This window comes from Pongo abelii, chromosome 11 (assembly GCF_028885655.2).
Source record: "Pongo abelii isolate AG06213 chromosome 11, NHGRI_mPonAbe1-v2.0_pri, whole genome shotgun sequence".
Taxonomy (NCBI): Eukaryota; Metazoa; Chordata; class Mammalia; order Primates; family Hominidae; genus Pongo; species Pongo abelii.
The window spans coordinates 126,693,188-126,837,366 of NC_071996.2; the positions used below are offsets into that span (position 1 = coordinate 126,693,188).

The window sequence follows — 144,179 nt, forward strand, 5'->3', positions numbered from 1 at the left end:
ATCCTAGCCCTGCTTAGTCCCACTTACTGCAATGAAAGGATCGCTCTCTAGGGATCAAGAAATAGATAAATTTCTAGGACCCAGCTTCTCTCCAGTCAGTTGAGTTAGGTGCTACCCTTCACCTTAATACTTTTAATAGCTATGTCCAGAGGACAGCAATAAGGGTAGTGAGGGGAATTTCAACAAAGCCAAGTGAAGAGCTATTGAAGCAACTGAAGATGTTGAGCTTGGAGGGAAGATGCAGAAGTTATCATCACAGCAACCTTCAGACATTGGAAGAGCAGTTACGTGGAAGACGGTTATGGCTTGTTCTGCTCACCTTTGCAGAGGGTAGAAATAGGGCCAAATGAAAGCAGATTTCAACTCAACCAAGGCAAGATATATCTATCAAGATTTCTGAAAATTAAACTATAAAAAAATCCTGGGCCTCTGTGAGTCATGGTGAGGGACCTGGCCCTGGATATACTCTGAGAAGATGCTGCAGAGGGGATTCCAGGATTTCATAGTTGTTTTGACACCAAATTGGATCCTTATGTCACTTCTGGATTTGGAGATATGTGTCTGCATTCACATCTTTTTAAAAATTTATTTAATGAGGAGGAGTCTTGCTCTTGTCACCCAGGCTGGAGTGGAGTGGCGCTACTTTGACTCACTGTGACCTCTGCCTCCTGGGTTCAGGGGATTCTCAGCCTCTCGAGTAGCTGGGACCACAAGTGTGTGCCAGCATGCCCAGCTAATTTTTGTGTTTTCAGTAGAGACAGGGTTTCACCATATTGGCCAGGCTGCTCTTGAACTCCCAACCTCAGGTGATCCACCCACCTCAGCCGCCCAAAGTGCTGGGATTACAGGAGTGAGCCACCGCGTCCGGCCGTGCAGTCACATCTTTTTTAACTTCACCTTCACCCAAATAAAGCCTCATTTGGCCACTAAAAGAGCAAAAGCCTTGCTCACATTATTCCAGTCGTATCCTTCAGGCTACATCATACTTCATTCTAAATAATTCCTGATATCACTAAAGATGATTACTATCCCAGATGTTTCTATCTTTCATGAAGAGAGCCAACAATCATCCTTTGTCGATGATGATGAACATCTGAATGATTGCACAGAGTGGAATAGGCAGTACCCTGCAGCAACAGACTGTGGTTTCTGCTGAATACCGACTCTGCCACTTTGCTGTCTATGGGTCTTTGGGCCACTTGCCAAAGCCCTCTGTATCTTTGGGGGGGATACCTTCACAGGGCTATTGGAAGATTAAATCTCCTGCTGTTTATAAAGTGCATAAGGCAGTGCCTGGTACATAGTAGATGCTCAGTAAATATCAAGCAATATATGTATTATTTTATATAAGATGCCATGCTGAGCTGTCTGATTACTCAATGAATACATTGCATGATCTGCTTTCAAGAAGCCCTTAGCCTGGTGGAAGATAACCTGGGTAAAGAAATCATTACCATGAGGCATGTTTATGCTCTGGCAGGGAATGTACAAATGCAGGGGATGCTCACAGCCAAAGCGCCTTGCTCTACCTTTGGTGATTAAGGAAGGCTTGTGAGAGAGAATAGCTAAGCTGAAGCTGAAGCATGAACTACACTTAGTGAGTGAAGTTGAGAGTAGCAGTGTTTTGGGAGTAATGAACAGTATGTGCAAAACTTTGGAAGTGAGAGAGAAGATGCCATATTAGAGGAGACCAAAAGTAAGAGAGCAGATGGTATTTGAGGAGACTCTAAATACCTGCAGATAATATAAAATGGCAGAAGTGGGTAGATGTGAGACGGGCCTATATTTTTATTAACAGTACTCTTTGCAATTTTCTATTATACTCATCTTGCAATCTGATTCAATTTCTATGCTTTATTTTCAGATAGTCTCATAATTGATCTTGTAGTACAGCGGTCCCCAACCTTTTTGGCATCAGGGATCAGTTTCATGGAAGACAGTTTTTCCTTGGACAGGGGTTCTGGGGGATGATTGAAGTGCATTACATTTATTGTGTACTTTATTTCTATTATTATTACGTTGTAATATATAACGAAATAATTATATAACTCACCATAATGCAGAATCAGTGGGAGCCCTGAGCTTATTCTCCTACAACTAGATGATCCTACTGGCGGTGATAGGAGACAGTGACAGATCATAAGGCATTAGATTCTCATAAGGAGCATGCAACCTAGATCCCTCGCATGGGCAGTTCACAATAGAGTTCACACTTCTGTGTGAATATAATGCCGCTGCTGATTTGACAGGACGTGGAGCTCAGGGAGTAAGGTGAGCAATGGGGAGCAGCTGTAAATACAGATGAAGCTTCTTTTGCTCACCTGCTGCTCACTGGTCCATGGCATGGGATTGGGGACCCCTGTTCTAGTGTATCTACAAAGCTTTCATAGTTCTTTCCATCATTGAAAGACACCTCTAACCCTAATTTGACTTTTGTCCTGTTTGGTAGGCCACTGACCCCGAAACTCATGTGTGTAACCCCAAAGCACCTTATTATTCTGGCCCCAGTAACAAGGCACCCCTGAGTTTGGAGGAAGTTTTATATGTCAGAATTCTATAATGTATCTGCTTATGTTTTGACAATGAACTGAGATAACCCTAAGCTAATAGTACTTGGCTCTACCTAGTTTATCCAGAGGTTGTTCATTCAACTGTTTATAGATGATTAATTATAAGAGAGCTGAGACATCTCCTTCCCAAATACTCATATAAAATAGAATATTTTTCAAATTTGGCATTTTCTTTTTACCAGATGGTTTCTCTGTTTTCTCTTTCCTTCTCTTTTTTTCTCTGTAAGTACAATATTAGCATCAAAATGGTCAGCTCAATTTCAAACTTAACCTTGATTCTTCATAAGGAATCTGTGCTCAATGATTAGAATTGGGCATAATGCTATAAATAATCTTTGCAGTTATTCAACTTGGCCCATTCATTTAATTTTAATTTTAATTGATTTATTTTTCATTTCCAACTTTTATTTTAACTTCAGGGGTACATGTACAGGGTGTGCAGGTTTGTTACATAGGTAACCATGTGCCAAGATGGTTTGTTGCACAGATCATCTCATCACCTAGGTATTAAGTTCAGCATCATTAGCTATTCTTCCTGATACTCTCCCTCTTCCCATCCCCAACCATCCAACAGGCCTGAATATGTATTTTTACCCACGATGTGTCCATGTGTTCTCATCATTCAGCTTCTATTTATAAGTGAGAACATGCAGTATTTGGTTTTCTGTTCCTGCATTAGTTTGCTAAGGATAATGGCTTCAAGCTCCATCTATGCCCCTGCAAAGAACACAATTTCATTCATTTTTAGGGCTGCATAGTATTCTATGGTGTATATAAACCACATTTTCTTTATCCAGTCTATCATTGATGGGCATTTTGGTTGATTCTATGTCTTTGCTATTGTAAATAGTGCTGCAATGCATGTACATGTGCATGTATCTTTATAATAGAATGATTTATATTCTTTTGGGTATGTATCTAGTAATGGGATCGATGGGTCAAATGGTATTTCTGCCTGTAGGTCTTTGAGGAATTGCCACACTGTCTTCCACAATGGTTGAATAAATTTACACTCTCACCAACAGTTTAAAAGTGTTCCTTTTTCTCCACAACCTCACCAGCATCTGTTGTTTTTTGACTTTTTAACAATTGCCACTCTGACTGGTGTGAGATGGTATCTCATTGCAGTTATGATTTCAATTTCTCTAATGATCAGTGATGTTGGGCATTTTTTCATACGCTTTTTGGCCACACATATGTCTTTTTTTTGAAAAGTGTTCATATCACTTGCCCACTTTTTAATGGGGTTGTTTTTTCTTGTAAATTTGTTTAAGTTCTTTGTAGATACTGGATATTAGACCTTTGTCAGATGAATAGATTGCAAAAATATTCTCCCATTCTGTAGGATGTCTGTTCACGCTGATGATAATTTCTTTTGCTGTGCAGAATCTCTTTAGTTTAATTAGATCCTGTTTGTCAATTTTTGCTTATTGCAATTGCTTTTGGTGTCTTCATCATTAAATCTATGTCCTGAATAGTATTGTTTAGATTTTCTTCTAGGGTTTTCATAGTTTCGGGTTTTATATTTAACTCTCTAATCCATCTTGAGTTGATTTTTATATACAGTATTATGAAGGGGTCCAGTTTCAATTTTCTGCATATGGCTAGCCAGTTCTCCCAGAGCGATTTATTAAAGAGGTAATCCTTTCTCCATTGCTTGTTTTTGTCAGGTTAGTCAAAGATCAGATGGTTGTAGGTGTGTGGTTTTATTTCTGGGTTTTCTATTCTGTTCCATTGGTCTATGTGTTTGTTCTTATGCCAGTACCATGCTGTGTTGGTTACTGTAGCTTTGTAGTATCATTTAAAATCGGGTAGCATGATTTCTCCAGCTTTGTTCTTTTTGCTTAGGATTATCTTGGCTATTTGGGCTCTTTTTTTGGTTCCACATGAATTTTAAAATATTCTTTTCTAATTCTATGAAGAATATCAATGGTAGTTCAATAGGAATAGAATTGAATCTGTAAATTGTTTTGGGCAGTATGGCCATTTTTATGATATGGATCCTTCCTATCCATGAGCATGGAATGTTTTTCCATTTGTTTGTGTCATCTCTGATTTATTTGAGCAGTGGTTTGTAGTTATCTTTGAAGAGGTTCTTCACTTCCCTTGTGAGCTGTATTCCTAGGTATTTTACTCTTTTGGTGGCAATTGTGAATGGGAGTTCTTTCATGATTGTGGCCCTCAGCTTACCTGTTTTGGTGTATAGGAATGCTAGCAATTTTTGCATGTTGATTTTGTATTCTGAGACTTTGCTGAAGTTGCTTATCAGCTTAAGAAGCTTTTGGGGTGAGATGATGGGGTTTTCTAGATATAGAATTATGTCATCTGCAAACAGAGACAATATGACTTTCTCTTTTTCTGTTTGAATACTCTTTATTTCTTTTTCTTGCCTGATTGCCCTGGCCAGAACTTCCAATACTATGTTGAATAGGAGTGGTGAGAGAGGACATCCTTATCTTGTCCCAGTTTTCATGGGGAATACTTCTAGCTTTTGCCCTTTCAGTATGATGTTGGCCATGGGTTTGTCCTATATGCCTTTTAATATTTTGAGGTATGTTCCTTCAATGCATAGTTTATTGAGAGTTTTTAAAATGGAGGGATGTTGAAATTTTTCAAAGAATTTTCTGCATCTATTGAGATAATCATGTGTTTTTTGTCTTTGGTTCTCTTTATGTGATAAGTTACATTTATTAATTTGAAGATGTTGAATCAATCTTGCATCCTGGGAATAAAGCTTACTTGATCATGGTGAATAAGCTTTTTGATATGCTGCTGGATTTGGTTTACCAGTATTTTGTTGAGGATTTTTGCATCAATATTCATCAAGGATATTGGCCTAAACCTTTCCTTTTTTTGTTGTATCTCTGCCAGGTTTTGGTATCAGGATGATGCTGGCCTCATAGAATGAGTTAGAGAAGAGTCCTTCCTTTTTGATTTTTTTGGAATAGTTTCAGTAGAAATGGTACCAGCTCTTCTTTGTACCCCTGGTTGAATTTAGCTGTGAATCCATCTCGTCCTGGGCTTTTTTTGTTTGGTAGGCTATTTTTCACTGCCTCAGCTTCAGAACCCATTATTGGTCTATTCAGGGATTCAGTTTCTTCCAGTTCAGTCTTGGGAGGGTGTATGTGTCCAGAAATTTATCCTTTATTCTAGATTTTCTAGTTTATTTGCATAGAGGTGTTTATAGTATTTGCTGATGGTTGTTTGTATTTCTGTGGGGTCAGTGGTGATATCCCTATTATCATTTCTGATTGTGTTTATTTGAATCTTCTCTCTTTTCTTCTTTATTAGTCTAGCTAGAAGTCTATCTATTTTATTAATTTTTTCAAAATCCAGCTTCTGGATTCACTGATTTTTTGAAGTGTTTTTTTTGTGTCTCCATTTCCTTCAGTTCGGCTCTGATCTTGGTTATTTCTTGTCTTCTTCTAGCTTTGTGGTTTGTTTGCTCTTGGTTCTCTAGTTCTTTTTGTTGTGATGTTAGGTTGTTAACTTGAGATTTTTGTAGGTTTTGATGTGAACATTTAGTGCTATAAATTTCCCTCTTAACACGGCTTTAGTTGGGTCCCAGAGATTCTGGTATACTGTATCTTTGTTCTCATTAGTTTCAAAGAACTTCTTGATTTCTGCCTTAATTTCATTATTTACCCAAGAGTCATTCAGGAGCACATTATTCAGTTTCCACATAGTTGTGTGGTTTTGGGTGAATTTCTTAGTCTGGATTTTGAATTTGATTGTGCTGTGGTCTGAGAGACGGTTTGTTATGATTTCAGTTCTTTTGCATTTGCTGGGGAATGTTTTACTTTCGATTATGTGATCAGTTTTAGAGTAAGTGCCATATGGCAATGAGAATAATGTATATTCTGTTGAATTTGGGTAGATAATTCTGTAGATATCTATCAGGTCCCCTTGATCCAGAGTTCAGTTCAGGTACTTAATATCTTTGATAATTTTCTCTCTCTATGATCTGTCTAATATTGTCAGTGAGGTGTTAAAGCCTCCCACTATTATTGTGTGCAAGTCTAAGTCTATTTGAAGGTCTCTAAGAGCTTGCTTTCTGAATCTGGGTGCTCCTGTATTGGGTGCATATATATTTAGGATAGTTCACTTTTTTGTTGTTGAATTGAACTCTTTACCTTTATGTCCTTTATTTAATTCAGTTTTTTTGTCTTTTTTGATGTTTGTTGGTTTAAAGTCTGTTTGTCAGAAACTAGGATTGCAACCCTTGCTTTTTTCTGTTTTCCATTTGCTTGGTAAGTTTTCCTCCATCCCTTTATTTTGAGCCTATGTGTGTCTTTGCCTGTGAGATGGATCTCTTGAAGACAGTATACTGATGGGTCTTGGTTCTTTATCCAGCTTGCCATTCTGTGTCTTTTAATGGTGGCAGTTAGCCCATTTACATTTAAGGTTAGTATTGTTATGTGTGGATTTGATTCTGTCATCATGATGGTAGCTGGTTATTTTGCAGACTTGTTTACATGGTTGCTTCATAGTGTCACTGGTTTGTGTGCTTCAGTGCGTTTTTGTAGTGGCTGGTAAGATTTTTTCCTTTCCATATTTAGTGCTTCCTTCAGGACCTCTTGTAAGGCAGGTCAGGTGGTAACAAATTTCCTCAGCATTTGCTTACCTGCAAAGGATCTTATTTCAAATTAAACTTCATAAGTGAAAGAGAAATAAGATCCTTTCAGACAAGGAAATAATGAGGAAATGAAATATGAAATTTGGTGTTAGAAATTTTTTTCTTTAAAAATGTTGAATATTGGCCCCCAGTTTCTTCTAGCTTGTAGGGTTTCCACTGAGAAGTCTGCTGAGGGTGGCTGGAGGCCCTGGCTGGGAGGCTCCAACTGGGAGGACCTGTCCCATGAGTAGGAGTGGATTGGGGTCACACTTAAAGAAGCAGTCTGGCCATGCCTTGACAAAAGAGCTATGTCTCGGTGGGGAAGTGCTTCTGCCCCTCTTGACTTGGACTCTCCAAAGCCCACAGGTTGGAACGGCTGAGTCGTCCAACTAACCCAGGTGGCAGCCCTCCCCTCCCCAAGGCATCCCATCCCAAGGAGAGATCAGAGCTCAGTCCACAATCTGTGTGGGTAGGTGTGGCTGGAGGGCCTGGCTGGGAGGTCCCACTCAGTGAAGGAGATTGGATCAGGGCCCCACTTAAAGAAGCAGTCTGGCCACGATCTGGCAAAGCTGCTTTGCTGTGCTGCTGGGGGGACCTTTCCTTGTCTGAACTACCCAGACTCTCCAAAGCCCACAGGCTGGAATGGCTGAGTAAACCAAACAGCAGAGATGGCACCCAACCCTCCCCTTAGGGTCTCTATCCAGTCTCAAGCAGCCTCTATCCTGTTGCCTGTGTCTGGCTGGAATTCCAAGCCAGTGGGTCTTATCTTGTGAGGTGCTGTAGAAGTGGGGCCTGGAGAATGACACTGCTCATCCCCCTGGATTCCACCCCCTTGCAAAAGGTATATGTGGACCACCCACCTTGCCTGAGTTCCAGACATGGATCCCCAGGGATCCTGGGGCTGGAATATACGAAGCTCCTGGATCTCTGTGTTTGCCTGAGCAGCTACTCTGCCAAGACTCCACACAGTTCTGTATGTTGGAACCAAGCCCCTGGTGGCATGGATTCACAAGGGGATCTCCTAATCTATGGGTTACAAAGACCTGTGGGAAAAGTGTGGTTTCCTGGGGTTGCACAATAACTCACCACTTCCCTTGGCTGGGGGTAGGGGTTCCCTTGGCTCTGTGTTATTCCTAGGTGGTCTGTCATCCCACCCTTCTTTCTTCATTCTCTGTGGGTGGAGTTGTTTCCCTAATCAGTCCTGGCATGAGAACCTGGATATTTCAGTTGAAGGTGCTGTAGTCACTCTCCCATTTCGTTCCTCTCCATGAGTGTCGTGGACCACAGCTGCTTCTAATTGGCCATCTTAGTCACTCTCCCTATTTTTAAAAATAATGTTTTATTTGCATGTAGCAAAATTTAAATTGATAAACTTGGTTTCACTAACATGAAATAGACTGCATTTACTTATTTTAATGGACTTTGTTTCTTAAAATCTTTTTGTCAAATAATGGTACTTTACAATGTGGGAAGTCTTTGGTGTTCTAGTTTATGATGAAGAAGACAGATATTTCATAAATTTATCGCTAAATGTGGTTTAAAATGTTTCTTCTTTTCTGGAGTGTATGTATGCCACCACCAGATGGGGGCAGAGTGGTGCAGTGAGACTGGGGAAGAGCACTGTTTGGAAACAACATGGTGGAAATCTAGCTGACTGAAGAGCTTCATGTGTATAAACTCAAGATGTTTTGTTTTATAAATTTCCTTTTATGTAAACGTAACAAAATATAATAAAATGTAACTACTTAGAGCGAAGAAAAAAGTATTCTCCTTAGAAGCCAGATCTGCTGTGACCCATCTGTTTTGTTGCATTTTAGGAGTAATTAAGGTCTGAGTTCTTCAGAAGGGCTACAAGAATTGGAATCTAAGCTCTCCTATTACAGTAGTGTTATCTCCTGGTTACTCAACTATTTAGGCCTCAGTTTTTTCATCTTCAGTGAAATGGGATTAATAATGGTTCCTATCTCTCTATATTGTGGTGAGGGCAAAATGAAATAATGTTTGTGGTGAGTAGAGCACAGAGTAAAGTTTGATGTATGTTAGTCCTTATGGTTCTTATGGAATCTCTGGTCAGCTACCTCCTCTTGTCCCTTCAAACTCCTAAATCTTGCTTAGAATGCTAGCTTTTATAATTCAATCAAATTAGGTACATTGTAGCTTTGTGGCAAGTAATGGTCTTCATTTCTGTATAAAAATTATATTTTAATCTGTTGGTCTCTTATGTATCAGAGTATTCTAAATATGAGCCCCCAATAAAAAACCAGAAGCTCTTAAGGTATTGATTTACTGTTAAAATGCTTCTCACTTCGGAAACTCTGTGTAGTGATGTGTAACAGGAATTTATTCATTAATGATGGTTAGGGATTCTCTATAGCAGCTCAGAATAAATGTGGGTTGTGAATGAATAAAAAATTCTATGTACATAGTCTGTTAGGGGAAAATAAGGGTATAGAGAAAGCTTAGGAATAAGATAGGCTTATATTAGCATCTCCCCTGCTGGTTAGATATTCTTGGGGTAAACCAATTAGCAACTTTAGCTTCAATTTCTTCAGTCATAAAATTACAGCAAAAATACAATACTTAATGCAGATGCTCTCAAAATGTCACTTTATTTACCTTTCACCCACAACCAATTTGCTTTTCCTTTTATTTTTTTTGGTCATGACTGGAGTGACTACATAATTTGTAGTTCAAATTGGGACACTTTCGAGAAGGAAAGAGTGTGCTAAAAATAATTGAAATTATTATTACTATTTTTTATAAGACTTGGGGGTCTTGCTATGTTGCCCAGGCTAGAGTTTAGTGGCTAATCACAGGAGTGATCCCACTACTGATCAACACAGGAGTTTTGACCTGCTCCATTTCCAACCTCGGCTGATTCATCCCTTCTTGGGCAATTTGGTCCGCTCCTGGGAGGAGACCATATTAATGCCAAACTTAGGGCAAACACCTGATTGGCATACTGCACTACAGCCCAGATCTCTTGGACTCAGGAGATCCTCCTGCCTCAGCCTCCCAAGTAACTGGGACCACAGGTGTGCACCACCACACTCAGCTGAAATTACATAATTTTTGACATTTATGAACACAATTATTTTTATTATATTGGCCAATGAATAACATGGTCTATTTGAAAATTATTTTCCAACATAAAAATTCTTTTGCAAAGTAAGATAACAGATCTCTGTGTAGATTGAAAAAACAATTTTTTCACTCTACACACTAATTAGCTAAACATTAAAAATAGCATAAGCAGAATAATTTTTCCTGATACATGTTAATGTACTTTAATCAGCTTTTAGCTTTGTCTACTTATAAATCGATACCTTTAGCTATGCCTATTTATTCTACCACTTGTATTTTCTAAAGAATATATTTTTTCAGTATAGTTTGTTTCTATTGATAAAAATTGAAACTTTCAAGTTTCATCTTATAGATAATAATTGTGATTCGTTAATACATTTAGTTGACTCTTTTAATAAATGCTATCTACTGATACCTTTAATTGACTCAATTTTCAATTGAAAAAAATACTTCATCCACAGTTGCTGAAGTACTTGGTAAGTACAGAGCAAATTCTGCTAAATAAAGGTTATCCTGAGTTGTAATTTTTCATAATAAAATGTGTAAATATTTCTACCCAAACATTTTTATATGTGTGCTGGTTTTGATTCTAGACAGGTGACCTTTCTTCAGCAAATATTTTTACAAGACAAAACTCATTAAATAATTTCTCTAGTTGTGATTTTAAAACAAATTTTGTCAAAGTTAGATGTCATAGGACAGAGGCCTTCTGAATTTCACTCAATTGTGTGGTTCAGGAAATAAATCTGTTAAGTTAAAAGTATCTCCATCAAATGATTCTGCCTACTGCTTGAGATATTCCAGAGCATAGTTATTTAATCTTCTTCGATATTTAATTTTGAACACTCTTTGAGTTCTTGTTTAATTTATTCGGTTTCAAATTTTATTGGGATAAATCCCAATGACTACCTGTTTATAAGCTTCGTTTTAATAAACTGCAATTCTCTCTAAAAGTTCTGCAAGCTGACATTTTTCCTTGTACCACTCATTGAATAGTTTGATTGAAGGTTCATGACTAATTTTGAACAAAATGTAGCCAAAATGTAGAAACTTATTAGAAAATGATCAATATCATTGTAAGATACTTGGGTTGACTTATATAGAAATTCTTCCAGGGTTCAAACATTTTAAAAATCCAAATTATTATTGATTTACAAAGTAAGTATTAAAAAATTCAGCATATTATATCCATAAAATATTTGGCCAATTGCTTTTTTGTATATATAGGAAAATATCTGTATATTTTGACAACTGTAACTCCTATTCCTATTAGTAGAATACTGTAGATCATTTGAATACAGTTAAGATTTGTTTGCATAATGCAATTAATTACAAATACATTTCTGCTCCAAAGATTTCATCATTTAATTGGAATATCATTTTTACCATGGCATTATGCTCCATCAAAATCATATTCATATTATCACTGTAAAAAAGTAAATCACACACAAAACTTTGTTTCCAATGTTGAATTTTTAAACCAAATTTTCAGTAACATTGACAATAGCACTGGATGTTTTGTCTTTGACTGAATCAGTTTCTAACACTTTCACTTTGATTCCACAACTTTGACGAAAATAATTTAATATTATTGGAATTAACTTTATCGATTTTCCATTAGAAGTGATATACAACAGGCTTCATTTTGCTGTTGCAAAGTCCTTCTGTTAATGGAGTCAACACATGAGCATCTATAACTTCACTATTTTTTACATGCAAAGAAAACGTGGTATTGAAAATCAATTAGTGAAATTAACTTAAAAAGTGCTATCATTTGATTTGAATGAAAAGTCATGCTTCACAGAAATATATTCCAGCTTTTTCAAATGCATGTATTAAGTCATCATTTTGAGGCAGGGTCTTCTTAAATAAATACAAACTCTTAAAGTAGATGTTGACATATTTTTAGAGATTTGAGTCTCGTAGTTGTTATGAGGTCCATGTTATTCCTATAGACCCAAAAGAGGGTGTTCAGTATTGAAAAACATTTTGAGCAAGTTAAATGTTCATCATGAACTTTCTTAAGAAATCGCAATTCAGGTTGATTCATTAAACATGCACCTTTCTGAGCTCATTACTGTTTAAAGGATTCAATATAAAATAAAAAAGAAAACCAAACAATAAAATAGTTGTTGGATTATACCATAATGCACACTACCCTAGAAGAGCAATCAGACTATTCTAGACATTCTACGGCAGGACTGCTCAGCCTCTATTTCCCACACTTTCGTGTTCAGTTAAGCTATAATTTCCCATGTCGTCCCCTGATCCCACCAACTGACAGCCTAGGAGTTACTGGCATTCCACAGGCTGGCTCACCCAATAGCTGGCAGAGACAGCAACATGCAACACTTCTCCCACCACCACCCTTCTCCAGTTTATATTGTCTGAGCCAGCCTTATTGCACCAGCAATCACCACTGAGTGAGAAGTGTTAGTTTCTGGGTAGGGTAGGGAGAGGAGAGATGGGTTTATCTTTGGTTGTCTTTTAGGTTTCACCACATGTTCAAGTGAGCATCTTTTTTTACTGCACACATCTCTCATGTATGCTGCTAGACAAGACCCTGGTAGAAGTTAAAAGTTCTTTTTCTTTCTTTTTTTTTTTTGAGAAAGAGTCTCTCTCTGTCGCCCAGGCTGGAGTGCAATGGTGCAATCTCGGTTCACTGCAACTTCCGCCTCCCGGGTTCAAGCGATTCTCCCACCTCAGCCTCTCGAGTAGCTGGAATTACAGGCGTGTGCCAGCATGCCCAGCTAATTTTTGTAATTTTAGTTAGGGGGTTTCACCATATTGGCCAGGCTGGTCTCAAACTCCTGACCTCAAGTGATCAGCCCGCCTCAGTCTCCCAAGTGCTAGGATGCCAGGCGTGAGCCACCGCACCCAGCTGGAAGTTACAAGTTCAAAGCAGAGTTCTACCAGACTCATCTAGCTTATTGCAATACAGCCAAAAACATCAGGGACAAATGCTTAAAGTGAGAAGACTTTGGGAATTCAGGAGGTAACCAGGGCTGTGGCGCGCAGCCAGGGTATGTGGGTGCGCTACGCATAAGGAGCTTTATCCACGCAACACTCTTGCTCCTGTCTCACTCTTGTTATCCCACGTTTCCACTTCTCCTAAATGCTCGTTCATTTTAAGAGAAGTGACTCGGTGACCTGGCTCCTTCTCTCCTTTCCTTAGCTTTTTATGGGCAATAAAACCCAGCTTCTTCCTAGCTTAATGATTTAGCTTTGCTTTAAAGGTTTAATGATAGTTATAACTCAGCCTTTATAGATTTTTTTTTTTTTTTTACTCTGAAAGAGAAGGCATTTTCAATCATGTGATTGAGAAATCATTCTTAAAAATAAAAATGCACTGGGATTTTAACATGTTGATTACAGGTACCTTTCTGTTTCTCAAAAAGGGTAAAATTACTAGTAGAAATGAAATTGGGAGAAGTATGGGACATGTAAGCTCTCCTATGAGTGAACATCCCAGTTAGAGTTGGGTGAACCTCAGAGAAATCCAGTTTCATGGCACTGTATTCAGTTACTCTTACATTGTTTTGTAAATTTTTTATATATTTCACTGTGTTGTGTTTCTCCAACTAGATTGTAAACTCATTGAGGGCTTTTTATCATTTTAGTATTACTCTATAAATTTTAGTATAGTTTCCATGTTTATTTAGTCACTATATTTATTGACTGGTAGTTAACAAAATTGCTCTGACTTTTTACCTGTAAAAAGAACCAATTTCTCTTTTTCCCTCATCATCTTTGAGTCCTAGTCAGCAAAAAAGAAAGAAAGAAAGAAAGAAAAAAAAAAGGAACCAGAAGCTTATCTCTTGAGCCTGAGGAATGTGCCAGGCAGGAAGCCATGCCTTTAGTAAGATACATGGATTGGCTAGGTTTATTCCCCACAGTAACTCAACTTCTTGTATTGAATTGCAAGTTGAAACAGTAAAGTGCACAATCTTAACTTTACAATGCAATGACTTTTTACAAATGTATACACTCATGTAACTACCAAGGTCAACTTAAATTATTTCTAGCACCCAGAAGCCCCTTTCTTCCATCTTCCAGTAAATGCTTTCCATAAAATCAATACCATTCTGACTTCTTTCATTATAGATTCATTTTGTTTGTTTGTGGATTTTGAAGAAAGAGAATCACAGTGTACCTAGCCCTTGGCACCTAGCTCTTTACTTTTTAGAGTCAAAATTTGAATTGAGTTGTAATATATAGCAAAGTGCACAAATAAGTATTTATTATAGCTCTTTGAACTTTTACTAAATAAATCTATTCAGCCAACCAGCACCCATATCAATTAAGTAAAATATTTCCAATACTCCTGTATTCCTTATTCATGTCCCTTCCAATCAGTTCTTCAATGTTAAAGATAACCATTTTTCTGACTTCTAAGACTATAGAATAATTCATCTTTATATAAGTGAGATCATAGAATGTGTCCACTTCTGCGTTTGACTTCTTTCACTCAAAATTATACCTGGTAGAGTTATCCATGTTAATGTGTATCGTCGTAGTTTGTTTTTCTTTCATTTCTGTTTAGTATTTCATTGAATAATTATACCATCATTTATGAAGTCAATTATATATTGTTTGAACATGTAGACTTTCAGCAGTGTGGGGCCATTGTGAATAGTGTTGCTAAGCATATTATTGTTTGTGTCTTTTTGTGTGAACATCTATACGTATTTCTGTTGGATATGTACCTAGTAGTAGAACTGCACATGTTCATGGTTGGCAGATATTGCCAGTTTTCTAACATGGTTATTAATTGAACGGATATTATCAAACAGTAATATCCATTAATTGAATGGATATTACCAAAGTTTTCTAACATGGTTATTAATTGAAGTTTACACCAGCATTTTACGAAAATTTGAGTTGTTCTACATCCTTATCAACACAGTGGTGTGTGATGCTATTCTGAATAATACTTGACTTTAGGTTTTCATTTCTTTCTAAGATACAGAAATGTAATTGTTCTTGTGTATTGACCCCATATCTGATGATATTGCTAAATGCCTTATGACATTTAGCATACTAGTTTGTGGTAGAACCTTTTGGATGTTTTTATAATCACAACCAGATATTCTGTTAATAGTGATAATCTTATTTCTTACTTTTACGTTATCATATATATAATACTAAATATGTGATAATGCTAAATATCTTTTATTTTAAAATATTTTCATTATTTTTTTCCAGTTTTACTGAGTTGTAATTAACAAATAAAATTTATATGTATTGACATGTGTATATGCTGTGAAGTGATTAACACAATAAAGATTAATATATACATTGCCTTAACTTGTTATCATTTTTCTTTTGTGGTGAGAACATTTAAGATCTTCTCTCTTAGCAATTTTTAAGTACACAACATATTATTGTTTACTATATTTGCCTTATTTCTGAATTCAGAGAAAAAAATCTCTCAATATTTAGCATTAAGTATGATGCTTAGTGTAGCTGATTTGTAAATAATTCTTATAAGGTTAAGGAAGTTAATTTGTTACATGTAACTGTAATTTGAAATTATTCTCCTTCTTTGGTTAGAAGTTTGGTCTGTATAGCATATCTTTTTCCATTTTTTTCCCATTGCTCTTCTGTGCTTCTTGTAGTTCTGTGTTTCAGGCTGGGGTCCATTTCTTTCTTCTTAAAAAAACTCCTTTTAATCTATCGTTCAGTGCAAGTCTGCTGATGGAAAATCCTTTCTGTTTCTGTTTATCTGAAAACTTACTTTTTAATCCTTTTTTAGTTTGGTAAAATATCCATAACATAAAAGTCACCATTCTAACCATTTTTAAGTACACAGTTCGGTTGTTGTGTAACTATCACCACTATCCTTCTCCAGAAATTTTTTATCATCCCAAACCAAAACTCTGTGCCAATTAGACAGTAACTCTCCATTCTCCCTCCCACAGTCCCTGATAACTGTTATTCTACTTTCTGCCGCTATAAATTTGACTATTCTTGGTGCCTCATATAAACAGAATCATACAATGTTTGTCTTTTGTCTGGCTTATTTTTCTTAGCATAATGTCTTCAAGGTTCATCCATGCTGTAGCATATATAAAAATTTCCCTTCTTTTTTAGGCTGATTAACATTCCATTGTAGGTATGTATGATATTTAATTTATTCATCCATTGATAGATATTTGGGTTGTTTCTACCTTTTGGCTATTATAAAAAATGCGGATATGAACCCTGATGTACAAATATGTGTTCAAGTTCTTGCTTTCAATACCTTTGGGGTAATTTTATGTTTAATTTTTTGAGGAGCTGCTATGCTGTTTTCCACAGCTGCTGAACCATTTTACATCTCCACCAGCAATGTACAGGGTTTATTTTCCCATCCTCACAGACACTTATTATTTTCTGTCCCTCTTTCTTTTTTTTTTTTGTTTTTAAACTGCCATTCTAGTGGTTGAAAAGTGGCGTCTCATTGTGGTTTTGATTTGAGTTTCCCTAATGATAAAAGACATTGAGTATCTTTTCATGGTGCTTATTGGCCATTTGTATCTCCTCTTTGGAGAAATGTCTATTCAGATTTTTTGCCCACCTTTTAATATGACTTGTTTTGTTATTGTTGTTCTTTCATAGAAACTCTTTATATAATCTCTATATTAATCTCTTTTCAGATGTATGCTTTGCAAATATTTTATCCCATTTTGTGGATTGCCTTTTCATTATTTTGATAGTGTTCTTTGGTGCACAAAATTTTAAAATTTTGAAGTCCAATTTATTTATTTTTCTTTTCCTGTCTGTGGTTTTGATATATTCATTTCTATATGGATAGCTTCATTGGGTATAAAACTCCATATTGGTAGTTATTTCCCTTAATCAGTTTATAGACAACAATTTATGGTTTTCTGCCTCCATATTTTCTGGAGGAAAATTCAAAGGGATCTGTTGAATTAATTGTTGCTCCTTTGAATGTGATTTTCTTTCCTTGGGTAATCCAAAAATTGTTTTTTCTCTTATATATTCAGTTTGTCATAATTTGACTAGGTGTTATTCGTTTTATTTACCCTGCCTGGGCTTTTCAGAACTTCCTGAATTGTTGCTTGATGTTTTTGATCAGATTCGGTAATTCTTAGTCATTACATCTTTAAATATGTCCCATCTTTCTCTCCTTTCTTTCTGGTTACATGTACATTATGCCTTTTGGCTATGCCTACATGTATCCTAACACTCACTATTTTCTGTATCTTCATGACTACTTCTCTTTATTCTTCAGTCATATATTTTCTGTTGACATATTTCCTAGCTATTGACAATATATTCTGCTATTTGCAATCTGTGTTAAACTTTTACATTGAGGTTTAAATTTCAGATAATAAATACTTTTATTTCTAGAATGTTTATATTAATAGATTCTAATTGCTAGTGAAATTTTTCATTATTTATGTCTATGTTCTTGTTCTCCATCTCTTCAACAATTTTCATGAACAAATTATTCATATTTATTTGAAGGTGTTTGTCTGCAAGTACAATATAATGGTTATTATGGAGAGGGGGTAGTTATTTCTATTTTCTATTTTTGTTTTTTCCCCTGGAATTTTACTTGCAAGATTTTGTCTTTTAGTACACCTTGTAATTTTTTTATTGAAATCCAATTTGTTTTTATAATATGTTGTGGAGGCTATTAATTATGGTATATTTCTCCAGAAAAGGTTTACCCTTTCTTTGCTAGGATATAGTATGAGGCTGATCACTTTAAACCATTATAAATCTGAGTTGAGGCAAGACTAGTTCCCATTTTGATAAGGCTAATCTACCTCTGGTTTGTTCTTGTTCTTCTAGGGCTTTTTATTGTTGTGATTTCTGTTCTTTTACATTTGCTGAGGAGTGCTTTGCTTCCAATTATGTAGTCAATTTTAGAATAAGTGCGAATATGTTGCTGAGAAGAATGTATATTCTGTTGATTTGGGGTGGAGAGTTTTGTAGATGTCTATTAGGTCTGCTTGTTGCAGAGCTGAGTTCATGTCCTGGATATCCTTGTTAACTTTATGTCTCATTGGTCTGTCTAATATTGACAGTGGGATTTTAAAGTCTCCCATTATTATTGTGTGGGAGTCTAAGTCTCTTTGCAGGTCTCTAAGGACTTGCTTTATGAATCTGGGTGCTCCTGTATTGGGTGCATATATATTTAGGATAGCTAGCTCTTCTTGTTGAATGGATCCCTTAACCATTATGTAATGGCCTTGTTTGTCTCTTTTGATCTTTGTTGGTTTAAAGTCTGTTTTATCAGAGACTAGGATTGCAACCTCTGCTTTTTTTTTTTTTTTTTTTGCTTTCCATTTGCTTGGTAAATATTCCTCCACCCCTTTATTTTGAGCCTATGTGCATCTTTGCACATGAGATAGGTCTCTTGAATACAGCACACTAATGCGTCGTGACTCTTTATCCAATTTGCCAGTCTGTGTCTTTTAATTGGGGGCATTTAGCCAGCCCATTTACATTTAAGGTTAATATTGTTATGTGTGACTTTGATCCTGTCATTATGATGTTCGCTGGTTATTTTGCCCATTAATTGATGCAGTTTCTTCATAGCATCAATGGTCTTTACAATTTGGCATGTTTTTGCAGTGGCTGGTACTGGTTGTTTCTTTCCATGTTTAGTGCTTCCTTGAGGAGCTCTTGTAAGGCAGGCCTGGTGGTGACAAAATCTCTCAGCATTTGCTTGTCGGTAAAGGATTTTATTTCTCCTCCACTTATGAAGATTGGTTTGGCTGGATATGAAATTCTGGGTTGAAAATTATTTTTTTAAGAATGTTGACTATTGGTCCCCACTGTTTTCTGTCTTGTAGGGTTTCTGCTGAGAGATCCACTGTTAGTCTGATGGGCTTCTTTGTGGGTAACTTGACCTTTCTCTCTTGCTGCCCTTAACACTTTTTCCTTCATTTCAACCTTGGTGAATCTGACAATTATGTGTCTCGGGGTTGCTCTTCTTGAGGAGGGTCTTTGTAGCATTCTCTGTATTTCATGAATTTGAAGGTTGGCCTGCCTTGCTAGGTTGGGGAAGTTCTCCTGGATAATATCCTGAACAGTGTTTTCCAACTTGGTTCCATTCTCCCCATCACTTTCAGGTACACCAATCAAACGTAGATTTGATCTTTTCACATAGTCCCATATATCCTGGAGGTTTTGTTCATTTCTTTTTACTATTTTTCCTCTAATTTTCTCTTCTCATTTTATTTCATTAATTTGACCTTCAATCACTGATACCCTTTCTTCCACTTGATCAAATTGGCTATTGAAGCTTGTGCATGTGTCACAAAGTTCTTGTGCCATGGTTTTCAGCTCCATCAGGTCATTTAAGGTCTTCTCTACACTGTTTATTCTAGTTAGCTATTCATCTAATCTTTTTTCAAGGTTTTTAGCTTCTTTCTGATGGGTTTGAACATCCTCCTTTAGCTCGGAGAAGTTTGTTATTACCGACCTTCTGTCAACTCGTCAAAGTCATTCTCCATCCAGCTTTGTTCTGTTGCTGGAGAGGAGCTGTGATCCTTTGGAGAAGAGGTGCTCTGATTTTTACAATTTTCAGCTTTTCTGCTCTGGTTTCTAGCCATCTTTGTGGTTTTATGTACCTTTGGTCTTTGATGTTGGTGACCTACAGATTGGGTTTTGGTGTAGATGACCTTTTTGTTGATGTTGATGCTATTCCTTTCTGTTTGTTAGTTTTCCTTCTAACAGTCAGGTTCCTCAGCTGCATGTCTGTTGGAGTTTGCTGGAGTTTCACTCCAGACCCTATTTTCCTGGGTATCACCAGCGGAGGCTGCAGAACAGCAAATATTGCAGAACAGCAAATATTGCTGCCTGATCCTTCCTCTGGAAGCTTCGTCCTATATGGGCAGCCACCTATATGAGGTGTCTGTTGGCCCCTACTGGGAGGTGTCTCCCAGTTAGGCTACACGAAGGTCAGGGATCCACTTGAGGAGGCAGTCTGTCTGTTCTCAGAGCTCAAACTCTGTGCTGGGAGAACCACTGTTCTCTTCAGAGCTGTCAGACAGGGATGTTTAAGTCTGCAGAAGTTGTCTGCTGCCTTTTGTTCAGCTATGCCCTGCCCACCGAGGTGGAGTCTAGAGGCAGTAGGACTTGTTGAGATGTGGTGGGCTCCACCCAGTTCGAGCTTCTCAGCCACTTTGTTTACCTATTCAAGCCTCAGCAATGGCAGACTCCCCTCCCCCAGCCAGGCTGCCACCTCGCAGATCAATCTCAGACTGCTGCGCTAGCAGTGAGCAAGGCTCCATGGGCATGGGACCCGCCGAGCCAGGCATGGGAAAGAATCACCTTGTCTGCCAATTGCTAAGACTTTGGGAAAAGTGCAGTATTTGGGTAGGAGTGACCCATTTTTCCAGGTAGTCTGTCACGGCTTCCCTTGGCTAGGAAAAGGGAAATCCCTGGACCCCTTGCACTTCCCCGGTGAGGCGACTTTCCCACTGCTTCAGCTTGCACTCCATGGGCTGCACCCGCTGTCCAACCAGTCCCAATGAGATGAACCAGGTACCTCAGTGGGAAATGCAGAAATCTCCCATCTTCTGCATCAATCATGCTGGGAGCTGTGGACCGAAGCTGTTCCTATTCGGCCATCTTGGAGCACCAATAATGACAAGTTATTACATTCACTTTTTTAGTTACATAAAAATTATGAATAATTAGAATGAAATTGTCTTATAAATCTTTGATATCTTCTGTAATGGGGATTGGAATCTCAAGTTACCATATTGCTCCAGGTACAGTTGACAGACTTTCTGCCTCCTGAATCAAACATATATCTCAAAGCATGAAAGCCTCTGAGAAAGGGAAAAAATTACCTTTGGAAAGCCCATGCAGTTTGCTTTAGAGAAAATAATTATGCTATCACCTCAACTTTATACACAATGTCATGACCCAATCTTTTAGCGCTTGATCCTTGCTAGTTTGAGCTATCTGGAATATAGTTTTACATACAGAAACAAATAAAGGTTGTTCTGAACAGAGAGCTATAATATAGTACAAATTTTATTTTTTTCTAGAGAGCAACAGAATCTTCTTCAGATCCATGGTATTGATCTAGGATCATGTGTGATGTTAGCTTCCAACTCCATAAACTGAGCTGTCTAGTTTTTCCTTAGGGAATGTCTGATCTTGTTAAGTTACAATGAATTAAAAATTAGGGAGAAGTCAATGAAAAGTATGAGGGTTTGTAGAATCAACATATAGAGTGGACAGATAATCTCACAGAAAGACACAGAATAAGACCTGAAAATTGGGGACACAAGAAATAGAGCCAAAAAGCCATTCACATGACAGCTGTTCATCCTCTTCATCTTCCCCACTGTCTTATATGAGAGAAAAATAAATATTTTTTTCTAATAATGTCCTCATAGCCTGAAGAAAAGTTGAATTATGTTTCTGTGTTCTATTTATTAGGTAATATTTTATTTTTGTATCTTTTTTATGGTTTTATGTCAGTTCATATATGCTGAATTCCTCATTTCAGTGGGATATAAATTAAATGAGATGTTTTTTATTGACTTCTTTAGCATGAGAAAAAAGGAAGAAAAAGGCAAAAGTACTTGGGTTAAATGACTAGGATTGTTCAATTCGGGTAGGGCCCTCATGCTAGTATTTAGTTAATTTTTTCTCTGCCACTGTAGAAAATGTCATAAAGGATTTTTTTTCCTGCTTTCAAGGATTTTTGAATCAATATGTTACATTTAAAGTTCTTTTTCTGCTTTGTTAGCATCAAGGTGATGTTTCCATAAATTAGAATGTTGGAGATGATAGCTGTTTAGTTCCTTTTTTTTTGAAGGTATTGTTTATTACTGTTAAGGAGATAATACATGCTCTGCACATTCCTCAGATGAGCTCATCTGATGTAAAATACAATGTTCCCCATATCTTTTGTTCCCTGAATAACTCTGTGATTTAAATGAGTGACTCAGAGGCAGAGAGGAAAGGAAGGAAGGGAAAGTACAATTTAAAAAATAACTACTTAACTCCTACTTCAACTTCAGTTCCTTGTTCGATTGTTTCTTTCTCAGAAAAAAAACTTCTCTCCTAATTTATTCAGTTCACATGCCCCTATGAGAAAATATAGCACCATGGACTTTTCTTCTTGGGTTTTGTTACATTTGCAGTTTCACTTTTTTCAATGCCTTGTCAGTAGTGTCAGTCTCTGCATCAGTCTAGGCTGTATGGCAGATAGACTTTAAGATGGACCCAAAGACCCCTGCTTCCTGGTATTCATGCTCTTGTGTAGTTCTGTTTCCTTGAGGGGATGCTTCTATGAGATGCTTCTAAGCAATACAATATGGCAAAGATGATGATCTGTCATTGCTATGATTATGTTATGTATGATTGTAACTTCTGTCTTGTTAGCAAACTCTCTGCCATGCTGGCTTTGATGTACAAGGTGTTATATTGTGAACTACTCTATGGATAGGCTTATCCGAAAAGGAACTGAAGAGAACCTCCTGCTGACTGCCTGCAAAGAACAAAGCCACAGTCCAAAAACCTATAAGGAACTGAATCTTTCCAACAACTACTTCGATGAACTTGGAAGCAGGTCCTTCCCCAGGCAAGTTTTCAGATGAGACCTCATGCTGACTGACACCTTCATTGCAGCCTTGTAAGAGAAGGGGAACTATGTATGAGACAAAAAGTGAAATATTTAAAAAGCACCAAGCATTTGATATAAATATATCTTCAAGTCAGACTGGAATGTTAGTTGGGAATAAAAGATGGAATAATAAGGATATTCTCCTCTTTCCAGACCTCATGATGCCTACATAGAGCTCAGTTATGCCTGTTCTTTCATTTGCTATTCTAACCTTATGACAAGGGATCTTAAAGAGAGGTGAGGAGGTAAAAATGAAAAGAATGGAATAATCCTAATGCTATGGTTTGGGAGCCCTCTTCTGGGTGGACTATGGGGATTTCAGGAGCCTACATTGCTGCTGAAAGAAGTGCCCAGGAAAAGCCATTCATCTACCTGCTGAGATCTCCCTTCCTGCCTGTCCAGCATTCTTAGTAGCAGATGGGACAGCCTCAGCACTATTATTAATAGTGAGAACTATTATTTTCACTATGAGACCTGCCTGCTCTGGATACAGCTTAGCAATTTTCAAATTCTCTCTCCCACAATCTAGTGTTACAGCCTCCTACCTCTTTTCACCAGGAACCACGTCCTGCAGGGGTCAGTGAGGACAAATTAGCTTTGCATTCAAGTGGCCTAGAGCCTTCTCCATGGTTCCATTCTCTTAAACACAGGGGTATGCTGTGCCCTTTCTTGAACTCTCCCTTTAGTGATTCAATTCAATTCAATTCAATTCAATTCAATTCAATTCAATTCAATTTGATTTGATTTGATTCAATTCAAAATGTTTACCGAGCACCTGCTCTATGCTGGCTTTGTTTTAGGCATCTTGAATATATTTGAGAATAAAGCAAAAAACAAAGACAAAGCCCAAAAAATCTTGCCTAAGCAAAAGCAGCATATTTTCATTTATTTATTTACTTTTTTTTTCTTTGAGACAATGTCTTGCTCTGTTGTCAAGGCTGGAGTGCAGTAGCATGATCTTACCTCACTGTAACCTCCGCCTCCCGGGTTCCAGCAATTCTCCTGCCTAAGCCTCCCAGGTAGCTGGGATTGTAGGCACGTGCCACCACGCCTGGCTAATTTTTGTATTTTTAGTAGAGACAGGGTTTCACCATGTTGGCTGGGCTGGTCTCGAACTCCTCACCTAAGGTGATTTACCTGCCTTGGCCTCACAAAATGCTGGGATTACAGGCATGAGCCACCGCGCTCAGCCAAGCAGCTTACTTTCTAGTGAAATGTCTAGATAATAGATATACTCAACAAATTCAGCAAATAGAAAGGGTAAGAGTGATAGAGAATTAGTAACATTGGACAGTTTGAAATATTAAATAGGGTGCTTCAGATAAGTCTCTCTGAGAAGAAAGAATAGAGCAAATAGTTTATAGCAGCTGGACAGACAGGCGTGTGGTTTCCTGGAGCAAGAGTGGTTCTGATGCTGTGGAGGCCCTAAGATGTCCTGTGTCTGGTATTTTTGAGAACAAAAAGGAGACGTGCCTGCCAGGAACAGAGGAAGTGAAAGAGAAGGTGGTAAGTGATGAAGTCAAAGAAGGGAGCAAAGCGGCAGACACGACATGTTCTCGCAGGTGATTTATTCCTGGTATTTACTCTAATGAAACGCAGAGCCAGTGCAGGTTCAGAAAGGGGAGCGTGACGTGCACTAACTCACATTCTAAAAGGATGACTCAGGAAGGCATCCCTCTGTGCTGTCTGCCCTGGTCTCTGAAGAAGCCTCTTTTACTACCTTGTCCACTGGGGCTGCAGGTAGATGTCCATGGGCCCCGCCCGCAGTCTTGACTACCTGGGTCTCTTGTCCTCAAATGATGGACATGTCCACCTCCACCAGGCCTCACAGCCACCACCTTTGCATTCTTCAAGGTGTCTGTTTCTCACTAAGTCTCAACCCAACCATGTCCATTGCCAGGCTCCTTATTTGTCTTGGGCATGGCGTCTTTATTGCTGCTCACCCCACAGCTCCCAAAGGTCCCCATCTCCCTTTCATCCACCTGCATTTTCCCCACACCTTCCAGGTGAGGCTCATGCGTCATCTCCAAACACCTAAGGCCACAATTTTTTCCAGATTGCTTACAATCTGGAAAATTCCATTGAATTTTTTCCAGATTGCTTACACATTTTAATGAGACCTCCTTAGCTCAATTGTAAGTTTCCCTGATCCTGGCATATAATATGACTCACACTGCCATCTTTGTCCATCAGTATTTATGTGTCTCAAGTTCTGTGCTACACACTACAGATAAAAGGTGAGAAAAAAACCACACAGACACTCAGCTCAAAGGGTTACTGCCTATATTAATTATTTGTTGCTGTGGAACAGGTCACCACAGACAGTGGGTTTTTAAAAAATGTATTATTTCATGGTTTTTGTGCATCAGGAATTTCAGCATGGCTTAGCTATGTCCTCAGCTTATTAAACTTCTGTCCATTTCAATTTTTCCATATAAGACCTTATGAAACAATTACATATAACTTTTTAACAAAATGTCTGTGAAACATATTATCTCTAATTTTCTTGAATGACAAATTGATTTTCTTGACAAGAAAGTGGGACTAATTCTTGTCTCATGCCATTGGTAAGGAGAAAAAAGTTTCACATCACATTGTCTTTGATAGAAATATTAACTGATACTCTCACGAATGATCCTTGGACATACAGATATGAATTAGATACATGCCCTAATAAACATATGTGTAGAAAATAAAAATGTTAAGATAAAGGCCCATGCTATATAAAAGATCTTATATATGAAACACTAACTTGATTACATTTCAGATAGTGTAAAAGGCCAATTCACAGTCCATATAAACTTACAGGTTGAGTTTTATTTGATTATTGAAGTTGTAGGACCAACAGAAAGAGAGTTCTAAATTCTGTGTTTATTGACTTTAGCAAGTCCCTGGGTCTGTTACACCTACTGTTTAATTCCCAGTCAAGTATAAGTTCCAGTATTTTAAAATTCAATATTTGGAATATTGAAAATATTTGTTTGTGTACACACACACACAGACACACATGCATACCCATACACAGAAAACATAGCATACCTTGGACCCATTTGATCACATTCTTTTATGGGAATTGAGTTTATCAATCTTAGCACAACCCAACACAACTGGCTGGGTCCAGGCCTCCTAAGTAGTTCCTCTGAGCAGTTTCCTTGAGCTGAAGGGTGTATGAGTTGCTTAGGGTTGCCAAGACAGCATTCTACCAACTGGGTGGCATAAACACCAGAAATGTATTGCCTCTCAGTTCTGGATGCCGCAAGTCTGAAATCAAGGTATCAGTAGGGTTGGTTCCTTCTGAGGGCTGTGAAGGAGAATGTTTCATGCCTCCTCCTGACTTCTGGTGGTTTTCTGGCAGTTTTTGGCATTTCTCTGCTTGTACAAGCGTCAGCCTGATCTCTGCCTTCATGTCCACATGTCATATCCAGTCAGATTGGATCATCGTCCTACTCCAGTATGATAACCTCATTTCAGTTTAACTGATTACATCAGCAATGACTGTATTTCATGTAAGGTCAGATTCTGAGGTTCTGGGGATTAGGGCTTCAACATAATAATTTTGGTGAGGGTGACACAATTCAATCCATAACAGATGGGATCATGGGGAAATGAGATGCTTGAGGAAAATGGTTTCTTGGATGTATTGAAATGGATTTGAATAAAACAAACTCATTCCATTTTTTTAATCCTAAACATTAAGTCACGAACTATGAATGCTGGAGTTAAACAAATGGGGGTGAGAAAAACTTTATGCATATTTTCTTTTATCCACACTGAAATATTAATAATTTCTTTTGTTTTCATTATTATACTTTAAGTTCTAGGGTACATGTGCACAATGTGCAAGTTTGTTACATATGTATACATGTGCCATGTTGGTGTGCTGCACCCGTTTTATATATATAATTTTTAAAACTTAAGGATTCAACACTATTTGATATAAAAGAAAGCCTCCGGCCTCACTCTATCAGGTATGTCTGTGGAAGGCAGAATAATGGCCCCGTAATAATTTCTATATCCTAATTATGGGAACTTGTAAATATGTTACCTTTTATGGCAAAAAGGAGTTTGCAGATAGGATTCAGGTTAAGGATCTTGAAACAGGAAGATTATCTTGGTTTATTCAGGTGCATTCAACCTAATCTGGCTGGGCACAGTGGCTCACACCTGTAATCCCAGCACTTTGGGAGGCCAAGGCAGGTGGATCACCTGAGGTCAGGAGTTCGGGACCAGCCTGGCCAATGTGGTAAAACCCCATCTCTACTAAAAATTCAAAAATAAGCCAGGCATGGTGGCAGGCGCCTGTAATCCTAGCTACTCAGGAGGCTGAGGCAGGAAAATCGCTTGAACCCGGGAGGCAGAGGTTGCAGTAAGCCGAGATCATGCCATTGCATTCCACCCTGGGGAACAACAGTGAGACTTCATCTCAAAAAAAAAAAAAAAAAAAAGCAGAAAACCTTTTCTGAGTGAAGTCAGAGGGAGTTGAGACTAAGGAAGACAATTCAGAGGGAGACACAATATTGCTGGCTTTGAAGATGGATAAAGAGAATCAAGAGCCAAGGCGTAAGGGCAGCCTCTAGAAGTTGAAAAAGTCAGGGAAACAGATTATCTTCTTGAGCTCCCAGAAAGGAGCACAATCCTGCTGGCATCCTGTTTTTAGCTTAGTGAGACTTGTGCCAGTCTTCTGATTTCCATAACGATAAGATAATAATTTTGGGTTGTTTTAAGCCACTAATTTTGTGGTAATTTGTTATAGTAGCCACAGAAAACCAATACACTCTCAACTCAGACTGCATGCGTCTATCTACATAATGCTTAGCACAGCCCTCTGTACACAGTAGGTTCTGTATAAATAATTTGATAAATATTCTCAAATATGAATCACAAAGTTGTTTCAGTAAAACAGAAATTGTACCAGTCTGGGTTTTGTGCATTGGTAGTTTTCAGGATAAACTAAGCATGTTTAGAAATCTGAATTTAAGTTCTTCCTGGTTTTTTTTTTTTTTTTTTTTTTTAGACGTAGTCTTCCTCTGTTGCCCAGGCTGGAGTGCAGTGGTGCGATCTCAACTCACTGCAACCTTGGCCTCCTGGGTTCAAGCGATTCTCTCGCCTCAGCCTCCTGAGTAGCTGAGATTACAGGCACGTGCCACCACGCCTGGCTAATTGTTTGTATTTTTAGTAGAGATGGGGTTTCACCATGTTGGCTAGGCTGGTTTCAAACTCCTGACCTCAAGTGATCTGCCTGCCTCAGCCTCCCAAAGTGCTAGGATTACAGATATGAACCACCTTGCCCGGCCTCCCTGGCCTCTTAAGTGGAGGAGCTGTGTCTCCATTTTACTTGGATCAATGCTACCATGTGTCTCTATTTTGCTTGGATCAATGCTACCAATAAAAATATACATATTTGGCCTCACAGAAAATTTGTTTCTGTTAAGTTTGTCAAATTTAATAGTTATCCCTATGTCCTGGGTGAGTCTTTCACTGAGGGATGAGACAGGAGAGTGGACTTTGTTTTGAAGATGGGAGCAAGGCCTTTGGGGTCAGCAAGGGATGTTGGGCAGTTTGACTGAGTTGCTTCAATATTTTATCAGGTTCCCTAGTGAGTCAGCCTCAGTCCGAATATCAGAGGCAGGTGGGAAAAATTATAATAGGAGAACTTTCTATAATGAGAGTACAGGGCTCACAAGCAGACCCGAAAAGTAGCCAACATCTCTGCAGGAGAAGAGGCCACTGCAGAGAAAAGCAAGCAATGATGAGAAAATTATAATGTTGAGACCCTAGCCAAGGTTCACCAGGGTATTTCTCAGCAGCCAAGGAATATTGACAGAAAGGGATAATTTGTTATTACCTCAATGAGAGCCTAGTTGATTTTCCTCCCTCAGTGATTTTTCCTCGAAGATGGCAGGTAATAAATATGTGGCAGCCTTATGAAATAAGAACAAGGTGATCAGGTGCTTTTAGTAGCTTTTTGAGGGGTCCTTTCTCCTGCTATTTTTTTGTCTCCTATTTTAATATTATCTTGCCACATTTAGTTCTTGGTGAAGAAATGCAAATCCCACAAAACAAAAAAATGAGGGGGCTGAAATAGTTGACTCTAAAGCAGCAATGTTAATTTTCAGAAGTGCTTTTTCTAGTGACTGCTAAAGTCCTCTTTGTTTTATCCTTGCCATATTTAAAGATGTATTTTATTCATTGATGAATTAGTCAGTGATGAGCTAAGTATCATAAAAAATAACAGAAAGCATAACTCAACAGAACAACACATACATTTTTTTCTCTGTTCTCCATTTCAAAGAAAAAAATGACCACAAAACAAGTTGACATCAGTATACCATTTTATTTAAAAAAATTTTTAAAGCCAGTTTTGATGTCTGCTCTATTGCCAGCACAGAAAGTACAGTTCAACTTTTACACTGTTGGTGGGACTGTAAACTAGTTCAACCATCGTGGAAGTCAGTGTGGCGATTCCTCAGGGATCTAGAACTAGAAATACCATTTGACCCAGCCATCCCATTACTGAGTATATACCCAAAGGACTATAAATCATGCTGCTGTAAAGACACATGCACACGTATGTTTATTGTGGCACTATTCACAATAGCAAAGACTTGGAACCAACCCAAATGTCCAACAATGATAGACAGGATTAAGAAAATGTGGCACATATACACCATGGAATACTATGCAGTCATAAAAAAGGATGAGCTCATGTCCTTTGAAGGGACATGGATGAAATTGGAAATCATCATTCTCAGTAACCTATTGCAAGGACGAACAACCAAACACCGCATGTTCTTACTCATAGGTGGGAATTGAACAATGAGAACACATGGACACAGGAAGGGGAACATCACACTCTGGGGACAGTTGTAGGGTGGGGGGAGGGGGGAGGGATAGCATTAGGAGATATACCTAATGCTAAATGACAAGTTAATGGGTGCAGCACACCAGCATGGCACATGTATACATACGTAACTAACCTGCACATTGTGCACATGTACCCTAAAACTTAAAGTATAATAATAATTAAAAAAAAGAAAGTACAGTTCATAACAAGGCATCACATTCTATATACATTGGAGATATATATTTAAAATAATGACCCAAAGTCACATATAGGATCTTCAAATAAACAGCTAAGATTGACATTTTTTCTTTACTCATGCATAATAGAGAAGTAATGGAGAGTAGTGCATCTTAGAGAGGCATTTTTCATTAAAGGTGAAGTTAAAGAGGGTATCTATCTCAGTCAATTGTCCCACCACCTACTCTGTTCTCAGGCTAAAAACTTTGGAGGCATCCTTGCCTCCTCCCTTTTTCATGCATTTCTCATCCAATCCATTAGCCAACATCATTGGTTCTACCTTTAAATGCATCTTATCACCTATAATAGAAAATCCTTAGATGCAGCCACATCCTTGTCTCACCTGCATCACTGCAATACCCTCCCAATATGTCCCCCACTTCCACCCTTGCCTCACTATATAGTTCACACAGCAGCCAGTGTGATCCTTTAAAATGTAATCCATATCACGTCATGCTTCTGCTCAAGACCTGCAGTGGCTCCCTATTTCACTCAAAGTAAAATTCCAAGTTCTTGCCCTATCCCACAAAGCCTGTGTGATGTCGCTCCCTGCTACCCCTCTGACCCCATGCCTCTCCTCATCATGCACTCTGACAACTCTGGTTTCCTTGCAGGCTCCCGCCTTTGGACCTTTGCACCTGCTATCTCATCTACCCAAAATATCCCAATCCCCTAACATATACACAGAGATCATTATCTCACTTCCTTTATGACTTCTGCAAAACCTCCACCTTGTCAAGAGAGACCTTCCTTGATCATCCTTTCTAAAAATGCGCTGCTAGTCTCTCTCTATCCCCTCATTTTTTTTATATCTTTCTTCATAGTACTTATTGCAACTTGATGTATCATAGGTCATACATCTAATTTAATTAAATTGCCTCCTCCCTTTTTCATGCACTTCTCATCCAATCCATTAGCCAACATCATTGGTTCTACCTTTAAATGCATCTTATTACCTGTAATAGAAATTCCTTAGACACAGCCACATCCATGTCCCATCTGCATCACTGCAATACCCTCCCAACAATACCAGTTCAGTTTATGAACTGAAATAAACTCAGTTAACTTTCATTTAACAATTTAATTTAATAACAATTTAATTAAATTAGATGTATGACCTAAGATACATCAAGTTGCAATAAGTTATGACATTATTAAGTTAAACGTATGACCTAGTAATTAAATGTATATATTGGTGTGTTGTATATATATCATATAATAATATATATTAATTGTATATTAACAGACTATAATTTATTTGTTATATGTTATAATTATATGATATATAATGTATGTATTATGCACACATATATATTTAATTACTGATTTATTATTTGACTTCTCAACTAGAAGGTAAACTTCTTGAAGATGGGGAATTTATCGGTTTTGTTTGCTGCTGCATTTCCAGCACTCATAACAGTGCCTAGCATGCAGAATATGCTCAATAAACTTTTGTTGAATAAATATATGAATGACTGAATGAAAGAGGCTTGGTAAGCTAATGATGCATAGTCCAAACAACAATGAACTGAAATAAACTCAGTTAACTTTCACTTAGCAAGAAATGTTAACCTAATAGAAAACAGCATTTCCCAAATTCCTTGAGGTTTTATGTTACCAGAAAATTTCTTGATTTATTTTGTGTTTTCCTTAGAATATCAACCCTGATATGACAGATAAACTTTAGCTCCTTGGCAGAAAAATGTCATGCTAGTAAAGTCTTGGGGTAGGTTTTTCCAAAGATGACCACCAACAATGCCTTCTGTCCCTCAAATTTGGCTGGTCTTTTGATTTCTTTCCCCGACAGAATAAGATGGAAGTGATGTTTTACCAGCTCCAGACCTAAGCCTTAGGAAACTTTTCAAGCTTGTATTTTTGTCCTTTTAGAAGCAACTCACTATATATAGAAGTTTAGACTAGATTACTGAATGATGAAAGTCCATAAATAGGAGAAAGAGGATATATTGGCGAGTACTGAGTTACCCTACAACACAGTCAACACCAAGACACCAAGCTATTAGTGAGGCCATTTTGGATCCTCTAGCACTAATTGAGCCACCCCAGCCAATACCCCAAGAAACTGACTCTTAGCCCCTTAAGCCATCCCATTGGAGGCCCCAGATATTGTGGAGCATATGCAAGCTATTCTTGCAGAATCATTCCTAAATACCAGACAGATACAATTATTTTAAAATCAAATGGCTATAATTTTGAACTGCTAAATTTTGGGATTCCCTGCTATGTAGCAATAGATAAGTGAAACCAGTCTGACATACTAAAGAAGGATAATATTGAGAAATTTGGACATCTGAAGTTTACTGTTTGAAAATTTGATCGAGCTTAGTAAAATCATATTTATGTGTGGATTTATACACACATACAGTGTGTGTGTGTATATATATATACACACACACACATTTGTATATGTACACTGTAAATATACCTACACATGTTTTTTCTGTCTTCATTTTATTAAAAAGGTTAATATAAAATTAAGTACTCCACTTATAATACCTTGGAAATTAGTTTATTCTTTTCATATAATATCATGAAAGCATTAACAGTTTTCAAATGCCACGCATTTAACTGTTTTATTTGCTTGTTAGTTTATTTTATTGATTTAATCATCATTGTCAAATCAATGATAAATGTCCATGGATTGGAAAGTTTCTGAGAGAGTCCCCATTGTGATATAATAACATGTACTTTGCCTCTCTTCTCATGTGTTACTAAAATCTGACTTGGCTTAGATGTATTTCAGAGCGGCTCTTCCAGTCAGCTCTTCTCAGCTTTGTAGAAAAGAGCCATGCGCTTCTGCATGTGATTGCAGTGTGCTTCCCTGAGTTGATTTTGAGATACTTTCAGAGGGTATTAGCTAATCCTTCTTTATTACAAGAGGAACCTGAAAATCAAATGTATTCAAGAAATTGCATTCCTATATCATTTTGTAGAAATGAGTGAGAGCAGGAATGCGGGTCAGAGAATGGTGCCAAGAAATCAAATGGCTCAGTGATGAAGCCCTACAAAGATTAGGAACCACTGGTGTAGATAATTTCCACTTCTTTTTAACCATACATTTCTTTTGGAGAATCTGCAAAATACGCCTTGGATGGTCATTGGGATTAAATTGGATCGAGACATGTAAAAAGCTGCTCAGAGTCTTATAGAGATTACTGTGCTGTAAGGAGGTTTACTTTATTGATCCTATTTTATTACTTTGAAAATGGAAAAACCATGCTTTTGTCAATCATGTGAAATAAGAAAGTAAAATCAAATAGTTGGTTTAGTTTTCTCAGAGTGAGGAAAAATAATTCACAGCAAAAATGAAAAATGAAAGTTCTTTTCAAGTAACTCTTATTACCAGTTAGAAATATGTTTTTGTTATTTTCCCTTGAAAGGAGAAAGTCTGTCGTATAAAAGAATACTAATTTCATCCTTAATAAATATGCATTTGTTGAATATGATGACTTGTATATAGTTAATTATAATGTATTATCCAATGTAAAGCACTGTTATATAAGCTTAAGCTCAAAAACTTGTTTTTAATTTATGAAACAATATTTATGTTACTCTTCAAGTATTATTGAACATTTATTCTTTAGTCTGTATGTATTTTTTGAATTTTAGTAGTATTGTAAAACCTAAAAATATTTTTTTCTACTCCACATCCCCAACTTTTTAAGTATTATCATAATACAATTTTTAGCCTGAGAATGCTTTTGGATATATTTTTGCTTTTTCTATTTGTTGAGAAAATGCTCCTCTATCAAAAAATAAATTTTGCTAAAAGATTTATTAGAGAATGCTGTTAATTTATTAGACGATGCTGTTAATGTGTTATTGTGATCACTGGTGGTAAGTTTCTTCAAGAAGTTTTGGCAATAACATTTAGCTTAGCATTTTTTTCTATATAAACTAGAACAGATTTATGGAAGAAAAATTGGAAAATTCAGAAAAACATAAAAAAGGAAGCCAGAGACACACATACTTTCTCTTTTTCTCAGAGGATGTCAATCCTGTCAGTTGTTAGATATACTATCCATAGATTTGGGTGCCTGTGTATTTTAAAATTGAACCACCTAAGACATAGTGTATTAGTCCATTCTCACACTGCTATAAAGATACTGCCTGAGACTGGGTAATTTATAAACAAAAGAGGTGTAATTAACTCACAGTTCCTCATGGCTGGGAAGGCCTCAGGAAACTTACAATCATGGTGGAAGGAGAAGGGGAAACAAGGCATGTAAGAAAAATCTTATATGGCAGCAGGAGACAAAAGAATGTGTGAAGGAGGAACTATCAAACACTTATAAAACCATCAGATCTCACGAGAACTCACCTGCTATCATAAGAACAGCATGGAAAAACTGCCACCATGATCCAATCACCTCCCACCAGGTCCCTTTCTCGACACCTGGGAATTACAATTTGGATTACAATTCAAAGTGAGATTTGGGTTGATACACAGCCAAACCACATAACATAGAGTGTTTGAAATTGCTGTGTTCACTCAAAACAATGTAAGCAGTTTTCCAAGACATTATTATTTCAATTTCACATTTAGTGACTATACATGTACGTCCATTTTGTGAGTGGGATGTCATTTATTGAACCAGTCCTCTTTTGTTGAACCTTTAGGTTATTTTGCATCATGGTTGTTGTAATTAACACTGTGATAAGTGGTCCTCATATATACATTTTCTTGCTCATCTTGAATTGTTTCCATGGGATAGACTCCTCAAAGGATCCTTGGGTCCATTAGTATGAATCAGAAAAATTTCTCAGCCTTATCATACAAACTTTAAAAAACAATCTCAAAGTAAACAGAGTATAGCAAAAGACATCTACTATCCCCAATTTAAAACCATGCGAAGTTCTATGGCATTTGGAGGGAGGGGGGCTTTTAGGCAGAGGGAAACCTGTAGTCTATGTTCAAAGGCACAAAGTGACAGAAAAGGTTCAGGAATTCAGTCTGATTGGCATTTTGGTGAAAAGAGACTGGTGGCAAGGGAGGCAGGGCCAGATGAAGGAGGGACTCAGATGTCAAGCAAAGACATTAGTCTTATTCTGCAGAAGATAAGGAGCCGTCAAAGGAGCATAAGTATTGGCGCAATAGGAACCGCTTTTCACTGGAAAAAAGGTAACTAGGCAAGCTGGAGGAGCAGCACTAGAAGCAGGAGGATAGGCAGAAGCTGATTAGAATAGTTCTAGGCCTGAATTAGAGCAGCTGGAAATAGAGAGGAGAACACAGTTCACGAGTTTGAACTGAAAGGCCTAGGGCTCAATGTTAGGAGAGGGAGGGCAGAGGAGAGAGAGAGGGAGCTTGGAAGAGGGGGAACAGGGTGTTGTTTTGGTTCAGGTCCTCTGAGGAGTAGCCTCCATGATGGGATTTGACACAAAAAGATTTCATGGAAAAATGTCTGTATGGAATAATGGGTGAAGGAGCAGGAATAGGCAGGCAGACCACGGTAAAGTCCTAGGAAAGGGGAGAAGGAAGAAAGGATGGGATAGAAAGAGGTCCAGACTTTAGCACAGGTCAAAGGAAATTTTGGCCATGTTGGTGTACAGTATTTGAGCAAATATTGCCCCTTGGAAGAACCCCACATCAGTCAGGAACAAGCTGGCTAATGCTAATATCCCCTTATGCTCAGTCACTGGCTGAGAGCAACTTGCAGGGAGCCTGGCCTCGATGCAAAGCTGGCAGTGGACCCCACAGGGCAGCAGCTGGGGCTCAGTCAGCAATGCCCCCTCCCACTGCAGGGTCTCTTAAAGAACATCTGAGTTTCACACATCCATGGCACCACCGCTGTTAACTGCTTTCTGGCCTGGGTGGTGCATGAAAAATGCTAAGTGTAAAATCAATCCTGGTGTAAGCCTAGGTTTCCAAGAGTGTAATTAAGCAAGGTGGGGAAAAATCATTTCTTGTTACGGAGAGAGAAAGGACAGTTAAACCAGGCAGCCCTATTTTGCTTTCTGACACTGTCAATTTATAACTTTGGGACTTTGACAGAGTGATCAAATTCTGTTATTCTCAATTCATAGTTTTTTATTCATAAAGTGGGAATTAAGAATACATACCTCACATAGATTTTCTGAAGATTATTTGAGATATCGGATATATGCCATTGCTCTTGGCACATGGTAGACATTCAGTGGTTATTAGTTTCATAATAACTGGCAGATTATCTTATTGTTTCAGACTTCTGACATAGCCAGAGTGCATAGGTATAAATTGTCCTTCCTAGTTTGCTCAGTGCAAAAACTATTTCTCTCCTAGAGCTTATGGAGAAGCTATTCATTTGTCTTCCTAACATGCCCATTTATATTCTGAGTTTCACACCATTAATAGATAAAACCTCAGGAGCTAAGAAGATGTTTGTCAGAAAAGCCAGTGGGAAGTGCTTCCATTGACAAAATGGCCAGAAGTGCTGGAACACTCTGCAGACTTTACAATTCCAGATTTAAAAATTCTTTTTTTTTTTAATTTTATTTTTACTTTATTTTTTTTTTATTATACTTTAAGTTTTAGCGTACATGTGCACAACGTCCAGGTTTGTTACATATGTATACATGTGCCATGTTGGTGTGCTGCGCCCATTAACTCTTCATTTAACAGATTTAAAAATTCTGGGTGTGGCTAATGCTACCTTATTTAAGTAAAAGCCAAGGGTCTTATAAACTATGATTTTTAACTGGCAAGATTGGTAGTAAAGTTATTGTAAGCTCAGGTTTTAATTTTTCTTATACTATTCAGATAGGTGGGGATAGGTCTCAGGCACTAATAGCTTTATAAAGCTCCCGGCTGATTCTATTGCACATTTTTATTTAATTTTTTAAGCCTTTTATTATGGGTTTGAGAACCATTGATCTTGACCTGTAATATTGCCTTCTCAAACAGCCTCAGTGTCACTGTTAAACATTTACGTATATTTGTTTAGATTTATTTATTTATTTATTTATTTGTTTGTTTTTTTTTTTTTTGAGACAGAGTCTTGCTCTGTCACCCAGGCTGGAGTGCAGTGGTGCTATCTCGGCTCACTGCAGCCTCTGCCTCCCAGGTTCCAGCAATTCTCCTGCCTCAGCCTCCCAGGTAGCTGGGATTACAGGCACACGCCACTACACCCAGCTAATTTTGGTATTTTTAGTAGAGACGGAGTTTTGCCATGTTGGCCAGGCTGGTCTCAAACTCCTGACCTCAGGTGATCCTCCTGCCTCAGCCTCCCAAGATTAATTTTTTAAGTATAACTGAGATTTAAAAAAAACAAAAACAAACAAAAAACATGTTCCTCTCAATACTGTGGAGCCCCTCTACTGGAAGCCCAAGAGGATTTGGCAAAAGAGACCCTTGGGAAGGAAGGCACAGCTGCTTAATGGCACTTAACTTACCTAAGGCAACAGAGAATCAATAGTCTCTCCAGAGTTGGCTTTGCAAGTCTAATTCCAGCAGCTCACCTCATGCACTGTGTATGAGGTATGAGAGGAAATAATGACTTCACCCTCCTCTCCTGTTAACTGTTAGAAACTCAGGGTTTCTACTATGGAAACGTCTAAATCCACTGAATTTGGAAAATACCTTTGGAAAAAAATAATTTCTACTCACAGGAATATACAAACTTTAGAGAACAACTTTGAAAGAAGATAATTTCTAAGACTGAATTTAGAATTGTTGTGTAGAAAAAAAATTTGGCTTGATTATCTTTTTACTCTTTCAGGTATCTATGTGTCTCTCTGCCTGTAGAGAGGGTTCTGGTCTGGAATAACTTGCTGAGGGGAGCACTGAACTCAAACACCTTCTTGGACAATTCTACCTCTCCAGCTTGCAACCTACAAGACCCACTATTCCTAGGAAAAGTAGTCCACCCTCAAAGCAGCAAGATGCAAGAAGAGATAGTCTTGCTTAGAGGGCTCTGAAGTTAAACAATACTGGCTTTGAAAGCTGGTGCTGGTATGTACCAATAACAAATTCTTGGATAAGTCACATAACCTGTCTAATTTATCAATTTTCTCATCTATAAAGTTGGTGCACTATAATAATAATGCACATTTATATTCATTCCCTAGGACACAAATGGCAAACCTGATAAACAGGCACTGGGGAGGATCCAGTGTCCCTGACACACTTGGGCATAATCTAAAGGTAGTGGGACATGAATGAAGATGGAGGAAGGGATTTGACACAAAAAGCTGTTTGCTACTTTGGCCAGGTCTGGGTCTCCCGTAGTGTCCATGTGTGCTTTTCATTTTCAGGCAAAAGTCAGCCGTATTTGTAAGAGCCTGAGATCACATTTTCTCTTGGGAGTTATAAGCAACCTGGCTTCACTCAGGCACCAGTTTGGGTGGCTGACTTGAAACTTGGCCTTGAAATGAAGTAAAACGAATTGAGAGTAATGAGCTAACCTGTGATTCCAAATGTAGGTTAAATCTTGTTTGGAATGGAATTACCCACCCTCTTTGAACCGTCACTCCACCAGGTTTTTTAGGAATCATTTGCTGATTCCGATTCTCTACTACGTGTTGAGTTCTGCTGCAAACATGGAAACCAAATGCAGAAAGAGGCTTTGAAGGAGTTTACAGTATAATTGGGGAAACAAGATATGAAGGCTTACTTTGTTTTTCTCTTTCGTGTGTGTTCCTAATGTCAACAGGAGTAGTTCAGATACTAGAATCAAGTAGATTTTAGAAGAAGGGAATAAAGTGATTCTAAGGCTTGTGGAAGCCTGGGTATGTTTATGAATGAGGTTTGAGAAAGGTTAGATGGGAAAAAGCAGAAACTGCATTACTTTTTAGAATGAAAGTAGAATAGACTTGGCTAACACAATTTTTGCTAAGAAAAGTGGCAAAAATCATTAAAGCAGTGGACGGAGGAAAGATAAGTTTGGACTGGACCTTGAAGGCAATGAGCAACTACTGATTGTTTCTTCAGAGGTGAGGAAATGGAATGTGATAAGTGTGATACTTATTCTTAGCAAAATTGCAATACTTTAATATATGTACATTATAATAAATACAACAAATAACATTTGCTATGTGCATATTATATCCTGGATATTGCTCTAAGTGTTTCCCATACATGGAAATTATTTAATTAAGTAATAACCTTAGTGATAGGTACCCATAATGTCCCATTTCACAGATGGGAAGTAGGAACTTATAGGGAGATTGTTCTGGTGGTGATACATTGCAAAGATCAGGTGGGGCAAAGACACTGAGGCAGGGAACCTGGGGTAGAAGCCGGCAAGACAGCCAGACAAAGGCATCAAGCCCTGAGTCTAGATTAAGGCTGTGCTATCTGACACGTTTTCTTGAATGTGAAGAGAAATGTCCAGGTTAAATATTAAATGTAGATTAAATAATTAATGTAGATAAAGCCCTATTTGGTCCATTGATGAAAAGGGGCAAAGACTGTCCTTTGTAAAGTCAAAGGGCACCGAATTTCTTGACATTGACAGAGAAGCCCAAATATCACATTTCTTAGGGCTCCTCTGAAGGTGTTCTTCAGTGTTCATTCGAGAAACTTTACTCTTGTCTGCCATTACCCACCAGGCAGAAATTCAACATTTGGTAAACAAGTGGTTCTTTTAGATTAAAAAAATGAAGACACTTGTATCATTTTATATTTACTTCTGCTTTAGACAAAATAGTATTATTTCTATTTATTTATAAAGTATGTTTTTCTTTTACTGATACATAAGATTTTGAGTATTGGGTATATGAATATTTATGGATATATGAGTGAGTTTTGTTACATGCATAGAATGTATAATGATCAAGTCAGAGTATTTGGGGCATCCATCACCTGGAGTATTCATCATTTATGTGTTGGCATCATTTCAAGTCCCCTCTTCTAGTTACTTTGAAATATGCAAAATATTATTGCTAAGTATAGTCACCCTATTCTGCTATCAAACATTAGAACTTATTTCTTCTATTAAACTGTATGTTTGTATCCATTAACCAACTTGCCTTCATCATCCTCCTCACCCACCCACCCTTCCCTGTCTCTGGTATGTATCATTCTATTCTCTGTTTTCATGAGATCAAGTTATTTAGCTCCCACATATTAATGAGAACATGCAGTATTTGTCTTTCTGGGCCTGGTTGGTTTCATGTAACATAATAACCTCCAGTTCCATCCATGTTGCTGCAAGTGACATGATTGCATTCTTTTTTATGGCCAAATAGTATTCCTTTGTGTATATATAACTCATTTTCTTTATCCATTTATCCCTTGATGGACACTTAAGTTGATTTCACATCTTCGCTGTTGTGAATAGTGCTGCAATAAACATGAGAGTTCAGGTATCCCTTTGACACATTGATTTGTTTTTCTTTTTTGAATCAATGCCCAGTCGTGAGATTGCTGGGTCATATGGTGGTTTTATTTTTAGTTCTTTGAGAAATCTGCATACTGTTCCATAGTGGTTGCACTAATATGCATTCCAGCCAAGAATGTATGAGTTCTGTTTTCTCCGCATCCTCTTATCTGTTTTTTTACTTTTGTCATTTAATGATAGTCATTCTAACTAAGTTGAGATGATGTCTAATTGTGGTTTTGATTTGCACTTCCCAGATGATTTGTGGCATTGAACATTTTTTAAATATATTTGTCAACCATTTTTATGTCTTCTCTTAAGAAATGTCTATTCATATCTTTTCCCCATTTTTAATGAGGTTATACATTTTTTACCATGGAGTTGTTTGTCTGCTTATTGGTCTCCTGTCAGATTAATAGGGTACAAATATTTTCTCTCATTCAAGAGGCTGTCTCTTCACTCTTATTGATTGTTTCCTTTGCTGTGCAGAAGCTTTTTACTTTAATATAGTCCCATTTGTCTATTTTATGTTTTTGTTGCCTTCTTTTGAGATCTTAGCCATAAAATCTTTGCCTAGACTAGTGTCTTATGTTTAAGTGTTTAATTCATCTTAAGTTGACTTTCGTACATGGTGAGAGATAGGAGTCCAGTTTCATTCTTCTGCATAGGGGTATCCAGTTTTACCAGCACCATTTATTGAATAGAATGTCCTTTCCCCAATGTATGCTCTTGGTAGCTTTATCAAAGATTAATTGACTATGAATATTTAGATTGCAGTTCTCTGTTTTGTTCCATTGGTCTATGCATCTATTTACTATCAATACTATGCTGTTTTGGTTACTATAGCCTTGAAATACGTTTTGAAGTCATGTAGTGTGATGCCTCCAGGTTTGTTCTATTTGCTTAGGATTGCTTTGATTATTCAAGGTCTTTTGTGGTTCTATACAAATTTTAGGATTTATTTCTTACTTTTGTGAAAAATTACATTGGTATTTTGATAATTACATTGGTATTTTGATTGCAATGAATCCATATTTAAGACATGCCAAGAAGTATTGAGAAAGATATTATAGGCAACCATGTACCACAATTTAGATCTATTATATTTTGCCATGTTTTCTTTATATAACTTTTTACTTTTGCTTTTAAATAGCTTTATGAAGTTATGGTTGACTTCTATTGCACATAACTGAATATAATTGGTTAAGTTTTGACATACATGTACTTTTATAAACCCATTACCACAATCAAGGTAGTGAACATTTCCATTATCTACATATATCACTTTTTAAAGGAGTAAAATATTTCTGATACAGTGTAGCGCCAACACTCTGTTCTTACCTATCTGTTTCTAGAGTTAATCACTCTCTTGAAGCTATTCTTCCCGTGCATTTGCCTTAAAAAAACTTATGTATCTACAGGTAACATGCTGTAATATTTACTAATATACTGCTTTGAAATTTTACATAGATGTCATCGTATTAAACATTTTTAACTTGCTTTCTCCTACCTCCACCAAAAGGTTTTTGATATATCCATGCTTATCCATGTAGATTAGATTAATTAATTCTACATATTCTATCAAAATATTATATTGTAGTGAAAAATTAAATAAAACTGAAGTTTTTGTCTTCAAAATCGAAGTTTAAATTTAAAACCAAAATTAAATTCCAAAATTGCAGTCCAAAGCCAGCTTGTTACAATGTATCGTAGCTGCCATCTAAGGTGGTTAAAGAATATAAGTTTTAAACCCACTAATTGTTAATAGTAATTTATTTGTATGTAAGAGTATGGGTAATTTTATATTTTATGTTTTATTCTTCCTATTTTTACTTTCCAAATTAATCGTAATTAATATGTATTATTTTTATAATAAAACTAAAATATCAAGTTGAATTATTGGGGTGCTTTACTATGAAACTATCTGACTAGGAAGTTTACAGGCAAATGTGAGTATGGAAAAATGAGCTTAAAAGTGTGTATAAGCAGCTGAGACAAAATCTTCACTGAGTTGAGGACAGTATTAGGTATGGAGAGATTTTCTTACTGATTTATAACTTGTGGTGCGTATGTCAGGGATAGAACTTATTAGTTTTTATTCAGTGAGACTCTTCCAAATAGAGCTGAAAGAATCCCATCAGATTTATGGTGATCTTCTAATAAGCACAGATATACGATGTCATTTTTCTCAAAGATCACTGCATCTATTCATTCCATGAATGAAATCCCATTGTGAATCCCATTCATAAGCAAGCTGCTAAGAGTTTTTTACACCAATCTTCTCTACATTTTTCTTACTTGGAAATACATATATATATATATATATATACACGTATACCGTGTATATATATATATATATATGTACACCGTATATATATATATTCCACTTTTTTGATGTGACTCATTTCCCATTGATTTTTCATTTTTAATAAAATTTTTCTTCTAAGCACTTCAAGAGAAAGGTTATTAAATGCTTCCCTGAGTGCCCATAACTAAAGTAAAAATAGAGGAGCAGAATATTTCCCCACATTTTTCTTATACTTGAAAAATGTTAAGTTGCATATTTTTGAAATATTTATCTTAGAGAAAACTCAGAAGCCAAGACATGGTGGGACAATTTCTCTGTTCTATTGTGAAGGTTTTTACCATTCCGTAATTCTGACAAATTATCATCTTAATTTATAAATTTTTTATGTTGGAGTTGCAGCGCCTTTGTAACTTACCACAATATGCTATTGTGAGGACTGAATGCTTAAGCTGAAGGGGTCTGAGTGTGTTACTGTAAGTTAACATGAAGAATCTTTCTCAGAATGTATAATTTTGATCCAGAAAGCTGGAACTAAGTTTACGTAGAACCCCCAATTCAACACTGTGTCTTTCTTCATTTGAGATGTTTTCTCCTTTCCATCAATTGGCTTTCTGCATTATTCTATCTCAAATCACACACACGTATGCAAACCCACATTCTCTTGCTTATGGCAAATGTGTACCTGCTTTTTCTCTTATCCAGAACTGCATATGCTACTTATATACTAATAGCCCAAATATTTGTATGGTGTGTGAAATGTGGGAGTATTTCAAGCTGTAACCAAATAATGTTAAATAGTGAAAACTGGTTTATTGAATAGAAGCACATTTTCAAAAAGCTTTGTTCCATGGAAACACTTTTAATATGTGCTTGCCAGCCAGCATATGGCACATGTCTCAAAATACTAATTTTTAAAAATGAACAAACATGTTATTGATAAATGTATTACTTGGTAGAAATGGTTGTTGAATACTACTGATCCTTATTACTCTACGGAGAAAGGGAAAAACTCACTTAACTAGTAGCATTGTAGTCTAGTTGTACACACCCATTTCTGTTTCTCAGAGGATAATACTAATAATTATCTTAGCAGAATTGAGTAGTAATATGTCTAAATATTTTCTACAGTAATCTATTTTTAAGTGCTAACGAAGGAAAAAAATATTGAGAATTAGTATCTTTTTAAACAACGAGTAAATCGACGTTTTTAACTGCATTTTAAAATTATTTTCTTTTTAATGATATGTCTCTTTTTAAGGACACAATTGATGAAAATTATGTATAGAGCATTAAATGTTTTTTCCAGATTTGTTCTTTCATTGTATTACATTTATAAATTTATAAAACAAAATTTTAACAATTTTGTTTAATTTTACCCATGAGATACTGCATACAAAGAGAGTGTTTGCAGATATTATAACCACGTGGTCTCTGTAATAGAAATAATCATTTTGGTATGCATTATATTGTTCAATTTTGTTGAACAACGTAACGAACACTCTACTCGACAAGAGAACACTCAGAATCGTTATGGCACAAAGATAACTGTCATTTATTGTTCACCTTCTAGTTTCCAAAGATGCTGTCTTCACTCATGCTATTTTGCTTCAGTAGTCATATCACCATTGTAAAGGTAAGAAAAGAGACTCACAAAGGGCAAACAGCTTGTCCAAGGTCAGTTATCAAATAAGCAGCAGAGACAAAACTCAGTCGCTGTTGTTCTGGCTCCACCGTGTCCTTTCACTTCCACATGCTCCCTTTCAAGAAAGGATGATAGGAGATGGAACAGGAAAAGAAGACAGGTAGAGTATAAAGCCAGTATTGAGACTAAAAAGTAACCACTCATTCCAAATAACTTGCATTATTCAGATACACTTAGGAAATTGTTGGAGACCAACAAATAGATCAGGCAATTTTTAGTGAGGAGAGCCATAGCTCTTGTGCGCTCACAGATGGGGATGTGGGCCATGGAGACCTGGGCCTCAGAGTTTTCATTTCCTGTCCTATTTTGTGCTTGTTTGGCAGAAGGGTTCAAAAGAGAGTACTATATGCCAAGAGGAGCTATCAGACAAATGAAAAAGCAGACACTCAGAACAGATGATGATTTTGGCAGAGGGATTATTACTGGTTTGATGGGATACAGCAAAAGACCTCTACCGTTTTTGCTTTATTGTAGGGAAGAAATACTGACTAGTTTATAGACCACTAATATTCCCTATGGAGAAAAATGAATACGTCATTTTAAATAGAAAATTTTAAATGGCAAGATTTGCTGGCAAGATTGAAAAGGAAAAGGAGAGGAAAAGATAAGAAGGTAAAATAAGTTGTCTGTTCCTTATCCATAACTCTATATTATTCATATTATTATAGGTATCAGGATGTAATATTCCTGTGAGGCTAGCATATAATGTCTGTTATCCTCTTATTATAGAAATTGTACAAAACTAAAATCCAGAAAAGTCAGAGAAATACTGTTAGCAGTAAAACTAGGATATGGTTTTGTTTTGTTTTTTTCATTTTTTTTTTAAACAAAGACAGGGCTGGAGCAACTCCAATAACACCCTCATTAGCTGAAAAAATCTGAATCTCCACATGATTAGAGTGAGGGAGATTATGATATACATTATTCTGGTGTTAAAAGAAAAACTTCAGACAAATTAAATCGATGGAGCTTAATTGAACAGAGTGATTCGTAAGTTGAGCAGCCCCTGAATCAAAATAGGTCCAGGGATTCTCTGGAGCTGCCACATGGACAAGATTTATGGACGTAAAAAGGAAAATGATGCACAGAAAATGGAAGTGAGGTACAGAAACAGCTGGGTTGGTTACAGCTTGGCGTTTACCTTATTTGAACAGGAATTAAACAGTTGGCTGCCTGTGATCGGCTGAAACTCAGTGATTGGCACAAGAGTAGGTCAGGTCTGTTCACATGCCAGTAAGTTAAGAGTTCACTATGTATGGAGAAATCTTTAGGTGGAACTTAAGATATGTAAGGAGGCAGCTTTAGGGTAAACTTAATTGAACACTGGTGATTAAAGAAGTATTGAATTTCAAAATGGAGCCTGAAAAAAGATACTATGCCTCCCATTGGCCCTGCCCCTTATGCCAACTACTTGTCTGTTCATGCAGGCTGGCAGCTATCTTGGGAAAGAAACCTGGGGCTGCCATTTTATAAGGGCTTGGTTAGTCTTTGGCTTTATTTGGTCATACATTCAGCAAATCTTTATTAAGTGCTGAGAAAAGAATAGAACGTTTATCTGAGGAATGAGAGTTCAAGTTATCAGGCCTAGAGAGACATTAAAAAATGAGACAGCTATGACACCCTACTTCCCTGCTTTTATACTATGTACTCATCTCTTGAAACTGCTTGCTAGTGCCAAAAGTAACTGAAAATGACCCGAAGAATGCAGTACCAGACACTGTAACTCACACTCTATATCTTAAAAATGTAAAGCCAATTACTAATCAATGCTATTTCTGTAAACCGATGAGAATTTGTAACAAACAATTTTATATCTTCACATTCTCCCCTTTTTGCCTTAAAAAACCTCCTTATAACAAAGGCCAAATAGAGCTTATATTCAAGAATGGTTGGGTCTGAGCCTCCTGGGCAGCTGTCTTCACTTCAGCTCAAGTGAACTCTTTAAAAAAGAGAGAGAGAGAGAGAAAGAGAGAGAGAGAGGGAGGGAGAGAGAGGGAGGGAGGGAAAAGAAGAGAAGAGAATAAAAGAAAGAAAACATAAGATTAAAAAAAGAAAGAAAGAAAGAAAACATAAGGAAAAAAAAGAGAAAAAAATCCTGGAGAGATTCCATGAGTCAACTGGTCTGCAGCTTCTAAAACCTTTTGTAGGGTTCCTGTGGCCCCCTGTTGAAGAGTTCTGTAAAGACAGAACTATTGAAGATTGTGCCTCCACTTTGGCTTGTTTAAACACTTTACCATTTTTTGGAAGAGGAAGAATCAACGTAAATTTTATGGTTGGCTCCTTTACTGGGAAAAAGGAGGAGAAGCTCTTTGTGGTATCACATAAATAAGCATTTCCTTACCAGCATGTGAGTTCTTCACCCTGGGTGGCAGGAGTCCAGGAGCCCAGTAAGCCAGAGTTATAAACAGATGGGGTGAAATTAGGGTGGATGGGCAAGAATGGAGAGAAACAAATGAAGTTTCAAGGCACTAGGATTGTGTGAACTTCTATCCCCTTGAATTATATCATCTAGATGTTATGGGATCTCTGGGGTGTCAGTTTTTCTGGCTGAAAACCTCTGTGGCTGCAGTGCCTTTGCCCAAGTTCTTCTCCTGTGTCCAGGAAGAATGAGGTATGCAGACAAATGAAGGGTGAAGAAGAGTTCTACTTCGTGTTAGAACAGCTAAAAGGATTGGGTAGCTCCTCTTGTAGGCAGGTTGTCTGGTTGAGTGTTCAGCCCTTAGCAGAGAGGAGGCCCTGGAACGGGTGGCTCCTCTCCATAGGCAAGACATTCTGATGTCTCTGCAGATCTATGAAGCTCTCAGCAGAGAGGGTACTTCTCTCTGCTGGAAAGTTGTCCTCCTCTGGCCATCCTCTGCCTGCTCTGGCTGAGCCCAAGGCTTTTATGGACCTCAGCAGGGAGGAAATGGGGCCAATTGGTCCATGGGCAGCCATGGGCGAACCCAGAAGAGGCACCATGAGTCTCCACTGTGGTCCACAGGACTGGCAGCCCAGCAACCAGTCTTCAGGCCATCCTTGGCCTGAAGGTGCGGCCTTACTGGGGAACCACCCCCTTCCACCCAGGAATCAATTTGCCTCCCGCTGCCATTCATGGCCCAGGGGCTTGGCTCCAATACCCACTCTAAGATCAGAGCAGGTGCTGGAAGTGGAGAGAGGCCAGGCAGTGGGAGCAGACACCCTGAGCCTTCAGGGATGGGAGTCCTTCCTGGGGCCCCCAAGGGTGCAGGCTGCAGAGATGTCAGGGTCCTGTGCTTGGGTGGGTGGCTGCAGCTGCACCCAGGAGCTACCACCCTGCTAATTCAGAAGGGGCAGGGCTCCCACTTGTCCCCGGCTCTTCCTTTTCTCCTCTACAGCCCAGGTCTACAGCCATGGGTGTGGTGGTTGCAGCTACACCCTGGAGGGCAGATCCTGCCTGCTCTTGGCCCTCCCCCAAGAGCACAGGGAGGCTCGGATCCACAGCTGGTTTGGGCAGCTGTAGCCCGACTCAGGAGAGTAGGGCTTCTGCCTGCTCTGTAGAGCAGGAGGCCTGGGGTCTGCAGCTGTGGTTTGGGTGGCTGCAGTAACCGAAGAGCTCCAGTCCCAATCAGAAGGGGCAGGGCTCCCACTGGCTCCATGGAGTGTGCAGCCTCAGCCACTCTTCCCCACTGCAACCGGCATGTTGAGCAGCCACTGCCATCACAGATATTTGTCTCATTTTATTATTTACTAGAGAAAACATAACAATTTCTTACTAAAAAATTTTGAAGTATAAAAATGAAAGGAGAATGTCTAAGTCCTCTGGAAATAAATGGCATTGACAGTCTTCTTGATTTAATTTCTGCTGCTTATTTCAAGAGGCATCCAGATGCTTTCCTTAATTGGATCCAGTTAAGATAGTCCTGATGGAAAATTCAGTATATTGGCCATAATTATTGAATTAGTGAATCACAGACATGATTAGAAATCAATTAACATAGCCACCTGACTCTTGTTAAGGTTATAATTGATTCTGGTTATTAAAGTTGTCCCAATTAAATTAGTGATGACCATCTCAACATTCCCTGACAATAATAAAGTGACTTTTATTTGTGCAAAACTATTATTTTTAATGTTGGATAGAGAAAACAATATCTTTTAAAAGTATCTATGGAAAATATTTTTTTTTGTAGTAATAATTTAGGTTTCTCCTATATGAGGAAAAACTGTCAGATCCTATCCTGATTCCAGAAAAGTAAAATTGAAGGTGACCCTAAAGATAAATCCTAGTCAATAGCATTCTATTATGTTTACCCCCTTTAAACACAAATTGAACACCTCCCCTGAAAGGAATTCCTGTGGCTGTTTATTTTAATCTTTATGAAGCTTTAATGCTGGGAAATTGTTTCTCATACTAAGTTCTCTTATTCATTTTATAATTTTTTTTCTGAGATAGAGTCTCCCTCTGTCCCCCAGTCTGGGGTGAAGTGGTATGATCATAGCTTATTGCAGTCTTGAACTCCTGGCTGGGCTCAAGTGATCCTCCCACCTCAGCCTCCCAAGTAACTCAGGTGTGAATCAACATGCCTGGCCATTTTACAAATATTTATTGTGTACCTATGACTTGCCAAGCACTCGGGTATAGTATAAACAGTGGTGAAAAAAATAACCTCTACACTGAAAGAAATTAAAATGGGTGTGGAAATATTTGTATTTTTAACCAATTAGTCTTTGACTTGTGCTGTGGGCTGCAAACACAGTTCTTCAAAAACCTAAAGATCAGTTTTGCGCTTATAGGTCCTTTTTGACTCCTAGATAGGTTTTTGCAAGAGTGGAGGGGGTGTTGAGAGTTTTTATATGAGAAGATTCCAAGTCTTTTCATAATTTTATGATTTTTCCTTGAATACATTTTACTTTCTCTCTATCCCATTTTAAGTGTTATACCTGGAATTAAATGTGATTCACCAGAACAGTGGTATGTTTTGCTTATGCACTCTCTAAACAAACTTTGAAAAACTGTGTACTCCTTTGAGCATTTTTAAGTAGACATCTAAAACTTTTTCATTATAAGTATAAATAGTTGCAGTGGATGTAATTTCAACTGTATTGGGGATATTGATTTTATAAATAAAACTTGTATTACTCTTTTTAATATATCCAAAGAAATATGAGCACCAAGGTGGCTTAATGTCCACCATTATCCATTTTGACTCATGTTTGTATTTTGTTGATGATTTAGACTCACTTCTACTTCTCCTTGAAGTCACCATTTTATTCCATATCCCCCACAGAATTTTATCCTAACATGACATACTTTTATTCTTAAACATAACATACCTTTATTCTTTAACATACTTTTATTCTTAAAACTATATATAGTTTTATATATATAGTTTTGTATATATATAGTTTTGTATTTATATATTTATATATGTATTTAAATATATACATATATATTATATATAGTTTTGGGATACATGTGCAGAACATGCAGGTTTGTTACATAGGTATACACATGCCATGGTGGTTTGCTGTACACATCAAACCGTCATCTACATTAGGTATTTCTCCTAATGCTATCCCTCCCCTAGCTCCCCACTCACTGACAGGCACCGGTGTGTGATGTTCCCCTCCTTGTGTCCATGTATTCTCATTGTTCAGCTCTCACTTATGAGTAAGAACATGCGATGTTTGGTTTTCTGTTCCTGTGTTAGTTTGCTGAGAATGATGGTTTCCAGCTTCATCCATCTCCCTGCAAAGGATATGAACTCATCCTTTTTTATGGCTGTATAGTATTCCATGGGGTATATGTGCCACATTTTCTTTATCTAATCCATCATTCATGGGCATTTGGGTTGGTTCCAAGTCTTTGCTATTGTGAATAGTGCTGCAATAAACATATGTGTGCATGTGTCTTTATAGTGGCATGATTTATAATCATTTGGGTGTATACCCAGTAATGGAATTGCCGGGTCAAATGGTATTTCTGATTCTAGATCCCTGAGGAATCGCCACACTGGCTTCCACAATGGTTGAACTAATTTACACTCCCACCAACAGTGTAAAAGCATTCCTATTACTCCACATCCTCTCCAGCATCTGTTGTTTCCTGAGTTTTTAATGATCACCATTCTAACTAGTGTGAGATGGTATCTCATTGTGGTTTTTATTTGCATTTCTCTAATGACCAGTGATGATGAGCTTTTTTTCATATGTTTGTTGGTCACATAAATGTCTTCTTTTGAGAAGTGTCTGTTCATATCCCTCTCCCACTTTTTGGTGAGGTTGCTTGTTTTTTTCTTGTAAATTGGTTTAAGTTCCTTATAGATTCTGGATCTTTGTCAGATGGATAGATTGCAATCATTTTCTCCCATTCTGTAGGTTGCCTGTTCACTCTGATGATTCTTTTGCTGTGCAGAAGCTCTTTAGTTTAATTAGATCCCATTTGTCAATTTTGGCTTTTGTTGCCATTGCTTTTGGTGTTTTAGTCATGAAGTCTTTGCCCATGCCTGTGTCCTGAATGGTATTGCCTAGGTTTTCTTCTAGGGTTTTTATGGTTTTAAGGTCTTACGTTTAAGTCTTTAATCCATCTTAATTTTTGTATAAGGTGTAAGGAAGGGGTCCGGTTTCAGTTTTATGTATATGGCTAGCCAGTTTTCCTAACACCATTTATTAAATAGGGAATCCTTTCCCCATTGCTTGTTTTTGCCAGGTTTGTCAAAGATCAGATGGTTGTAGATGTGTGGCATTATTTCTGAGGCCTCTGTTCTGTTTCATTGGTCCATATATCTGTTTTGGCACTAGTATCATGTTGTTTTGTTTACTGTAGCTTTGTAGTATAGTTTGAAGTCAGGTAGCATGATGCATCCAGCTTTTTTACTTTTCTTTTCCTTTTTTTTTTTTTTCCTTAGGACTATCTTGGTTATATGGGCTCTTTTTTGGTTTCATATGAAATTTAAAGTAGTTTTTTCTAATTCTGTGAAGAAAATCAATGGTAGCTCAATGAGGTTAGCATCGAATTTATAAATTACTTTGGGCAGTATGGCCATTTTTAATATATTGATTCTTCCTATCCATGAGCATGGAATGTTTTTCTATTTGTTTGTGTCCTCTCTTATTTCCTTGAGCAGTGGTTTGTAGTTCTCCTTGAAGAGGTCCTTCACATCCCTTGTAAGTTGTATTCCTAGGTGTTTTATTCTGTTTGCAGCAATTGTGAATGAGAGTTTACTCACGATTTTGCTCTCTGCTTGTCTATTATTGGTGTATAGAAATGGTTGTGATTTTTGCACATTGATTTTGTGTCCTGAGACTTTGCTGAAGTTGCTTATCAGCTTAAGGAGATTTTGGGCTGAGACGATGGAGTTTTCTAAATATACAATCATGTCATCTGCAAACAGAGACAATTTGACTTTCTCTTTTCCTAATTGAATAATCTTTATTTCTTTCACTTGCCTGATTGCCCTGGCCAGAAATTCCAATACTATGTTGAATAGGACTGGTGAGAGAGGGCATCCTTGTCTTGTGCCGGTTTTCAAAGGGAATACTTCCAGCTTTTGCCCATTCAGTATGATATTGGTTGTGGGTTTGTCATAAATAGCTGTTGTTATTTTGAGATACATTCCATCAATAACTAATTTATTGAGAGTTTTTAGCATGAAGGGGTGTCAAATTTCATCAAAGATCTTTTCTGCATCTATTGAGATAATCATGTGGTTTTTGTCATTGGTTCTGTCTGTGTGATGGATTACATTTATTGATTTGTGTATGTTGAACCAGCCTTGCATCCTAGGATGAAGCTGGCTTGATCGTGGTGGATAAGCTTTTTGACGTGCTGCTGGATTCAGTTTGCCAGTATTCTATTGAGGATTTTTGCATCAATGTTCATCAGGGATGTTGGTCTGAAATGTACTTTTTTTGTTGTGTCTCTGCCAGATTTTGGTATCAGGATGATGCTGGCCTCATAAAATGAGTTAGGGAGGAGTACCTCTTTTTCTGTTGTTTGGAATAGTTTCAGAAGGAATGGTACCAGCTCCTTTTTGTACCTCTGGTAGAATTTGACTGTGAATCCGTCTGGTCCTGGACTTTTTTTGGTTGGTAGGCTATTAATTATTGCCTCAATTTCAGAACTTGTTATTGGTCTATTCAGGGGTTCCACTTCTTCCTGGTTTAGTCTTGGGAGGGTGTATGTGTCCAGGAATTTATCCATTTCTTCTAGATTTTCCAGTTTATTTGCTTAGAGGTGTTTATAGTATTCTCTGATGGTAGTTTGTATTTCTGTGGGATCAGTGGTGATATCCCCATTATCAATTTTTATTCTGTCTATCTGATTCTTCTCAATTTTCTTCTTTATTAGTCTGGCCAGCAGTCTATCTATTTTGCTAATCTTTTCAAAAAACCATCTCGTGGATTTATTGATTTTTTGAAGGGTTTTTAATGTCTTTATCTCCTTCAGTTCTGCTCTGATCTTAGTTATTTCTTGTCTTCTACTAGCTTTTGAATTTGTTTGCTCTTGTTTCTCTAGTTCTTTTAATTTTGATGTTAGGGTATCGATTTTAGATCTTTCCTGCTTTCTCCAGTGGGCATTTAGTGCTATAAATTTCCCTCTAAATACTGCTTTATCTGTGTCCCAGAGATTCTGGTACATTGTGTCTTTGTTCTCACTGGTTTCAAAGAACTTATTTATTTCCGCCTTAATTTCATTATTTACCCAGTAGTCTTTCAGGAGCAGGGTTTTCAGTTTCTATGTAGCTGTGCGGTTTTGAGTGAGTTTCTGAATCCTGAGTTCTAATTTGATTGCACTGTGGTCTGAGATACAATTTGTTATGATTTCCATTATTTTGCATTTGCTGAGGAGTGTTTTACTTCTAATTATCTGGTCAATTTTAGAATAAGTGCGATGTGGTGCTGAGAAGAATATATATTCTGTTGATTTTGGATGGAGAGTTGTGTAGATTTCTATTAAGTGTGCTTGGTCCAGAGCTGAGTTCAAGTCCTTAATATCCTTGTTAATTTTCTGTTCGTTGATCTGTCTACTATTGACAGTGGGTTGTTAAAGTCTCCCACTATTATTATTATTTATTATTATAAAGAGTTTATGTCTCTTTGTAGGTCTCTAAGGACTTGCTTTATGAATCTGGGTGCTCTTGTATTGGGTGGACATATATTTAGGATAGATAGCTCTTCTTGTTGAATTGATCCCTTTACCATTATGTAATGCCCTTCTTTGTCTTTTTTGATGTTTGCTAGTTTAAAGTCTGTTTCACCACAGACTAGGATTGCGATCCCTGGTGTGTGTGTGTTTTTTTTTTTTCTTTCCATTTGCTTGGTAAATATTCCTCCATCCATTTATTTTGAGCCTATGTGTGTCTTTGCACGTGAGATGTGTCTCCTGAATACAGCACACCAATGTGACTTGACTCTTTATGCAATTTGCCAGTCTGTGTCTTTTAATTGGGGCATTTAGCCTGTTTACAGTTAAGGTTAATATTGTTGTGTGAATTTGATCCTGTCATTATAATACTAGCTGGTTATTTTACCTGTTAGTTGATGCAGTTTCTTCATAGTGTTGATGGTCTTTACAATTTGGCATGTTTTTGTACTGGCAGGTATCAGTTTTTCATGTCCATGTTTAGTGCTTCCTTCAGGAGTTTTTGTAAGGCAGGCCTGGTGGTGACAAAATCTCTCAGCATTTGCTTGCCTGTAAAGGATTTTATTTCTCCTTCACTTATGATGCTTAGTTTGGCTGAATATGAAATTCTGGGTTGAAAATTCTTTTCTTAAAGAATGTTGAATATTGGCCCCCACTCTGTTCTGCCTTGTAGGGTTTCTGCAGAGAGATCCACTGTTAGTCTGATGGGCTTCCCTTTATGGGTAACCTGACCTTTCTCTCTGGCTGCCCTTAACATTTTTTTCTTCATTTCAACCTTGGTGAATCTGATGATTATGTGTCTTGGGGTTGCTGTTCTCGAGGAGTATCTTTGTGGTGTTGTCTGTCTTTACTGAATTTGAATGTTGGCCTGTCTTGCTACGTTGGGGAAATTCTCCTGGATAATATCCTGAAGAGTGTTTTCCAACTTGGTTCCATTCTCCTCATCACTTTCAAAGTATACCAATCAAACATAGATTTGGTCTTTTCACATAGTGCCATATTTCTTGGAGGCTTTGTTCGTTCCTTTTCATTCTTTTTTCTCTAATCTTGTCTTCACACTTTATTTCATTAAGTTGATCTTCAGTCTCTGATATCCTTTCTTCTGCTTGATCAATTCAGCTATTGATACTCATTTACGCTTCGGGAAGTTCTTGTGCTGTTTTTCAGCTCCAGCAGGTCATTTATGTTCTTCTCTAAACTGGTTATTCCAGTTAGCAATTCCTCTAACCTTTTTTCAAGGTTAGAACATTCAAAAAGGTTCTTAGCTTCCTTGCATTGGGTTAGAACATGCTCCTTTAGCTCGCAGAAGCTTATTATTACCCACCTTCTGAAGGCTACTTCTGCCAATATGTCAAATTCATTCTCCGTTCAGTTTTGTTCCCTTGCTGGTGAGGAGTTGTGATCCTTTGGAGAAGAGGCATTCTGGTTTTTGGAATTTTCAGCCTTTTTGCCCTGGTTTTTCCTCATCTTAGTGGATTTATCTACCTTTGGTCTTGATGTTGGTGACCTTCAGATGGGGTTTTTGTGTGGATGTCCTTTTTGTTGATGTTGATGCTATTCCTTTCTGCTTGTTAGTTTTCCTTCTAATAGTCAGGCCCCTCTGCTGCAGGTCTGGGGGAGTTTGCTGGAGGTCCACTCCAGACCCTGTTTACCTGGGTATCACCAACAGCAGCTGCAGAACAACAAAGATTGCTGGCCTGTTCCTTCCTCTGGAAGCTTCATCCCAGAGGAGCACCCACCAGATGCCAGCCAGAGCTCTCCTGTATGAGGTATCTGTTGACCCCTGTTGGGAGATGTCTCCGAGTTAGGAGGCATGGAGGTCAGGGACCCACTTGAGGAGGCAGTCTGTCCCTTAGAAGAGCTCGAGCACTGTGCTGGGAAATCTGCTGCTCTCTTCAGAGCCAGCAGGCAGAAATGGTTAAGTCTGCTGAAGCTGCACCCACAGTGGCCCCTTCCCCCAGGTACTCTGTCCCAGGGAGATGGAAGTTTTATCTATAAGCCCATGACTGGGGCTGCTGCCTTTCTTTCAGAGATGGCTTGCCCAGAGAGGAGGAATCTAGAGAGGCAGTCTGGCTATAGCAGCTTTGGTGAGCTGTGGTGGGCTCTGCCCAGTTTGAACTTTGTTCAAACTGTGAGGGTAAAACCACCTACTCAAGCCTCAGTAATGTCAGACACTTCTCCTACCACCAAGCTTAAAAATCCCAGGTCAAATTCAGACTGCTGTGCTGGCAGCAAGAATTTCAAGCCAGGGAATCTTAGCTTACTGGGCTCTGTGGGGGTGGGATCTGCTGAGCTAGACCACTTGGCTCCCTGGCTTCAGCCCCCTTTCCGGGGGAGTGAATGGTTCTGTCTTGCTGGTGTTCCAGGTGCCACTGGGGTATGAACAAAAACTCCTGCAGCTAGCTCTGTGTCTGCCCGAATGGCGGGCTGTTTTTGTGCTTGAAACCCAGGACCCTAGTGGTATAGGCACTTGAGGGAATCTCCTGGTGTGCGGGTTGTGAAGACCATGGGAAAAGCATAGTATCTGGGCTGGAATGCACTGTTCCTCAGGGCACAGTCCCTCATGGCTTCCCTTGGCTAGGGGAGGGAGTTCCTTGACCTCTTGTGCTTCCCAGGTAAGGTGACATCCCACCCTGCTTCTGCTTGCAGTCGGCGGGCTGCACCCACTCTCTAACCAATCTCAGTGAGATGAGCTGGGTACCTCAGCTGGAAATGCAGAAATCACCTGCCTTCTGCATTGATCTTGCTGGGAGCTGCAGACTGGATTTGTTCTTATTCAACCATCTTGCCAGCCACCTCTGGTAATATATCAAAACTATATATTAATGACACTAATTATTCTCTGCAATAATGAAACAAGTTCAATCTTTTTATTTCTAAGATGATAAGGATTTATGTGTTAAAATTTTAATGAGCATACGTTGCAATAATCATAATAATAGTATGTACAATTCACCAAACATATTAAAAATTCTGATAAATGATTATTAAACAAAAAAGGTAAAAATATATTTTGAGTACTTTTTTAATGAGTTAAATGAGGAGGAAATTTGAGTAAATTACCCTTGGCTGAATGAATTGTCTCAGTTTGTTTTTTTCCTTTCTTTTTTATGTTCATGAAATATTTGAAACCTTTCAGCAACATGCTATTTTAAGACTGTGGGTGAATGGGAGCCATGTCTTCCTTTTATAACATGGACAATCACAATGCAGGCAGTGCAGTAGAGAAGAAACTCGGCCAGAACCACCTTCTCAGGTGGACCAATTCAGAAAAAAATGTGGATTATGATGCTCTAAAAATGAATTTCCTAAACAATTTCCATGTGCATGTTCTTTTTCAAAGTCTTTGTCTCTTCCAAAGAGTGGAAGTAATTGCCTTCCAATCTGAAGACCAGCAGTCTATGTGTAGTTTAACCAGAACATAGTAGAATGGGATTTTTATCTCCCTCATGTTAATAACAATCCTTTTATTAATACAACCAAAGATCACATTAAATATTTCAGGGGCCAAATTATACTCTAAATTTATATAAGCCCCACAGTTACCTTTAAATTGACTTTCAAGTCCTTTCTAGCTATGCTCTTGCTAAGTTATGTCCTTCCCCCATTGTGTACTTACATAAGCTTAAATTTATCTCAGTCAGATTTCATCCTTTTAGTTTCAATTCTTACTCCAGAATTTTGAGATATTTTTGGATTGTGATTCTATCTTCAACCCACATAGAGAATATTTGAAGACTATAGGCATATATTCCCTAGGATCTAAAAAATGCAACGTTTTCCAAGGATTTTCTTTTCAATAATCAAAATATAATTTTGCTACACTTCAGGATAGTTAGTTTTTAGATAGTTCATCAGAAAAGACTTATAAAGGTACTCAATTTTTGAGAGGTGCTGGACTCTGATTTTAGTTCTTTCACGTCATTCATTCAACAAACATGAGTGCCTTCTGTGTTCTGGGCTTTGTGTTAATCACCATGAAATCAGAGAAGAAGATGATTCTACCTGAGTAAAGTGAGCATAAGAATTAAGAAAGCCATTAATAACAGTGCAGAGTGATAAGCACTATAAAATGCATATGTTCAAGGTGGTCTAGGAGTACCTAGGAGGGGTATCTGATTCATGTAAAAGGAAGATAGCCAACAAAGACTTTGTAAAGTAGGTGACACAGGAATCTATAAGAATAAATAAAAGCAAAGTGTGCAAAGAACAGAGCATATGCAGTGGGTGGAAGAAAGCGTATTTCAAGAAGAATGCATAACCCATAATGTGAATGCATGGAAGTACAGAGTATTTCAAATTTTCGAACCTATGGAACAGAAAAGGCAGAAAAGGAAAATTCAGGCTAAAATGAAATGAGACACTTTAAGAAATGCAAGGAGAAAAAATAGTTTATTCACCTTGTTGTCAAAGAACAACAATAATCAAATATGATAAAAAAATTTTTTAATTTTGTGAAAATGAGAAATCTCATCAGTAAAATATGTAACTGGCACAGAGGCAATTGAAACCCTATCTTATGACATCCAGACTTTCAATATTGGATTTCTAAGGAATTTGACAACTGAGTACAGATGCTACTACCTCTTCCTTGATTCTCTTCCCCCATCTCTGTCTTAGTCAGTTGCATATCCCTGTGATGGTTAGTATTAAGTATCACCTTGATTGGATTGAAGGATGCAAAGTATTGTTCCTGTGTGTGTCTGCGAGTGTGTTGCCAAAGGAGTTTAACATTTGATGTCAGTGGATTGGGAGAGGCAGACCCACCTTCAGTGTGGGTGGTCACCATCCAATCAGCTGCCAGAGCAGCTACAATAAAGCAGGCAAAAGAAGGTGGGAGAAGCCAACTTGCTGAGTCTTCCAGGCCTTCATTTTTTTCCCATGCTGGATGCTTCGTGTTCTTAAACATCAGACTCCAGGTTCTTCAGCTTTTGGACTCTTGGACTTAGACCAGTGGTTTGCCTGGGGCTCTCGGGCCTTCGGCCACAGACTGAAGGCTGCATTGTTGACTTCCCTACTTTTGAGTTTTGGGACTCGGACTGACTGCCTTGCTCTTCAGCTTGCAAAGGGCCTATCGTGGGATGTCACCTTGTAATAGCGTGCATCAGGACTCCTTAAGAAACTCCACTTCACATATACATCTATGCTATTAGTTCTGTTTCTCTAGAGAACCCTGACTAATACAGATTTTGGTACCAGGAGTGGTTCTAATGGAACAGAATTTTAAGGATGATTTTTTTTTAGTTGGTTTTGAGGTTTCTGGAGTTGGCTGCTTAACCTGATTAGACCTCAAAATCCTGAGGATTCTACTTCTAATAGTATGGAGAACACTGATGGTCCCTGTTTTGAACTGTTTAGAGAGTTATGCAAAGTAAATGCATTTGATACTACTGATTCACCACTCTTGAGGGGCAAGGAGTTTAGTGACTCTATACATAATACTTTTGACCATTTGTGCAGAACCAGGGAATATAATGAAGTTGGTTGGTTGCTCCTAAGTTTGCTGGACAAAGTGATGAAAGAAAAGGATGAGCTCAGGGATTCTAAGTCCTGGTTCCAGAAACACACACTGAGCCTCAAGTCTTCTAAGATTGCCCTGGGTGAGAGTCTTATCTCCTGTAGATAAAGGGCTGAAATTGTGGAAGATCAGACACAAGCTCTTATAATGTGCATGCCTGGCCTGCAATGAAAGGTGCACGCTCGGTCTCACCAGGTGTCTACTGTTAAAGTGAGGGCATTAATTGGAAAAGAATGGGATCCTGCAACTTGGAATGGGGCTGTGTGGGACAACCCTGATGAAGCTGGGGGCACTGAGCTTGTAAACTCTGATGAGCCTTTTTTGCCAGGGGAAATAGCCTCCCACCCCCAGTGGTGGCAACATCCCGTCCCCTACCCAGGCTGCCATTAGCTTTTCCACTGTTGTCTCAGGAGATTAACCATGCACTGCCTGAGGCAACAGTGATGGCCTCCTCTGAGACAGTTGCCAAGCAAGACAATGCTGATTCTTCTCAGGACCTACCCCCAACACTCCCATTTGCTTCTAGACCTATAACTAGAATCAAGTCCCGGCAGGCCCCTAGAGGTGAGGTTCCGTGTGACCCATGACGAGGTGCATTACATCCCAAAAGAACTGCTTAAGTTTTCTAATTTATATCAGCAGAAATCTGGAGAACAGGTATGGGAATGGATATTAAGGGTGTAGGATAATGGTTGGAAGGAACATAAAGTTGGATCAGGCTGAATTTATTGATATGGGCCCACTAAGCAGGGATTCTGCATTCAATGTTGCAGCTCAGGGAGTTTAAAAAGGCTCTAATAGTCTATATGCTTGTTTAATTGAAATATGGATCAAAAGATGGCCCACTGTGAATGAGCTGGAAATGCCTAATCTCCCTTAGTTTTAATGTAGAGGAAGGGATCCAAAGGCTTAGGGAGTTTGAATGCTAGAGTGGATTAGTCACTTTAGACCTACTCATCCTAGCTGGGAGGGTCCAGAAGACACACCCTTCACCAATACCTTGCAAAATAGATTTGTGAGGGGAGCACCTGCATCCTTGAAGAGCTCTGTGATTGCTCTTCTCTGTATGCCAGCTCTTACAGTGGGAACCACAGTCACTCAAGTAGAAAATTTAAATGCAATGGGAATAATTAGATCCTGAGGTGGCAGGAGCCAAGTGGCAGCATTCAACCGTCAAAAGCAAGGTGGGCGTAGTTACTGTAATGGAGAGCAGAGGGAAAGCAGCACTCAGAATAGTCTGACTCATGTAAAGCTCTGGCATTGGCTAATTAATCACAGTGTTCCTGGAAGTGAAATTGATAGGATACCTAATGGATTCTTACTTAATTTGTATAAGCAGAAAACTTCCAGGCTGAGTGACCAAAAGACAAATTTGAGTTATTAAAAACAGAGAATCACGGCCCCTCAATCAACTTTCAGACTTGAGCCAGTTTACAGAGTTTACAGACACAGAATCCCTTGAATGAGGGGGATGCTGGGTCCACTTAAGGAAGGACTCCACTACAGTACCAATAATTTAGGCTGTTAATCTTTCTCTCATCCTTTCCCAAGACCTCGGTCCTTTTACCAGGGTAACTGTGCATTGGGAAAGGGAAATGGTCAGACTTTTCAGGGACTACTGGACACTGGCTCTGAGCTGACGTTGATTCTAGGGGACCCAAAACATCATTGTGGTCCTCCAGTTAAAGGAGGGGCTTATGGAGGTCAGGTAATGGAGTTTTAGTTCAGGCCTGACTTACAGTGAGTCCAGTGAATCCCACAGGACTCATCCTATAGTCATTTCCCCAGTTCCAGAATGCATAATTGGCATAGATACACTTAGCAGCTGGCAGAACCCCCACATTGGCTCCCTGACTGGTAGGGTGAGGGCTTTCATACTGGGAAAGGATAAATGAAGGCCATTAGGGCTGCCTCTACCTAGAAAAATAGTAAATCAAAAACACTATTGCATCCCTGGAGGGGTTGCAGATATTAGTGCCACCATCAAGGACTTGTAAAATGCAGGGGTGGTGATTCTCACCACATCCCCTTTCAACTCTCCTATTTGGCCTGTGCAGAAGACAGATGTATCTTAGAGAATGACAGTGGATTATTGTAAGCTTATCCAAGTGGTGACTCCAATTGCAGCTGCTGTACCAGGTGTGGTTTTATTGCTTAAGTAAATTAACACAGCTCCTGGTACCCGGTATGCAGCCATTGATTTGACAAATGCTTTTTTCTTCATTCCTGTCCATAAGGCCCACCAGAAGCAATTTGCCTTCAGCTAGCAAGGCCAGCAATATAACTTCACTGTCTACCTCAGAGGTATATCAACTCTCTGGCTTTGTTTCATAAGCTTGTTTGCGGAGATCTTGATTGCTTTTCTCTTCCACAAGATACCACACTAGTCCATTACATTGATGACATTATGCTGACTGGATCCAGTGAGCAAGAAGTAGCAAACACATTGGACTTATTGGTGAGACATTTGCATGCCAGGGGATGGCAAACAAACCCAACTAAAATTCGGGGAACTTCAACCTCAGGAAACTTTCTAGGGGTCCAGTGGCATGGGGCCTGTTGAGATATTCCTTCTAAGGTGAAGGATAAGTCGCTGCATGTGGCCCCTTCTACAACCAAGAAAGAGGCACAACACCTAGTGAGCATACTTGGATTTTGGAGGCAACAGTTCTCATTTGGGTGTGTTACTCCGGCCCATTTATTGAGTGACTAGAAAGGCTGCCAGTTTTGAGTGGGGTTCAGAATAGGAGAAGGCTCTGCAACAGGTCCAGGCTGCTGTGCAAGCTGCTCTGCCACTTGGGCCATATGACCCAGCAGATTCAATGGTGCTTGAAGTATCAGTGGCAGACAGGAATTCTGTTTGGAGCCATTGGAAGGCCCCCATAGGTGAATCACAGCAGAGGCCTCTAGGGTTTTGGATCAAGGCCCTGCCATCGTTTTCAGATAACTACTCTCCTTTTGAGAGACAGCTCTTGGCCTGTTACTGGGCTTTGGTAGAAACTGAACTTTTGACTATGGGTCATCAAGTCACCATGCAACCTGAACTGCCCATCATGAACTGGGTGGTTTTGGACCCATATACCCATAAAGTGGGGCATTCATAGCAGCATTCCATCATCAAATGAAAGTGGTATATATGTGATCAGGCTTGAGCAGCTCCTGAAGGCACAAGTAAGTTACATGAGTAAGTGGCTCAAATGCCTATGGTCCCCACTGCTGCCACCGTGTCTTCTGTCCTCCAGTCTGCACCAATGGCCTCATGGGGAGTCCCCTATGATCAGTCAACAGAGGAAGAGAAGACAGAGGTCTGGTTGTCAGATGGTTCTGCACGACATGCAGGCACCACCCGAAAGTGGACAGCTGAAGCACTACAGCACCTTTCTAGGACATCTCTGAAGGACATTGGTGAAGGGAAATCTTCCCAGTAGGCAGAACTTTGAGCAATGCACCTGGTTGTGCACTTTGCATGGAAGGAGAAATGCCCAGATGTGTGATTATATACTGATTCATGGGCTGTAGCCAATGGTTTGGCTGGATGGTCAGGGACTTGGAAGAAGTGTGATTGGAAAACTGGTGCAAAGAAATTTGAAGAAGAGGTGTGTGGATGGACCTCTTTGGGAGGTCAAAAACTGTGAAGATATTTGTATCTCATGTGAATGCTTACCAAAGGGTTACCTCAGCAGAGGAGGATTTTAATAATCATGTAGATAAGATGACTCATCCTGTGGACACCATTCAGCTCTTTCCCAGCCAACCCTGTCATCACCCAATGGGCCCATGAACAAAGTGGCCATGGTGGCAGGGATGAAGTTTACACATAGGCTTAGCAACATGAACTTCCACTAGCCAAGACTGACCTGCCTACAGCCACTGCTGAGTGCCCAATTTGCAAGCAACAGAGACCAACACTGAACCTTAGATATGGCACCATTCCTGGGGGTGATCAGACAGCTATTTGGTAGCAGGTTGATTATATAGGACCTCTTCCATCATGGAAAGTGAAGTGGTTTGTCCTCATCGGAATAGACACTTACTCTGGCTATGGGTTTACCTATCCTACATGCAATGCTTCTGCCAAGATTACCATCTATTGACTCATGGAATGCCTTATCCACTGTCATGGTATTCCACACCGCATTGCCTCTAACCAAGAAACTCATTTTATGGCTAAAGAAGTGTGACAGTGGGCTCATGCTCATGGAATTCACTGGTCTTACCATATTACCCATTATCCAGCAGCTGGATGGAATGGCCTTTAAAATCAAAATTACAATGCCAACTAGGTGACAATACTTTGCAGGGCTGGGGCAAAGTTCTCCAGGAGGCTGTGTATGCTCTGAACCGGTGTCCAATATATGGTACCATTTTTCCCATAGCCAGTATTCATGGGTCCAGGAATCAAGGGGTGGAAGTGGAAGTGGCACCTCTCACCATCATCTCTAGTGACCCACTAGCAAAATTTTGCTTCCTGTTTTCACGACATTACGTTATGCTGGCCTAGAGGTCTTAGTTCCAGCGGGAATAATACTGCCACCAGGAGAGACAACAATGATTCCATTAAACTGGAAGTTAAGATTGCCACCTGGACACTTTGGGCTTCTCCTACATCTAAGTCAACAGGCTGAGAAGGAAGTTAAAGTGCTGGCTAGGGTGATTGACATGGACTATCAAGATAAAATCAGTCTACCACTCCACAGTAGAGGTAAGGAAAAGTATGTATGGAATACAGGAGATCCCATAGAGCATCTCTTAGTATTACCATGCCCTGTGATTAAGGTCAATTGAAAACTACAATGACCCAATCCAGGCAGGACTACAAATAGCACAGACCCTTCAGTAATGAAGGTTTGGGTCACTCCACCAGGTAAAGAACCATGGCGACTAAGGTGCTTTCAGAAGGCAAAGGAAATACAGAATGTGTAGTAGAAGAAGGTAGTCATTAACACCTGCTATGACCATATGACAGAAATGAGGACTGTAATTGTCCTGAATATTTTCTACTTGTTTTGTTAAGGATATATTTGTGCACGTATACACTTGTACTAAGAAAATACCTTCATTTTGGCTGGGCATGGTGGCTCATGCCTGTAATCCCAGCACTTTGGGAGGCCGAGGCGGGCGGATCACAAGTTCAGGAGATCGAGACCATCCTGGCTAACACGGTGAAACCCCGTCTCTACTAAAAAATACAAAAAATTAGCCGGGCATGGTGGTGGGCGCCTATAGTCCCAGCTACTCAGGAGGCTGAGGCAGGAGAATGGCGTGAACTCGGGAGATCGTGCCATTGCACTCCAGCCTGGGTGACAGAGTGAGACTCCGTCTCAAAAAAAAAAAAAAAAAAGAAAAAAGAAAATATCTTCATTTTGTTAACTTTATTTTTCCTTTATCATGTTACATAAGATTTATTGACTTCATATCAGCATTTAAGTGTTGTTAACTTTATGTAATAGCATTTAGGTTAAGGATTAGTGTGCTTTCAGTTGTACAAGAATAGCTATATTGTTAGTTGTAATGACGATCTTAAAACTGTCTTTATTTGAAGATTATGTATCATTTCAGGAGATGTGTATGGGTTCAAGTTGACAAAGGGTGGGCTTCTGATGGTTAATATTAAGTGTCAGCTTGATTGAAGGATACAAAGTATTGTTCCTGGGTGTGTCTGTGAGGGTGTTGCCAAAGGTGCTTAATATTTGAGTCAGTGGATTGACAGAGGCAGACTCACCCTCAATATGGGTGGGCACTATCCAATCAGCTGCCAGAGCAGCTACAATAAAGCAGGCAGAAGAAGATGGGAGAAGCCAACTTGATGAGTCTTCAGGCCTTCATCTTTCTCCCGTGCTGGATGCCTCCTGTCTTTGAACATCAGACTCCAAGTTCTTCAGCTTTTGGACTCTTGGACTTACACCAGTGATTTGTCTGGGGCTCTCGGGCCTTTGGCCACAGACTGAAGGCTGCATTGTTGGCTTCCCTACTTTTGAGGTTTTGGGACTTGCACTGGCTGCCTTGCTCCTCAGCTTGCAGACAGCCTATCATGTGACTTCACCTTGTGATGGTGTGAGTCAATACTCCTTAATAAACTGCACTTCATATACACATCTATCCTATTAGTTCTGTTTCTGTAGAGAACCCTGACTAATATAATCCCTATCACCTAGAAAAGTGTCTGCCACTTCTGGTGTTTAAGTCATGTTATTTTGTTGAATATAATAGGGTCACTTTAAAAATTGTAAGTGCATGTATATTATGAAGTAATGTTTGTTTTAAGTACTATTAATACCACTAGAAAGAAACAAAAACAACACTGAAAATACTGAACCTATTCCTTCTGAGGAAGTGAAATGTAGTTATAAAATGTGCCATAGTAGTATTACCTACCTACATGTTGATTTGGTAGGTTTCTCTGGATAATCTTCCTTTTTGAAATGTATGTCTCCAAGAAAAAGCTGCTGTGGACTGAGAATTTATTCCTTTAGTCACCAGGGTGTCTCCTAACTTCCATAGAGCTTGTAAACTTATGTTATCAGGAATGTGGTAGAACTTTATTACAGTGCAGTAATTGAAATATCAATGAAAATATCATAACTGGATTGTAATGGCGTAATTGGTTATGGTGAGGTAAAATGGAAGAGTCATTGGGTTTCTTGGCTTATATGTGTGTAGTCGCCCTTGATAAGTGCTAAGCTTACACTCAGTTATCCCATAAAGGGAAGACAAGCAGGTTCATTCCTGAGGCAGCAGCCTGGGGTTATAGGGCTTAAGTTTAGTCTATGACATTGCTCATACCTTTGCTGAACACACAAGCAGCTGGAGTAATACCGAGAAGCCTCCATTTCTCTCTATGATCCTGAATATTTCCCGCCTGGAATGGTGAGAATTATAATTCCACTGCTCCCCAAATTCTGGGGTGGCAGAAGTAGCCTTAGAAGATTGTCCTCTTTTGTTCTCTTATGTGGTATCTATTTATTCTCTGTAACGAAGGGCTCACTTAAAGGGAAAAGATTACCCTTAAATGTACCTTTAGAACTGGGAAACTAGTTTTGAACTTGATTAAAATGTGTATTCTGTTTTTCAGTTTTCACACCAGTTGTTCAATTGGATCCTCATAAGAACTCAATAATATAAGCAGAAAGGTGTGAAAATAAATTTAGAGTGAATTTATAACTAACAATTCTCTTTCTCTAATAATAGCACTTCTACTCTAAAGGGAAAGCTATGTCTGAAGCATGCTTCAGAAGTTTCATCTGGAGACCCAAAGCAGACGACAATAGTACCAAGCTAATTTCCATATTCTAAAATACAGTGCCAGGTCACCAATGAAGCATTATCAAGGGGGTAGCCTGAAACTGGTTCTGTAACTCCCATATTTTAGCCCCAAGTATCATTTTTTTTTAATGAAGAACTTATTTAGGAGGGAGATTAATGGTGGAAACCCCTTTGAAGAGAGTTCTTATTGAAACACTCTGTGCTCCCCAGATGAAGGACACACTGATGGAACCACTTGGAAAAACGGGTGTGTCTCCAGGGCTAGATACAAGGACAGCTGCTTGACTTCACCTTGAGATGTCTGAACATGACAGGCTAGCTGGAACTGCTTTGATAGCAGAGCATGTAGGAAGGGATTCTCTGGGTGTAAATTAAGTTGCACATATGCATTAGTTCATTTTCTGTTGCTTATAACAGAATATCTAAAACTGAGTAATTTATTTTTTAAAAAGGAATTTATTTCTTACACGTATGAAGGCTGAGAAGTCCAAGGTTGTGTGGGGCACATCTGTTGAGGACCTGCTTACTGGTGGAGACTCTCTGCAGAGTCCCAAGGTGGTACAGGGCATCCTGTGGCAAGGGAGCAGAGCGTGCTTCTCAAGTGTCTCTTCATTTTTCTGTAAAGCCACTAGTCCCACTTCCATGACAATCCAATTATCCATTAATCTATGAATGGATTAATCCATTCATGAGGGCAGAGCCTTCATGACCCAATCACCATATAAAGGCCTCCCTTTTTAATACTGTCACATTGGGGATTTAAATGTCAACATCGTTTTAAAGGGACAAATATTTAAACCACAGCAACATGTATCAGTGGCAAGCTAAGAATGTAGGATTTTCCTTCAAACCCATGGACCAACGATAATAGCAGGACTGCAATTATCTTAAAGGAGACTCCACCTAAGAGGCTATGATGATTGATTTTATGTGTCAACTTGACTGGGCCACAGGGTGCCCAGACATTTGGTCAAGCATTATTCTTGATGTATCTGTGAAAGTGTTACCATTTGGCTTTGTAGACTGAGTAAAGTAGATTTGCCTCCCCAGTGTGAGTGGGCTTCATCCAACCAGATGAAGACCCAAATAGAACAAAAATGCTAAATAAGAGGGAACTCCTTCAGCCTAACTGCTGGAATTGGACATTGGTGTTTGCTTGCCTTTAGACTCAAACTGAAAAATTGGCTCTTCTTGGGTCTTGAGCCTGCCAGTCTTCTAACTGAATCTTACACCATTTGCTCTGCTGACTGCAGGTCTTGGAACTTAGCCTCCATAATCATGTGAGCAAATCCCTTACAATAAAGCTATCTATCTATCTATCTATCTATCTATCTATCTATCTATCTATCTTCTCACCCACACACATATATATCTCCTACTCTGGAGAACCCTGACTAATACAGAGGCTTATCTAGATGGCTGCACTGCTGGGAACCAGGGTTTGAGGGAGAGACTATAGATAGTTCCTGTGCTGGGGTAGTTTTCCTGTGAGGTTGGATCATCAAAGAACCCAAAAAGCACTCTTTGAGAGAAGGGGACACCTACCACTTCCAAGTCAGATCGTAATGTCAAGAAGACTCTTCTCTTTTCCACTAATTCTTCTTCACCTCTGCAGCTGAATAAGGAGGAACAAGAAACAGCAGCTAAAGGACAAGAGAGTAAGGGAAGATAGGAAGACATAATGGAGAAATTTTAAATTAGAAGTGAGTTTTAAGTTTGATATTAAATTACATTGAACATTTTAATATCTGTAAGTCATCAGAAAAGCCATGAAATTTTCTCCAGTTTTCTCCCAGGTGGGAAGCAATGATTCATGGAGTGGGATTAAGGCAGCAGTGGTGAGATAGAATAAAATTGCTTTCTGCTTGTAGCTTTGAAGTACAATTTAACACCATGGTTACATTTTTATTGCATGAAGCTGTTCCTTTGACTCAAATGACTGAATGAATGAAAAATGGATCACAACTTGAATGGATGGCAATTGAATTTTGCATTCTACTAATTTATATTTGGTATAAAGATGGCATTCTTGACTAGTTCCTTGAGTAAAAGAGAAGCAGAGAAGCGGTTCTGCAGAGGAAAAAGATTGCAGCAGATCAGTGTAGAGAAGCACAGTTGAGACACAAAGATGAAGACTTGTCTTCTGATGGCTTCAAGTTCCTGTTTTCAGCCTTAAACTGATATTGGTTCATGAGATACTGTATCCTTCCAGTAAATGCATCTTCTTTTTCCCCTTAAACATGTTGATTTGTTACGTATTACTTGTAACCAAGAGATATGCTACCAATACAGACAGGTACTACTCTCATTTTACAGATAATCTGACTAAGGCTCTGTATTAGTGCATTCTCATGCTGCTATAAAGAACTGCCTGAGAATGGGTAATTTATAAAGGAAAGAGGTTTAATTGGCTCACAATTCCGCATCGCTGGGGAGGCCTCAGGAAACTTACGATCCTGGTGAAAGGGGAGGCAAACACATCCTTCTCCACATGGTGGCAGCAAGGAGAAGTGCTGAGTAAAGGGGGAAACCTCATTGTAAAACCATCAGATCACAGAGAACTCACTATCACCAAAACAGCATGAGGATAACCGCCCCCATGATTCAATTACCTCCCACCAGGTCCCTCCCCCCACACTTGGAGATTATGGGAACTACAAATCTGGGTGAGATTTGGGTGGGGACAGAGCCAAACCATATCAGAATCAAAGAGAGTAGAATTACCTGTGGATACATAGTAGAAATGATATATTCAGAAACTAGAGAGCAGTCATTATGATGCTACTAAAACTTGTAAGGCTATATTGTAGATACTGATGATATAACAATGAACAAAATAAAATTTTTGTGGAGTGTGAGAGAGAGAATGATGTCTTTAAGATCTGGGGCTTGAACCAGTGAGTAAATGAATATGCCAACTACTGAGGTGGGGAATGCTGAGATGGAATGGGATTTTTGGGGGTGGACAATCAGGAACTCCTGCTTTTGTCAAGTTAATTTTAAGATGTTTATTCGATATTCAAGTGGAGATGGATATGAGTTAGTTACAAAGAGGGTTTGGAGTTGAAAATAGATGATTGTGAGAATCTTGATATTTAAAGTCATGCAACTGGATAAAATTATGCAGAGAATGACTGAAGACAGAGAAGAGGTTTCTAAGGTACCCCAACAGGTGGAAATTGAGAATATAAGTAAGATCTAGCAAAGGAGACTCAGGGAGTACACACAGTGAAGTAGAAAGAAACCCAGAAGCTAAGTAAAGATAGGAGATACAGATGAACTGTATCAGTGGCTCAATGGCTGCTTCTAGGTGGAATAAAGTAAAAACTAGAAAACTGACCATTGGATTTGGTGGCATGGGTGTCATTGTTAAACTTGACAGGAGTGATTTCAGTGACAACACATACAAAGTTGGGTGAGAAATTACAAACTGTAATTTGACTTTTCATACAATTCTATCTTAGAAGTATTGAGATTGAGGAAGTAAATTGGATGTCTTGATTACTGAAATTATGTTCCAAGACCTGTCTGACCAAATGTTTCTATATCAACCCATATAAAGTTCTAGATCTCTGATATAAACATTGTTATTGTGTTTAAATAACCAAAGGAATTGATCATAAATATTTATGAGATTGTAATAGGCATAGAAAAATTATTTACCAGAAACAAAATGTTTCTTATTAGCACTGAGAAGGAAGAGAGTATTTTTTTGGACACCCACATTTCCCTTACATAAACTCGAGTTTCAACTATCTCTGACACTGATAATTGTCTGGCCAAGCCTGATAGCAGTGGGGATAAATCTTTGATTAGAGTTGGTTCAAAGAGAAGTGGAGAAGTGCTGCCATCATATAGATATTCTTTTGAGAAATTTTTGTTATGAAAGGGAGCAGAGAGTTGGTCCATTAATTAAAGGAAAATTTCAGGTCATGGAAGATGTTTTGAAGATGGAAGATATTGCAATAATCTTTGTGTGAGGATGGACATGATGCACTAGAAAAGGAAATATTGATGGATGGGTACAGTGCTTGCCTTGGCCCCAAAAGCCTATTGTAGGAGCTCTTCTAATGGATGTCAGCTATGTTTCTGGCCTAAATCCAACTGACCTGCAGCAAACCACATCAATAGATTCCATGGATGTTGGAGCCTGATGCTGCTATCTAACCAGTTCAGTGCAGCCATCTGCCCAGACTTCAGGAATTAACCTGAAAATACCTTGTATTTTCATAATACTAATTAATATTTTAATTAAGAATAAGTTAATTATCCAACAGTAGCTTGTGTTAAAGAGCTATGCTCCATCACTTTGTGTCTCTTTAATACAAGCTACTACTAGAAAATTAGTGTATTTTTTTAGTTTGGTGATTAACTACAGTAGATCATCAATGGTCTCCTTTTCTTAGGAATCTGAAATAATCCTTATGCTTATGAGATAAGTGTGTATGAGAGTGATTTGAAACAGTTTTGGTAGTCACATTACAAAAGACTGATATGTCAGTCCTTCGACACATATTTTCTTTCTTTCTAGTGTTCCTTCTCCAGCCTAAAATTAGTTCATGTTTTATATACCAAGAATTATAGCATGGAAAGTGCCAATATTAACTAAGCTAGAATTTGGTTTTATTGGTAAACTAATCCTAAACCACTCCATGTTCTAAATAATCTTGGTCTTCAGAAACTCTATGATGATAATCCCTTATGTGGCTTTTCATGTCTCGATTCAGTGATCTGTAGTTGGCTACCTTCAGTTTTTTCTTTCTTTTCTTTTTTTGAGATGGAGTCTCACTCTGTCGCCCAGACTATAGTGCAGTGGTGCAATCTCCACTCATTGCAACCTCTGCCTCCCAGGTTCAAGCAATTCTCTGTCTCAGCCTCCTGAGTAGCTGGGATTACAGGTGCCCACTACCACGCCAGGATAATTTTTGTATTTTTAGTAGAAACGGGGTTTCACCATCTTGGCCAGGCTGGTCTTGAACTCCTGACCTTGTGATCCACCCACCTCAGCCTCCCAAAGTGCTGGGATTACAGGTGTGAGCCATTGCGCCCAGCCTACCTTCAGGTTTATATTCTTGTAGAAAAAAAGTTGAATAGGAATTGATTTAGAGGGCGTGTACCCGGCTGGGCATGGTGGCTCATGCCTGTAATCCCAGCACTTTTGGAGGCCGAGGCGGGTGGATCACCTGAGGTCAGGAGTTCAAGACCAGCCTGGCCAACATGGTGAAACCCCGTCTCTACTAAAAATACAAAAATTAGCCAGGTGGTGTGGTGGGCACCTGTAATCCCAGCTACTCGGAAGCCTGAGGCAGGAGATTCGCTTGAACCCAGGAGGCGGAGGTTGCATCGAGCCAAGATCGTGCCATTGCATTCCACTCTGGGTCACAGAGCGAGACTCTGTTAAAAAAAAAAAAAAAAAAAAAAAAGAAGGTATATACCTTCCCGTTTTCATAAACCCCACCATTTTCTATTATGTCATCTTTGGCTGTGTCATGTAGTTGTGGTTCCTGTTTAGCCCACATAGGCATTTGATTTCATGACCGCTGCATAAAATGAAATAATCTACTGAGGTTTGCATTTTTCCTAGCAGGAAAAAACATTCTATTCAGATAATTCAACTGAAGAGAATACATTCAGGTATTACTTAAGACATGAGGGTAAGACTAAACGACTAAAAAAAAGAATGATTAAGTACTCAGAGGCTGGAAACAGAGGGAGGCCATTACCATCCCTAGGCCTGAGGGCCAGGAGGAGCAAATAGTATCCCCAGAGCCCAGAAGGTGTGAGAACTGTGGAGGAGGGAACCACAGTGCTGAAATGGGGTGGGGATACTCAATCCCCCTTTCCTCTGCTTTAAGATCTCCCTCCTATTAGAGTCACACCTAGCCAGAAGCCAGTCCAACAAGGGAACACCAATGCAGTTCATAGGGGTGAGCTGCTTGGGACCCAGAGGTTACAAATGGGGAAAAACAAGTCTGAATGAAACACAAGCTTGAGACACATGCTCACAGATATTCATAGGTGTGTGTGGAAGACCATTGGACAACTTTGCCATTGAGAATAAATCTGTGTTTCCTGAATTTGATAGCCCTGTATATGTTTAAATCCTGGAGATTTCAAACTAACAAGAACCAGAAGGTATCTGCCATACACAGGGCCCACAGTATGAGCTGACACTGAGAATTCAAAAGAGCTGAAACTCTACCTTACTTACATGGATGTTTACCTGCTGATGCAACTCCTGAGGTTCTAGCCCAGATCAAACCAGAGGAGCCTTGTCTTGTTCTGGCTGATGGTGCTGAACTGGGCAGCTAAATTTGCCCACCTCAGTGTGCCATTTGGTTTATTCCAGAATCTACCTGGTATTTCCAGGTTTGAAGGATCACCCAGGACAGGGCTAATATCATCTGGAACATTTCCTCATTACATTGAATTTTTAATCTTTAGACCTAGAAACATACAAAGTTGGGTGAGAAATTACAAATTGTAATTTGACTTTTCTACAGTTCTATCTTAGAACTATTGGCACTGAAGAACTAAATTGGATGTCTTGATTACTGAAAGCATGTTCCAAGACCTGCCTGACCAAATGTTTTTATATCAACCCATATAAGGTTCTAGAGCTCTGAAATAAACATTCTTGTTTTGTTTTAAAAAACCAAAGGAATTGATCATAAATATTTGTGGGATTCTAATAGGCATAGGAAAAAATATTTACCGTACAAAAGGTTTTTCATTAGCACTGAGAGGGAAGAGAGTCTTGTTTTGGACACCAGCATTTACCTTGTATAAACTTGGGTTTTCAACCATCTCTGACACATGTAATGATCTGGCCAAGACAGAGTTTTTGCCAAACATTGCTACTTGAATGGATATTTCTTACAGATTTCACAAAATTCAATACATTCTTTGTTACCATCTTGTCTGAAAAGCAGGAGTTGTCCCAGAGCTATTACGCCTCCTGGTTAAATTGGAGAGTTCAATAGTTTCTCTGATCCAACATCCTAAAGGCATCCCCTTGGCAGTGGATGTGCTGCAAATGTTCCCTAATGAGTTAACATCTAAGTTATCCTTTATCAATTAGTCTTGCTATATGTGACCCTCCTGTGAGTATAAAATATGTTTTCCAAATTCACTGGTACATCTAAGGGACGATTGTTTTAGTTTTGTGGATGCAAGATGTCAGCGGTGTTAAAGGGGGAAATCACATATCAAGTTTAACTCTGTAATGGTTTTATTTTCTTAATCTGCTAGTTGAAGAAATCATTTAAAAAAAAAGCAACCTACACTAACTTGAAAGTCTATATTAGATGTTACTGTTCAATGTGACCCTTGGGTGCATTTACCAAAAATAAGTTTGATTTTCTACATTTGCTAATATGCTAAAAGTAGGAAAATTAAACTATCCATCTTTTATTATAAACTTTGATTCACTAGATATGTGTAATAGGCAAGGGATTAGCACACACCTGGTCTCCAACTGCCTGGTTTCTGATATGCATTCATATAAATGAATCCCAATGGCTATATCTAAGGAGAACATTAAAAGCTGCTTCTGAACACTTTTATTCTGTTCTATTTCATTTTATTTATTTATTCATTTATTAAGACAGGCTCTCATTCTGTCTCCCAGGCTGGAGAGCAGTGGTGTGATCTCGGCTCACTGCAACCTCCGCCTCCCAGATTCAAGTGATTCTCCTGCCTCAGCCTCCCAATAAATAGCTGGTATTACAGGCATGCGCCACCATGCCCGGCTAATTTTTTTTTGTATTTTTAGTAGAGACGGGATTTCGCTATGTTGGGCAGGCTGGTCTCGAACTTCTGGCCTCAAGTGATCCGCCTGCTTTGGCCTCCCAAAGTGCTGAGATTACAGGCATGTGCCACCATGTCCGGCTGGCTCCTGAACACTTTTAACCACATCTGAGAGAGTTTAAAGAAAATATTTACCTACTTTGGAAAAGAATAAAGGCTATTATTCATACTCATAGACAATCAGCTGAGCTTGCTATAATTTCTGCTGAGAGCAATTATGTTCCAGATAAGAATATTTTTATATGCAGAGGCCTAGGTTTAAGTCAAAGTCAGTGAGTCGATACAGGAATGAATATACAAATTCTGGGATTAACTTAAAGGCAAAACTCTCTTGCCCAATTTTCAAGCAAGCTCCATGAGACACTGGAGTAAGCAGCTGTCCACTTTATTCAGGTGAGGAATTTTTCCTGTTAAGTCATTAGCTCGTGTAGTTTCACCCTCCACATCATGCCTGTCTGGAGCTTCTCTAATTAGGCTTTTTTTTTTTTTAAGGTTAAGACTGTGAGCTTCCAAAAGACTAATGCACTATGTAGATATGTCCCAAGAGAATGACATGCTGAGCCATTAGTTGCTCATCATACAATTAACCCAGAGCAGTGGATCAGCTTGAATGGTTATCATCCAGTAAGGCCCAGAGAAAATAGGACAGCTCATTTGCATGGTTTGATGTGAGAAATAGAAGAGAGAATTAGGGAATTTAAAAAATTGAAGTACGGGAATAAAGGGGAATGCAGGTCTTGGTGGAGAACTCCTAAGAAGCTTATAAACCAAATTGAGTAACAAAACCACACATACAGAATTACATAAAAAAGTGGCCCAATTAAGATTTTCATCTCCTCTCTGCCTTGTAACCTTTCCTGTCATTTCCTTGTTCCAGGGAAATCTGCTTTTATAATTTTAGCAAAGGAGGAGCTTTTCTTATCAGTCAGCCTGAGAGAGTTTCCCTACATATTTTGGGGAAATTCACAATTGATTATCTACTTGGTACATGGCATCAAATTTTTTATTATATTAATGTTTCTTTGTGAATAGTTAGACTTTCCTTCTTTAAGATAGGCTGCTTTCATGACCGAACCTGTCTCTATCCTTATGGCTCTCAATCCTGCTCAGGACCAGAACAACTGGCCATTGCCTAAGAAAAAATTTCAGGGCCATGGAAAATACCCCCCATCCCTCAAATTTTGAAATCTAAATTTCTGGTCCAAGGGTTTAGTGCAGATCTTGTGTCATTAGGCCTTCTTCCCTGGGCTTTCCTCCTGGTGGCAGAATGTTTGCCAATGATGCTAGGCAGACATCCTAGTCACTCATTAATCCCAACAGAATGAAGACTCCCCTTCCACTGTTCTAAGAAAAGACTCAGGGTGGCATTGACTCACTGATCTCACTTTATCATATCTATGGCAATCACTATGTCCAAATGAATGCAATAGTTTAATGAATATGGCCTGAGTCACATGCCCATCTTTGAAGTAAAGGATGGAGGAACTTCCCAAATCTTAAGGATTGAGAATGGGAGAGGAATAGTTCCTAAGGAAAACCGGTTGTCATTACCAAAAGAATACAAGAGTAATGGATGTCCACTATAACCTTGTGGCTTAAAAGGGCCTTCCTCCTTTTCTTGTAACCTAGTGGTTTAATTATAATGTTGTTTTTTTTTTCTTAGTTGACTGATTAGAAGGTGAGCAGAAAATTTCCTGCCTCACCGTTTTTCCAGTGTGTCAAAAAGACAGCATGCTCTTAATCACCCATTGGATGAAATATGACATTTTAATGACAATTCCAGGTATGACTCCACCATAGTTAGTAAATTTTAACCCCTGTGCTATTTGTCACTTTTCTACACCAGCCTCAAATGACAGCCTAAAAGAGCAACTGCTTGTTAATTTTATAACTTGCAGCAAATAGAGACATGAGAACTTAAGAAGTAGGAATTTGTCTGAGAAGGCCAGGTTGTCATCTGTTTCTCACCCTCATGTGGAGTCAGATGGGTATTTTTGACTAATGAATCTCCGTGAGCTAAGTGTGAAGCAGTGTGGGCCAAACAGAACCCCTGAGAGAGTTAGTTACCGCTGGTACAGACTCCCCAACAGGTATGTTGAGTGCTGAGACTGGATGCAGCAGGCTCATGGACTGTTGTCAGTTTCCTGCAGTCACATCACATTGCTTTTCTTTTATTAATTGCTAAAATACACTATAGAATATGGGGTTGAATAAAAACATCCTAAACATTATTTTTATGGCAGTGCACAATAGCTATAAAGGGCTGAATTTTAAAAAATCTCCCCCTGGCCAGGCGCAGTGGCTTGTGCCTGTAATACCAGCACTTTGGGAGGCCGAGGTGGGTGGATCACCTGGGGTCAGGAGTTTGAGGAAGCCTGGCCAACATGGTGAAACTCCATCTCTACCAAAAATATAAATATTAGCCAGGTGTGGTGGCACACACATATAATCCCAGCTACTCGGGAGGCTGAGGCAGAGAATTGCTTGAACCCAGAAGACAGAGGTTGCAGTGAGCCAAGATCGTGCCACTGCATTCCAGCCTGGGTGACAGAGTGAGACTCCCTCTCAAAAAAAAAAAAAAAAAAAAATTAAAAGTTTCCCTCATAAACACAATCTTGATATAGCACATTATACACAGTAGGAACTTAATAAATGTTCTCCATGCTGAATGAGTGGATATTAAATGAACTCTTGGGGTCTGTCCGTGGAATGCCCTCCTAAATGATGGTCCCTCTTTTCAAGGCTGAAGTTCAGCAAGAATGTAGCACTGTGGCTCTACTAGTTGTTTAGAGCCTGTGTCCATTCTGATTGGGTTGGAGATCTTTATAATTCAGTGCCCATAAAATACTATTATAAAATATTTTTATATGACTTCTACCTCTTCTTTACAGGACATTCAACAAGAGATGACTTAAATCTGTTTTTCTTATGCACTGATTCTCTCTTAAGCCTCTTTTATATCAAGACTGTATCTTATTTCCCATTATAACACTAAGGGGTTTCTGATTCATGCTAAGATGTTAATGGCCTCTTGTGATGCTTTACCAAGGATATGAACCATGAAGAGGTAATGTCTGAATCCAAAGACTTTAGTCACTAATGACAGCTGATAATGTCAGGCACAATGGCATGTGATATAAAATACTTTGGCTTCAGAGACTTCCTCTTGCCCTTCCAATCAACTCAGTCATCAAGGCCCTACTTTTCCAGAATACCATCCTTGCTCACCTCTTGTTTCTCCCTCCTGGTGCTTCTGTGATCCCTCTTCAGCATTAGAAAATGTTGCACCCATGCCTGTGATGATCAGAGAGACTGCAGGTGGCTTCCCGGTGGAGGGAAGATGTCCCATCTTTCATGCTATGGACAAAAAGATCAGACTAAAAAGATGAGAATTAACACTTGCATTCTGAAGCATATTTACTAAAAATTAATTTTAAAAGCCAGGGTCAAACTTGTATATTTATGAAATTGCATAAACTCATCCTTTAAATCTAAGAAAATGTCCATCTATGAAATTTAAAGTATTTTAAAACTGCCAGCTGCCTCTCTGTCTCTACCAATGAACTTTAGCCATTCCATTACTGTTAAATGCACACAGAGGAGCATAAAAGGTTAGTTTTAGAACAGCTGCTTGAGGATTCTTAGATATAAAAGAGGACTTTTTAAAATTTTTCACCATGTTTAAACAAACCATGGGTACTCAGGTTGAATTCAGTGGACATCTTCTAGAGCCACAGGACAACTACTAGGCTCTTGAAAATGAGGGACAGAGCTGCCTGTTAGCTTCACATTGCAAATGGTCAAAATGGTATATAAATTAAATGAGTATTGGTGTTAACACATCAGAGAGCTACATAGCCTTTGTTGATGGGCAGTGCAGCAGAAGCTTTGAGGAGTGGGTGGGAGCTCACAGCAATGGCAACAACAACAGTGGCACCATAACACAGAACCCTAAAGCATGGGAAGAGCAGCCTTGTATTATATTGCTATGGGCACCTGGGACCTGGCTCTGGGTCAGTTTTGGAAGAAGAGCAGGTGACTCTTGACTTTTGGACTTCACCCAAGGGAGGAGAGAATCAGCTTGGAATGAAAGGTTGTCCACAACATCATTACAAGTGTATTCATCACTGGTTTCCTACACACAATTTTACTTAAGCAAAAGTGCTCTGTTCCATGTCTTCTGAGGCCACTTTCTGCTTCACCTCAAGCCTCCCGGTCTCCTGTCCACAGGCTTCAGTCTTAACTGTGGGAAATCCAGTGCAAAATTCTTCTTCTATGCCGGCCTCCCAGAATGTAACCCACTCACGTGGCTACAGTGTTTTCTTCCTCTCAAACATGATACTTATGTCTCTACCGTATATTCCATTGCATCACACTATTTCCCAAACTCTAGTTGTTCCTGTAACACTTTTGTAATTGGTGCCATTTCAAGAACGGTCTGGGGCAGTATTTACTTAAAAAAATTGAAATTGGACTCACTTTAAAAAAATTTAAATGAAGTAATTTTAAAAGAAAACATTATACCACTCCTGAAAATGGAAAAGCATTTCACTTGCCATAAACAGAAGGTATCCATGGAAATAAATACAACTGGAGCCAAACAACGTAATTAAACCCTAGCTGCACACTGGGCCAGCCTGGGTCTCTCCGCCTGAGGCTTGTTCTGTTGAGATTGCAAAGGGAGACGAACCAAGTATGAGAATGATATTAGACACCCTCAGATGAAACTGAGGTTTTCTTCTGAAAGCAGTCAGGATGGAAAACAGTGGCTTTCTAATTTAATATTATTTAGTGTTTCGCTCTCGTCCAGCCTGAAAACATCCTGCATGCCACATAGTACACATCCCACACTTGAGACTCTCATCTTAAAATGAATTCCCCTAACATCATACACTGGGGTCTGTCAGGCGGTGGGGGACAAGAGGAGGGAGAGCATTAGGACAAATACCTAACGCATGCGTGGCTTAAAACCTAGATGATGGGTTGATAGGTACAGCAAACCACCATGGCACATATATAACTATGTAATAAACCTGACGTTCTGCACATGTATCCCAGAACTTAAAGTAAAACACATTCCCCTATATTCCCAGTTACATTTATGCATGTGTTTAATCTCTCCCACCAGCTAATAAACTCTCTGATGATAGGATTGGTACAAAAGGTCTTAGCTTCACTTAATTGCTACGTGCAAGTATCTTGATCCTAAGAGTTAGTTAATAAGTAGGGAAATTGATTAGAAAGATAAATAGAATAAAAATACCCTGATATTTCTTACTGTGATTTCATCTCAATCAGTAAAGCCTTACTGAGCAATTATTTAGTGCTAGATGCTGATTAGATGTTGATGATGTGAGTGCTGGACATACAGTGGTGAATCAACAGAAAAGAAGAAGAGGAAAATTCCATGAGATCCTGGAAATAATAAGATAAATGCGTATCATGAACCATAGATCCATTTTGGGATTTGACATATGATCCAAATCTTATTACAGTGCTAAATGTATTAAACTAAATCCAGAAGGAAATTACTTTACCAGAATGAAAAAGTAGGATGTCAGATCTTAAAAGGTCAGTGGATGCTTTATTCAGTTTACCAAATATTACTAAAAAGTTGTTCATTGGTCACTTTCCTTTAGGGTTCTTGCATTAGGGACCTGCAGCTTATTCTATGACAACACATGATCATTAAGAGGGATTTATTTGGAAATAAAGAAAAAACAGAGACATTCCCTAGCCATTTTTCAGCCGAGCTATGTTTTTCCATCTACAAACTAAGAACTCCTGGGTTGCTGGGTCACAGTGATGGCAAACACGTGCACGGTGCTTACTAACTACCAAGTGCATTTTCAGTATTTTAAATATATATGAATGAATCGAATCCTCATAATAACTCTAAGAGGAGGTATATTCATTTTCCATTGCTTCCATACAAATTAGCACATGCTTGGCAGCTTAAAACAACACAGATTTATTGTTTTACAGTTCTGTAGGTCAGTAGCTTGAGTGGGGCCTCACTGGGTTAAGATCAAAATATCTCAGGGCTGAGTTTCTTTCTGGAGGCTCTAGGGAAGAATCCATTTCCTTGCTCATTCATGTTTCACAGAATTGAGTTTCTTGCAGTTGTGGGACTGAGGTCTCCGTGTGCTTACTGGTTATCTGCTGAAGGCTGTTCTCAACTTCTAGAGGCTACAGTCCCCGGCCAGGGCCCTCTTCCTCCATGTTCATGCTTTGAACCTTTCCTGCCTCTTCTTTTCATTGCATCTTTCTGCCTTACTCTTCTGCTTTCCTCTTGCATTTTGAAGGAATTGTGTGATTAGATTGGGCCCAAAGAGGTAATCCAGGATCATCTTCCCATCTCGAGGTCCTTTGACCATAGTCACATCTGAAAAGTCCCTTTTGCCGTGTAAGGTAACATACTCACAAATTCTGAGAACTAGAGTACACATGTTTTTGGGTGGGGCCGCTGCATTTTTCTGCTGATCACCATCAAACGCTATTGTTACCATCCTTATTTTTCTAATGAGGGCTACTCTTTGACATAATGAGAAAATGGCTGTTTCTCTTTGTTCTTTCTTTAATTTACAATGGCAGGGCCCTCTCCTACCAAATCCACTTTCAAGAAGAATCTGACATCAGATGTTTGCACTTAGTTTGGCTACACAACAAGGTATGACTTGTTTCAGAAACATTTGCATTAGAATACATTTGTAATTAAGAAATGAAAGACATTCTCCTCTGGCAGAGAGACTTGAAACAGTGGTTTTATTAGAGGAGTTATTTTTATTTATTTATTTATTTATTTATTTATTTTTTATTTGATATTTAAAAATTAAAATGGTAATTTTATTTCATCAGATGAAACAACACAATCCAGATGTACATAAAGACAAATCTAGTCATCTTCCCTGTTACCCACACCCCTCTGAGGTCACTTATTAACCCCCTGGCTTGTCTTTTTCCTCATCCATCTCTTTTTACACATGAACTTATACACACAAACAGATACATGGATTTTACTTATGTTTTCTGAAAAACAGTGCTCATTATTCATCTTGTTAGCTTGTATTTTTATTTTTTATGTACATTGTATCATGTCTTGAGGCGGGGGGGTCTCTTATTTTCAACAGGGAGAGTTAAGCCTCTTTTAACTTGTATTTGCCCAGTTGGTATAGTCTGAGCTAAGTAAGTGGCTGAACTAGGAATTAGAAACCACTGGGCTTGCAGTCTGCCACAACATCTCTTAAGCAAGCTATAGGTACATAGGAAAATGTCAACCACATTCAAATAACTTTTCTGAACCCAAGGGACATCCTTTAGAAATGCCACTGTATTTAAACAGCTACCTTGTGTGCATGCTCGTGGTTGTCTAAGTGGCCACCCTAAAGTTTGTGCCAACTTACATTCCCATCAGTATTTTGTGTTGCCTTTTTCCTGCCATCCCTGTTAAGTTTGGGTGAAAGTGATCTATCTCTTTTAATAAATTACTCTTGTTTAAAAAGTTAAGGAGCTGAGGACTGCCTACCTCATTATTGGGGTGCAGAGGAAACAGTTGAAGACATATTTTTAGACTGTCAGACTTCATCTTAGCAGTTTAATAAAACAATGACTGAAAAATCTACCTGCTGACATGACTTTCGTTCACAGTTGAGGTCAGGAAGCAATAACTGGTTTGAATAGATTTCTGTTTTATTTGAACAACTTGGTTATTCCATATTGGAGTTCACTGGTAGGTCATATGCTGATAAACCATTTTCCAAACTTTAAAAATGATTGCTGGTCTAGATTAGAAAAGAAGTAGATTTGGAAATGCTCTGAAAGCCATCGGTGAGAAATACTCTGTGTCAGCTTTCAGATAAGCATGACTGTCCTTGAGCTCCCTGGTCATTTAGGGAAGCTGAGCTATTGCCTATGAAGCTTTCTGTGCAGGGTCTATGGCGAAGTGAGCTGAAAGCTTTATATGGTTGAATGAACTGAAGAGCAGAATGCCCGTTGGCTATGTGTCCCAGGATCATCTGCAATGTCTGGGTTTCCACTTGGCCACACAGAAAATGGGTTGCTTATAAATTATTGTTTTAGTGTCAGCAAATAAAGTTATCATGGGTCATATTTTCTTTCCTTTTATACTGGATAGAGTTTCACTTTTTAAAAGATCTTTGCATAGTGTATTTCTTAGTTTTTTTGCTTTTTTTTGTTTGTTTGTTTTTTTTTTTAGTGAATGGTGGAAGCTTAGAATTGAAACAGCCTCACTCTGTTTAGACTTTTTTTTTTTTAACATTTCCAATTTCTTACTGTATTTCATGAGAGTCCTAATATCCTTTTTTCTTTTATTATTATTATTATTATTATTATTATTATTATACTTTAGGTTTTATGGTACATGTGAGCAATGTGCAGATAAGTTACATATGTATACATGTGCCATGCTGGTGCGCTGCACCCACTAACTCGTCATCTAGCATTAGGTATATCTCCCAATGCTATCCCTCCCCCCTCCCCCCACCCCACAACAGTCCCCGACGTGTGATGTTCCCCTTCCTGTGTCCATGTGTTCTCATTGTTCAATTCCCACCTATGAGTGAGAATATGCGGTGTTTGGTTTTTTGTTCTTGCGATAGTTTACTGAGAATGAATAGAGGAGTTATTTTTGCTTTCTAATTACTTCCTATTAGCAGCCACATATTCCATCTATATTGCGAGTTGCCCCAGTGAGTTCTAAAGCAACAGAGACCCACTTCATTCACCCACCTGACCCAGGACCTATGAGGGAGCATGAATGAATCTCTCCGCCCTCCTGCTTTTATCCCCTGTCTCCATCCTATAGATGTCCCTTGGAGTTTCGTAATTCAAAGTCTCAAACCCAGATGGTGAAGCTCAGGAGGGAGGCAGCCTTATTTGTTTGGTTCCTCACCATGTCTTCGGCACTAAGTACAGAGCTTATCCTGGAAAAGGGTTGTAGGCAGCTAGTGACAGCTCCCAGTGGTGCCCAGATTTCTCATCCACAGAAACTGTGGGTTCCAATACAATAAAGGGATATGGATATGGATTTTAAGCCACGATGGTATGAGTTATTTGTTGTGCAGTAACAGGTAACTAATACAAGTAGGCACTTAATATACATTTACGAAATGACTAAATCAAGAAGACATAACAGAAGTATTTACTTCTTTGTGTGCGCTTGATGGTGGCTTGATAATGGCAGTGAGAACTCTAGAGATGAAGAGGTTTGTCTAACACTATAGTTGGCAATTGCTAAGTTACTTGTGCAATTCAAATTTATACACCTGGGAAAATTCTAGAGAAGAATCAAAGTAGATGTTCTATAGCTGAATTCCTTTCTCCCACGCTTAAAGCAGAGCATTGTCCATTAAGGGGCTTGAAATTAGGTGTAGCCAGTTTTCAGCACAAGTTGCTGCCTCACCCTCTGTTTGTCTTTAGAGATGCATTTTTCGGGAAAGATTATGTGGCCAGGAGGCCTCTGCAAATTCCGTCTAGTTGGCCCTGGGCAGAGCTGCCCACCGGTTTTTCTGGCATCTTTATTTCCCTTGCCTTGAATTTATTCATTCCTCCCTTTTCTGTTACGGTTGGCTGTATGTTATTAGTGAAGACAAATCCTGAAGCACTTCCCGAAGACAGAGGGGCACCACTCATTTTTCTAACAATATGTATACTGGTTGTCCTAAGGAGAAGATCACTGCATTAAAAACAAAATACATCATTCCCAACAGGAACACGGACTCAAAGCCAGGTCTGTGGAATGCAGCTGAAATGGAGAAATAACAGCTGTGGTGTTTGGGTTTCTTGAAACCAAGAAATACAGCATATGAAAAGTTCCATTGGAATTTTAACATAGGATTTCTTTCCCACTTGGCTTAGTCTCAGATGGTCAAATAATATGATACAATGTGGCAGCTGAAGAACTAGTTGGAGGATTGGATAGGTGTATATGCCCTATGTGAAAATCTGAGGATACATGCTCAATAATGTATAAAACCGAACCTAGGAGTCCTGCTGGCTGCAAACATAGCAGCAGAAGCATGTATCCAGGTGGAGATCAGCTCATTAGACCATTTCTCCGGCCACACAGCAAGTCACCAGCTTTGCTCTGAGACCTTAGACATGTGCCTAGACTTTCCCTGCCAATCTGAAATTCATCAACTCTTCCTCCTTCCTCCATTTCAGTGTCATAGCTATGGAGAGAGGAACCAGCTTACTGAAACTTGGGGTAGGACTTGTCAAAAACTAAAAATGCAGGACAAATACATCAAAATGAGATGAGCTGTTTGTTATCTGATTTTTTAAAAAAAAATTTTAAAGAGAACAAGTCTCACTCTGTCACCCAGGCTGGAGTACAGTGGTGCAATCATAGCTCACTGTAACCTTGAACTCCTGGGCTCAAGCAATCCTCCTGCCTCAGCCTCCTGAGTAGCTGGGACCGCAGGCATGTACCACCATACCTGGTTAATTTTTTTCTAGTTTTTGTAGAGATGGGGTCTCACTATGTTGCCCAGGCTGGTCTTGAATTCTTGGCCTCAAGTGAGCCTCCCACCTTGGCTTCCCAAAATGTTGGGATTACGGGTATGAGCTACCATGCCCAGCATGATTTTTTTTTTTTTTTTTTTTTGAGACAGAATCTTACTTCGTCACCCAGGCTGGAGTGCGGTGGTACAATCTCGGCTCACAGCAAACTCTGCTGCCCAGGTTCAAGTGATTCTTCTGTCTTAGCCTCCTGAGTAGCAGGGATTACAGGCACCCACCACCACGACTGGCTAATTTTTGTATTTTTAGTAGAGACGGGGTTTCAACATCTTGGTCAGGCTGGTCTTGGACTCCTGACCTTGTGATCCACCTGCCTCAACCTCCTAAAGTGCTGGGATTACAGGCATGAACCACCAAGAGCATGATTTTTTTAACTGGGATTTGTGCATGAGTCATCTCAGGGTAATGAGGAGACAATATGATGAAGGCAGACATTGTATTTATCCTTAAAAACATTTTTTCCTTGTTAAATTATTTTTGCCCTTATTTCAAACTTCTTTTCTTATAGTTTACCAAGGAAAGCAGTTGTAAGAGAATAAATTAAGTGGTAAGGAAAATTGAGGTCCGTAGCCTTGAGTTCTTGAGATATTGGTTTAAAATGGGTAGAAAGAAACATCAGATGAGTCACCCTTCCACTGTAAATCCAGCAATGCAAGGATGGTGGATTATGACTTAGGTCTTTATTAATATTTTTATTTGATGCAGTCTACTTCCTTTACTGGCTGGGGATCAGGGGCCTTGGTCACACACCTGGAGAATATGCCAGAACTATAAAGGAATGAGAGAAAGATACATTATCACTAAAGCAGGAGCCCCTGGCCAAATATGTCCACTTCAAACAGAGAGGGGCAGCGAGTTCTTCTTCCAGGCCTTCCTCATCTCCCATCACAGGATTTCCTTCTTCCTTTCTGGTGCCTGTGGTCCAATTGGGGTACCACTGTAAATGCTAAACGGTAACTCAAATTTCCTTCTTTTAGAGAAGAATAGTTTGCGATGGGAGATTTTAGTGCCTGGACAGGGACTTAAACCCTGGACCCTCAGATGAAAAGTCTGCTACTCTACCAACTGAGTTACCTAGGCCCTTATGGTCCACAAAATTCAGTGACGGAAATAACTGCAATATTTTTAAAAATCAAAAATATCAAAAGTGGGCCGGACATGGTGGCTCATGCTTATAATCCTAGCACTTTGGGAGGCAAAGGGGCGAGAAACACTTGAGGCCAGGAGTTCAAGACCATCCTGGGCAATATAACGAGACCTTATCTCTATGAAACAAAACAAAACAAAACAAAGAAAAGAAAAAAAAATAGTTGGATGTTGTGGCTTATGCCTATCATCCCTGCTACTTGGGAGGTTGAGGTGGGAGGACCTCTTGGGCCTGGGAAGTTGAGGCTACAGTAGGCTGTGATTGTGCCACCGCACTCCAGCCTGGGCAACAGAGTGAGACTCTGCCTCAAGAAAAAAAAAAAAAAAAAAAAATATATATATATATATATATATATATACACATAAATTTGGTGTAGTCTACCTCCTTTGAAATTGCTGGTGCATAGGAAATTGCTAGTGCCTAGTCTTCTACAGTCTTTTGTGCCTTTGAAATTGCTAGTGTGTGATATATATATATATCACAAAAGTGTAAATGAAGAGAAATTTGGTATTTGTGACTTTTCCTTTTGCTGCTCACTCCTGGCTCCACTATGGCTGGGCAGGGCATACCTTTTCACCTTCTGCTGCTTCCCTGCCTCGATGCTTACGGTGGACTGCCCGCGTTGTCTTGCAGCACAGTCAGAGGGGGGCAGGGGCAGTCTCAGGAAACAGCAACCCCTTCCTGTGACTGCCTTCCCACCAGCTCTCCTCTCCTGGCTAACCAGACCTCTTTCAGTTGCAGGATAGTGTAAAATAATCTTTTTCCTTCAGAACAGGGTTCAGCAAAAAATGCAATTTCTGGTTTTACTTATGACAGTCAGAGAAGTGCTATTTCCTCTTCTTTAAGATTCTGTCCTCGCTACTTTAAGGATCTGCATCTGCAAAGCTGTTGTCACAATTCTACAAATAGGGAAGAAGGGAGCTATTAGCCCCTAGTCCCTCCTGTCTGCAAGGGGGCTATGTGGTACAGCATTATTTTCAAGAGCACCAATTCTGGAGCCAGTCTGTCTAGTTCAAGTTCCGGTCCAGCCACTAGCTAGCTGTGTGGCCTTGGGCAAACTATTTCACTCTTGATATTTCTGTTTTCTCCTCTAAAGACAGGGATGTGGATACTGCCTGCCTAGTAAGGCTAATAGGAGGAATAACACATGAAGTACTTAGGATTGTGCCTGGCATGTAATAAGCATTCAAAAGTGTCAGCAGTTATTACTATTTTACACTTTCCATAACTCAGTGAGCTGTTCCTATTTTCATTTTACAAACAAAGAAACAGGAATAGTAAATTTAAGTAACTCATTAAAGGGAATTCAGCTAAAATGGAAGGAGACAACATGTGAACTGTCATCTTCATAGAAATAGAAAAGATTTGACTCCTTTAAGAGAAAGGAAATATACTTTTTGCTCAGAATAGTTTCAGTTTTCTGTATTATTGGAAAAGTAAAGAACAAGAATTTATAATAAGGCCAAGAAGTTTTTGATTTTATTTTATTTTTATTTGAAGACTGTTCAGATTCATTATTTCCTTCATGAGGTTTTTTATTTTTATTTTTTGTCGTCCTTAATTCATAATTCAGAATAAAAGGTGGCATTGCCTTCAACAATCTGAATTGCTTCTGTTTATAACCTGCCTGTTGATGAGTATTGTTTTTAGTCTTCTACAGTCTTTTGTGCCTTTGAGATTGCTAGTATGTAGGGCAGCACCTTTTCTGTCTTTGTCTTTCATTGAGACCCTGGACTGATGTTGGTCTAATGTATACACACCTAACACTTGCTCCACACATAATCCCAGGGTACTGTTGAGATAACAAGATATAGTAAAGCTCCGTGACAGCAAAGAAGCATTTGTCTTGTTTTACATTTCTCTTGACTGATTCTGCTCTGCTTTAAAGTCAAGCAAATTAAAAGTATATACTAAAGAACTCAAGGAAAAATTGCAAAATTTTTAATGTAATTTTTAAGTAAATTACATAAAGAATAATTTACATAAATGAAACCCAAGGAAGAATCTCATAAGGAAGCTATTTAATATGTACTGGAGCTAAAGGGAGAAGAGAGGCTATGTAGAAGGGACAGGCAGATCCTACTTTTAACAGGAAAGTTTCTATGTAACCCATCTTTTTCTTGAGAGGGAGAGAGGTTGAGCCTCTCTATCCCCTGGTAATAGGCATTTATAGATCTACTCATCTTTTTGTGATATTCTGTTATTCCCTATAGGGTTTTAATTGGGGTGATTCAGGGTTTTTTTTGTTTTTCCTTTTTATAAAAAAAGAAGTAATGCTGCCCTTAACACAAATGCCATTTTCAAAGCACCACAAAGTGAAGAGTTTGAAAATTTGTTCCTGAGTAACAGGAGAAAGTGTTGAGATGGCTAGCAAGTCTGTGTACCTGTGTGTATATAATTTTTTAAAATTGTGGTAAAATACACATACCATAAAATTTAGCATTTTAACCATTTAAAGTGCACAATTTAGTGACATTTAGTATTTCACAATGTTGAGGAACTATGACCACTGTCTTGTTCCAAAACAGTTTCATCCCTTCTGAAGGAAATCCCATGGCCATTAAGCAGGCACTTCTCATCTCCTCTTCCCATAGCCGCTGGGAACCACCAGTGTGCTTTCTGTCTCTATGGATTTGCCTATTCTGGCTATTTCATATACATGGAATCACCTGGTATGTGGTCTTTGTGTGGGTGTCTTTCACTTAGCATCATGTTTTCATGGTCCATACATAATGTAGCATGTATCAGTTCCTCATTCTTTTCTGTGGTTGAATAACTTGCCATTATAGGAATATACCACACTTTGTTTAACCATTTACCAGTTGAGGGACATGTGAATTGTTTTCACCTTTGACTATTGTAAATAGTGTAGCTATGGACATTTGTGTTCAAGTGTTTGTTTGAACACCTTGTTTCAATTCTTCTGAGTATATATTCAAAAGTAGAATTGTTGGGTCATATAACTGTGTATTTAATGAGGAGCTGCCAAGTTAATTTCCATAGTGGCTGCACCATTTTACATTGCCATTTAACAAATTTTTAAAATTAATAGCATAATTTATGAAAATTAAGGATACACCAGCTGGGCGCGGTGGCTCACGCCTGTAGTTCCAGCACTTTGGGAGGCAGAGGTGGGTGGATCACGAGGTCAGGATTTCGAGACCAGCCTGGCCAACATGGCGAAACATCTCTACTAAAAATACAAAAATTAGCCGGGCATGGTGGCAGGTGCCTGTAATCTCAGCTACTCAGGAGTCCGAGGCAGGAGAATTGCTTGAACCTGGGAGGCGGAGGTTGCAGTGAGCCGAGATCATGCCATTGCACTCCAGTCTGGGTGACAAGAGCATGACTCTGTCAGAAAAAAAAAAAAAAAGACACTAAGGATACACCTACCCAAAAATGTACATATATTTTTCAAGGACATACGCCTGTCTAAGACATACCTAAAACCATGAATCTTTCAGACACAGGTATGCTAGTTGTTAGAATGAGGTCCCAGGAGTGAAGCAAAACTCATGCATCAGACTTCTTTCTATCCAAAAGTGAAGATCTTCCAAGATCAGCCAAATCCCTTTGCTCTGATTTTTAATCATTTAGCAATCTTCTGACGCCTGATAGAATTTCCTAGGCATCTACGAAATTCAAAAGGAGGTCATTCATTGTATATGGACACAAATATGCCATTCTTGGGAAAGTGTTCATATTGCCCATCTGACTTATCTCTCAAGTCCTTGTGAGATGGCTTATTATAAATCATGCACACAGTTTGGTCAACCCCACCCCACAAGTGAACTGTCAAATCATGTCCAGTTTCCTTTTAATTCTTCACATTTTAACATGTCTAAAATCAATAACTTTTTAGATTCCATGAAATAAAGTAATTTTGAGAAAGCAAAATTTAGATTTTTAATCCAGAATATTAGTGACCTCATTAAAGGTTCATCACATTTGTGAAACCAGGAATAGAATGGCCTTATCTAGGCTTTATCTGGAATATTATAGAAATTATTTGCAAGGACTAATTATCTTCTCACCCAATCCCTGCTACACACACACACACACACACACACAACATCAGGGTTTAATAGAGGTCTCCCTTCCTGATATTATGGCACCCTATTCATGTTTCCGTGTCTGATCCAAAATATCAGGAGGTTCATGCTATCACCACATTTGCCATAGAACTTTGTTCTATTGCACTCCCAGAGGCTACCCTTCTCTCCATCAGCACCTGACAAATGTGTGCTCTGTAGGGGTCAGAAGGAGAAGAGGAAGAATGAGGATGACCCAGGGAAAAGCTATTTTCACTACTGAAAATTCACAGCATCAGCCCAAGTAGCTATGGATCAATAGTGTAAGTCTGGGTGCAGAGGAACCTACTTTGGTCAACATAGCACCCGATGGAATCTTCTGCTCCAATTTTTTTTTTTTTTTTTTTTTTGAGACAGAGTCTCGCTCTGTTGCCCAGGCTGGAGTGCAATAGTGCAATCTTGGCTCACCACAACCTCTGCCTCCCAGGTTCAAGCGATTCTTCTGCCTCAGCCTCCCAAGTAGTTGGGACTACAGGCGCACACCACCATGCCCAGCTAATTTTTGTATTTTTTAGTAGAGATGGGGTTTCACTATGTTGGCCAGGCTGGTCTCAAACTCCTGACCTTGTGATCTGCCCGCCTTGGCCTCTCAAAGTGCTGGGATTACAGGCGTGAGCCACTGCGCCCGGCCCCAATTTTTTAATTATAGTTACATTCAATAAAATGACCAAGATCTTATCTAGAGCATGACCGAAAAGAGGACAAGTCTTAAAGACCATTTTGTCTGGTAGCCTTCAAATTGAGGCCCACATACCCCTACAGGTATACAAAACCTCACAAAAGATACCTGAGTGTACACATTTTCAAAGAAATTAATTTCCAGATCCTTAACTTGCATCCTACAATAAATCTGCGCTGCTTCTCCTTTCTCATTTTCCCATCTCAGTCTCCTTCCCATCACTTTGCAAGAAAAAGGTGTACCTCCCACACAAGCAGCATTTTTCTGTGATGTATTGTTATTTTGTGTGTACAAACCTGTAGAGCAAAAACAAATGGCCAACTCAAAACACTGATGGCCAGCTTTGTGATTTTCCTTGGATGCCTAACTCCATGCTTTGCCCTTAAAAGAACCATTATGCCTTTTTAAGGACAAAGCATGGAGTTAGAGACATGTGGTATCTTGATTCGTGCTAAGATGTCCGGAATTCGTGTACACTGAAGGAAAAGGCAGGACTACCAACAATTTCCTTTTAATAACCTCTCTCTTTTATCCCTGGCTACTGCTACAGAATGTGTCCCTTTAGGGGAAGAGGTTCCCTTGAGAGCAAAGCAAAGATGAGGTTGTTGGTGAAAAGTACTGAAGTCCGCTGTGCCTTATTTCCTTGTGGCTGAGTACCATGTTTTATCCATTAGTGTTAAGATTAGTGTTAAGAAGTGAGATGGTTGTCATGGGAATGTATCTCAACACAGCAATTTAAATTGAAAAGACTTTTCCTAACAGAAAACTCATCTGATTTTACTGATAATGAAGACTGGCTTTTTCAATTAGGTTAGATGATGGATGTTGTCTATAACTTGAATGAGCCAAATCAGCAGCTCCAAGGTTATGATGAAAATATATTTAAGGCACATAATAAGACAAATAGATTTCATAAAAAATTTTGTACCGGCACGGGTGAGTTGAAATACTTCTATTTTCCCCATTCTTTCTGAGTGCATTGTAATATGGTTTGTCACTGAGGAAAAGCATACCAGGAAGTTTTTTTTTTTTGTTAAAGTGTTGACATACTTTCTCAATGGTTAGTAAATGTTTATCGCCCTGAATCCTAGAAGCCCTAGCCCCTTCCCAGGGACCTAGGACCTGTCAGACTTCATAATCTAGCAGCTGTAAGGTTGGTACCTCGCATTACAGGGGTCTGCAGGACCTGCTCTAGCACAAAGACCAGGGTGCAGTACTCTGGGTTGGTTGGTTCCTTGTCTTACAAGTTAACATTGAATATCTCTCCAAGTCGTCAGTATAATTGTCATTTTATAAATCTTAGTAAAGCTTTTGTGGTAACTGAGAAATGACTCTAAAGATGGTTAACAAGTCATTTAGTTTTTTCCTAATTTTAAAAATATTTTTAAAAATAATGAAGGAGGACCTGAGTTGCCAATTAATTGAACATAAACATAATTTTTTTTTTTTTGAGACGGGGTCTCACTCTGCTGCCCAGGCTGGAGTGCAGTGGTGTGATCTCGGCTCACAGCAACCTCCGCCTCCTGGGTTCAAACGATTCTCCTGTCTCGGCCTCCCAAGTAGCTGGGATTACAGGTGTGAGCCACCACACCTGGCTCATTTTTGTATTTTTTGTAGAGATGGGGTTTCACTATGGTTGTCAGGCTGGTCTTGACCTCCTGACTTCATGATCTGCCCGCCTTGGCCTCTCAAAGTGCTGGGATTACAGGCATGAGCCACTGCACCTGGCTGAACATAAACATAATTTATAATTTTTTATGGAAAATCACTGTGTGATTTTAGCATGGAGTCATGGTGGATTTTAAAGAGATGGACCAAATGGCTCTAATAAAATGTGCATTTCCAGGTACACATTTTTGAGAACAATGTTTCTCAGGGCTCCTATTTTTAAAAACGAAAAATACAAATAATATTGATGCTCAACCACAACTCATTCTACAATTGAACAATTCTCGTCTGCAAATACATAAAGTAATTACGGGAAAAAGGCTTCACCTATATCGTCAGCAAATATATTTAGAGTATAATTTGGCTGGGCATGGTGGCTCATGCCTGTAATCCCAGCACTTTGGGAGGCTGAGGTGGGCAGATCACCTGAGGTCAGGAGTTCAAGACCAGCCTGGCAAACATGGTGAAACCCCATCTCTACTAAAAGAAAAACAAAAACAGTTCTGTCCCAAGATGGCCAAATAGGAACAGCTCCCATCTGTAGCTCCCAGCGTGATCAACATAGAAGATGGGTGATTTCTGCATTTCCAACTGAAGTACCTGGTTCATCTCATTGGGACTGGTTGGACAGTGGGTGCAGCCCACGGAAGGCGAGCCGAAGCAGGGCGGGGAGTTGCCTCACCCAGGAAGCACAAGGAGTTAGGGAATTTCCCTTTCCTAGCCAAGGGAAGCCGTGACAGACTGTACCTGGAAAATTGGTACACTCCACCCAAATGCTGTGCTTTTCCCATGGTCTTAGAAACCAGCAGACTGGGAGATTCATTCCCATGCCTGGCTTGGCAGGTCCCACACCCATGGAACCTTGCTCACTGCTAGCATAGCAGTCTGAGATTGCCCTGTGAGGCTGCAGCCTAGTGGGGGGAGGGGCGTCTGCCATTGCTGAGGCTTGAGTAGGTAAACAAAGCAGCTGAGAAACTTCAACTGGGCGGAGACCACCACAGCTCAGCAAGGCCTACCGTCCCTATAGACTCCTCCTTTGTGGGCAGGGCATAGCTGAACAAAAGGCAGCAGAAACTTCTGCAGACTTAAACATTTCTGTCTGACAGCTCTGAAGAGAGCAGTGGTTCTCCCAGCATGGCATTTGAGCTCTGAGAGCGGACAGACTGCCTCCTCAAGTGGGTCCCTGATCCCTGTGTAGCCTAACTGGGAGACACCTCCCAGTAGGGGCCAATAGACACCTCATACAGGCAGGTGCCCCTCTGGGACGAAGCTTCCAGAGGAAGGATCAGGCAGCAATATTTGCTGTTCTGCAGCCTCCGCTGGTGATACTCAGGCAAACAGGGTCTGGAGTGGACCTCCAGCAAACTCCAACAGACCTGCAGCTAAGGGACCTGATGGTTAGAAGGAAAACTAACAAACAGAAAGGAATAGCATCAACATCAACAAAAAGGACATCCACACCAAAACTTCATCTGTAGGTCACCAACATCAAAGGCCAAAGGTAGATAAAACCACAAAGATGGGGAGAAACCAGATCAGAAAAGCTGAAAATTCTAAAAACCAGAGCACCTCTTTTCCTCCAAAGGATCACAGTTTCTTGCCAGCAATGGAACAAAGCTGGACGGAGAATGATTTTGAGAAGTTGACAGAAGTAAGCTTCAGAAGATCGGTAACAACAAACTTCTCTGGGCTAAAGGAGCATGTTCTAACCCATAGCAAGGAAGCTAAAAACCTTGAAAAAAGGTTAGACGAATGGCTAACTAGAATAAACAGTATAGAGAAGAACTTAAATGACCCGATGGAGCTGAAAACCATGGCACAAGAACTTCGTGATGCATGCACAAGCTTCAATAGTGACTCAATCAAGTGGAAGAAAGGATATCAGTGATTGAAGATCAAATTAATGAAATAAATCAAGAATACAAGATTAGAGTAAAAAGAAACAAATCCTCCAAGAAATATGGGACAATGTGAAAAGACCAAATCTATGTTTGATTGGTGTACCTGAAAGTGAGGGGGAGAATGGAACCAAGTTGGAATACACTGTTCAGGATATTATCCAGGAGAACTTTCCTGACCTAGCAAGGCAAGCCAAGCCAACATTCAAATTCAGGAAATACAGAGAACACCACAGAGGTACTCCGTGAGAAGAGCAACCCCAAGACACATAATTGTCAGATTCACCAAGGTTGAAATGAAGGAAAAAATGTTAAAGGCAGCCAGAGAAAAAGTTCGGGTTACCCACAAACAGAAGCCCATCAGACTAACAGCAGATCTCTTGGCAGAAACCCTACAAGCCAGATGAGAGTGGGGGCCAATATTCAACATTCTTAAAGAAAAGAATTTTCAGCCCAGAATTTCATATCCAGCCAAACTAAGCTTCATAAGTGAAGGAGAAATAAAATCCTTTACAGACAAGCAAATGCTGAGAGATTTTGTCACCACCAGGCCTGCCTTACAAGAGCTCTTCAATGAAGCACTAAACATGGAAAGAAACAACTGGTACCAGCCACTGCAAAAACATGCCAAATTGTAAAGACCATTGATGCTATGAAGAAACTGCATCAATTAATGGGCAAAATAACCAGCAAACATCATAATGACAGGATCAAATTCACACATAACAATATTAACCTTACATGTAAATGGGCTAAATGCCCCAATCAAAAGACACAGACTGGCAAATTGGATAAAGAGTCAAGACCCATCAATGTACTGTATTCAGGAGACCAATCTCACATGTAGAGACACACATAGGCTCAAAATAAAGGAAGGGAGGAAGATCTACCAAGCAAATGGAAAGCAAAAAAAAAAAAAAAAAAAAAAAAGCAGTGGTTGCAATCCTAGTCTCTTTAAACCAACAAAGATCAAAAGAGACAAAGAAGGCCATTACATAATGGTAAAGGGATCAATTCAGCAAGAAGAGCTAACTATCCTAAATATATATGCACCCCAATACAGGAGCACCCAGATTCATACAGCAAGTCTTTAGAGACCTACAAAGAGACTTAGACTCCCACACAATAAAAATGGGAGATTTTAACACCCCACTGTCAACATTAGACAGATCAACGAGACACAAAGTTAACAAGGATATCCAGGACTTGAACTCAGCTCTGCACCAAGTGGACCTAATAGACAACTGCAGAACTCTCCACCCCAATTAAGCAGAATATACATTCTTCTCAGCGCCACATCACACTTATTCTAAAATTGACCACATAATTGGAAGTAAAGCACTCCTCAGCAAATATAAAAGAACAGAAATCACAACAAACTGTCTCTCAGACAACAGTGCAATCAAATTAGAACTCAGGATTAAGAAACTCACTCAAAACCACTCAACTACATGGAAACTGAGTAACCTGCTCCTGAATGACTACTGAGTACATAACGAAATGAAGGCTGAAATAAAGATGTTCTTTGAAACCAATGAGAACAAAGACCCAATGTACAAGAATTTTTGGGACACATTTGAAGCAGTGTGTAGAGGGAAATTTATAGCACTAAATGCCCACAAGAGAAAGCAGGAAAGATCTAAAGTAGACATCCTAACACCACAATTAAAAGAACTAGAGAAGCAAGAGCAAACAAACTCAAAAGCTAGCAGAAGGCAAGAAATAACTAAGATGAGAGCAGAACTGAAGGAGATAGAAGCACGAAAAACCCTTCAAAAAAATCAACGAATCCAGGAGCTGGTTTTTTGAAAAGATCAACAAAATTGATAGAACACTAGCAAGACTAATAAAGAAGAAAAGAGAGAAGAATCAAATAGACAGAATAAAAAATGATAAAGGGGATATCACTACCAATCCCACAGAAATACAAACTGCCATCAGAGAATACTATAAACACCTCTATGCAAATAAACTAGTAAATTCTAAAGAAATGGATACATTCCTGGACACATACACCCTCCCAAGACTAAAGCAGGAAGAAGTTGAATCTCTGAATAGATCAATAACAGGCTCTGAAATTGAGGCAATAATTAATAGCCTACCAACCAAAAAAAGTCCAGGACCAGATGGATTCACAGCCGAATTCTACTAGAGGTACAAAGAGGAGCTGGTACCATTCCTTCTGAAACTATTCCAATCAATAGAAAAAGAGGAACTCCTCCCTAACTCATTTTATGAGGCCAGCATCATCCTGATACCAAAATCTGGCAGAGACACAACAAAAAAAGAGAATTTTAGAGCAATATCCCTGATGAACATCAGTGCAAAAATCTTCAATAAAATGTTGGCAAACCAAATCCAGCAGCACATCAAAAAGCTTATCCACCACAATCAAGTCAGCTTCACCCTGGGATGCAAGGCTCGTTCAACGTATGCAAATCAATAAAAGTAATCCATCACATAAACAGAACCAACAACAAAAACCACATGATTATTTCACTAGATGCAGAAAAGACCCTCGACAAAATTCAACAGCCCTTCATGCTAAAAACTCTCAATAAACTAGGTATTGATGGACTGTATCTCAAAATAATAAGAGCTTTCTATGATGAACCCACAGCCAATATCATACTGAATGGGCAAAAACGGGAAGCATTCTCTTTGAAAATCGGCACAAGACAAGGATGCCCTCTCTCGCCACTCCTATTTAACACAGTGTTGGAAGTTCTGACCAGGGCAATCAGGCAAGAGAAAGAAATAAAGGGTATTCATTAGGAAAAAAGAAAGTCAAATTGTCCCTGTTTGAAGATGACATGATTGTGTATTTAGAAAACCCCATTGTCTCAGCCTCAGATCTCCTTATGCTGATAAGCAACTTCAGCAAAGTCTCAGGATATAAAATCAATGTGAAAACATCACAAGCATTCCTATACACCAATAACAGACAAACAGTGCCAAATCATGTGTGAACTCCCATTCACAATTGCTACAAAGAGAATAAAATACCTAAAAATCCAACTTACAAGGGATGTGAAGGACCTTTTCAAGGATAACTACAAACCATTGCTCAATGAAATAAAAGAGAACACAAACAAATGGAGGAACATTCCATGCTCATGGATAGGAAGAATCAATATCATGAAAATGGCCATAGTGCCGAAGGTAATTTATAGATTCAATGCCATCCCCATCTAGCTACCAATGACTTTCTTCACAGAATTGGAAAAAACTACTTTAAAGTTCATATGGAACCAAAAAAGACCTCGCATTTTCAAGACAATCCTAAGAAAAAGAAGAAAGCTGGAGGCATCACGCTACCTGACTTCAAACTATACAACAAGGCTGCAGTAACCAAAACAGCACGATACTGGTACCAAAACAGAGATATAAACCAATGGAACAGAACAGAGGCCTCAGAAATAACACCACACATCTACAACCATCTGATCTTTGACAAACCTGACAAAAACAAGAAATGGGGAAAGGATTCCCTCTTTAATAAATGGTGCTGGGAAAACTGGCTAGCCATATGTAGAAAAGCTGAAACTGGATCCCTTCCTTACACCTTATACAAAAACTAATTCAAGATGGATTAAAGACTTAAATGTAAGACCTAAAACCCTAAAAACCTTAGAAGAAAACCTAGGCAATACCATTCAGGACATAGGCATGGGCAAAGACCTCATGACTAAAACACCAAAAGCAATGGTAACAAAAGCCAAAATAGACAAATGGGATCTAATTAAACTAAAGAGCTTCTGCGTGGCAAAATAAACTACCATCAGAGTGAACAGGCAACCTATAGAATGGGAGAAAATTTTTCCAATCTACGCATCTGACAAAGGGCTAATATCCAGAATCTACAAAGGGCTTAAACAAATTTACAAGAAAAAAGCAAACAACTGCATCAAAAAGTGGGCAAAGTATATGAACAGACACTTCTCAAAAGAAGACATTTATGCAGCCAACAGACACATGAAAAAATGCTCATCGTCACTGGTCATCAGAGAAATGCAAATCAAAACCACAATGAGATACCATCTCACACCAGTTAGAATGGTGATCGTTAAAAAGTCAGGAAACAACAGTTGCAGGAGAGGATGTGGAGAAATAGGAATGCTTTTACACTGTTGGTGGGAGTGTAAATTAGTTCAACCATTGTGGAAGACAGTGTGGTGATTCCTCAAGGATCTAGAATTAGAAATACCATTTGACCCAGTGATCCCATTACTGGGTATATACCCAAAGGATTATAAATCATGCTACTATAAAGACACATGCACATGTATGTTTATTGCAGAACTATTCATAATAGTAAAGACTTGGAACCAACCCAAAAGTCCATCAATGATAGACCGGATTAAGAAAATGTGGCATATATACACCATGGAATACTATGCAGCCATAAAAAAAGGATGAGTTTATGTCCTTTCAGGTACATGGGTGAAGCTGGAAACCACCATTCTCAGCAAACTATCACAAGGACAGAAAACCAAACACCACAAGTTCTCACTCATAAGTGGGAATTGAAAAATGAGAACACATGGACAGAGGGTGGGGAACATCACACACTGGGGCCTGTCAGGGGGTGGGGGTCTGGGGTAGGGATAGCATTAGGAGAAATACCTAATGTAAATGATGAGTTCATGGGTGCAGCAAACCAGCATGGCACATGTATACCTATGTATCAACCTGCACATTGTGCACATGTACCCTAGAACTTAAAGTATAATTTTAAAAAACACAAAAAAATTAGCACGGGCATGGTGTCGGGCATGTGTAATCCCAGCTACTTGGGGGGCTGAGGCAGGAGAGTCGCTTGAACCCTGAGGCGGAGGTTGCAGTGAGCTGAGATTGTGCCATGGCACTCCAGGCTGGGCAACAAGAGTGAAACTGTGTCTCAAAAAAAAAAAAGAGAGTATAATGTACATGTTAGCAATTATTGGAATTTTAAACATACAAAGTAAAAAAAAACAAAATATGTTATGCGTTTTGGTTAATTGTGTATTTCTAATAATTGCAATGACAATTCAATCTAGAGGGAAAAAATTATCACATAGAGCATTATAGCCATTGGAGAAAATAAGTTTCAACTTATATATGCATATTGTTTATTGTAGAAGAAAGTTACACAATCATCAGTAAAAGACTTATAAGTATAAAAATATATTTATTTGAGATGAAGTTCTTTTTGGAAAGTAGAATGGAAGTAAGAGTCCAAAGAGAAAAATAACCATATAATATTATAGTAATAGAACAAACTTCCTTGTGTATTTAAAAATAGACAATGATAAATATCAAATTATTAGGAATTTATATTCTACTTTTAGATATGCATGGTGTAATACATTTCTTTTTGTTTACTTATACACCATTGCTTTGGCAATCACGATATTATACCAAATAAAAGAGCATTGGATTTATTGAAAGTCATTTCTTGGATTTGTGAGGCACTGCCATGAGTCAGGGTCACCCAGCTTCAGGAAATTCTTCTGGAGTACTTCAAATCCTTGTTTTTCATACACAAAACTAAGATTGAGGGAAGTTAGTTACTTATGATGTCACACAAACTGCACGATGTGTAGAATGCAGCTCTCTGGCTCTCAGCTTGGTTCTCTTTCTTTAAACTACCATAAGACACATTAAATCCTAAATTAAAGTAAGTATTAGTTTTCAAAAGAACAATCTATGAGCCAACTTGATTAAGTATTTTAAAAGTTTAATTCAAATTAAAATCATTTTTTTAAATTTTCAGTTAACTAATTATTGAACTAGATAAGAATATTTTCCCAAATTAGACTGGTACTTGGTTTGTTGGAGTCTCTGGAAGGAACAGCAAAGCCTTTGGGAAGCTCCAGGGTGTCATGGAAAGAAGAAGCCTTGGCCTCAATTTCTAGTCACGCTAGTTACTAGCTAAGGGCTTTGGTGCTGTTTACCCAACTCCTCTGAGTTTGTTTCCTTATTTGGAAAATGGAGATTAAAATCCCTGCCTGATGAAGTTAAGGTTAAGATGAAATGAGATAATGCATGTAAAGTGTGTCGTATAATACTTGGCATATGTTGGAAACCTAAAAACACTCATTTTCTTCTCGATATTTATCTTTATTTTCTATTTCTACTCCCTAATGCATTTGTCTGTTGTACTTCCTAATGCTCATGTCCTTAATGTCTCCTTGGATGATATGTGAAGCTAATAGTTTAATGGCTTAGAGAAGTGATTTTCAAGCTGTGAGCCATGGGAGCTCTGTGGAGGTTAGGGGGTGGAGGTGGGGGCTTGGAGGGAAGGAAAGCCGCGGGGCTCCAGTCCTTTCATTAACAAGTTTGCTTGTCTCCACATATGCCAATGATTTTGTTGAGAAAAATGTTTTCCTGGGCTTCATGGGCCATTTAAATTGTGAACCCCCAGGGACACAGTGCTTAGCCCAAGCCATCAGTGCTTGAAAATAGGCATTTCTGTTATTGAGATTCTGTATGTTGAGATATATTTTGAGATAGGCTTAAGGGTGAGAACATTTGGCTGGAGTCAGCAATAAGTTGCAACCTCAGGGTCAATCCTGATTAGTGTACAATGCATAATACAGACAATCGATGAAAAGAGGTGCAACGTGGGATGCATACAAGCAGGAGAAACTCAAGTATTTTGAGAATGTTCATTATGAGTTTCATAAAATTTTAAATTCGGAGTATGTATGCTTGCTCTCATTCCCAATCACCGTGCCATTTTATCCAAGGCCTGTTTGTTTCTTTTTTGGAGCTGTTCCCTCTTTTGGTAAATGGAGCATCATTTCAGCCACCATGCCCATTTCCTGTATCCCAAATGAAAGAAGAGAAATTGAAAGTGATCAGTCCTATTCTTGTGTTAACTGGAAAAATGATGTCCTGAGTTTTAATAGGACAACTGAAAATCCTTGTTAACTTATTTTCCCTCAATGGCTTTAAAAATATTTCCATCATGTCTTTTTCATTAATCAAGTTGTAGACATTCTGTGTACCCTTGGCCTTTTAAAAAAAGATGAATTTTGTACTTGTTGAAAATGTAATGGAAACATTAGATGCATCAAACTCATCATTACATTAGCCTTGAGAATGAGTCTGACCAAGATACCTAAGCCTCAAAATAATTCATCAGTGGGCTTTGGAGAAAACATGTGCCCTTCTCCTCTCAACATAAAGCACTCTGGGGAGGATTCTGCTTAATTTCTGTACCTATCACAGAACAGTTTCCCTTCTCTCCTTTCTGAAGGCTTTTTGTGTTGAAGGAATAATGTCTATTCTATTTTTCTCTTTCGTTCTTTCTTTTTCCTCTGCCATTTCAAAGTTATATAACTCATGTTCTCCACGTTAAAAGCTGATATTTTTATAGCCTTAATCTTCTATTTTTTGCAGAAAATCTAGATTCCTAAAAACAAAAGCTCTCTGCCTAGTTATTTCTGGGAATTTCTTGTTTGTGGTGTATAACCACAAACAAGTGAATCCACAACTTTCTTCCTATCCTACATCTTCCTCTGTATCCTGTGGACTTTTGTATTTACACACTAGGTTGGCAGGACCTCATCCCCTCATTTCTGGAGCATTGGGAAGGATTGGTGAGGCAGCAGCCATATCTATTCTTTGTCAACCAAGGTTTCAACTTAGTGAGGCCACTGTCTGGGCCTGTCATCTACTTGGAATTTGTGTGTGTGTGTGTGTGTGTGTGTGTGTGTGTGTGTGTGCTTGTAATAGTCATAATGAGTGTAGGGAAGTCATGGGAGGGGTATGGTTGTCTGCCTTGTGAGGGACACTTTTAATTATTTGCATTTGCAGAACATTTCGTATTTTGTGTATATTCTTTATAGGTTTTCCTCTGTATACTTTTGTGTCATAAGAAAGAAAAGTATAAGTTTCTTCATTATAAAATAAGTATAAAATAGTCTTTTTTTAAAAATCCAAGCCAGAACACTATCTGGAAAACAACATAAACTCAGATTGGAAGAGGTGATGATGAGATATTAAATAAGCAAAAACAGGTGGTGATATAAATGTGTTTGGTAATGAGACCCGTACCAGTCAGAGTTTGGGTGAGAACACAGAAGGCATATTCAAATGGGGTAATTTAAGGCGAGTTTACCTCAAAAAGAAAAAGACTACACTACTTACAGAGGCATGGGCAAGCTTTCAAGGAAACAAAGTGCAGCACAAGACCTCTGGGCTGAAGAGAGTGAGGAGCCGCAAACATACTGGGTCTGAAGGGGCACGTGGAGGAGGCAGAGACTGGAATCTGGAAAGAGGAGGGGGATGGAGAAGGCTCTTGGACAGGATCTGGCCTTTGATGGAGAGACACAGGCAACCCACAGTGACCAGGCCTCAGGACAACCGAGAATGGACACTGTCACCTCACTTTCTTTCCTTGCTTTCATCTTCTGCTAGTACCTCTAGAAAATCAGAGACCAAGAGAAGACAAAGGAGGCCCCTGAGGCTTTCACATGGTTCAACCTCCCGGGGCATGGAGTGAGCAGAAAAGATACAGCATGGCTCAGGGGAAAAGGTTTCCAATAGAAAATATTTAGCCAAGACTTTTTATTTCTCATTTCTAGTCCAATTTATAAGCAAGGCAGACATCATAACAGACTTTAGTAGTAGACTGTCAGAGAAGTAAAGAGATCCCTATCTTGCGATGCCAACAATAGAAAGTCTTCATCATACACAATTATAAACATGCATATGAGGCACTCAGAAGTCTGCAAAGCATTTAAAAGTATTTCCTATTGAACACTCCAAAAAAGACATAGTAAAGCCAAATTAAAAGATTATTTTCTCAATTTTATAAATAATGAAACTGAAGCAAAGAGAGTTTAAGTGATATGCCCAAATATAGACACCAACTTTTCAAATGGACTAAGTTTTCATTCAGTGATTTTTACTTTTTGATTTCTATTTGTATTTTGCTGCACCATTCCCAGGGGACAGAATTACACATATAACCGAAGTTTTTAACCATCCAAACTTCAGTAAGTATTCTTATAAGAATATATCTGTAGGCAGAGAATACTTGCTCCTGTGTCAAAGTGAGTTTCATTACACCAATGCCTCCAGAAGAATAACAACTGGAGTCCAAAAGCTTTAAGGGCTAATGTAGACCTTTACTGAAGATCTCGTTTAGGCGGGCACAAAGGCAGAAGAGAATTATAGCACACACTGCAAAGTAAAACCTCACGAAAGTCTTGTTTCCAATCATCTATTTAAAACTCTACCCCAATCTCTCCATTATCCTTGTAGACAAATAAAGCAAGCAATAATTCTCCCCAAAAGTGGCAGAAAGTGGTGATCCCTGTAAAGATGATTATAATAAAAATTAAGTTTGTCTGTGTCACATGTAAAATGGCTGTTGGTCATTAATGTCACTTATGTCTTTAGTGCACACCTCTACAGAAATGATTACACATTGATCTTCATTTCTTGACGGTCTCATTGAGTTATTTCTTGTTGCTAATATGGTTGGTACCTCAGCATCGATGGGAAATTGGTTGCAGGGCTCCCACAGATGTCAAAATCCAGAGATGCCCAAGTCTCTTATATAAAATGGCATAGCAGGCTGGACGCGGTGACTCACACCTGTAATCCCAGCACTTTGGGAGGCTGAGGCTGGCGGATCACTTGAGGTCAGGAGTTCAAGACCAGCCTGGCCAAAATGGTTGAACTTTGTCTCTACTAAAAATACAAAAATTAGCCAGGCATAGTGGTGGGCGCCTGTAATCCCAGCTACTCGGGAGGCTGTGCCTGGAGAATTGCTTGAACCTGGGAGGCAGAGGTTGCACTGAGTCGAGATCACTCCACTGCACTCCAGCCTACGAGACAGAGCTAAACACTGTCTCAATAAATAAATAAATAAATAAAATATATAAAAAATAAAATAAAACGACATAGTATTTTCATATAACCTATGCACATCCTCCTATCCACGCCAAATTATCTCTAGATTACTTATAATACTTAATACAATGTAAATGCTATATAAATAATTGTTATGTTGTATTGTTTAGGGACTAGCGTCAAGGAAAAATGTCTGTACATGCTCAGTACAGACATAACCATTAATTTTTTTTCTGGTTATTCTTGACCTGTGGTTGGCTCAATCTGTGGATGTAGAACTCTCAGACATGGAGGGCTGACTTTGTGTGTACGTGTTGTGGGGCAGGGGTGAGGGGCGGGAATTTCTTCTAATTTTTAGGATCAGAAGTTATTTTTCTTTGTTCTTTCTTATACATGCATTCAAAGGTAGCTTAAGAATAATGTAGCATGGCAGAAATACCCAGCATTTTCAGTCCAAATCAGATCTTTGTTTAAAACCTATTTTAAAATGTCAATTTATCACCTATTAGCAGCTGTCTAAAGAGATTACAAGACACATTCATACTTTTTTTTACTTTGCTTTTCCTTTTTACAATAAGAGTTGTTCAAATGTTTGGCATAAATGTTACTAGCAGAAGAGATATTTCATCTCTAGGCAGAGATTGCAAAACTCACTGAGGAGTATAGGGAGGCTTTACTTTATTAATTTCCGTATATATTTAGCTCATGTTTTAGAAGTAATGCTTTTTTAAAAATCAATTTTATACTGCCAAGAAAGGTCTGCCAAAGAAGAATAAAGATGCATTTCTTAGATCAAGAAAGAGAATGCATGTAAAAACAGTTTGAAATCTAGTTATGACTCTTAGGAAGGAATTCCATGCAGCCATTAAAAGCACAAAAACTACATCTTATATGATCTAACTTTAAAGTATTATACATACGTATACAATACTCTAGTGTTTTTTATTTCCCTTTACAATACTATAAGAAAATAAAAATACTATAAATGGTAATTAATATCAGTTGATGTTTGCTTTCCAAATTTCTTATGAGTATGTGTTTTACAATCACAAAAACAAATAATTTAGCCTTTAAACAAAAATATAAAGCACTATCCTGAAGGCTAATTTCAAACCTAGTAAATGAACCTGGGGTGTATAAGCAGCCAAACAATTCCTCATGGAGAGACAGTGCCTAAAATAGGCCTGGCAGAATGAAAAGCAGAGAACAATCCCTGCTTCTGGAAGGAACATTATAATTGAGACAGTTTGAAGACAAAAGGTGAGTGAACACAGTATAAAAACATCAAAATGCTACATTTTATTGCTGTTTGATGTGGAACAGATGACATTATGCAGCTCAAAATATATTCTGATGTTTTACTAGCAAACATCAAACCTCTCTCCTTGTGGATCTAAATGCTATTTTTAGATGTTATATACTTAAGGTGCATGGTCTACCTAGGGCCAGATTCTCTTTAAAAACTGTGTTTAAAAAACTCTACTTGTGTAGATCACGGCTTTTATCTACAGAAGAAAATAATTCCTTATTTTGTTAGAAAAAAAGTGGTCTAATTTTATAATATTTTAAACAATGGTGTAAATTACAGTGCTTAAAATCTGATCAGGATAACAAATGGCTTAGGCAGTGAAAAATTTACTCTGGACTGCCCTATAGGAAGTCAGGTATTTATGGTTAAGGTTATATAGATTTGATGTAGAATCTTACATTAGTAATGGGCTTTATATCAATATATTTAGGATGTTCATACTTCAGTTGAATACCTTGAAATTTTCAAGGGATTTACCCATGATTTAATTAGTGACCAAAAAAATACTATATATAGTATGTGGTCTTTTTAGTCCTTCCAAATCTGGGTATTTCTTTCAAGCATCATTGATTAACACACCTTTTAAAAATATACCATAGATGTGGGATATTCTGGCTTCAATGAAAACAACTGAGAAATACGAGAACTTAAAGGATCCAAGGGTTCTTCTAATTCAGACTCTTTGCTTTAAAGGTGTGGAAACTCCCATTCTGTAGGTTGCCTGTTCACTCTGATGGTAGTTTATTTTGCTGTGCAGAAGCTCTTTAGTTTAATTAGCTCCAATTTGTCAATTTTGGCTTCTGTTGCCATTGCTTTTGGTGTTTTAGACATGAAGTCCTTGCCCATGCCTATGTCCTGAATGGTAATGCCTAGGTTTTCTTCTAGGGTTTTTATGGTTTTAGGTCTAACATTTAAGTCTTTAATCCATCTTGAATTACTTTTTGTATAAGGTGTAAGGAAGGGATCCAGTTTCAGCTTTCTACATATGGCTAGCCAGTTTTCCCAGCACCATTTGTTAAATAGGGAATCCTTTCCCCATTTCTTGTTTTTGTCAGGTTTGTCAAAGATCAGACAGTTGTAGATGTGTGGTATTATTTCTGAGGGCTCTGTTCTGTTCCATTGGTCTATATCTCTGTTTTGGTACCAGTACCATGCTGTTTTGGTGACTGTAGCCTTGTTGTATAGTTTGAAGTCAGGTAGTGTGATGCCTCCAGCTTTGTTCTTTTGGGTTAGGATTGACTTGGCAATGCAGGCTCTTTTTTGGTTCCATATAAACTTTAAAGTAGTTTTTTCCAGTTCTGTGAAGAAAGTCATTGGTAGTTTGATGGGGATGGCATTGAATCTATAAATTACCTTCGGCACTATGGCCATTTTCACGATATTGATTCTTCCTATCCATGAGCATGGAATGTTCTTCCATTTGTTTGTGTCCTCTTTTATTTCATTGAGCAGTGGTTTGTAGTTCTCCTTGAAGAGGTCCTTCCCATCCCTTGTGAGTTGGATTCCTAGGTATTTTATTCTCTTTGAAGCAATTGTGAATGGGAGTTCACTCATGATTTGGCTCTCTGTTTGTCTGTTATTGGTGTATAAGAATGCTTGTGATTTTTGCACATCGATTTTGTATCCTGAGACTGCTGAAGTTGCTTATCAGCTTAAGGAGATTTTGGGCTGAGATGATGGGGTTTTCTAGATATACGATCATGTCATCTACAAACAGGGACAATTTGACTTTCTCTTTTCCTAATTGAATACCCTTTATTTCTTTCTCCTGCCTGATTGCCCTGGCTAGAAGTTTCAACACTATGGAGAAAATTTTTGCAATCTACTCATCTGACAAAGAGCTAATATCCAGAATCTACAAAGAACTCAAACAAATTTACAATAAAAAAAAAACAACCCCATCCAAAAGTGGGCAAAGGATATAAACAGACACTTCTCAAAAGAAGACATTTATGCAGCCAACAGACACGTGAAAAAATGCTCATCATCACTGGCCATCAGAGAAATGCAAATCAAAACCATAATGAGATATCATCTCACACCAGTTAGAATGGTGATCATTAAAAAGCCAGGAAACAACAGGTGCTGGAGAGGATGTGGAGAAATAGGAACACTTTTACACTGTTGGTGGGACTGTAAACTAGTTCAACCATTGTAGAAGACAGTGTGGCAATTCCTCAGGGATCTAGAACTAGAAATACCATTTTACCCAGTCATCCCGTTACTGGGTATATATGCAAAGGAATATAAGTCATGCTGCTATAAAGACACATGCACACATATGTTTATTGCGGCACTACTCACAATAGCAAAGACTTGGAACCAACCCAAATGTCCAACCATGATAAATTGGATTAAGAAAATGTGGCACATATACACCATGGAATACTATGCAGCCATAAAAAATGATGAGTTCATGTCCTTTGTAGGGACATGGATGAAGCTGGAAACCATCATTCTCAGTAATCTATCACAAGGACAAAAAACCAAACACTGCGTGTTCTCACTCATAGGTGGGAATTAAACAATGAGAACACTTGGATACAGGAAGGGGAACATCACACACCGGGTCCTGTTGTGGGGTGGGGGGAGGGGGGAGGGATAGCATTAGGAGATATACCTAATGTTAAATGACGAGTTAATGGGTGCAGCACACCAGCATGGCACATGTATACATATGTAACTAACCTGCACGTTGTGCACATGTACCCTAGAACTTAAAGTATAATATATATATAAATAAAATAAATAAAGGTGTGGAAACTCAGGCTCAATAGGGTTTGGGGGAGTCCAAGTGTTCCCCTTTGTCCTTCTTTGGTAACCAGAATATCCAGAGGGAGGTCAAATGAATGCTCTAACTGCTCAAGCCCAGACCCAAAAGAGACTAAGGAGACTTCCAGGGTGACTAGTGGATGGAAGCTGGTGTGACCAAGCTAGTATTCCTTCCACCATCAGGGTTCTAGAGAAATTTTCCCTGAGTTCCTGCTTCTGTGACCCTGGAAGCTGCCCTAGAGTTCTCTTCATCCTGATCCCTGATGGCTAAACCTTTTTCATGATTTTGGAAGCAGGTGGAACACGGCTGTCTCATAATTCTCAAGGAGCTACATTAAACACTTTTTAAGTTTTGTAGACATACTTTATAACTGATCTTTTAAGGTACTTGCTTTATCTCAATATCTTAAACTTTCTGATTTATCCCTAGGATAATAGGTTAAGTTGATACTTTAGTATGAAGATTTTTATTCTTAACAGAAAATATGACCCAATTAATATCTGTGGATACCATGTTCTCATCTATCTCAACAGATTTTTCTCTTCACAACAAAAATTGCTTATCAATTTATTTTGAGGCTTTATTCTCTTTTCTTTAAAAGCTGTTAATTCACTAGTACTTTTTAATTATCTGGAGTCAATTCCTTTACAGACTTGACATAGTAAGTTACCTTTTATTAACAGCTAAATAAATTCTGGACAATTCAAAACAGATGAATTTTTACAACTACAGCATTGGGTGATTGAACCGGCACACACGATTCTATTATAGATTCTGTCCTGAGTCACACCCAACACACCTATCTCCGAGAATAATGGAGAAATGAATGCAAAGAGGTCATTTAACAGTGAACTTGCTCACACGCGAAATGCATTGCTACTACAACCAGCATCTGAGAACACCATTATACGAAGACTTTCTATAACCAAGGAACCCACACAGAGTCTTCACTCCTTAAAGTACCAACAATAAAAAAGTTGCAATAAACTATAAAGATTAAAGTCTCATCCTTAAGGGGAAAGAATAAATTTACAAAAAAAGTCACAAATAAAAAATAAATTCAAGAATAATTATAACAAACAGTCTACCCAAATGAGGAGGAACTAGAAAAATAATTCTTGTAATATGACAAAACAAACAGGGTTCTATAACACTCCCAAAAGATCACACTAGCTCTCCAGCAATGAATACAACTCAAGGTAAAATCTCAGAAATACAAGATTAAAAAAATCAAAAGGGTCCAGGCACAGTGGCTCACGCCTGTAATCCCAGCACTTTGGGAGGCCGAGGTGGGTGGATCAAGAGGTCAGGAGATTGAGACCATCCTGGCTAACACTGTGAAACCCTGTCTCTACTAAAAATAAAAAATACCAAAACAAGATTAGCCGGGTGTGGTGGCAGGCGCCTGTAGTCCCAGCTACTCAGGAGGCTGAGGTGGGAGAATAGTGTGAACCCAGGAGGTGGAGCTTGCAGTGAGCTGAGATCACGCCACTGCACTCCAGCCTGGGTGACGGAGCAACACTCCATCAAAAAAAAAAAAAAAAAAAAAAAACAAGGTTGATTATTAAGCTACTCAAGAAGATTCCAGAGAAAGGTGAATACCAACATAAATAAATTTTATAAAAAAACGAATTTTCCAGATAGTTTTTTAAAATTATAGATAGATATTTATTTAAAAAAAGTGTCAGAACTTCCGGAAATTAAAGACATATTTAGGTAATTACAAAATGTAGTGGAAAGTTTTAACAATAGACTAGGCCAAGTAGAAGAAAGAGTTTTAGAGCTCAAAAACAAGGCTTTTGAATTACCCCAAGTGGACAAAAATAAACAAGAATAAAAAGACATGAACAAAAGTCTCCAAGAAATATGAGATTATGTGAAATGGCCAAAGCTGAGTAATTGGTGTTCCTGAGGGAGAAGAGAAAGCCAACAGTTTGGAAAATGTATTTCAGGGAACAATTAAGGAAAACTTCCCTCAGAGATTTAGACATCCAGATATAAGAAGCGCAAATTATTCCTGGGAGATTCATTGCAAAAAGGACATCACTAAGGCATATAGTCATCAGGCTATCTAAAGTCAATATGAAGGAAAGAATTCTAAGAGCAGTGAGACAAAAGCATCAAGTAACCTATAAAGGAAAACCTATCAGACTAACAGCAGAAATCTTACAAGCCATAAGGGATTCAAGTTCTATCCTTACCTCCTTAAACAGAATAACTGTTAGCCAAGAATTTTGTATTCAGCAAAACTAAGTTTCATAATCAAAGAAGAAATAAAATCATTTTCCGACTAGAAAATGCTGAGGGAATTTGTCACCACCAGACCAATCCTACAAGAAATTATAAAAGGAGTTCTAAATCTTGAAATAAAAGATAAACACTCACCAGAATAGAACCTCTTGAAAGCATAAAACTCATAGGACCTATAAAACAATAATACAATGATGAAAATGAAGTATCTAGGTAATAACATGATAACTGGAACAATGCCTCACATCTCAATGTTAGCATAGACTAAATTGTCTAAATGTTCCACTTAAAAGATACAGATTGCAGAATGAGTAAAAAAAAAAAAAAAATCACAAACCAAATACTTGCTGTCTTCAAGAGACTCATCTAACATGTAATAATTCGTTACATGAATCAGGTAAAGGGGTTCAAAAAATATTCCATGTGAAAGGAAACCAAAAGTGAGTAAGAGTAACTATTCTTATATTAGATAAAAGAGACTTCAAAGCAACAACAGTAAAACAAAAAAAAGATTATTACATAAATGTTAAAAGAATCAATCCAAAAAGAAGATATTACAATCCTATATTTATATGTATTTAACTCTGGAGGTCCCAGATTAATCAAACAATGACTATTACACCTAAGAAATGAGATAGACAGCAACACAATAATAGTGAGGGAGTTCAGCACTCCACTGACAGCACTAGACAGATCATCAAGACAGAAAGTCAACAAAGAAACAATATACATAAACTATACTCTAGAACACATTAGTTGTATAGTTTAAATATCTATAAATATTTATAGATATTTATAGAATATTCTACCCAAGAACTGCAGAATATACATTCTTCTCATCAGCACACGGAACATTCTTAAAGATCGACCAGATGATAGGACACAAGACAAGTCTCAATAAATTTTAAAATATTCAAATCATATCAAATATCTTCCCAGATCACAGTGGAATAAAACCAGAAATTAGCTCCAGAAAGAACCCCCTAACCTGTACAGATACATGGAAATTAAACAATCTGTTCCAGAAGGATTTTTGCATTAACAATGAAATCAATATAGACACTTAAAAATTCATTGAAATGAATGACAATAGTGATACAAGTTATCAAAACCTCCAGGATACAGCAAAAGTAGTGCTAAGAGGAAAGTTTATAGCACTAAATGCCTGCATCAAAAAGTCTGAAATATCACAAATTGACAACCTAACTTTAAACCTCAAGAAACTAGAGAAATAGGAGCAAACCAAACCCAAAGCTAACAGAAGAAAAGAAATAACAAAGATGAGAGAGGAAATAAATGAAATTGAAACAAAAAAATAAAAGACCAATGGAAAAAAGTTCTTTCTTTGAAAATTGGTAGAGCATTAGCTAGATTAACCAAGAAAAGGAGAGAGAACATTCAAACCTTCTCTGAATTAGAAAGAAAATGGAGACTTTACAACTGACTTCACAGAAACAAAAGAATCATTTGAGACTACTATGAACACCTCTATGCACACAAACTAGAAAATCTAGAGGAAAGGGATAAATTGTTGTAAACATACAACCTTCTTACACTAAATCAGGAAGAAATAGAAACCCTGAACAGACCAACATCAAGCAGTGAAAATGAATCAGTAACAAAACAACTGACAACAAAAAAAGCCCAGGGCCAGAGAGATTCACAGATGAATTCTACCACATATTCAAAGAAAAATTGATATCAATCCTACTGAAACTATTCCAAAAGATTGAGAAAGTTGAAATCCTTCCTAACTCATTCTATGAAGCCAGTATCACCCTGCTACCAAAGCCAGTAAAGGACATGACAATAAAAGAAAACTATAGGCATTACCATTCAGGACATAGGCATGGGCAAGGACTTCATGTCTAAAACACCAAAAGCAATGGCAACAAAAGCCAAAATTGACAAATGGGATCTAATTAAACTAAAGAGCTTCTGCACAGCAAAAGAAACTACCATCAGAGTGAACAGGTAACCTACAAAATGGGAGAAAATTTTCGCAACCTACTCATCTGACAAAGGGCTAATATCCAGAATCTATAATGAACTCAAACAAATTTACAAGACAAAAACAAACAACTCCATCCAAAAGTGGGCAAAGGACATGAACAGACACTTCTCAAAAGAAGACATTTATGCAGCCAAAAAACACATGAAAAAATGCTCACCGTCACTGGCCATCAGAGAAATGCAAATCAAAACCACAATGAGATACCATCTCACACCAGTTAGAATGGCAATCATTAAAAAGTCAGGAAACAACAGGTGCTGGAGAGGATATGGAGAAATAGGAACACTTTTACACTGTTGGTGGGACTGTAAACTAGTTCAACCCTTGTGGAAGTCAGTGTGGCTATTCCTCAGGGATCTAGAACTAGAAATACCATTTGACCCAGCCATCCCATTACTGGGTATATACCCAAAGGACTATAAATCATGCTGCTATAAAGACACATGCACACGTATGTTTATCGCGGCACTATTCGCAATAGCAAAGACTTGGAACCAAGCCAAATGACCACCAATGATAGACTGGATTAAGAAAATGTGGCACATATACACCATGGAATACTATGCAGCCATAAAAAATGATGAGTTCATGTCCTTTGTAGGGACATGGATGAAATTGGAAATCATCATTCTCAGTAAACTATCTCAAGGACAAAAAACCAAACACCGCATGTTCTCACTGACAGGTGGGAACTGAACAATGAGAACACATGGACACAGGAAGGGGAACATCACACTCTGGGGACTGTTGTGGGGTGGGGGGAGCGGGGAGGGATAGCATTAGGAGATATACCTAATGCTAAATGATGAGTTAATGGGTGCAGCACACCAGCATGGCACATGTATACATTTGTAACTAACCTCCACATTGTGCACATGTACCCTAAAACTTAAAGTATGATAATAATAACATAAAAAAATTAAAAAAGAAAACTATAGGCCAGTATCCCTGATGAACAAAAATACAAAAATCTTTAACAAAATACTAGCTAACCAAATCCAACAGCACAGCAATAGGGTGATACACCATCATCAAGTGAATTTCATACCAGGGTTGCAGGGATGGTTTAACATATGCAAGTTAATAAATGTGACATATCACATAAACAATTAAAAACAAAAGTCATATGATTATCTTAATAGATGCCAAAAAAGCATTCAGTAATATCCGGCATCCCTTTATGATGAAAAACCCTCAACAAACTAAGCATAGAAGGGACATACCTCAAAATAATAAAAGCCATTTATGTCAAACCCACAGTCAACATCATAGTGAATAGGGAAAAGGTGAAAGGATTTTCCTTGAGAACCAGAATGAGAAAAGGATTCCCACTTTCACCGCTTCTACTCAGTATAGTACTGGAAGTCCTAACTGGAGCAATCAGAAAAGAGAAATAAATGAAGGGCATCATTGAAATTGAAAAAGATTTAGTCAAACTATTTCTGTTCACAGATGATATAATTGTATACCTAGAAAATCCTAAAGACTCCTCCAAAAGACTGCTAGATATGATAAATAAATTCAGTAAAGTCTCAGGTTACAAAATCAATGTACACGAATTAGTGGCACTGCTCTATACCAACAACCAAGCTGAGAATCAAATCAAGAATTCAATCCATTTTACAATAACTGGAAAAATAAAAATAAAATACCTTGAAATATACTGTACCAAGGAGGTGAAAGATCTCTACAAGGAGAACTACAAAACAGTGCTGAAAGAAATCACAGGAGACAAACAAATGAAAACACATTCCAGGCTCATGAATTGGAAGAATTAATATCATGAAAATGACAATGCTACCAAAAGCAATCTACAGAATCAATGCAATTTCTATCAAAATACCACCATCACTTTCCACAGAATTAGAAAAGGCAATCTTAAAATTCATATGGAACCAAAAAAGAGCCTGAATAGCCAAAGCAGTCCTAAGCAAAAAGAACAATCTGGAGGCATCACATTACCTCACTTCAAATTATACTACAAGACTATAGTTACCAAAATAGCATGGTACTGGTATAAAAGTAGGCTCATAGACCAATGGGACAGAATAGAAAGCCCAGAAATAAAGCCAAAATACATACAGCCAACCGACCTTCAACAAAGCATATAAATACATAAGTTGGGGAAAGGATATCCTACTTAATAAATGCAGCTGGGAAAACTGGATAGCCACATGTAGAAGAATGACACTGGATCCCTATCTCTCACCTTATACAAAAATCAACTCAAGATGGAAAAACACTTAAATCGAAGACATGCAACCACAAAAATTCTAAAAGATAACCTAGGAAAAACTCTTCTAGACATTGGCCTAGGCAAAGAATTTATGGCTAAGATCCTAAAAACAAATGCAACAAAAATAAAATAAATGAATAAATGTGACCTAATTAAACTAAAAAGCATCTATACAGCAAAAGAAATAATCATCATAGTAAACAGACAACCCACAGAATGGGAGAATATATTTGCAAACTACACATCTGACAAAGGACTAATATCCAGAATCTACAAGGAGCTCAAACAAATCAGCAAGAAAAACAAATTCCATAAAAAGCGGACAAATGACATCAACAGACATTTCTGAAAAGAAGATATACAAATGTCCAACAGGCATATGAAAAAATCCTCAACATTATTAATCATCAGAAAAATGAAAATTAAAACTACAATGAGATACCATTTTACCCTTGCAAGAATGGCCATTATTAAAAAGTCAAAAAACAGTAGATGTTGATATAGATGTGGTGAAAAGGGAATGCTTACACACTGCTGGTGGGAATGTAAATTAGTACAACCTCTATGGAAAATAGTATGGAGATTTCTTAAAGAATCAAAAGTAGGCCGGGTGCAGTGGCTCATGCCTGTAATGCCAACAGTCTGGGAGGCTGAGGCGGGTGGATCATCCGAGGCCAGGAGTTCGAGACCAGCCTGGCCAACATGGTGAAATCCCATCTCTACTAAAAATACAATAAATTAGCTGGGCATGGTGGCGGGCACCTGTAATCCCAGCTACTCAGGAGGCTAAGTCAAGAGAATCACTTGAACCCGGGAGGTGGAGGTTGCAGTGAGCTGAGCTCGTGCCACTGCACTACAGCCTGGGCAACAGAGTGAGATTCCATCTCAAACAAATAAGCAAATGAACAAAAAACAAAAGTAGATCTACTATTCTCTATGACAATCCCACTACTGCATATCTACCCAAACAAAAAGAAGTCATTATATCAAAAAGACACCTGCACACGTATGTTTATAGCAGCACAATTCACAATTGCAGGATATGGAAGCAACCTAAGTGCCTATCAATTAATGAATGGATACAGAAAGTATGGTATATATACACCATGGAATACTATTTAACCACAAAAAAGAAGAAAATAATGTCTTTTGAACCAGCTTAGGTGAAGCTGGAGGCCATTACTCTAAGCGAAGTAACTCATGAATGAGAAACCAAATACTGTATGTTCTCACTTATAAGTAGGAGCTAAACTATGGGTATGCAAAGGCATACAGAGTGGTATAATGAACTATAGAGACTCAGAAGGGAGAGGGAGGGAGGAGGTTGAGAGATAAAAAACTACATATGAGGTACAATGTACACTATTCAGATGATGGGTCGACTAAAATCTCACATTTCACTACTATACAATTCATACCTATAACCAAACAGCATTTGTACCCCCAAAGCTTTGAAATAAAAAATATTTTTTAAAAATTTTAAAAATCAAAGAGGTCATTTAAGAAAAGATCATGTATACATTTTATTCACTTGAGGATCTTATTTAAACTAGAGTGATTTGTTTATTTTATTACCTTTGGCTCCTTGTCTCATTCTGTCTTTGCTATCTAATAGCAAAGATTTAATTGCTATTAGATTTAATAGAGTATTATTTAATAAATGATCCTCACTATGATTGCCACCACACTGGTGAGGATTATTTGTTAAATTCTAGAGAGTAAAAGAAAGATTTTGAATTTGTGGAGGTGCATAAGTTTGGTAGTATGCAAATGTTTTTATATATAAACTGTGATACTTATGTAATTTATTTGGTTTCATTGACTGTAAGCAGTAGCCTGGAAAAGAAATAGGCAATACATTTTTAAGTTTTATGAAATTATGGTAACTTTGTCAGAATAAATGATGCATCCTTCTTCTCTTTTCCCCAAGTATCACATTGTTTTTAATTTGAGAATTATTTATTAATTGTCTACTATACATGATTATGCATGCAATGGATATTGAATCATTGACGGGTAGCTTGGTGCTTTTCATATACTAAATATTCAACAAAAAGTGATTAACGGCAGTCCCTTGACCAACAGGTCTTATTAGTATGGAGGATTATACAACTAAACAAATAACTATCATATAAGGAATAAGGCATGGCATAAGAAAACTGTAAACAACTTTCCAGGTTTGAAGGATAAATAAATTATATTTGGAAAAGAAGGATTTAGAACATTGTATTATTAAGGACAGGCCAAACTATGCTACAGTAAAAGATTAGAAGCAAATAAAGAAATTTACCGAAACAAAGGTATATTTCTTCTTATGATTATGTGTCCACTGTGGGTTGATGAGGAGTTCTATTCCACGTAGTCATTCAGGTACTCAGGGTGAGAAAGACTTGACCATCTTGTAGCTTGTCATTTAAGACGTATGTCTTTGTAAATGTTGATTCACATATATTAAGTTTCTGTTTTTATTAAGGTTTAATTTTTAGGTGCATAAAAATTTAAGGTCTCTAGTTCTGTCTGAAGAATTAACTCTTTTATCATTATAATATATTTTCTTTGTATCTGGTCATACTATCCATTTTAAAGACTTATCTGATATGAATATACCTCCTCCACCCTTCTTATGCCTACTGTTTGCATGATATGTAACTTTCCAATGATTTATTTCATCTACCTGTGTCTTCACATTTGAAAGGCATCTCTTGCAGACAGCATATCATGGGATCTTGCTTTTTAAATTATTCTGAGAGTCTCTACATTTTAATTGGAGCATTTAGTCCATTAACATTCATGTAGTTATTGATATGGTTGGATTCAGGTGTAATTTTTTATTTTATTATTTTTAGGTGGTTTATTATTTATTTTCAGCCATCTCTTCTGTCTCTTCCTCTTTTACTGACTTCTTTTTAGATTATTTGAATACTTTTTAAAATTTTGTTTTAATTCATGTGTTGGATTTTAGCCAAATTTTGTCAATGCATTTTAAATATATTTAATGCATTTAAAATAACAAATTTAGTGATTAGAATTATATGATCAGGCTGGACATGGTGGCTCATGCCTGTAATCCCAGCACTTTGAGAGGCTGAGGTGGGTGGATCACCTACGGCCAGGAGTTTGAGACCAGCCTGGCCAACATGACGAAACCCTGTCTCCACTAAAAATACAAAAATTAGCCAGGTATGGTGGTGCACACTTGTAGTCCCAGCTACTCGGGAGGCTGAGGCAGGAGAATTGCTTGAACCCAGGAGGTGGACTGCTGAGATCACACCACAGCACTCTAGCCTGAGCGACAGAGCGAGACTCCAACTCAAAAAAAAAAAAAGGAATTATATGATCAAAGCAGTATTTTTCATTATATTTATTATGACGGTCTTATTAGAGTATTGAATTTATTTCAACCCTTATAGCTTCAGAAACATGGAAAATTCATAGAATGCCAGAAGAGAGAAAACAGAAATGATAAAAGGGTTGGAACTAGAACCAAAGAAGAAAAACGAGCAGATATAATTTGACCTGAAGAAGAGAAAGCTTGGAGATAACATTTGCCTTTAAACAGATCAAGTGTTTTCATGTGGTTACCAGATGTTTTCATCATTACTCAAAAGAGAAGAAAATAATATTAACTGTAACAAGGTGGAATTAATGATGGCCAAAGGGGAAAAAGGGTCTGTACCAATTCTGCAAATGTGCCATGATGCTAAAGTTGCTGAGAAATGTTAAATAACATATTTGCCAAAATATCTATAAGAAAGTATTGTGTATGCTCTTGATGACTATCGTTCTGCCTTCATTCCTATAGAAAGTCTATAATCAATTTGACTCTGATAACTTTTGATTAGGTATGGGTTACCTAGCAGCACAGGGAAGAATTAAATGATTGATAAAATACTATAATTTTGAAACCAAATGCAAAATTTACTCTTCACTTGATACGCTTAAGAAAAATGTCTGAAATAAAATAACAATTTAGGCTGAGGTGGGCAGTTTGCTTGAGATCAGGAGTTAGAGACCAGTCTGGCCAACATGGTGAAACCCCATCTCTACTAAGAATACAAAAAATTAGCCAGGCATCGTGGCACACGCCTGTAATCCCAGCTACTTGAGGGGGCTGAAGCAGAATTGCTTGAACCCAGGAGACTGAGGTTGCAGTGAGCTGAGATTGCGCCACTGCACTCTAGCCTGGGTGACAGAGTGAGATTACATCTCAAAAAGCCAAAAAAATTATTTTATTTAGGGGTGATGTTACAGATTTTGCAAAGAAAAACACAGGATATTCAGTTAAATTAGAATTTCAGATAAATAGTGAATTATTTTTAGTATAAGTATATTCAATTCAATAATTGCAATATACTTATATTAGAACACTCCTCATTCTTCCTTTGAAATTCAAATTTAAGTGGGTATCTTGATATCTTGTGTTCTATCTGGCAATGCTATTAGGGGATAAAAAATAAAAAAATTATAAAAGTACCTCATGTTTAAAATAGTTTTCTATATAAGGGCAAGGAATGAGACACCTTTGTCATATGTTTGGCTGTTTCTCTAAACTTACTAGATATATTTGTAACTTCAGCCAAAGATGTTGGAAGTATCCTTCTGATGTAGTCAGCAGCTTTATGAATATTTTCCCCTTTGTTTAACTCTCATGGGAACATCCACAATCATTTACCAAGAGGAACATGGTTAGAATACTTCCTACCAGGTTGTGGGCATGTAGATAAACTGTCTGAGCTTTCTATCCTTCTGTTTATGACATTTCCAGACATTTATGTTTAAGAAGTCACTGGGCATTGTACAACTTGACATATGGATATTGTGATTGTTTCCAAAGATACCTGCTATCAATTCCTTTCCCCTGCTTCTCATATCAAGAGGTAGAGTATAATTTTTTCCCTCTTGAATCCAGGCTGGTCTTAGTGATATATTGACCAGTAACATGCCTTGGAAGTGACATTTTAAGACCTCTGATGCCAGATCTTAAGAAGACTTGCAGTTTCCACCTGAGTCTCTTGGAATGCTGCTCTTGGGACACTCACGGACCCATCTGCCATGCTGAGAGAAGCTCAAGCCACATGGAAAAGCCACGTTTGGTGATCTAACTACCCCTGTTGGACTCCCAGCCAGCACCAACTGATAGTCATTCAAATGACCCATCCTGGATGTTGACAGACTCTCCTCTTAACCTAACTTTAGTCAGGCCCTTTTAAGCTCTATTCTTGACTAATGCCTCAATCTTAGACCCATCTTTGCCAGACCTGCACAGACAAGTTTTAGCAACAATCCTGCTAAGTCCGTTTAGAGATTTTATAGCTAATCAAATTTCTCCTTCACTATCTTTGATATCTGATCACCCTGGCTTGCCTTCAACAAAGGTCCTGTGTGATCAGCCCAACAAGAATCTCCCCTTCCCTGATGTATCCTCTTAGTAATTTTCCATCTACCAATGCCCTCATTGTGTTTCTTGGCTATAAATCCCCATATATTGTTGTATTCAGAATTGAGCTCAATTCTACACTGAAGTCTATTTTCCCCAATTATGATAGTTTCTGATTTTATTTATTTATTTTACCATTTTAATACTGTTCAGCTCTGGTTTTCTTTAATAACATCCAACCCAATTAAATTTTTAAGTGACTGTTACTCCAGCTAACTACAGCACCATGAGAAACCCAAAGTGAGAACTTCCCAGTTGAGACAGTCAATCTTTAGAGCTATGAAAAATGATAATTTTTTATTATAAACCACTGCGTTTTGGGGTGGTTTGTTTTGTAATAGATATACTTTTTATTTGAGAATTTTTTTTATTATACTTTAAGTTTTAGGGTACATGTGCACAATGTGGAGGTTAGTTACATATGTATACGTGTGCCATGCTGGTGTGCTGCACCCATTAACTCATCATTTAGCATTAGGTATATCTCCTAATGCTATCCCTCCCCGCTCCCCCCACCCCACAACAGTCTCCAGAGTGTGATGGTCCCCTTCCTGTGTCCATGTGTTCTCATTGTTCAATTCCCACCTGTGAGTGAGAACATGCGGTGTTTGGTTTTTTGTCCTTGAGATAGTTTACTGAGAATGATGATTTCCAATTTCATCCATGTCCCTTCAGAGGACATGAACTCATCATTTTTGATGGCTGCATAGTATTCCATGGTGTATATGTGCCACATTTTCTTAATCCAGTCTATCATTGGTGGTCATTTGGCTTGGTTCCAAGTCTTTGCTATTGCGAATAGTGTCGCAATAAACATACGTGTGCATGTGTCTTTGTAGCAGCATGATTTATAGTCCTTTGGGTATATACCCAGTAATGGGATGGCTGGGTCAAATGGTATTTCTAGTTCTAGATCCCTGAGGAATCACCACACTGACTTCCACAAGGGTTGAACTAGTTTACAGTCCTGCCAACAGTGTAAAAGTGTTCCTATTTCTCCACATCCTCTCCAGCACCTGTTGTTTCCTGACTTTTTAATGATTGCCATTCTAACTGGTGTGAGATGGTATCTCATTATGGTTTTGATTTGCATTTCTCTGATGGCCAGTGACGGTGAGCATTTTTTCATGTGCTTTTTGGCTGCATAAATGTCTTCTTTTGAGAAGTGTCTGTTCATGTCCTTTGCCCACTTTTGGATGGAGTTGTTTGTTTTTGTCTTGTAAATTTGTTTGAGTTCATTATAGATTCTGGATATTAGCCCTTTGTCAGATGAGTAGGTTGTGAAAATTTTCTCCCATTTTGTAGGTTGCCTGTTCACTCTGATGGTAGTTTCTTTTGCTGTGCAGAAGCTCTTTAGTTTAATTAGATCCCGTTTGTCAATTTTGGCTTTTGTTGCCATTGCTTTTGATGTTTTAGACATGAAGTCCTTGCCCATGCCTATGTCCTGAATGATAATGCCTAGGTTTTCTTTTTTGAAGGTGGCAAATTTCTATTAACAATGTCCATTGGTAGATGAACAAAAAGATACTATATACCTTTCTGATCAATATTAAATATATATTTTTAAATATAAAACTGCTTTTCTAATTAGACAGCAAATAGTATATAATATTGGGTGGCACATATAACTGAGTTAAAATTAATAGAGTTAATACTATTTTCTTTCCATTATATAGCTCAAAAATAAAGAAAAGCTATTATCAATAACAGATACTATTTGTTTAACATTTTCTTTTTCTTTGTTATCCTCATTTGCACTTTTCCTATGTTCCTAATTCAGTCTTCTTTATAACTGTATGATGCTGATGTTATTATCTCTGTTTTACTAAAGACAAAACCGAGGTCTATAGTGGTTAAGTAATTTATTCAACATTACACAACCAGGATTTAAATCAATGTCTTCTCATTTTCAATTCCAGGCTGTTTTCCAGGAAAGTCCAGCCAAACCCAAATAATCAACCAAAATCCAAATCTGAAAGCACCATTCCCACTTCTGAATTCTGAGGCCATTACTGTCCTAAAGATGAATAGTGTTTTACTTTTGGGGAATTCACATTTGGAGAGAACTGATTTTTTTTAGAGATAATCACACAATGAAGGAGTCAGATTGAATTTCACTCTGGAGTTTATAGTATTTTTTTCCAATTCCTTCAGTTTTGAATTTTAATGAGAACAAAATGTGCCTTTATGGAAATAAATATGAGAAACAGAGAGGGAAGTGCCTGGATCCACGTCTCAGGATAGACGATGGTAGAGAAGCTACTAGAACACTCATCTCTTGCCTTACCCCAGAGATGAACCCTATCCTTGCCCTTCTGCAGAATACTCAGACCACAGACTTTAAATACATATGTGAGTCCTCAAAAATAGCTCAGTTAAAAATGGTTTGAATATGTGCTAAATCAAGATAGTGCTTCATAACCATGGGTGATGAAGGAAAATCCCCAAGTGAGAAGCCAGACGCAGCTAGGTTCAGCTCAATGGCAAGGCTTCCTCCTTGAGCAGACTCAGGAACACTGCTTGACAATGCTTTGTCATTTCTCTCCTCACATCTATTTCTTAATAAGATAGATAGTATGGAGTGGCACTGTCCTGTCAGATGTGCTTCATTAATGGAAATGCTTTCTAATTAGCACTGTCCAATATGGTAGCCATTGGCCACATGAAGCTGTTGAGTGCTTGAAATGTGGTTGGTGTGACTGAGGAACTCCATTTTTAATTGTTTAATTTGTATTAAATTTAAATGGTCACATGTGGCCCGTGGCTACCATATTGAACAGCACAGGCCTAGACCACAAGGGGATCTTGTCCATTTTCGAAAGTGGGTGGGGAATAAAAGAGAAACAGCACTCTCTTCTTTCAGAGCTAAAGACTTCTGCTGCTTTTGGGTCGTGATGCTGATGGAAACACAGACCATTGGATTTGAGTCTCAAACCTGTATTGAAATTTTCTTATATATTCTTTTAAAGTAAGGTTTTATCTATAGAATATAGACTAGAAAATATAAAAAGAAAAGCAAAGTGACATTGGTTCTTGGTTTCTTTTCAGCTGGTTTATTCTTCCTCCCTCTTTGCCCCACCTCCTTAAATCCAAAGAGCAAAGGAAATGATCTGGGAATAGGGTTGTCAGATAAAATACTAGATGTCCCATTAAATTTAAGGTAAACAACATAATTTTTTGGGACAGTTACATTTCCTCATGCAACATTTAATACACGTTATACTAAACCATTATTTATTGTTTACCTAAAATTCAAATTTAATTGGGCATCTTATATTTCTGTTTGCTAAATCTTGCATCCCTAGCTGGGGGGAGCGGGGCATGCAATCAGCTTCTTGGAGATGTTGATTTTCTTTAAGTATTGGAGAAAGGAGCAGTTCCTGTTGATAACAGGAGAAGCCTGAGAAACATTAAGTTCATGGGACAGCAAGATGGAAACCTTGTGCAAATACTCCAGGTAGAAGTGGTTTGCAGGAAGCTGCATCTACTCAGCTGGATGGACTCTTGTTGGAATCATTAAGATCTGGAAGCTTGGAGAATTATCACAAAATACTTAAGTCTCATGTAATAATCTCCCAGGTCAAGAAATAGAAAATAACCAGCTTTCCAGAAGTGCTTCTCATTCTCTCTCCAAATCACCATCCCCCTCAAAGATAACCACTATGCTGACTTCTTATACAATAGATTTTGGTTTTGTCTGTGTGGGGACTTTACGTAAATGAAACCCCAGACAGTGTCTTCTGTGGTGTAAGTTTGTTTCTGTAAGGTGTAGAAAGGCATTGACAATCTCTCATCGGTGGAAATAATTTCAACAACTTTTCACCCTCTGTGGACTATTCTATTTACAGTCTCCTTTTTTCCCATGTTTTAACCCCATGTGGTTCCAACAACAAAACTGGGTATTTCTCCCTGGCCTCTGCTCCTCGGTGAAACCGAACTTCCATTTCAGTCTGCTAGCCCTATGATTCTGTCTAAAGTTCTCATCGTCATCTCAGTCCCCCTGGGAACCAGCAGATACCTCTGGGTGAAATTTGTCCCTGCCTGGCACGCCTCGCTGGGTTTCCTTCTTCTCTCAGCTCTTGGCTCCATAATTCTTCACTGCTCTACGAAATCTTTAATGCCTTCAACTTGACTTTGGTTGTTGTTCAGCTTTGCTTGTTCTCAGCAGGAGAGCCAGTCTGGATGACCTAGTCTGCCATTTCTAGAATTGGAGCCCTTAATATGTGAGATCTTCTTGCATACTAAGAATCATGGATGGGACTGGAGACCCAGTCAGCCTCAGATATGGATGTATTGCTACCAGAGAAGGGCAATGTGGGGGGCTGGAGGAAAGCTCTTGAAGGCCCAGAGATGATGTGTTTCACTGGAGCATGTACCAAGGAAATAGCCCTGGTAGTCATGTAAAGTTTACACTGTGAGAAGTTTATGCTATCCCCTCTGCTCAGTGATATGTTGAAATAAGCTACAATGATTTTCCTAAATCTTGAAAACAAAACTCAGTGATATGTTGAAATATGCTACAATGATTTTCCTAAATCTAATTCATAACTTATATAATGAGTTTTTTATCTTCTTACTGAAAAAAATGAATTGACTGTTATTACTGAATCACACATTATAATCATTCTGTCAAAAATTCATTTGTTAATTTGATATTCATTTAAGTTGAGTGATTAAATCCTAATAAATCAAGACCCCTTTTCTCAAAATATATTCTTGGCTTTACCAAATGTTGTAATAAACTAGTTAGCACAGTTAGGTTGGTGGTTGAATTTAAATGGGATATGCAGTAGCTAAAATGACAGTCACATGGATTGTTTTCTACTCATCCACCTCCCATCACAATAGCAGAAGTACAAAATGTAATATTGAAGTGCATTTGATATGAGCTGAAATATTCTTTATTTGCTCCCATATCTTGTGTTATGATCACAGTTTTAATAACTTTTTGGCTGAATCACTGAAAAGAGCACTGACGTGTTTTTCATCCAAATTTCCGAAAGTATATTTTATTTTCTCCCCTCTGGATTTTAATTTTCTTCCTGGCCTTTGCCAGTAAGGAAGACTGTCAATAATTTTATTACCTCTCATAGGCAAAAGGTGGAAAGAATATCTTACTGTTTGTACAGTGTGTGGAAGCTATGATGTGGCCCAGTAAATAATTTGTCAAATTACTTTTTGGATATGATATATTCTCCCTGACACCCTCTATATCAAATTCCTCTGCTTGTAAGCAGTATCACAGAATGTTACAGTGATTTAGCTAAAAATTTTACTGATTAAATTCATACTTCATTGCTTTTTCTTATAATAAAGAGAACTTCAAACCACATGAATGTACGGTCTACAAGAGCAGGGGCTTTGTTCATTTTCTTCAGTGGTTTATTGTACATACCTAGAAGTGGCTGGCACAGTAGTAGCTTGCAATAAATATTTGTTGAATGAACTAATAAATAAAACTATAGAACTGTAGAAGATTAGAGACTGGATGTATTTCAGAAGTCATGGAGGCCAAACCCCTATTCCATAGATGTGGAAACTGATAAGGCATAGATTGCAAAGTGACACATTCAAAGTCAAAGATGGCCGGATGGTGTAGGGGTGTCCAGCACTCATATCTGATCTCATAATGCCAGCCCCGTGCTCTTGGCTTCTTGGTCTCATAAATTCAAACCCCAATATTGTCCCGAGTTTAAGACAGGCCACCCAGGTCCCACCCCAGGGAAACATTTCTGTAATCATCAGGCAACCTACAGTCATCAACTATTTTAGAGTCTATACAGAACCACATCAACTGAGGTTCACCCTTCCCAGGGCTACTTTTATTTGGTGGGAGATATAAAGCCCTGCCAATGTCCTTGATGTGGAACAATAGGACAAGCCATACTTGCAGAGTTTGCCAACACTCTGAGCTAAGTTGAACTCAATTCAACCTAATCTTCTGTTTAATCCTCCTTCTTCTTCCTGCTACTGATCCTTAATAAATAGCTTGCTTCCTTCCAAACTTTTTCTCAATGCCTGTTTCTGGAGAACCCAAACTTCTATTAACTCTGTCTCTTTTAAAAATGTTAAAAGGTTAGCATTTATTTATGCTGTCTTTCAGAATTACTGCCTCTCCAAAGCCCCAGGTGGCCAGCATCTTCATGCTGCCACCAGTTGCCCCACCACCCTAGGCAGATCACACTGCAGTTTACACCCTAAGTTCAAATCCTGGATCCTCCCACCCATGAATTCCAAAAGATAGGAATTTTCCATTATGCTACACAGCCCTAATAAAACTCATCTCTCCTAAATACCATTTCTTTAAAGTTCGTTGATATCATAGACAGTTAACAAATGTCATGGTTTGAATGTTTATGGCCCCCTCAAATTCATATTCGAAATTCTAACCCTCAAGGTAATGGTATTAGGAGGTGAGGCCTTTGGAAGGTGATTAGATCCACCATGTGAGGACATGACAAAAAGACGAGTGTCTAGGAATCAGAAAGTGGGCCCTCACCAGCCCTGAATCTGCTGACAACATGCTCTTAAATTTCCCAGACTCCAGAACTGTGAGAAATAAATTTCTGTTGTTTATAAGCCAGTCAGTTTATGGTGCTATTTTATAGCAGCCCAAATAAGCTTAAATAAGTGAACTCCGTAAATTAACCTCCACTGTGTTGGCTTTCCTAATAAGTCATTGTTCTGGATTACACACTCTGTCAATGTTGGCTCCATGTCTTTCCTTCTCTTTTCTTTCTTTTTTTTTTTTTTAATGGATCATAGTGATTCTCTTTTCCACCTGTAGTGACAAGTACATGATTCAAGCAATATTTACGAAGTACCTGCTGCGTTCATAGTCTTTAATGTAAGTTATGTTCTTTAATACTGCCAACAACTCTACATGGTACACACTACTATAAAGTGAAATAAACCAGGTGCAGAAAGACAAACATCTCATGCTCTCACTTATTTGTGGGATCTAAAAATCAAAACAATTGAACTCATGGACACATAGAGTAGAAAGATAGTTACCAGAGGCTGGAAAGGGTAGTTGGGGGACAGCAGGGAGGTGGTGGGTGGGGATGGTTAATGGGTACAAAAAATAGAAAGAATGAATAAGACCTACTATTTCATAGCATAACATGGTGACTATAGTCAATAATAACTTAATTGTACATTTTAAAACAACTAAAAGTATAATTGGATTGTTTGTAACACAAAGAATAAATGCTTGAAGGGATGCAGACCCCATTTACTATGATGGGATTATTACACATTGTATCCTGTACCAAAATATCTCATCTACCCCATAAATATATACATCTACAATGTACCCACAAAAATTCAAAATTAAAAAAGCATGAAAACATTATTTCCTAGATATTACAATACCGATTTTGTAGATGATGACACTGAGGATCACAGAAGTGAAAAGACAAATCCAGGGTCACACAGCTGGTAAGTAGCAAATCAAGTAAAGATTCACATTTGAATTTTCTAACTCCAAATCCAGGACTTTATGATGATAAAAGAGAAATGGTAAATAATCTGGTGGCTCAGAGGCTCTCACAGGACCTTTGGATAACACAGAGAAGTGGTTTTAGAAGGACAAAGTAGGCTTTGGAGACTTGGGTACATTCAGTTTGAACCTGGAATTGAGCTAATTACACAACTTTTCTGACCTTAATTTCTTTAACTGTAAAATGGTGACTATAATGTCTCTGCCATACATTTGCCATGAGGGTTACAGAGGTTGGATTAACATTCCTTGCACAATGCCTGGGACATTGAAATAAATGATGGTTATAGTTATTAGTAGCAGTAGTATCCATACTTACCTGAGTACATTACTTAAATTAGATGTAGATTGTAAGGGACTTGTTTATCTGTGGGAACAAGAGGTCTGGGAATTATATTGCACCATCTCTTCCTCTACTGTGCTTTTAACCCCAATTGAAACATGACAAGTGTAATTTAAATGGGTCCACATAGCAAGTACCCTTTTAGTGATAACAGCACTGCTTTAAAACCCCTAGTTAAGTGTTGAAATGGCACAAGCCCATGGACTGCAGCTTTTAGTTAATCTACTTGGCATTTTATAACCAAATAATTTTCCAGCTTTCACAGAAAGGTCAAGAAACATCCTTGTTTTAGAGAGTACAGTTGAAGGGAATGGTGCTAGCTTAACCACAAAGAAATGCTGTATGCAGAACAATATTTCTATTTAATGAAATAATAAACATTATTCATAACAGGCTAATAAAATGCCTTTATTTTCTCTTTAAATGTGTAATTTAAAATGTTTACATGCTTAATTATAACTTTAGTAGCTGTTTTCTTTCTTAGAGAATATAGCAGTAAATGTAAAAAAAGAGTAATAAAAAATAATTCAATGACTTTATGTCTCTTTTCAGACTGTAAATGTTAAGTGACAACTACCCATTTATTGAAACCACGATTCTGTTCATTCATAAATTCATGCAAATTCTGTAAGTTTAGCTAGAGTTGCCTGCAAGTCTTTCTGATAGGATTATAATTACGATAGTGGACTAGTAGTATCTCATTGATATTGCATGTCTAGATTTCAATAAGGCATTTGACAAAGAGAGATTTCATGGAGAAGAACAGGTACAACCAGAGAGGAGATGAGATCACAATTTTAGAGGAGATGATCAGGTTTAGATAGCTAATTGTTTACCCCGATACCTAATTCCCACTTCTTTTTTTAACTACATAGTAATTAATTATTGAGAGGTTGTGATGGTAGTCGCTAGTGGTAGAAATATGTCCAGCTAAAAAAAAAACTACATCTCCCAGCCTCCCTTGCAGATAAAAGTGATTAAGCAACTAAGTTCTGCTCAATGAGGTACAAATGGAAGATGTTCCCTGGAGCTTGGGGGAACAATTATTTAAAGGGTACTAATGTAGCTGGCATGAAACTTTTGTCCCCTACTCTGCTCCTTTCTTTCTTCCTACCTAGAACAAGGGCATGGACCTGTCCCTTTACAACCACGAAGAGACAAGCACAGGCAAAGGTGGCTGAGTTGAAAGAAACAATGAGCCTGGGTCCCTGATTAGATCATGAAACTGTTTCAACAGCCCTGAGCAGCCTCTCCCAGACTTCTAGTTACACGAGAAAAATAAAATGTTTCACCATTTTAAAGTCACTATTTTTCTGATTCCAGTAACCAGGAGCTAAATATAGTTTCTAAGTGATGTATATTGGAATATAATTTATAATTTCAAAGGAAGGAGTTATACTTTGAAACCCTAATTCCATTTACAGTCTTAATTCCCCTGTGTTCTGTAACACTGCATATTGGTATATTCTGAGAATTAACAAGCGGTCTTTTGTTTTTTTCTGGAAGGCATTGTTTTGCCATTCACACTATGCTCATTCTTTAAAGTCACAGATACAGATCTGCTACCAGTTCGATTAAAATGATAAATGTTGTGAGTGAGCTGCTTCAGAAGATGGGAATTTCCCTATCACTGTAGGTGTTGGATCATAGACTCAGGAAGAATGTTCAAGAAAGCTGCTACCAATAAAGTAGTCACTTGCCACATGTGACGATTTAAATTTTAATTTTGATTAGTTTCTCATTTACACAGGACACATTTCAAGAGCTCAATAGCCACATGTGTCCAGTAGCTACTGAATTGCTCAGTGCAGATAGAGAACATTTGTATCATTGCAGAAAGTCTATTGGACAGCGCTTTTGTAAACTTTCTACTAAGAGTGTGGGTCGGGACTCAGCATATCAGCATCACCTGGGATCTGAATGCTCATTAAAATAATATCCAAGCATCAGATAAAATGCCATGGGATTCTAGGGAGTCTTTCCTGGATTCTTTCTTTTGAAAGTTGTTTTTCCTCTTGATTACAGTCTCAAAAGTAAATTTGGTTGTGTTAATTTTTGATTATTTTTCATTTGCTTTATTGTGAATGGAAAGTATAATATGTACAGAGTTGAATTATTTTGTGTGTTTTTTTTTTAAATTTAAAAAAGTACCCTAAGAAAGGAACAAATGGAAAAAACATGTAGGGAAATATTTTAGGTCAGTGGTCATCCTCCTTACCTATATAAGGATACAGAAACTTAAGTGTACTAAAGTGCTCACTCAAAGAAACACATCTGTTTCAACTACTTTGGTTTGTAGCAAATTACCACCAACGTATAGTAGTTTAAACAACTTGTTTATGATTTTGTGTGCCAGCAATTCAGGAAGGATTCAGCGTAGTGGTTCTCACTCAGTATCTATCTTGCTGTTGGAGTTAGATATCAGCTGGCGTTGCAGTCATCTGAAAGTGCCACTAAGCTAGAAATCTAAGATGGCACAAGTGGCTGGCAGCTAGTGCTGGCTGTGGTCTGGGAGCTCAGCTGAGTCTGTGGGCTGCAGCACCTGCATATCACATCTCCAGTATTTAGTCTTGGTTTGGAGAATTTTCTTACATAGCTGCTGATTTCCCTCAAAGTATGTATCCCAAGAGAATCTGTGTATTTTCTGACGTAGGCGGGGACATTACACACAGTCACTATACAACAGTCTGTTTTTTTCAAAGGAGTCAGTGATGGCAGCAGATATTAATGAGGATTAATTAATCCTTTAATCCATTAATTAATCCTAATTAATGTTGTGCTTCTCCCTACATTCATACTTCTGTCTATTTTCTTCTTTCCCTTTATGTATCACCTCCAGTTTTGTACTTCTCTTTGCCCCAAATTGTCTGCCATTCATTTTACAGTGCCTATTCCCTTTCTTGAATGTTTCATTGAATACCCACCCTTCAATTATGCAAATTGCATTGCCATACCTCCTAAGTATACCTGCATTTTGGTGAAGTCAAAAAGAAAATCCCTAAAGATGAATTGTGAGACATTGATGGTAGTAATAGTGGAGATATTTTGGAGTTAATTGTGTGACTTTGGGAAACTTTCTTAACTTTTTATCTTTCTCATGTAAAATAAGGAAATTGAACTAGGATGTCTTTCTTGACCCAAATATGGTTCCATGCCAGAAACTTTTGTGTGAATAGAGATACCATAACCTCTAAGGGATCCAAAGACGTTCTGAAGTCACATAGATCCTATCACAGCAGCACTCCAACTTATTCCAGAGACAAAACAGCTCAAATGCAAGCAGCCACATGGGCACTTTTCTCATGACCCTTTTGTGAGAATCAAGTTCCGAATGACAGATCAACTCAGAGACCTCTTCTCTGCCTAATGAACAACTACTTTGTGGTCCTAATAGCTACTGCTACTTAGAACAAGATAAGAGAATAATTTCTCCATCCAATTGGATACCCATTTGTTGCATGTCCTTTCTATTTCAATTGAGAGACATCTTATCTGTCATTATTTTAACTTTGTATAGGAAGGAGTTGAGGTCTGATTAAGTGAAAGAAGCACATCAGAAAGTTTCCTTTCATTATTATAAAATGAGTTTGAGTCACATGACCATTTGTAAAAGAAATCCATGACATAGAACTTAACTTTCTCCAGGGCATATGTTATATATACAGGATTTATATACACTAATGTTAGAATAAAGACAACTATAGTTATTACTTATTTAGCACCTGCAAAAACCAGGTACTAAGCTATGTAGTTTTCATTCAAACATTTAAAAGACAAGTAATAAGTAATGAGGCCAAGATTTTCACCCAGGTCTGTCTGACTCTCTAGTCCAAGATTGCACAAGGAACATGCTTTTTATTAAGTTGACACTGAACTTAACTTAAAGATTAGGACTGTGCCATGGGCTGCTTTGTGAGATATATTTCAAAAGCACTGGTGGCACAGCCAATTGTCAATGCACTGGATTACTCTTGAATCAAGTATAATGGAATGCTTTTTGTTTGGTTTGTCTTTTAATTGGTAATTTTAAATATGTGCCCAAGGTGTCTTGGTACTGCTAATGAAATAATCCAGATCCCTTGCGGGTAGAAGAAATGGGAAGAACTGGTAATCTGAATTTGACTATTGTTAATGAATTCATGCAGTCTTAATTTCCTCTGTAAGTCAGCTGGCATTTTTCAGGCATTCTGCAGAGAGGGAATAGTATTTTTGTGGGCAAACTAGAAGAGAATGAAAGCTTGAAACTGGAAGAAAATGGGGGACAACAAAGGAAACACGCATTATCCCCAAAGCCTTTTGGGTAAAAAAGATGAACATTCGAGGGTTGCATGGCAACCAGAGGTACCAAGCTGAAGCATTCACTTAGAACAATTGCTGAAAACAGAAGTAAAATCACCATCACAGCAAAACCTACAAGATATAACTGAAGCAGCAATCTGATAAAAGCCAACTTTCAGCACTATCAAAAGAGAAAATGTATGAATTAAGACTTCAATTTAAGATATGACAGGCATCTACAAGTTAATATGTAACTTCACAGAGTCTGAGCCCTGACCAACAGCAAATAGTAAGTGAAATAGAGGTATAATCCCCTAGAGAAATAAATAATCCTTAAGTAAGTCTGTTATTCAATGCTTTTGTATGACATTGAAAAGATATCAGGTCATCTTTTTGCCTCATTACAGCTTTTGAATAATAATTTTTCTTAACAGTAGAAAATAAAACAATAAAAAATAACATGGAAGTTATGAAATAATGCTATTAAAATAAACAATGAAATAAAAAGATTCATAATTATTTAAAAGTAATTATTATTTGAAACCAATATGAAAGGTAAAGCCCCTGCCATTTTTATCAAGAAGAAAAAAAAATTAGAGATTAGGAAGGCAAAGAACAATGGCATAAAAGAAATGAAAATTATCAAATATAAGCATGAAATTGAATAACAATCAATCCAAAAGTACAATAAAATTATATTTTTGACAAATACTTAAAACACCAACATGGGCAGTTTTTACGACCTTAAATATATGAATGAACGATAATTGAAGAATAAAATGTAAAAGTTACATAAGAGGTGAGCCTGGAAAGAGGGAAATCCACCACCACATCCTATTGAATTACTTGGTAAATTATTTTAAACATTTAGCTTTTGCCTTATTTTTGTGGGTCCTCAGAGGTTGCACTTTTAAGCAAGGGAGGCAAGCAAGAACTGAAGAGAGGAAAGCTGGAGGGAGGAGCAGGAAGGAAGAAGCCCTGATGCTGGTCCTCATCCTCGACACTTCCCCAGCCTCCCCCCAGATGATCATCTCCAAGTTTGAGTTTTTATGAACTGCCAAAGTTATTCTCAATGGCATCTAGAATAATAGATGAGTGCCTCTTGAAAAAGAAGGGCAAACCAGACAGAAGAATTTTCCCCTTTAAAAATTTCTCCATAATCCCTGTATTTATCTTTAATTTTTTATTTCATAGGTTTTTGGGAAATAGGTGGTTTTTAGTTACATGAGTAAGTTCTTTAGTGGTGATTTGTGAGATTCTGGTTCACCCATCACCCAGAGCAGTGTTCACTGAACCCAATTTGTAGTCTTTTATCTATCATCCCCCTCCCACTCTTTCCCCCGAGTCCCTAAAGAGAATCATTGGCGCCAAGCTGTCAGTGGCGCCTGCTTTAGATGAGGGCTACTCAAATACGACTAACCAGAATAACAGGCCTCCACCTATCAGAGGACCTTGAAGTCCCCAAATTAGATCAACAAAGCAAACACCAATGTTTTCTCCTCTCTTTCTGGCAACAGCCTCCACTGCTTATTATAAGATATGGGTAATGTTACAATGGGCAGGAGAAGCTATTGAATTGGAAGGATAATATAAAGAAAGGTAGGATGAAGAGAAACTCTTGGTCTCTATAAAAATTCTAAGGTTTATGAGTCTGTAGAACTTTGTACTCTTTCTCACTTTAATATTGTGGCGCTAGAAGATTACTATTACTGTGAGACAGTACAGAAGTGAGAATGAGGACTGGCCTATGGTTAACAACATTTTTCAGCATTTTTCTAATAAATATTATTCCTTTTATATTTCTTATGGATAATGTACCTTCTGATCCTGCTCAAAAGCTTTAAAGATAGAAATTATGTCTCTGTTATTTTAATAGAGGTCTCATTCTTAGCAGAGCACAGGAAACATAGTAGGCACGCAAGATGTGACTTGATGAGCCAGAATGAGATGATACATTCTCAACAGGAACAACAAGAAGTTAAATCTGATCTCCAAGTTCTCATTTTATGTTTTTCATGTACAACAGTCATAATTTTGTAAATGTTTACATTTTAATGTGGACTTGTGGATAGGGTGTTAACAGAGTTGTAAAAATTTCCCCATTTTCTCCCAGAAGTGCTCTGGCTTTATTGGAAGAAATAGAAGAATCCCTATGTGAAGTTGGACCATTAAAATCAAATTGTGACCTGGAAAGCTAAAGATCAATGAAAGCTCTCATAAAAATCCATGTAATTATGAAGATTAAGTGCATAGGATAACTTCTTCACCAAATCTCTGAGGAATAAAAAGTATTGAGATCAGTGGGATATAATGTACTCCTATTGATACAGTATTGATCCCATTGATAATATACTCCCATTAAGTTTAAAAAATGAGACTTCAGAAAAAAAATACAGAGAAATATTACTTTTTGGAGTGAATAATAAATGGAGAGAAGGGTTTGACATTTGTTAAATGCTTCAACCTATAATAAGATGCTACAACACAGTCGAACGAACCTTGAAATTGGTATGCTGGGTGAAAGACGTCAGCCAGAAATGACTATGTCTTGTATGTTTCCATTTATATAAATGCCCAGAATATGCAAATCTATAGAGACAGATAGTTGGTTAGCAATTTCTTATGTCAAGGAAAATGGGATTGAATGGAAGATGTGGAGTGACTACAACTGCTGACTGGTATGGGTTTCTTTTAGGGACAGTAAAAAATTCTATAATTAGATTATGGGTACAGTTGTACAATTTAGTGACTATACTAAAAAAAGTTATGATATTTGAAGTATATCTTAAGATGTTAAGAAAATACTCAAGAGGGCGACTAAGAAACCATTCTGTATTTTCCAAAAGTTTCTGTTTTGAGCCCCCATTCTGCCCAAAGACAGTGTACTCTAATTAACTCATTTTTTTCAGGACTAAATTCAGGCAATTTAGGATTCCTCCCCTCTCTCTTTTCTCTCTGAAATGATATCTATGTCTTCAAGGCTTTACACAGATTGTTGGCAAGAGAAGACTCTTGGTCCTTGATTAGTGCGCTCATGCCCTCACCCGTGGAGGCCTGCTTCACACCATCAAGTCCTTGGGTAAAACCATTACTCCAGCTGACCTCAACTGGCCCCAGGTCATTGCATCCTTGCTTCATTCTTCCCTGCCTTCCCTTACCCTAGAGCAAAACCCAGCAGATATACTAGCTTTCCCTACCAGCAGTATTTCACTCCCTTTTCAGAGCAGAGGGAAGACACCTGCCTCAGGCTTTTCTGCCCCCAACACTTGCAGCCAGGGTGGCTCTGAGAACCCCAGCAGAGCTGCCACTGCTAGTCTAAGTGACAAACACAGACTCCTCAATTCTCATATCACCCCAAAAAATTATTCTATTGCTTTCCTCACTTGAACCTAATAACAGCCTGTGAGGTGAGGTGAGGGGCAGAGCCCCTTCTCAACTCTCACCAGTGTCTAACTTCTCTGGTCCTTTTCTTGAGCTGGGGTGGGGAGGGTTGTTGGGGGAAGAGTGAAAGTCAAAACTGGTTCAAAAGTATACATTCAATATCTTTCTTCCATGCACTCTATGTACCTGCGCCAAGGCTTTTGAAATTAGTAGTCTTAAGTATGATGCCTCCTTTCTCATACCTGGTGATATGATTTGGCTGTGTCCCCACCCAAATCTCATCTTGAATTGTAGTTCCCATAATCCTCACATGTCATGGGAGGGACCTGGTAAGAGGTAATTGAATTAGAGGGGTGGTTATCCCCATGCTGCTGTTCTTGTGACAGTGAGTGAGTTCTCATGAGATATGATGGTTTTTAAGGGGCTTTTCCCAGTTTGCTTGGCACTTCTTGCAGCCGCCATGTGAAGAAGGATGTGTTTGCTTTCCCTTCTGCCATGATTGTAAGTTTCCTGAGGCCTCCCCAGCCATGCTGAACTGTGAGTCAATTAAACCTCTTGCCTTTATAAATTACCCTGTCTCTGGCATGTCTTTATTAGCAGTGTGAGAATGGACTAATACACCTGGCAAGCCCTAGTGGGGAAAGGTCACAGGGTTAAAACAACACCCTGTCATACCAGCTAAATGTCTTACGCTAGGTGGCTTGATTACATGAACTATGTGCATTTTCCAAAAAATGGAATATTAAATAGCCACTAAAATTTATGTTGTAGAATAATATTGAATAGTATGTGAAGTAAATTTTAATTTTGTAGAAAAAAATGTACATTATATTCAATAATAAGACTAGATAAACATCCATCAACAAACTCAGTGATTACCTCCAGGTGGTGAGATTATGCATGGTTTTAATGTTATTCTTTATTTTTAGTATTTTCAAAATGTCCTAATGATTATGCATTGCTTATGTAATAAAAAATGTCAAACAAAAAATACTGCTAAATGAACTAAGCATCTTCTGGCCCTAAGAGGCATATGACCAGGAGACATTCTACGCTGGGGATTCTGCAGGAGGTGAGCTCCATCCTGGGACTGCTTCAGGAGCTTAAAACTGAGTAAATCTAGGCTCCCAACAGAGTTTTTCATGAACAGAACAAGGATAGCAGAGAAGGGGGTGTGTGGGGGGGGGTGTAGGGAGAGCTCTGAATAGGAAAAATCCCCTAAAGCAATATTGTGAGTGCAAAATAAATAATAGAACAACTATTGTCTGTGTTGCATTAGGTTTTATAATACCATCTTTAAGGATTTTTCAAATATAACAAAAATGAAGGCTTTGGGAGACAGAGACTGGACATTTTTCAAACGTAAGCACCAAAGATAAATGGAAAGTGTGGGGAATAAGATGATTCCAAATCTCATGGCCCCAGGAGGCTCTAGAAAATATAACAGAAACAATAGGAAACAATCTGCAATCTTGCAACCTAGCACAGCTATTAAGAAGTGCTCTGCCACATCCACGTTGCCTGAAAGAGCAAACGCACATCAATGTCCAGAAGAGAGGATCCCTCCAATTTACACCCTTCTTTCCCAATCCTTCCACGCTCTACCACCTCCCTGCTCTTTCTTCTGATTATTAGACTTATACATGGAATTTTCTAAAGTGACACTGAAGTTAATTCTGACTTCATCTAGAAAAAGTTCTAAAGATATTTTTAGTGATGCTTTCTAAGAACATTAGAAATGTCATCCTGTGATTAACCAATGGTGTCATGCTACTCAGCCTTTTTTAGTAGCACCAAGCCATGCTTTATGGAAAATGATGGCTTCCCTTTGTGACATCAACTGCAAAATGTTAAGGGTATATATTAATGCTATATATATTCCTAAATTTTTCAAGAATATATTTTGGAATTATGTTTTGGAAAATTATCTAGAACCTTTTTGCACATGATTATATTGGTAGGGTGAACCATTTTTTGAGACAACAACTTTTTGGTAGGCATACCTGTCACAAAGAAAATTGGACTTGGAATCACTAAATCAAAAATTAAAATTGTTCTCCACTGCCAGTTTGAACAAATATTTTAGCCTCTAAGAATCTCTATTTTCTTGTTTCTAAATGAGAGAAATATTTCTGAATTGTCCTGTAATTAAATGAAAAATTATGAAGCATTTAACAAATATCAAACTCTTCTCTCCATTTATTATTCACTCTGAAAAGTAATATTTCTTTGTATTTTTTTCTGAAGTCTCATTTTTTAAGCTTAATGGGAGTATATTATCAATGGGATCAATACTGTATCACTGGGAATACATTGTCCCACTGATCTCATTACTCTATTCTTCAGAGATTTGGTGAAGAAGTTACCCTATGCACTTAATCTTCATAATTACATGGATTTTATGAGATCTTCCATTGATCTTTATCTTTCTAGGTCACCATTAGATTTTAATGGTTCAACTTCACATAGGGATTCTTCTATTCTCTACAATAAAGCCAGAGCACTTCTGTGAGAAAATGGGGAAAATTTTATAACTCTGTTTATACCCTATCAACAGGTCCACATTAAAATTTAAACATTTCCAAAATTATGACTGGTGTATATGAAAAATGTAAAATGAGAACTTGGGAATCAGATTTAACTTGTTGTTTTTGTTAAGAATCTATCATCCCGTTCTGCATCATCAAATCATAACTCGGGTGCCTACTATGTTTCCTGCGCTCTGCTAAGAATAAGACCCCTATTAAAATAATGGAGACAGAATTTCTATCTTTAAAGCTTTTGATCAGGATCAGAAGCTATATTATCCATAAGAAATACAAAAGGAATAAATATTTATTAGAAGAATGCTGAAAAATGTTGTTAACCATAGGCCAGGCCTCATTCTCACTTCTGTACTGTCTTACAGTAATGGTAATCTTCTAGCACCACAAGATTAAAGTGAGAAAGAGTACAAAGTTCTACAGACTCATAAACCTTAGAGTTTTTACAGAGACCAAGAGTTTCTCTTCATCTTAACTTTCTTTATATTATCCTTCCAATTCAATAGCTTCCCCTGTCCATTATAACATGACCCATATCTCATAACAAGCAGTAGAGGCCGTTGCCGGAAAGAGAGAAGAAAACATTGGTGTTTGCTTTGTTGATCTAATTTGGGGACTTCAAGGTACCCTGATAAGTGGACACCTGGAGTCATATTTGAGTACCCCTCATCTAAAGCAGGTGCCACTGACAGCTTGGTGCCAATGATTCTGTTCTTAGAAAAATCCCCCTCCCCAAGGCTAGCATCAACACACAAGACAGACACCTTAGGTACACAGTTCTGACCACAATAATGAGAAAGTCAGACATCCTGTTTCTGGTTATATGCTTGTCATGCATAAGACTATGAAATTTTCTACCTTTAAGCGAGATGCAGAATTTCACCAAGAATATAGGGTGTTAGAGAATATTTCAGTCATCCTAAGAGATACTCTTCTGGGAAACAAAAGGGAAACAAATCAAGGACAAACTGAGAGTGGGAGGGGTGAGAATGGAGGAGATTTGAAATAGTTTCTGAATTCTTTTACTCCCATGAGGCCAGTGTTCTCCTTTCATTTCTCTGCAGGCCTCCCCACCCCAAGATACAGTGTAATTAATGCTGCTTCAAATAGAATGAACTGTGCATACTACAAGCGTTTAGAGAGAAGAGACCTCAGGTGGGTTAGTAGATTGAGGAGTTTCATGGAAGAGGTAGGATTTCAACCACTTAAAGATAGTAAAAGGTTTCAAAAGGCATGGAGACGTGGGCAAAATGTTCTTCAGCATGGAAGACTTAAAGTTGATTCACATGAAGCAAACTTAATATTTACAATTCCTCCTTCATTTTAATCTTTCCATAGGTTTGTGCTTCTGCCCTCCTTGATATGGAAGGAGAATCAGGACACAGAGATAATGAATTTATTAAGCTGAGTTTTTAATCCCTAACTGCAGTTTATTTAGCCAAGAAAATAAATGTTAACTGGCTAATTTACGTGTCTCTTCCGTAAGCCACATAGGTTGTAAAGTCTTTGCTTTTTGAAAAATATAGTATAATGAATACTCTACCTGGTTACTTTTTAAATTAATCACTGTATTCATAGAAAGGAATCAACACCAGAATCTTATACTAACAGTATAATTCAGAATAATGGTCTTCCTCCCTCCAGTGTAATCAGCTTCTGCTGGTTTATCTATTTCGCAGAATTTATGGCTTATATTCCAGTGTTGCTATGGTTATCCCAGCTTCTTCCCTTTGGTCTGTTAACAATGAATATTTTAGAGTTCTTTTACTTGATACTCTTACTGAGGTTTTTTCTACTTCATGATGTAAAGCTAGAATCAATATGTTTTTCCTTCCACTTTATTTATGAGACTATAATCTCACTGAGTCAAAGCCTGAAAGAAATCTTGTGTTGGGTAAGTTAGAATTTTAGTACAGATGGAAATACGACTCTCAGAAACAAGTTCTGCCCATGTGAGAGGAGATGCTGACTTTTGGTGCCTGGTCCCCTGACTTTTGTCCCCAGCTACCCCTTGATGATGATTTGCACTTTGGTTCTGCCCACTGTGGCTCTGTCACTCTTCTCTTCTTTCCTCTGTCTCAGGCGAGGAACCTATGACCTCATTTTCTCCAGGGTTTCACCTTAAATGGAAGAACATTTTAAAACTCACACTCAAGTGTCTGTCAGAGGGGACAATGCTCAATATATGGGAAAGAATCACAAATTACACATGATTAGGCATTATAGAAAACAAGGACGAAAGTATATGGAGGACATTTGAAGTCTAATGCTAGAGAGACAATGCCCTGAATTACTGTCACAACAGTCAATGTTTAGACCAAAATGTGCTATGCAAAGAATAAGCATTGGGATCTGAGGCAAAGATCTATGACTCCTTTTTTATTGTAAATTGAAAATTTGTAATGGTATAAATTTACAGGGTGCAAAGTGATGTTATGATTTACAAATACAATGTGGAATAATTGAATCAAGCTAGTTAACATATCTATCACCTCAAATACTTTATATTTTTATGTTGAGAACATTTGAGATTTACTCTCTTAGCAGTTTTGAAATGTACAATACTTTATTATTAGCTATATTCATCATACTTTTCAATAGAACTCAAAAAAATACTATTCAGCCTTAAAAAAAGAAGAAAGTTGTCATCTGTGACAACAGGGATGAAATTGGAGAACATTACGCTAAGTGAAATAAGTCGGGCGCAGAAAGATAAATACTACTTGTTCTCACTTACATGTGGAATCTAAAACGATTGAACTCATGGAAACAGAAAGTAGAATGGTGGTTACAGAGGTGGGGGAGTAATAGGAAGGTGATAGTCAAAGGATAAAAAATCTGTTAGACAGAAGAAGAGATCTATAACTTTTGTGATTTTTCAGTTGTGGTTTGCAAGGGTGTATTTTAAACTATTTCTTCCTAGGTGCTTTGGTGCCAGAAATTTACATGACCTGTGTGATTTGAAGAGAACATTCTCCAAAGGGTGTATATAACTGAGTCGAGGAGGATACAACTCTTTTTAACTTGCATTGAAGTTTTGCTTATAAAAATAATCAGTGTGGGAAGATTGCTTGAGGCCAGGAGTTTGAGACTAGCCTGAGCAACATAGCAATACATCGACTCCACTTATAAAAAAAAAAAAAAGAAGAAGAAAAATAGCCAGGTGTGGTGGCATACCTGTAGGCACAGCTACTCAGGAGGCTGAGACTAGAGGATCACTTGAGCCCAGGAGGTAGAAGCTGCAGTGAGCCATGATTGTGCCACTGCACTCCAGCTGAGTGACAGAGTAAGGCCCTGTCAATAACAAAAATGGAACTATGAATGGGTATTCTCTTACCAACTATTCATTTCAAAACTTACATACACATCTAGGTTTCTAAAGGAAATTTTTAATAGCTTTTATGGGTAATAAAATGTTTTGGGGCTTTCTTGAATTAACTTGAGGATTTCTCAAGGACTTGCCACTCCTTGCACTAATTGTCCCTGCTAACAACCAGACTGAGACATGGTTTGACTGGCATATATCTTTATTCCCATAGCTGACTCGTGTCATCAGCACTTTGTAGAATGCCTGGCAAAGCAAAAGTGTTCAATAAACACTTATTGAATTGAAAATAACCATTTTCTCATCTTGCCTGGATCAAGAGACAAGACACTGATGTAATCTGATTACAGACTCTTACTGAAGGCTCTGTGGTACAGGGATGAAGGGTCAGTGTGAGGCTTTCTTGCATCCTAATTCTCAGGACAAGGATTCTTACTGATCAATTTATAAATGGGAAATATTATTTTTTCTAGTAAATATTCATCGGGAGCATGAGCAATAAATTAGAGCATTTATGCTTGTATCATTTCCAAAAAGAACATGGAGTGGCTTACTGAAATATTAATATTTATACCACATTTGTCTATTTCAAAGAAAGAATCATAAGTAGAAAAGGGGGAAGCATGTGGAAGGAAGGACACCTTGCAGAAGAACAGGGTGAGCAAAAAACAAGAGCCTGGCATAGCCTGGCCTCTGATAGTAGTTATTAGTGCTTCAATGTAGTTGGCAGCAGTGTTCAAAAGGGGTCACAGCACAGGTAGCGGTGATGAAAAGAGGTCAGTGCACAGAATTCTTAGAAATGAAGCCCAGGAGATAGCATGGCCAATACTAAAGAATTTAGACTTAACCAGTAGATAGATAGTGAGAAGCCACCAAGAGGCTTTAAGCAAGAGAGTGAGAGAATCAGATTTGTGTTTTTAGAAAAATTATTGCAGCAAAAAAAAAAGGTCCACTGAAGAGAGATAAAAGTAGCTGCAGGAAGACCCAATAATGGGAAAGTTTTACATCAGTCTATATATGGGGATGAAATAAGGGAATACCACCAAGGATGAAGTGATAGGGATAGATATAAGCTTTTAAAGGAAGGTGAACCAACAAGACTTAGCCATCAGTGTAGATGGGAAGTGTAGCTGGGGAAGGGAAAGTATAGATGCCAACATGGTTTCCTTCTTTGAAGGTGGATGTTGGTGTCTTTCACTGAGATTATAAGTATAGGAGATAAAGCAAGATAGTTTTAAATATGTTGAGTTTCCTGAGGTGGAGGAGAAAGGAATGAGAGTGTTGTAACTGAAAATATTTCATCAATAGGATAGAATAAGGGCTAGAAATCATCACTTATAATTATATTGTTCAATGTTGTAATGGACCTTGGTTCTTAGTTGGGTTTAAGGAGAAATTTCTATAAAACATCATCAGCCAAGTGTCTATAATTAGCGCATGCAGATTTGATGATGCTCACTTGCTCTCTGTAGTGCTGAGAACAACAAATGCTGTAAGCACTATTATGGTGGTTCCCAGATCTTTCCCTTTACCTCAGTCTCTGGACATGTCTATAGTCCCTGTAGCCTGCATATATTTGCGAATCCCTTGTGCACTTCTGAATAAACTCAATATTTTTGGAGAATCTGTCTGTTATTTAGGTTGATGTATCTGGTGTCATAAGCGGGATCTGATGTACAACACCTTCGGAAGGAATTGATGATTCTTGGAGCCAGTGTACAGTACTCACTAGAACCCTTTAAGCTCTCCATTTCTATGGCCTGCTTTTTCTGTGCTGGTGGTCTTTTCTCAGGCCAATCCTCCCTCTTTTTGGTAAGCTCCCTGCTGACTTCATGTAGGATCTGATGTGGATAAGGTCATCTTAATAATAAAGGACCTTTGGCAAGTATATTCCTTACATTTCTATACAACAAGAAATAGGATCTTCATGGTTCTTGAGAGATTAATAAGAAATGGAATGGGATTCTCAACTATTAAGACATGCCAGGTTTTCTGGGACTCCAGCTAGCTACACATTATGGCCCATTCTCATGCTCATGTTTAAATTGATGGGCAAATTTCACCAATAAAAATTCAGAGCTTAAATGATCATTATTCAAACTATCTAAGAAACAACAACTATACGGTTTTGAAGTCTGAATGAAATGCTGGCATGTAGAAGCTTCTAACTTCCCCATTTTTCTTTTTTCCCTGCATACTATGAATTTGCTGACATTTTTTTCCTTTGTATTAAGATAAAATGTCACTGCTGTAACTGAACCTGTAGTTGGTAGAAAACAAAACAAAAATAACTCAAAGCCTGCTTGAATAATGTTTTTCCTACATCATTTCAATGAAATGTATATACCAAGGAATTAACCCCTAATCTTCTTTGAGCCTAAAAGAAGGGGAAGGAAAGGGTAAAAGAGGCATATTTCACACTGCTATGGAAACTACTTTGCCCAAAATTTGGTCCTCAGCCTTCATAAGGTTATTTATCAAGGACAAAAGAAAAATCTTAAAGGTCTTCTCCAAAATCATTGGTAAGAAGTTTTAACATATGAACAGGTGACCTTCACTTGTCTAATTTTACCAGAAATATAATTTAGATCCAACTGTCTTTGTATAAACTGATGAATTTATATTACTGTGTTTTACTGTCACATGACTAAACTTTTAAAATGAACGCTAGAAGATTTTTTGTTTGTGTGTGTATGTGTCCATGTGCATTTACCCATGTCGTATTTTGTGTCTACATGGTAAAATCTGGCTTGGTCAGCCAGAAATCCCTTAAGAAATTCCATTCATACTGGCTTAAGATAAATGAGCACTCATATAAATTAATACTTGAAACTGCGAACATATATAGTAATTAACCCAAATTCCTTTTAGTTTATGTGACTTAACTAAATATGTAACAAATATGCTGGCTTTAATTTTGTTTGTAAAATAAAAATGAAGATGTC

At 38.2% G+C, this 144,179-nt stretch overlaps 1 non-coding gene and 1 pseudogene across 1 annotated transcript; one reads left to right on the plus strand and one right to left on the minus strand.

Moving 5' to 3' along the window:
* The first annotated feature begins 22,691 nt into the window (after positions 1–22,691).
* On the plus strand, positions 22,692–63,415 carry LOC129057827 (uncharacterized; annotated as a pseudogene).
* A 22,104-nt stretch (positions 63,416–85,519) lies between these two features.
* TRNAK-UUU (transfer RNA lysine (anticodon UUU)) lies at positions 85,520–85,592 on the minus strand. Its single transcript has one exon. It is a non-coding gene; the product is annotated as a tRNA-Lys (tRNA).
* Positions 85,593–144,179: the final 58,587 nt, after the last annotated feature.